The sequence below is a fragment of the Lytechinus pictus genome, unplaced genomic scaffold, assembly GCF_037042905.1.
Source record: "Lytechinus pictus isolate F3 Inbred unplaced genomic scaffold, Lp3.0 scaffold_19, whole genome shotgun sequence".
In the NCBI taxonomy this organism is placed as follows: Eukaryota; Metazoa; Echinodermata; class Echinoidea; order Temnopleuroida; family Toxopneustidae; genus Lytechinus; species Lytechinus pictus.
In genome coordinates this window covers 14,907,141-15,044,211 of record NW_026974140.1, presented here as the reverse complement: position 1 = coordinate 15,044,211, position 137,071 = coordinate 14,907,141, and the positions used below count along the sequence as shown (strand labels likewise).

General features: G+C 36.2%; 5 protein-coding genes across 6 annotated transcripts; 2 read left to right on the top strand and 3 right to left on the bottom strand.

Moving 5' to 3' along the window:
• Nucleotides 1–1,197: 1,197 nt before the first annotated feature.
• LOC129260832 (methionine adenosyltransferase 2 subunit beta-like) lies at nt 1,198–9,484 on the bottom strand. 2 transcript variants are annotated; one of them, XM_054898822.2, is made up of 6 exons: nt 9,332–9,484; nt 7,875–8,091; nt 7,170–7,284; nt 6,304–6,456; nt 5,316–5,509; nt 1,198–4,070 (listed from the first exon to the last, which is right to left on the bottom strand). In XM_054898822.2, the coding sequence occupies exons 2-6, from the start codon at nt 8,049–8,051 to the stop codon at nt 3,813–3,815; spliced, it is 897 nt and encodes a 298-aa protein (XP_054754797.2). In that variant the 5' UTR covers nt 8,052–8,091; nt 9,332–9,484; the 3' UTR covers nt 1,198–3,812. The 2 variants fall into 2 exon arrangements, with proteins under 2 accessions (XP_054754797.2, XP_063970423.1); XM_064114353.1 differs by having other exon boundaries at nt 9,190–9,476.
• Nucleotides 9,485–17,389: 7,905 nt separating this feature from the next.
• LOC129260833 (nck-associated protein 1-like) lies at nt 17,390–51,541 on the top strand. Its single transcript, XM_054898824.2, has 29 exons — nt 17,390–17,649; nt 23,542–23,649; nt 24,851–24,943; nt 27,080–27,136; nt 27,883–28,025; nt 28,533–28,623; nt 29,350–29,487; nt 29,617–29,665; nt 30,177–30,333; nt 31,489–31,545; nt 32,450–32,546; nt 33,165–33,327; nt 34,066–34,157; nt 34,530–34,611; nt 36,599–36,803; nt 37,383–37,515; nt 40,628–40,747; nt 41,594–41,745; nt 41,912–42,043; nt 42,702–42,817; nt 43,405–43,507; nt 44,252–44,382; nt 45,023–45,120; nt 45,721–45,814; nt 46,352–46,434; nt 46,753–46,921; nt 47,280–47,503; nt 47,997–48,089; nt 48,424–51,541. The coding sequence occupies exons 1-29, from the start codon at nt 17,539–17,541 to the stop codon at nt 48,523–48,525; spliced, it is 3,393 nt and encodes a 1,130-aa protein (XP_054754799.1). The 5' UTR covers nt 17,390–17,538; the 3' UTR covers nt 48,526–51,541.
• An 11,693-nt stretch (nt 51,542–63,234) lies between these two features.
• Nucleotides 63,235–93,737, bottom strand: LOC129260835 (uncharacterized). Its single transcript, XM_054898825.2, has 27 exons — nt 93,199–93,737; nt 90,312–90,467; nt 89,497–89,633; nt 88,347–88,509; nt 87,615–87,830; nt 86,458–86,592; nt 84,832–85,035; nt 84,005–84,202; nt 83,135–83,295; nt 82,020–82,314; nt 81,415–81,594; nt 80,188–80,382; nt 75,751–75,948; nt 74,969–75,072; nt 74,035–74,194; nt 73,578–73,735; nt 72,884–73,163; nt 72,037–72,301; nt 69,959–70,133; nt 69,385–69,595; nt 68,793–68,992; nt 67,905–68,064; nt 67,127–67,416; nt 66,536–66,783; nt 64,585–64,781; nt 63,995–64,147; nt 63,235–63,647 (listed from the first exon to the last, which is right to left on the bottom strand). The coding sequence occupies exons 1-27, from the start codon at nt 93,662–93,664 to the stop codon at nt 63,610–63,612; spliced, it is 5,343 nt and encodes a 1,780-aa protein (XP_054754800.2). The 5' UTR covers nt 93,665–93,737; the 3' UTR covers nt 63,235–63,609.
• A 13,038-nt stretch (nt 93,738–106,775) lies between these two features.
• LOC129259943 (uncharacterized) lies at nt 106,776–130,676 on the bottom strand. Its single transcript, XM_054898059.2, has 7 exons — nt 130,622–130,676; nt 130,012–130,161; nt 126,759–126,926; nt 116,927–117,099; nt 112,456–112,564; nt 107,951–108,160; nt 106,776–107,213 (listed from the first exon to the last, which is right to left on the bottom strand). Exons 2-7 carry the CDS (start codon nt 130,142–130,144, stop codon nt 106,864–106,866), a joined length of 1,143 nt encoding a protein of 380 aa, XP_054754034.2. The 5' UTR covers nt 130,145–130,161; nt 130,622–130,676; the 3' UTR covers nt 106,776–106,863.
• On the top strand, nt 120,271–126,966 carry LOC129260836 (RWD domain-containing protein 2B-like). The gene is made up of 2 exons (XM_054898826.2): nt 120,271–120,720; nt 123,979–126,966. The coding sequence occupies exons 1-2, from the start codon at nt 120,415–120,417 to the stop codon at nt 124,687–124,689; spliced, it is 1,017 nt and encodes a 338-aa protein (XP_054754801.2). The 5' UTR covers nt 120,271–120,414; the 3' UTR covers nt 124,690–126,966.
• Nucleotides 130,677–137,071: the final 6,395 nt, after the last annotated feature.

The window sequence follows — 137,071 nt, the reverse complement described above, 5'->3', positions numbered from 1 at the left end:
TGAATGTAATAAGCAAGTTAGCATCACAATTTCAACTTTCAAATTAGACTCAATTTTGCAAGAGAGCACGGCAAGTGAAAAAATAGGACTGAATATTCTTTGTCAAGATCATTTAATGTTGTGTGTATATATTTGGTAAGTCTAGACCGGGGTCTAGACTTTATTGATAATCCCTAAATACCACTGAACAAGCCTTGAATTTTGTTGATTCCTAATTGTCCTTGAAAAACTAAAAGCTGTAAGCACACATTTCTCCTGAAAATAAAGTTCTGCATGTCTCACCCATTATACACAGAGCAGTGATCCCGACTGGATCATCATACAACGCAAAATTTGTTAACAGTGCTTTCACAGATTGAATTCCCAGATTTATCAACTAATTGTCTGCAAATAAATCTTCATCTAAATCTCATTATTACCTGTATCTCCAAAGATCATATTTTCCAAGACACCTACCCTTTACCAATACAAGTTTCTCCCTCAATACCCAATACAGGCAGGAATGGGGGGGGGGGGGGAGAAAGTCGACACAGGAGGCATATTCCCCCTTTTTGGTTTAAAAAAATATGTACACAATCAGAAACGTGAGGAGTAATACCCAAGCCTACTTCACCCTTGGGAGCGAGGATAGAAAAGGGTGTCCTATTTTAGTAACTATTTTTCTCTCTCATTTGAGAGAATTTTTAAATGACCGTTTTTAAATCGATAGCTATGTCCGCTATGTCAACCCACCATTTTTATTTTTCATTCCTATATTGGGGGCAATTAAATCATTTGTTTGTCAAATCCAAGCAAAATAAAATGGTTGATTTATCCGTGCCCCCTAAGAAATGAAAAACCACTCTGCTTATTCCATCCTTACCCATTCTCTCTTCTTTTCTTATATACTAAAAAATCATGTACCTCACAGCGGTGGTTGGGGCAGGTTTTTATTTTACTTGTAGGACCCTATCATAAATGAAACTGATGTCAAAGCAAACCTTACATCCAGGAGTCTATCTTTTGTTTCCAATGTATGATAACAAGTTAATTTGAACAATTTAAATAATTTTCGTTATCTTTAAACTTACCATCAGGGTAAGATTCTCTTTCCAACTGAAAATCTGTTTTCAACTACTTATATCATTTTTACAATATACATCTCAATGTTCTAACTGACTAGAAATGGTTCCATATACAACTCTTTGAACAAAAAAATAAATTTTCAAGAATATATATTTTTATTTGTTTAGATTGACTGAGAATTACTGCACATTGAATACATGCATTTTGCACTCACTGAATAGAACAATACAGCGTAATACAGCACAAAACAACAAACTGAATACTGAACGATCAACTTGAATACATAGTAGTACAAAATATGCAATGGAAGACAATGAATATCTTGAGCATAATTTTGGGTATACTGCACTATAAAAAAATGCTGAATACTAGTATAGCAATACAATGCAGAACAATGCGTTGATTACTGATCTTTGTTATCACTAAAATAAAATTATTATGAAAAGTATATTTCATAAAAGAGCATCATAACCAAGAACTGCACTATGACAAATTTTATCATGCTATAATTCAATATTAGAAATAAAAGCTCTTTTGACTATAAAATTGAAATCAGTTGGATTGAATGCAACGTACATCTCAAATGATTTCTGCTCGCTGGAAACTTGAGTAGAGCAGATGAATCAATTCTCTGAAACAAAATGTTACCATTAAAAAAAAAAATCTGTGGTGCTATACTTTTTCAACAAAGTTGACCAATAACAGCAAGTCTGCATATGCCAACTCAACCGAAGACAAGACAAGACTTCCTAAGGGTGAAGTATAGTAATATTGAACATTAAGAATTTCTCTGTAGGATGTCAGATTTAATCCAAAGATATATAAATTAAATTGATCATGCACTACTGCATTTCAGCCAGTATTTTAGTACACAGTAAACTGTCTCATTCAGTATTTTCTTCGGCAATGATCATCACCAAAAAAAGTCTCATGATGATGGGCCTGTAAAATTCACCTAACGGTGCAAATACAGTTTAGATATGAAAATTCATAACATTTGTTATATATACGGGTAAGCAATCCTTGGGACAAAAATATTAGAACAAGTTAATTTAACTAATAATGACTACACCTGCAATATCATGCACTCTAAGTTTCAGACATGTGTGATATGACTTCAACTACCAGTAAACTAAAAATATGTCAAAGGACAAGTAGACCCCAGCAAAAAAGTTGATTTGTATTAAAGGAGAAAATCCAACAAGCATAACACTAAAAATTTCATCAAAATCGAATTTTAAACAAGAAAGTTATGACATTTTGAGGTTTCACTTGATTTTCTGAAACAGTCCTGGTCAGTATGCAAATGGGGGGACTGATGGCATCACCCACTCATTATTCCTTTTGTATTTCATTATATGAATTATGAAATATTTTAATTTTTACCTCATGTTATGTGAAACTAAGTTTTATTCCTCCCTGAACAATGAACTAACATTATTTTAACATTTTGTATTTCAATCAAGTTGATCATTATTGTCAAATGTGTAAAAAATGAAATATTGTATAAATCAAACAATAGAATACAAAAGAAATAGTGAGTGATGGACGTCATCAACTCTCTCATTTGCATATCACTTAGTTGTGCATTTAACTGTTTTGTGAAAAATAAGCTGTATAATGCCATTACATTCTTATTTCAGTAATTTTACATCAGATTTTGATGAAATTTTCAGTGTTATGCTTGTTTGATTTTTCTCTATTGATTCAAATCAACATTTTTCTGGGGTGGATTCGACCTTTAATATCAATAAACATTTCAGACACCATATGTCATGTTTGAATGTTAATACTATATGTATATTCATATCAAGGTGTAAGAACTCAGCAAAGAACATAAATAAAAGCCTATTATACTGCAGCATAAGATTCATGTACATGTTCCTAATAACTGACATTCAAAATTTCCAACTATTAGTTTCAAGATATTATACTCTAAAGAGGAATAACTATGAGTTTACTCTCAAAACTAATGTATTTCAAAATTAATTATTTCCCATAAAAATGAAGAGAGAATAAAGAAAAAAAAATCAATGATTTTGTATGTACATCCACAAATAATTCAAATCTCATCAATGAGAAAAGAAGACCTGTAATTGCAAGCTGCAAAACCAATAGATTCACTTGTTTTACAATATTTTCAAATGTTTTTCATCTATCCCAAATACCACCTGGGTCCCATAACACAAAGATTGGTGATTGATTGTACGATTGATCCAAGGACCACTGAAAAAAAAGCTGGTGGAATCTAGATTTAATTGAGAATCACTATCGAAATACATCCAAGTATAGATAAGAGTATTAGGGTTTATAAAGGAAGCATAAAATAAAGTCTTTTAAGAAAAGGCTTCATTAGCACACAAAAGCTACTTATCTACATCAAGCTGCTCTTTCTTTATGATCTCATTATCTCAAATTTGAATTTAACACAGTAACTGGGACAAAGTCACAAACATGATTACTGATATTACTTCAAATGCAGACATAATTTTTTGGTAAAACCTAATTGCAATTTAAAGAAATCCACACACTCATATTTACTTGGCCTTTGTTAAAGAAACAAATTATTGATATTCTTTCATTGCACATTCATAATTTTGTGTTAAAATATTCATAAAGAATCTCATTAATAATTATAAGCATTCAAATTTTTAAATGGTCAGTGATATATCAATGCATGAGGAAGCAAGGTGACAGGCACTCTTGGGCTTTAGAGTTGTAAAAAAAACGCATATAAATCATTGGCTTTAGGACAGATGAGGAGTCAAACATTCCTCGATACCCTTCCGAAATGGCGTATCTGTAACTTTGACCCCAAGGGCATTTATAATCGAGATGTCCATGGTTGCATTCTGTGGGCGGGGCGTGCCAGTGGAAGGAGGATTGGGGTTTGGTATAAGATGATCCATAGGTAGTTTGAAGATATCAGTGATGATAAGAGCCATTTGGTATCGTGTGAGTTGTTCTGATGTATTCCAATGTAGGATGCCTGAAACCCCCTCTCCCTTCATAGTAAATAATTATGAAAATGATAATGCATAAAAAGTGTTAATTTCTTCTAGTAATATAACATTCACTCTGAGCATCACTATCATCCTCATATCAAGTATCGTAATACTTTCTTCCAGTTTACATTTGTGCAGTTAACAATTCATTAATTTACATTTTGAGTTTTTCTAAAACGGTACCTTTATAATAACTGAAATGGCATACATTTACAGTGTTAAAGGACAAGTCCACCCCAACGATAAGCTGATTTGAATAAAAAGAGTAAAATCCAACGAGCATAACACTGAAAATTTCATCAAAATCGATTGTAAAATAATGGCAAAAAGAAGCTGCTGAAAACTGCTTATCTAATAAAAGAGAGCCAATGGAGTAAATTAGAAAGTCAAAAGGGGCCTAAGCTTTCGATCCTAGCAGAATCTTTGTCGGAGGCAAATGACAAACATATAAAGTGGAACAACCATAATATAGAAAATAAATAAGAAAGTTATGACATTTTAAAGTTTCGCTTAATTTCACAAAAAAGTTCTATGCACATCCTAGTCGGTATGCATATGAGGGGACTGATAACATCACTCACTCACTATTTCTTTTGTATTTCATTATATGAAATATGATTTATTCCCATTTTCTCCTCATTGTCCTTGAAACAAAAGTTTCCTTCCTCCCTGAACACGTGGAATTACCATTGCCTTAACATTTTATGGTTCAGTCAAGTTGCTCCATATTGTCAAATCTGTAAAAATTGAAATATTCTATATTTCAAACAATAAAAACAAAAGAAATAGTGAGGGACATCATCAACTCTCTCATTTGCATGTCATTGAATTGTGCATACAACTGTTTTGTGAAAAATAAGCGCAACTTTAAAATGTCATAACTTCCTTATTTTACATCCGATTTTGATGAAATTTTCAGCATTATGCTAGTTTGATTTTTTTCTATTTATTAAAATCAAAATTTTTCTAAGGTGGACTTGACCTTTAAACTTAAGTCCACCCAAACAAAAGCTGATATAAAATTTTGGATGAATACATGAATATCCAATAAGCATACACAATTCATTTTTTATGATTCTTTCAGTGAAGTGATGAAAACTGAGATATTTTGCTGATGTATTTCAAAATATACTCTAGCATAACAGACAAAATTTACCACCTAAAAATTAAGTTAAAAATTTAGAGTCACATTGCTTTTTCATTGAATCTGCAACTGTTTTATTCGGTATTGAATCCTAAACTCACCTTACAATGTCTCTGCGCTAGTTGTATTACCACTGAAGCTACATCCCTGACATGAGTTGGTCTTCTTTGTTGGTAGTCACAGAGTTCCAGGACTTTACTTGTATCTTGGATCTGATGAAGAAGATAGGTTGCTGCACTTTCATTTAGTCTCTCTATGCTACCATAGAGTAGGGGTAATCTTAGGATCACTGCTCCTGTAATTAAAATCCCTGTATTAATGACTCCATTGCCAAGTAGCAATCCAGACAGTGCACTGTAGAATCAGTTCCAAACTTGTTTGATTTACTTTGAAATATATGTAATTCAAAAAATCTGTCACTTATCTGCTTTCATCACTCTATACATTTCTGAACCAATCATATATTGGGTGTGCAAAGTATTGTGATAATGGGCTATGATCTTTGTCCTTGTGACCTCCAAATGACAAGCAAAGTTTGATCCATGAAGGGTACTTTAGTTATCACAAACAATTTTTCAAATTTACAATGACCTCTATGACCTATGAACTCATTAACCTCAAAGGTAACAATGTTCTTGCTGCTATCTAGTTCTTAATTCAAACAAAGCAGGGCTCTGTATAACAAAAGTTGCCATCAATTACAAGTTTTCCTGTAATTTCAATATCAGTGAAATCTTTGATTTTTATTGATGGCTAAACACTTTTATAACTGTAACTGCTATTTCTATGCAACTGCTGACTCTGACTAATGAAAGTATATGGGAAACAGAATGGGAAATTAAATATGCTAACAAAGAACTATCTAACCAATCAAACATAATGGACAAAGTATTCTTTTGATCATCACAAGACTACAGTATACCTTAAGATAATTTTAGCATCTGTATATGAATTGATATTACTTGATTTCAAAGAGATGTAATACTAATATACATCAATTTATCCTCCCGAAAAATAAAGATACAGTGCTGAAAGTAAGAAATCAGATTTGAAATTGCTTCTTGGGGAGGGGTAATAATGCCAGCTTACCAGGATAGTTTTTAAGAGTTGCTATTTCACCATCACGCTTGCTCTGACCATATTTGTTAAGTGGATTGGGTTCATCTGAAGGTTTATATGGTGGTTTTGTTCCATCAAAGACATAATTTGTACTGATGTAAACCAACAAGATACCCAGTTTCTCTGTCAAATACAAACATTACCATTATATGCAATTACATATTCTTTCTGTTCTATACAGATTTCTCCATATCAATTAGAAAATGCACTTGAGATGATTTAATGCATGATGATACATAGTAAGCATGATATCACCATTCAAATAAAAATGAAAGTTCCTACTTAAAACTATATACTTCCATATTGGTTTATTTTCTTACCATCAATAACATTATAAAATACAAAATAACTTTCACTTGAATCAAAAGAAGCAATCACTTTTGAATTTCTTATTGAAAATTAGTGGGGTCAAATTACACACAAAAGATGACTGACCTTGCAAGTTTATATCATAAACTAGAGAATATTCCTAAACTGTATGAATTTACCAAATATTTCTTCTATAGCACTCACAAATAATGGCATCCACAACTAGCTTTAGCATAGCTGCCTTAAAGGCACTTTTGCAATTCAAGGAATCCATTCTTGCCACATAAACATTTCCCTCATCCAGGTCAAGTGTGGTATACATCATTGGCCCAAAAATATTAGTGCTGTGGAATATAAATCAATTCCCTGTACTGATTTACAGTTTGGAGACTTGACCAATGCAAGAATGACCCAAACACGACTGATATTTTCAGTATCTTCAGTAAGAAAAGTCAATGAATCCACACAGATCCTTCCCATGAACAGTACACAATTTCATGATGGAAAAAAACAACTTGGTATCTCACCACAAATTGCAGCAATTTGAGCTGTGGCACCTACATTGAGTTTTTGAACAGTCTGTGGGTCTCTCTCTACAACATCTGTTCTCCTTTCAGCTGCTGCATGGATAACAACATCGGGCTGCAACATAGCATTATTATAATGAGTCATATGAAATGTACTCATCCTAAGGCAACTGAGAATTATTTAATTATCAGGAACAAAATAAATTAAGCTATGTTACACTGATTGAAATGCAAGTTTTTATTCACAAATCAAAGTATGATACAATGAAGAATATTCTTGTTGGTTACTTGAGGAAAGACCTTGTGGCCTTGGTTTGAAATCTTCTCCTTTTTAAAAAAAATTATAGATGGATTCTATGCTATCTAAGGCTACTATCTCCCTCTCTCTCTCAAAAAGGAAACAAACGAACAAAGGACTTATTTATGTTAAGAAACTATAAGTTTGGAAATCTTATCTTAATCTTACCCCAAGATTCCTTAAATATATATATTGTTTTTGTGCTTCATTCCTCTTTTTGTACTTTATTTAAGTCACAAACATGCATCGATGACTACAAGACATTTATAAGAAAAAAAATATAATCTGTTTTAAAGTGCTTCCTACTTGAGACAGATAATGTCTAACTTCTCCATAATATACTGCTATGAAAAACAGTGACCTGAGTAAAAAAAAAAAAAAGGGGGTGAGTGATAAATTAAAATCACCTGATATCCCATGATGACATCCTGTATGGCTTTACTGTCCGTCAAGTCCACTTTTCTGAGGTTCCCTTTAGCTCTGGTGTAAGCCAGTCCAAGAACGTCCCATCCAGAGTCCTGAAAAGTTTTGAAGAGTTCCCGGCCAAAGAGTCCAGATGCACCAGTGATAAGAATCTTCTTCATATTAAAGTCCTCACCATGCAGTACACAATCTAGAAACAATCTAAAAGAACAAAAATGGTACAATTCTTGGTTCTTGGTGAACAATTTAAAAGCCTGTAAATTTAAGATTCCCATAGCTAACTCTGCCGAAACTATAAATTCTCCCTGGCCTCCCCACCCCTGCCGCCCTGGATTAGTATTCTTCTGTGCATCTGAATATTATCCATATCATGGCCTTGCACCAGTTATTACAGGCACCTGTCTGAAATCAAGGCCTTTCTTATTTTCTTGTTGAAGTGAATCTAGGATCATTTTTGTTCAACAAAGGATTCCTGGACACATTCAACTGTGAAAACCAAGAGTGATAAAATAACATGTGTTATCATCCCTGGCCCAGCCCACATCCTTTTTTTGCAGGCAGCCTCCCTCTTAATTTTTCAGAACAGGGGGGCCAGAGCCAGAGCAGAGGAATATTGTCCAGTGCCTGGTAGTGGTACTGTGGTAGGGACTGTGTAGACCAAAAGCTTCGGTCTCTGTTAAATTGGTTATCCTGCTGAACTCCGTTGGCTCCACTCACCAAGTTCGGATCAACCAGGGAAGTGGGAGTTGCGCGACAGCCAAGTAAGTCACTGTTTTTCCTTCTAATCTAAGTTTTTTTTCCCCGTTTTGGTGCATTTCAGGCCAAAACGGAATAACCCTTATTTTGGTCCAGTTCTTTTTATATATTTTTATGAAATAAAGAAAAAAATCGATGAGCCCTGACTGCCGCGTCAGGGGGATTTTGCATTGTTAATCCCCTAATGGCAGCTGCACGATTGCGAGCCATCTGTGTATGAAGAGAAATATAAAAAAATTAAAATGTTAAAAAAACATCCTCGAAACAGACGGCTGCCAGCAGTCTGTCTAGGAGTAGGCCTAGGGCTAGGCCCGTGTAGTCTGAAAAGTGATAGAAAAACATGTCTGATCCTCTCACTCTCAGCTCAGTGACCACTTGTAATATTATCAAACAAAAATTATCATTCAATTCATCATCATGACATGCTCACTCACTCAGCCACTCATCAGGAGTGCACTTAAGTGTTAATAATGGTTGATGCCACTGCACAGCCACTACTATAGGCTACGCTTCGCGCGTAGCGAAGGAGCACCGGCGTCTTACCCGTGCCCGGGCCGTGTACGGTACCGTATCGACTCGTCGGTGACTAATGCCATCTGATGTCGAGCTGTCCGGTATGCAACAACATGTAAATTGGCTCATTTATTAATTATAGTATTTTACCAGTGCCCATCATTTAACCTACTTTTCAAAGATGTCAGTTGGTAATCTGTTCTCTTGGGCTGGCCTGGTTTTGGCCAGCTCGGCTAATTAGGGCAATTTCACAATTCCATCTCATCTCATCATCGTCGGAAAAAAGAAAACAAAACGAATTTCGACTGATCATGTATGGAAAGCCAAATAACACACGAGATCGAGAAAGATGGAAAATAATAGAAACGATCAACTAAGGACGTTCCACAGTTAAAGTGAAATCCATGTCATTTTCACCAAACTTTGCACATAGATACTTTAGAACCTGAATAATCGAAATATGCATAAATTAACATGGGTCCATGTGCTTGATTTTTTGCTATAGAGCTTCAAAGTTCACTCAAATGGATGTTCTCAAGAATTGCGCATTCAAAAGAATTTGGCGTTTTTAGACCTCACGAGATGCACTACAGCTATGAGTTTAAAATTTCATCAAATTTCGCAAGAGAGTTAATAATTGTATCTTTAAGATTGGGAATCTATTTATAGTGCTATGTATACTGTTTTGAGTCTAACAGCACTATCAGTTCTTAAAAAATAGCGTAAAAGAAATTATCGACCAGTCTCCCTTACATCAGTGATCTGCAAACAGCTTGAGCATATCATTTGTAAGCACCTCTTCAAACATCTACAAGAAAACAATATCTTGTCGTCTCTCAACCACGGGTTCAGGTCCGGTCATTCAACTGAAACTCAACTACTGACCATGCACAGTACATGATCTCCTTCTCGCCCATGACAAGAAAGTACAGTCAGACGTCATCATACTAGACTTTGCTAAGGCGTTTGATACAGTGCCTCACTCGCTACTCCTACACAAACTAGCGAACTACGGGATAGATGGCTCGATACACAAGTGGCTTACATCCTTCCTAACACACAGGGAGATGACGGTTGTAGTTGATGGAGAGCATTCCGACCCAGAGGAAGTAACATCAGGTGTGCCGCAGGGGACAGTACTCGGACCCTTGTTATTTCTATGCCACATCAACGACCTCCCTGATGTTGTCCAGTCACAGGTTCGCTTATTCGCAGATGACTGTGTGCTGTATATAGACATGCAGATTAAATCTCAACGAGACCATCATAAGCTGCAGCAGGACCTTACTGCATTAGAAAATTGGGCATCCATCTGGGGAATGAGGTTCAATGCTGGCAATTAAGTGCCAAGTTATGAGCATAAATGCCAAAACCTCATACTTTTACACTATAAATGACTGTATACTTAAACATGTATCTCAACATCCATACAGTGGAGTAACACTAGCTGACAATCGAAGTGGTCACCCCAGATCAACAAAGCTGTGAGGAAGGCAAACTCTGTCCTTGCTTTACTCAGAAGGAACCTAAGTTTCTGCCCAGAGAACTGCAAGCGCACGTACAGCATACATTGCACTAGTCAGATCTATCCTGGAATAATATGGTGCATGTGTGTGGGATCCCTATCTTCAGAAGGATATTCAATGTCTGGAGAAAACACAGCGTAGAGCAGTACGGTTCATCTGTGGGGACTACAGCTCTCGAGAACCAGGTTCGATTACCAAGATGAGAGAGAATCTCAACCTGCCTACTCTTGCCTCAAGACGCCAAGTCCTGAAACTTACATCCTACTTCAAAGTGGTCGAGGGGTTGGTTCCTGCCCTTCCTGTTGATAAATTTCTTATTAAAGCAAGACCTAAACGTAATATCAAAGCTAAGAAATTTGTAAACTTTGATGCTACTAATGTGGTAGAGAAACAAGTAACAAATAACTCCAAGTGTTTCTCAATAAGACATTGTAACACAGAGCAGTTAAGAAATTATTTTTTTGTGCTCAAGTACAACGTTGGCCTGGAATCAACTCCCTAACGAAGTTGTCAGCAGTACATCACCAGAGGTGTTTAAAGCCAAGATCGAAGAAAGCCACCTACGTTTCGACTAAACTCATTTGCGCCCTCTCCTAACCCGGTGCATTATACCTAACGGTCCTGCACTGTATTACATCCAGATCCAGAACAAAAACCTAATCTAAAAAAATGTGAAGTTTCAATAACAAACTAGAAAGTGCAATAAATGCTGCACTTTATTAAAAATCCATGTCATTTTAACCAAACTTTGCAAAGTTGTAGAGGAAGGTATACCTAAGAGGTGCAAACAATGAAAAATAGGGGTTCATGTGCTTGTTTTCAAACTATCAGCACTTTTATTAGAGCAAATGTGCTTCTTAAAACACAAAAAACGCGCCAAATGCTTTGTATCCATCTGAAGAAAAATTCAAAACCACTCGTCCATTTATTCAAACTCGGGGTCATATTCATCATTCTTTGCAGCACTGCAGAGTAAAGTATTATGAAATTGTAGAGATACTTTTTTTGAATGGTCCATGGAATAATGCAATTTTTTTAGCTTCATAAAATAACGCATCGTATTTGCAGCTAGAGCAGATTAGGAGAAAAATTAGCTCATACCTACAGCTAATTAATCACATGTTCATCCATTGCGCACAAACATAACTGTGGAACGTCCTTAAAGGAGAATGAAACTCTTGGAGCAAGTTAGCTTTTGTGAAAGCAGAAAAATCAAAGAATAAGATCAACAAAAGTTTGAGTAAAATAGGACTAGCAATAGAAGAGTTATGAGCATTTGAATGTCGAGATCACTAATGCTATGGAGATCCTCCCATTGGCAATGCAACCAAGATCTATGATATCACAGATGAACAACTCTCCCCTTTTGGACACTGAAAATATACCCCAAAACATCTCTTTTTGATCATTCTAATCATATGACAAACGATTCATCAATGATATAATGCTGTGAAACCTCTGTAATTGTCCTCTCATAAAGAGAACACCTCACCTTGTGATAGATTCTATAAAAGTGAGAATATAAGTGAAATAAGTACTAAAGTAATGAGGGAGTTGTACGTGTGTGACATCACAGATCTTGGTCGCATTGCCAATGGGAGGATCTACATGGCATTAGTGATCTCAATATTCAAATGCTCATAACTTTCTTATTATTCATTCAATCTTCCTCAAACTTTTAACAATATGTTTCTTTGATTTTTCTCTTTGATATGGATTCAGCTGGTTTCAAGGGTTTCATTCTCCTTTAAGTCATTATTTGACCCCAGGGGGAGGGGGCACTTCCATTGACGAGTGGATACCATGCGCGACCATGGGGTCTCGAAAAGCACCCTAAACATGTATTTTCGATATGCTGAAAAAGCACCCCTTAAAGGTCAAGTCCACCCCAGGAAAATGCTGACTTGAATACATAGAGAAAAATCAAACTAGCATATATACTGCTGAAAATTTCATCAAAATCGGATGTAAAATAAGAAAGTTATGACATTTTAAAGTTTCGCTTATTTTTCACAAAACAGTGATATGCACAACTAGGTGAGTCAGTTGATGATGTCCATCACTCACTATTTCTTTTGTTTTTTATTGTTTGAATTATACAATATTTCATTTTTTATAGATTTGACAATAAGTACCAACTTGACTGAACCATAATATAGTGTTAAACAATGCTAATTCCAGATGTTCAGGGAGGAATTAATCGTTTTCACACTTGACAATGAGGAGATAATTAGAATATTTCATATTTCATATAATAAAATACAAAAGAAATAGTGGGTGGATGACGTCATAGTCTCCTCATTTGCATACCAGCCAGGATGTGCATATAACTGTTTTGTGAAATTAAGCGAAACTTTGAAATGTCATAACTTTCTTATTTTACATCCGATTTTGATGAAAATTTCAGTGTTATGCTTGTTGGATTTTTCTCTTTTTATTCAAATCAACTTTTTGTTGCGGCGGACTTGTCCTTTAAGGCTTAACAAGACAGTATTGGCGTGTGAAACCCTACCTAAAGTGGAAAAATTTGTATTTTCAATGTCACAGACTCATTTTAAAGGGTAATAAAGTGAATATTGGGGGCATATTCGGTTTCAAATAAGACTTTAATTCCTATTGTTTTTATCATCCATCATTTCTATCACCACACACTTTCCGAACTTTAAACATTTCCATGGTTGAGCGAGCACATTCAAAAACTTAGGAATAAATACTCTTTATACTGCATAAATGTATTCTTTTCCTAACAATTTCTCATGATCAGGTTAATTTATGGACAAATCAGTGATGGGTCCAGAATTTTAAAATGGGGGGAGGGGCCTATAATCGGGGGAGCCACCAACATTTTCAAATTTTAACATGATCTAACAAGTTGTAGAAGATACAACCATAAACCCCTATGATGATACGTTACAATACAGGGGCCGGGGAAGGGTTTTCAAAGTGGGGGGGGGGGGGGGGCTGACCATGCAAAAAATCACAATCGTATGGTCATTTTTACATTTTTGTACATGCTTTTGGAAAAAAGTGGGGGGATGAAGCTCCCCGCCCAGCCCCCCCCCCCGCTTCTGAGGCCCCTGCAATATATTGTGCTCACTCAACCATGAATATATGATATCAAAATTGTGTGTGGAGTGGCTAAATGATGGATAGTAAAGCAGCATAACACCATAAAATTCACTTAAAGACAACATTTGCCCAACTTTGTATGTGCACAATCTGAAAAACGACTCTTGTGACTTTCAAAAATGGTCATTTTTAATTCAATCTTTAATTACTCATGCATGACTCAACCGATCAATCTTATTTTTCTCCGGGAGTTGCTTAATGAGTGTAGAAAACCACCTACGGAATATCATATCTCAAAATAATTCCGTTCAAAAGTTACAGCAATTTGATTTAGGGGGGACATACTTTTTTTTGTTGTGTATATATTATTTCTGCTCTTTTGGCAAATTAATAAAAAAAAATTCTCTGTCACACAAAAAAACAAGAAACAAACAAATGGAAGAAAAGTTGATATATGGTTTTGCAAAAGGCTTGCAAATATGTCCTTGTCATTCCTCGTATAGAGCTCGGGGAAGAAATATTTCTTTATTTTTATATAAGATTAGGCCGACTGTTTACTTCACCCCTCAAATTTCTTCTGACTTTTTATATGTTATAATGTGGATATGTATAAGGCATGAAAAAATGAAGTTATAATTTCACAATTGAGAATTTACTTTTCTTAGTTGAAAACATTGTTAAATGGTAATCAAATTTGACAAAAGACCAATGACACGCCTAATGATACTATCGATATCATGATTATCAATATTCTCAGTCACCGTTATCATTGTCATTTAAAAGAATCGAAGACGTTAGAATATAATATGAGGTGAGCCTTTTTACGAGAGATGATATCATTTTCAAAAATAATACTCTGATCTCTTTCAAACTATGTTATGGCAAGAATAAAGAGAACTTAATGAAAGCAATTGCCCTGCAATAAAACTGGAAAGGGACACTGTAATTAGCATTCCTATCCTGATATAAATTATAAAAATCCCTTCAAAATTTTAATTCGAAAATAGTTTGCATAGATCTCGCCTAGTACTGTATTACTACTTTGACACCTGGTATATGCTCGACCCCGCTAAATCTTTACTTTGATAGAAATTGATTTGTTTCAGAAAAAATGTTTATTTGGATTTATAGCTAGGGTGATATGTTTGAGGTTTAGATTATCATGTTGTTCCTGTGAGAAATTGTCGCAATTAAGTCATGGAGTCATCAAAAGGTTTTTAAGAAAGCGAGGCCAAGTAAGCCGGACTGAGGCTAGAGTTTGAAGATTAGAACATAACGGGGGATGCATGAATGTTTAATATTGTATGATATTATGATAGACAGTCTTCAGTATCTTTTTATAATCATTTACAAATAAAACTCCGTTCATGGTTTACAATATATATGATTCCTCTCGATGTCGTAGGCCTAATAGGCCTATCGCAGGGGAGGCCTTAATTGGGGGTGCTTGCCCCCCCCCCCCCTCCAAAAAAAAATCATGACCTAGTAAAAAAAGAAGAGAAGGGGATTGATAAAAGGGAAAGAGAGAAAGGTGAGATATGATATCATTTCCTGAATATTATGTCAATATCTATGACAATATTAGATTTTTGTAATATATCACTCTCAACTTCTTACGCGGTACGCCATACCTAGCTCCTTCAAACTTTCTGCACTACGCCACCATCACTGAGCAGCGAGTAACACTTCCTGGCGGAGAACTTCGGGGAATGCCTACAAAATATATATTTTTTTTAATCGAACGCACATTAAAGCAATTAAGCCAGCGCGATAACCGGTGAGCTAAAATCTTTGATATACTGATATGTAAAAAAGGAAAATGTCAAGGACTGTTTCTTGCCGGTTTCTTGCTATTAGTTTAGAGGATCAAACACCTCACGATTCGATCATATATTGCGAGCGCGAAGCGCAAACTGAACATTTGTTTTGTATCCAGACCGGAAAACGGAGTATTTATATAACCACTTGTTTGTAATAGGTTCTCTATCTCTATCTCACTACATATTATACTGACCCGAAAATGAAAGTTTCGATCATTGTTTGACATGAAGAAAATTATTATGTGGATATATACTGTACGTTCCCCTGCCCCCCCCCCCCCCCTCGGTGTTGCGCCTCGTCGGATGGGGACCCACGAATCGGACGATAATTCCTTTTGTACGTCCCGCAGATATCAGACTACAGATTTTGTATGGTTGTGTATATAAAAGTCAAACCCAGCTTTTCGGGGGGAGGGATACATTCTTTATAGTTTTTTTTTTTATAATGCAAGTTTAATACTAGGAAATAAAAAAATATATTTTTGATAAACATCGGGATAAACATGCAGCGTTTTCTTGATGAAAATGCATGGTTTTTCATTCGATTGACATTAGTTTTCTAAATAATTTATTTTTTCTAGTGAAATTATTTTGTTATATATAGCTAAGGAATGAAGCTGCTGTTTTGTATTTGGATAATTGGGTGAAAAGAAATGATTGTTTTATGAGACAGCATGGTCATAGATTGTGTAACGAAAACCTGGAGGGGCAATATGCTGCAATCACAATCACATAAATGGACACCGTATACTCCTATATTTAAACTGGATTAAACAACGGAAGGCTAATCCCTCTCATTCCGCGGTCCAGAATAGGCCTATGCCATATGATTTCCTTGTGCTAAATAATGCCTAATATGTTTCTGGGGCCAGTGAGAACTCTCTGATCGATGGTTCGATCAGCTTGGCTTCATGAGCTCACATTATATTATGTGTCCTGTTCATGATTATAAAATGTCATATTGCATAAAACTTTCGTTTTTTAGGTCAGTACACTAAAAAGAAAATTTAGCTCACATGCATTTAGTATTTATAGTGAGATACTTAAACTTATGGATATACTTTTTTTGTATGATGAATTCAAACGGCATTAAAACTTCCCTGTTCAATTCAGTATGAAAAAAATGGGTCGTGCTTCATACCTAAATTGTTATAATTTGTACTGAAAAATAACGCCAAGAAATTACTTCAATCTTTGATTCTGGACCCCCGTTCCGACCCCCATCCCCACCAATTAGCTCTTCCAGCAGCCCGGCTTTTGCAGAAAAATATGGATAACATTTTTCTCCTTCCCCGCCCACTCTCACCCCCTCCTGATGCACATCTGTTTTCGAGTAAAAACGCTCGATCACTTGAAAAAAAAAATTGTTTATTAAAAAAAAAAACTGTTTATCCCATCGAGACTCGGAAAATTCCTTTGCGGTAAAATAAGTTTATCAACCACGAACTATTTCTTTAATAAAAAAAAGTTACGTTCACTAGTTGACATTTATGACCCTGTATGGAAAAAATACCTTGATAGAAAAAACAGTCCATATGTCTAGGGGGGGGGGGGCATTAGGCGCGCCACGCATGTTTATTGATTTTCCTTCCGCATTCACGTGCTGAAATTCTATATGGTTCACGATATGCATAAGATGATATTGCCGGCTTACATTAAAAAAATAATATATTTATGTGTATCAAAATATATATTTATAATCTAAGTGATGTAAAATAATAAATTCTATTAATATCAATTATTTTTATTCGAAAAAGTGGAAGTAAAAAAAAATCTTATTTATATAAAAAAGCCTTTAATAAAGTTTGTAAATTGTTTTGATGGACTTTCTTCCTGGTTTGCATTAACGAGCGGCTGAGTTCCCTAATTTTGCGACAAGGCCGCACCTTGAATGCTAAACCTGTATCGAATGCCCTTTATTGCAGCTTTAATTAGAGTCTAGATGTCGTTGATTACTGTCTGATATGTCCAGCAGGATGCCTGTATCTCAAGGCCAGCTCAAGCTGGCTGAAAAACTCTCAATTCTCAATGATCGTGGCACAGGAATGCTCGCAAGATTATACAACATCAAAAAGGTACGAATAACAGTGGGCCACTCATATTACCACCGTATGCAATATATGATGCACACAAGGGAATTGGTGTAAGCACGATTCCTTGATGGTTGCGTTCGAATAACACAGAAGTAAAATCACCGTTTTAGCACACTAGACGTACGATTCTATACTTACAATATTTTTGTTCCAAAATATTTTTTCACAAAATGAAATTTGCATCAATGCTTGTTGAATAGGCCCTACTAGTATGTAATTTGCAAGCCAATGTAGACTAGATAATCTCCATCTCGATAATATCATGTGAAATCATGAAATCAGTCCTTCAAGTTCAAGTTCAGCTTCACGTTTATTTCGTGGGGCTCAATAAATCGCTCTCCTTATTTTTCCAGCAGCTTAATTGAGCTTCTCAGAATCGCTCTTCTTGAGGAGCTCAAATCTATTCAATACAATATATATATGAATCTTATGATAAATTGTAGATTTTTCTTAAAATTGTAAATGCTATACTAATTTACTATCCTATAGATGTGTCTGTAGGCCTATTCTGTGGTGAAACAAGGCCTGGCCAGGCCAGGGTCAATACGTTTATTCAACGCTAGCGGTCGTGTACATTTGCTTATTACATGACGTCATCCAGCCATTGCCGAGAGCCAATTTATGAATGAAAATATAGTAAGCATGCGTAGTGCTAGACAGGAATAACCGTCGTTTCTGGGGATTTATTCAACAATTTCTGACATTTTACTGTAATCCCCATTTACCGACGGAAGGGTGTACGTGTGGGCTCGCATGTGTTCTCATTCCCTCCCTTTTGTCAATTCACAGTCCAAAGTTTGATGTAATTTTACACATCGAATTTACAATCTAAGGATGTATAAACAACAAACTTTTAAAAATTAATATTTCAATGTTTAAATACTTTAAACGATATAGATGAAAAAGGCATGAAAAATATACTTTACCGATGTTTAATTGGGTTGAACACGAAAAAAATGGTCAAAATGGCAGCCAAACTATAAAATATTTACAAACGAACGTCAACAATCACGAATGTGATATCGATATTGCTTTCGATATTATACGATCTGCTCCATATGCGAACGAAACCGAAGATAAACGATACTAGTTATACTAGTACTAGTACTAGTTATAATCGCGATATATCGATTCGAGACATTAAGTTAATAACGATAATGACGTCATTCAAGATGGCAACTTGCAAGAAAAACCGTCAGGTCAGGTGAAAATGTCTTAGATGACAGATTTCTCAATCATCCAGAGGATTTTTTTCAATAACTCCGGCCCAAGGTATGCAATTACTTAAGTTATTTATATTTCCCTGATAATGGAAACCATGAAACTTTCAATTTTGCTTAAAAAACAGTTTTAAATCGCGATCTATAAAACGCTAGTTCACTATACGTTGGCTGTAGGTACGGGGCCCCATCCCCTTCAGTCTATGTATGGTGAGTGGAGCCAACATAGTTCAGCGGAACAACCAAAATACAGAGACTGAAGCTTTTGGTCTAGCGTAGTGCAAGCCTTCCATTTCCCCACACAGTATTCCACCAAAACAAGTGTGCAATTCTCTATCACCTCGTACCTAAATCGACCTAGAAATAATTTCACTTATATTTTATATGAATTATGAAAGGGTTTCTCGGAGGTTATATTTTCTCACCGATACCGCACAGGTAAGCGAATTTCGATTACTTCTTGCTTTTCTGTCAAAATCTTACGAATTAGCGTCGGTATGGCATCGTGTTCATTGGAATTTGTAGTCTATCGCAACGTGCACAAAGTCAATTGGCTTCCCGGTTTCGGAGCGTCGCGTGAATATGCATGAAATTGCAGTTTCGATAATTTTCGATCGATGCCGGAGCGATCACGACCATTTCCCGCGTACACAAGGTGACCGGATATCGTTATCGCTATCGATACTTCTGCACGCAGTCCGATGGAATTATTTTGGCAACCACGTAGTCATGACCTGATCTGCACGATTGACCAATCAGCAGTCTCCGAATTGCTGTGCAGAGACGATCTATCCGTTGTACACAGTCTATGGACGATTTGTCGTGTAAAATATCACACTCCTGCATTTAAAAAAAAAAAACTTTTTACAAAAAATACTGTACAAAAATTTCGAAAATTTCACATTTTACATCTTTAAATCCATAAAATCGCCATCTATTTTCCTTAATTCCTTGAAATTATTTTGATTTAGTTGAAAACTAAATGAAGAATATTCAGCTCTTTCTTAATTCTTGGTACTTGGTATGATGTTCCTCCGAAATACTCCAAGAAGAGTTTTTTAAACTGATTGATGATGTTACAATCGGTAAATATTGTAGTCCCACATGTAGACTTCCATGGTGTTGCAACATTAACTGAAAATGATCGTTAGATCGTTATTGATCGATTTACACTTGGTCAACACCATGAAAATCTACATATGGGACTACAATATTTACAGAGTTTAACATCAAATCAGAGTCAGGAAAGAGGTGAATATTCTTAATTTCTTCAGTAGTTTCCAACTTAATCAAAATAATTTCAAGGAATTATGGAAAATAGATGCCTATTTCATGAAAAAAAAGATGTAAAATGTGAAATTTCAGCACCAAGGGAGGCAGCGTAGCGTAGCTCAGTCGGTTAGAGCGCCTGTTCCGGATAAGATCGTAGATCTCAACGTGCGTGGGTTAGAGTCCTGCAGCATGCCGGAAGACGTCTAATAAAAAATCTGATGGTTTTTTTAGGAGCGCAATTTTTTGTTCTCCTTATTTTTTTTTAGGAGCGCTGTAGGAGTGCCGGCGCGATCGCGCTCCTCAAAAATGAAGGTCTGTGAAATGTATTATGACTATTTTTAGTATTGCCATGTTTTGGTTTGCAGACAAAAATTGACACTGACAGCCCCTGCCCTTCGTATGACATAGTGCATGGCTAGTGTTGGTGAATTGGTGATTGATTGTGCTGGCTTGTGAAATAATTTGTAAATAATGTATAGGTGCATGTCATAAGGTGGTGTAATTTGGGTTACATGATCAAAATGGGCAAAATTCACATTTTTTATATTATAATGTAGGTACCAACAACCTCATTCCTGGATGAGTGGGTACCTAGCCTGGAGGCTCCTGGAGAGTAAAAATCATTCTACTATACGTAGGCTTACCCTCTATGGAGCCTGGGACGGGATGCCATTGCTCTATGCGCACCAAGTATTTTGGAGACAACAATGTTGCTCCAAAATACTTGTTTTCTTTAAAAGATTTTGAGCCCAAACTTATGTAAATGGGCTAAAAGTATATTTACCCCTCGCATGCACTAATGGTGCGTGTATTTATTCCAGTAAAAAGGAAAAATAGAAAAATAATTAAGAACACAAGCGTTTACATACAGTCTGTTATTGTCGCCATCTTGCCGTCTTTGTTATCGTAGCCTAGATATACAAGACGCATATAGAGGGCGACAATATCATGAGCAGTGCCAACTTAGATTAAAAAAATACTTGCAATAAATATCATAGATCGTAAAATACTTGCATCGGCCGATAAATATGAAATACAATTCATGATTTTATTTTTTTTTAGATTTGTTTTTTAGTGCGTATTGTTTCGTTACACAAATCTTTGACTCACTATTACCTGTTTCAACCAGAGAACAATAGATTCTGTCCACTGAATCTATTGTTTTCTGGCTGAAACAGGTAATAGTGAGTCAAAGAATTGTGACTGGTAGTGACTTGCAAAGACAAATAGCAACTTACTTGACTATAGCCGTTGATTTTGTTCATATGCTCTTCAAAGCCATTAGCTATTATCCTGTGTATCAAATCTCCTGTTCATTTGTTTTGAAATGGGGGTTTTCAGAGTGACCCAAATTTACCCAAGAAAATGATCACCACAGCCCTGCTACTTTGTAAGGATGAGCGGGTAATTTCTTCCCATCTGTGCCTGGCATGTTCAAGATGCTGGAGGTTGGATGTATGGACAATATAAAGGGGGGGGGGGGAGAAACCATTTGTGAATGCAGGGCTCGACACTAGCGGCGGTCCGACGGTCCTAGACCGGTAAAAATCGCTGTCGGGCCAGTAGATTTTCAGAAATAGGAAGATTTACTGGTCCGACATGACCAGTAAAAAATCCACTGTTGGGCCAATAACTTTTCCAGAAATGGTCAAATTCACTGCAAACTATTTCCCCCCGTTAAATTCTGTCATTCACACACAGAATACACACACTAGAGTAGCATACAGTGTCATATAGCCAGCCACACAACCCACGTGGTAAATTCTCTACTGGCTGCGCGAACGAAGCTTGGCTAAACTCTGGCAGAAATCTCTCACAGAACTGTAAAAATTCACGGTTCATACTCATGAAAGGCTCTTATAAGTCCATATTTCCTAAAAATTGGAGTAACTCTGTCATTTGTAAGCAGTAAAAGGAGAAATTTTCACTTCTGTTTTGGTTCAAACAGATCGGGTTTCGGGTGATATCTTCTGAATACATAATAGCCCCACATATGCATTTATGTGTGTGTTGATACACTTGGTTTCTGACTTTCTTTCGTAGCTATTTTAATTGAGCCAAAAAGAAACTGATAAATTATTTGATGATAGTTTTAGCTTTCTTCCTCTGTTTTCTTCCTATCTTTCTTTCCTTCTTTCTTTTCCACCTTTCTTTGTTTCTTCCCTCTTTTCTTTCAATTTTTTTGTTACTGTCTTTCTTTTTTAATTTCCCTTTTTTCTTTAATTTGTTCTTTCTTTCCTTTTAAAAATATTTTTCTCTATTTCTTTTTTCTCTTTCTTTCTTTCTTTCTTTCTTTCTTTCTTTCTTTCTTTCTTTCTTTCTTTCTTTCTTTCTTTCTTTCTTTCTTTCTTTCTTTCTTTCTTTCTTTCTTTCTTTCTTTCTTTCTTTCTTTCTTCCTTCCTTCCTTCCTTCCTTCCTTCCTTCCTTCCTTCCTTCCTTCCTTCCTTCCTTCCTTCCTTCCTTTCTTTTTGATATTTTTCTTTCTTTAATTCTTGAGTCCATCCATCCTATATTCATCTCTTCTCTCATTCCTTTCTTTCCTTCTTTTTACCCTTTTCTTTCCTTCATTCTTTGTTACTTTCTTTGTTTCTTTCTTCCTTCCATCCATCATTTATTTTCCTTTTCTTGTTGTTTTTTATTTCTTCCTTCTTCCAACCCTTTCTCTCTTTCTTACATTCATTCCTTCCTTTCTTATATATGTCTTGTTCTTTCCTTTTTCCCTTTGTTAAATCTATCCTTTTACCTTTCCTTTCTTTTTTTTTACTGCTTGCTTCCTTTCTCTCCTTTATTATTTCATTCCTTCCTTTCTTTGTCTCTCAGTCTTTCTTTTTTTCTTCCTTTCATCTATTCTTTTCTCTTTTTTTTTATATTGCTTGCTTCTTTCCTTCCCTTCCTTCATTTCTTTCCTTCATTTTTTTTTTCTTTTCTTTCTTTCTTTCTTTCTTTATTTTTGTTCCTTCTTTATTCCTTCCTTCCTTTCCTTTAGTTCTTTCTTTTTTTCCTTCCTTCACATCTATCCTTTCTTTACCTTTTCTTTTTTTCTTCCTTCCTTCCTTTCTTTTATTCTTTTCTTTCTTTCTTTCTTTCTTCGTTTCTGTCTTGCTTTTTTTTTGTCCTTCATTCCTTCATTTTATTTTTTTTGGGGGGGAACGATAGGCTAGAAAAATAAACTTGCGCCTTTTTTTAATGTTTTCTTTATTTTTTGGGACCAGTAGATTTTAGGTTCGGACCAGTAAAAATTTGAAAAACTGGGTATCTACGGGTCCGACATGAATAGGTTGGACCAGTAGAAAAAATGGGTTAGTGTGGAGCCCTGAATGTATTTGTCAATTGTCATACATGTTTATTAAATCACTCATGTTGTATTTCTTCGTATGATTAGGCTTGTCAAGATCCAAAGTCACGTCCAGCGTTCCTCTCAGAGAAAAGTCTGGAATCATGTCTCAAGAGTATCGTCAGGAAATTTCCTCATACAGAGAAGAATTCACATGTGAGTAAACTAGAATAATCTCTTTCAATTACTTCCTATATCCCAGGCATACTGAAACGTTCATTTAGCTCGATGGAGGCATTCCAAGATTTTATCTTCATGATTTTATTGCCTTTTCATTCATTTTGGTCAAAGGTTCTTTTACATGTACATACTTAAAAAGTAAAACTTTTGTGGATGTTTCGAAAGTCAGGGAATTTGATAAAATTACACCAACACAAAAAATATAACGTATGCCCTCATTATAAAAGCAATTTTCACAAAGTTCATAATAGGTTTATATCCATGAAAGTTGTATCATCTGATGCCAGGATTGAGGAAATATCAAGTTATAACATATTTTCTTCAAAGTTTGGGTTTGTACTTACAATGTTAAAAACAAATTCTTGAGTTTATAATATATATCATTATCTAGTATGAAACTTGCCAAGAATCCCACACTACTGTTTCCATTTAGCAATCAGCCATTTGTGACTCACTACAAGACCATAAAAGCACTAAAGGGATATGTTTTCTGTTGTTCATTATGACACTATAAAAGGACAGGACAATGGGTTCTGTATTGTGTGCTTTTATTACTTAATTTTGAATAAAAAGAAATGATGTTGATTGTTACTGCGCTAAATATATGTGTATATCTTTGTTTTTCTGAACTGAATTTCTTAGTTGCCTAGATTATCAACATAGTAATTTATGTAGCCCTAGGCTAGTATTATAGTGGTGGTGGTGGACCTAGTAGTAGTAGATGATGATATGATTATCGTACCTAAGAAAACCATTCTATGATTCTGAAAACACAGAATGATGATGTCTATAACGATTTGTAAATTTTATTTTCATACATTGGAATTCTTAGATAAGATAAGAGAAAAGGAGGAATAAGATGCCAAAACAAAAAGATTTAAAAAAAAAAAAAAATATATTTTAAGGATTAACTTGAAAACATCAATCTAAGTTTCTATCGACTTGAGAAACACTAAATGGAAGCATTCCACAGCAAGGAACCTGCGTAAGCTGTAGTTATTCTTGATTTCCTCCCACTTGGTGTGTCCCTTGGGACTAAATGATACATGTAGATTCAGTCAACCAAGCTAACATTCTTACATTTTAGATCGTTGGAGCGAGCCAATTTAGTTCAACAATATTTATGTGGTCAGAAATTTTGAACAAATGTTCTTGTTAATGGATCATTTTCCTCCAGGGTCAGCTGAGTCCTATAGATACCAGGAAGGCCGAGATTCTCAAGGTGCTGAGTGTGTACTACATGACATTCAGAGATATCTTAGAATACAAGGTAAAATAACACTCCCAGGGGGTTGGGGATGTTTCATGAAGAGTTTTATAAAAGTCTTACTAAAGCCATAATTAAGTTGTTTCTCACACCCCATGAGTATGATCTGACTAATGTGATTTTTGGTGATGACGCTTGTAACTGGGAATTCAAATTTTTAGTCAGACTTGAATCTTTGTGAAGCATTCAAATTTTTAGTCAGACTTCAATCTCTGTGAAGCTGCCCTCTGTGTTCCTATATACCATGCCTATCATTCTTGACCCTCATGGAATATAATTTTTTATGAAGGGCATCAACAAAATTCATGTGTTTTTAATAGTTCTCATATCTCCATTGGTTCTTATGAGCATGGTATTAAAAAAAATTCAGTGGTAATTCTGCCTAAGTCAACCTTCTATAAATCAAATAATTGCCTCAGTTGAAGAAAATGTTATTTCTCGAAGTTCCTAACCTAAAACAATTGACCCCTTCCCCTTAGAGAAAAAGACAAAAGAGATAAGAATGAGATGGAGTTGGGTCTAAAGAGGGAAGAGAGACTAATATGCTTTTCACACTGGGAAATTGGTGGGGCTAAGGAGGGGCCTTAGCCCCACCAATTTCCCGGGGTTAAGCTTAGCCCACTTGGTTTTCACACTACATTTTAGCAAAGTGGGCTAGCACGGTAAATAGTACGATACTATCTGGCCCTGCAAAAAAGCAGGGTTAGCTGGCTTATTGTGGTGCTAGCACCACAATTGCGGTGCTAAGAGATGCAGTGTGAAACGAAACCGGGCTAAGGAAAAGTGGGGCTAAGCAATTGCCAATCACAGAAGTCGAAATTGCACGTTAATCACGCTCTGTTTGGTAAAATCATCAATATTCATGAGCTGTGGGATAGTCCGGGGTTAAGGCGTTAATCCCGGCTAAGCAGATAGTATGGGGTTAAGAAAGACAGTGTGAATCCAAAAAAAAGATAGTATGAGGTTAAGGAAATGCAATGTGAAAAGCATAACCCTATCTTAACTGGGCTATTTCAGACCAGTATATACTGGGGGGGGGGGTCAATTTGACCCCCCCTCAGATCTCGGCTGCTGATCGCCGCAAAAATTTGCATGTGTGTAAAGCCGGATGTAAACTACAAGACTATATAGTAACATTTTAAAAAAATTGTTTATATTTTTAATAAGCGCATGAAATTTGCCCTAAATTTGTTTTTTGTGTATGTTTTTGCCCTTAACTCAATTTATATAGCTAGTAGAATGCTAATTTTTGGTGGGAGTATCAATTATTACATTTCTAACAAATATCTAAAAAAGATTGCAAAAATGTAATCAATTTCTTATGTATTTTATTGTTTTTTTAATTCTTATGTATTTCTTAGTTGTTTCCAATGAACTTTTTCGGGGACCTTTTTGCGATCGTAAATAGCATAAAATAAATCCATTTAAACTAACAACAGTAAAAATAATCATACATTTATGATTTTGGTTGAAAAACAAAATTTGCATCGACTTTGTACATGAAATCAGGTTTTGAGCAATTTCGGGTCTGACATGCACTTACAAAATGTTGCATAATTTCGGAACTGCGTACCCGGGTGTCGCAAATTTGGTCTCGAATGATGCGCAAGACTTGAAAGTAAAAAGTCAGTGAGTGGCGCGGTCAAAAAATTTTGCTTAATGGCATAGCGACAAAATTTGTCGAGGTGGGGAGGGTCAATTTGACCCCCCTCTAGTTTAATAAGGGTTAAAGAACAAGTAGACTATGGGATGGGCAAAGAAAATGTCTCTAGTTTTTCATTTCTGTGGGGCAGCAAATGAAATGCAACCACGGTTCTTGGACATGATAATATGTAGAATATTATGTGTGAATGCATGCAACATGTTGCCATAGCTGAATTCTGCTCCTGAACTCAAAATTAAAATAATATGCGAAATCGTACCATTGATTCGACTGGAAATTACAACTTGAAAGTAAAAAGTCAGCGAGCGGCGCCGTCAAAAAATTTTGTGCGGCAGCATAGTGGTGAAATTTGTTGAGGGGGGTCAAATTTACCCCCCCAGTTAAATAAGGGTTAATAATCAACATATGACCACGATTACAAGTTTTTGCATTGTTATTTTGTATTAATCCATTCCTCTTTTTTTTCACAATACTAGGACCAAGTCTCAGAACTATTGACTGTAATAGCAACATGCAACACAAACCTCGATATTGTAAGTAAAATCTTAATTATCATCCCATAGAAAACTTATTTCAAAGACCATGGAAAATATTGTAGTCCTGTACAAACATAATTGTTTATGTTGTAATTTCTGTCCTCCCTGAATTTAATTTCTGTAGATGTTTGCAACTGTTCTTTGATCATTCTTTTAAACTTTTTATAGATCTCTATTTTTCTTTGTTTGTATGGGAATATTGCTAATGATGTGATACAGTTTAGCTAAAAAGAAAAAGGAATATTCATATTCTGGAGGAGGCGCAATAGCTCAGTCCATAGAGCGGGGGTTTCGGATTCCTATGACCCGGGTCTGATTTCCACTTGGTGCGCTAGTGCCCTTTGGCAAGGCATTAATCCTCATTACCAGGTCCCTCAGAGAGGACCTTACGCCGTCGGTCCTCTGGATGATTGCTTACAAGCATTCATGCTTTCGTAGCAATCAGGTAAAAAAAAAAAGCACTACCATACATGTATGGTAAATGTAAATGCAATGAATGATTTTTGTCATACAAGTTACGGTGAGCGTTCATAAATTACCAGAGGACTACATGATAGCTGCTCACTGCTTTTTACTGATTTAACTCAACATGAATCATTAAGCTACTGCTGAAGGAAGAGCCTATTAAATGTCAGTTGTACGGTCATATTATATTCATCATTTTGTTACCAAATATTTATTCAGTATAATTTGAATGATGCATTAATTATTTGTTTTGTCGCCTTTCATCCTATGCTATTTAGACTTGCAACTTTGACATGACCAAGAATTACCTAGACCTCGTTGTGAAGTACGTCTCAATCTTACTACTGCTGGCTAGAGTTGAGGACAGGAAAGCCATGCTGGGACTCTACAACACAGCATATGATCTTGCAAATCAAAGAAGGTAATGAAGATCAGGGTTACCGGAGATTCATGTGCCCTGACTGCCACTTTAATGGGGTGCAAAAAGGGGTAAAAGAAAAAGAAACACTACATGTCAAGCTGATGAGAGAACAAAGAATAAGCATCAAAAGTTAGAAGTTAGATTTGAGCTGCAGCTCCAGCATCAGATGCTGGGAGGGGTACAGTTTAAGAACATGCTCCTGGTGGTGATTTTCCTCTATACGGCACGGGATAATAATCTCTTTTGAAATAAAGTACTGTTTAGTTATGATGCAGCCATTCATCTGATTTCCCAATAGAGCTATTGATTAGATATATATTTCTAGGGTTACTTGAAGGAATTTCAAACCCATCTGCACAAAATTTCTTCCAGCAATATTCACAAATGCATGTTCAAGTATGCCATACAAAACCACGAAAACATTTTGTGAGGACTATTACTATTAATTTTATTTCAGTATCATTTACGATGGTTCAAAATATTAGGTACTTTTTTTTCTCGTTGCAGTGAGCCGTCTTTTGCTCGTCTTGGAACCATGATAATGGAGTACGAACATCCAATGAAGAAGCTTGCAGAAGAATTCATCCCATTAGAGAGAGTAAGTGATCAATCTTGAACTTTACTCTTTATTTAATTTTGTCATTTATATTATTCAGGGATGTCACCAGGAACTTTTTAGTAGTGGAATTTAATCACCCAATACCATGCTTCAGGAGTTCATTGGGATGAGCACTATTTGGTCTTACCTTGAAAATGTCATTTTCATATTACTTTCTTTGTCAGTGGGGAAATAAGTGCCAGTCAGGTGGGTGTGATATTGCATTGGGTGCCAGTCTGAAATTTTGGGTGATGGAGCATTCCAATTGGAGCTGACCTTCTCAGTGAAATTGTTCAAAGATCATGATTATTGGATGAAGCATTTTCCTGAAATATTACTTCTGAATTCAAGATTGATGCAGTCATCATTGACATTTATTGTGCACCTGTCACAAAACAAAATTTGTCTATGCTGACAAAAGGATGCTGTGAATAATTGTACATGTGTGAATGGGAAATGTTCATATGCTTTCTAGCAGCAAACTAAAACTGTATTACATCACATAAAAAAAGTAACTTATTGAAAATTCGATTTTTGGCTACATATCACTGTTGGGTAAATGAAATAATTCCCAATAACACTTGATTAATTTCACAGCTATTACCATACTCCTATATTTGCAACATGGAGCCACTGCTTTATTCCTACTTTTCCACCTGAAGGTCATATTACCCTCAATATATTAATGTCTGATTTGCATTTCTATTCATTCTTCCCTATTGAAAGTGTGTAGCCTCTGCTCTGTTCTCGCTCCTTCATCTTTACCCACGTCGTAACCTGACTGCCGAGCAATGGAGGTCACAGGAGATGCTTAGTCTGGTTGCCAAGCCTAACGTCCTTCTTAACCCAGCACAAAGTGAAACAGTAAGTTTACTTTTTAATTGAAATTAAATTGAATTGAGATCACCTTTCCATGCCGTAATCATTGGGATCCAATTACCAAGCTCATGGATGGAATATTAATTCACTTTTACTTATTTGTTCTCTTTTCAGATGAGATGTGAATACCTATCCCTTGACACACTCGAGAGATGGATAATAAGTGAGTTCTGAGAAAAAGAAATGCTTTGTGACATTGAATATTAAGAAATGCAAATATAAAATCTTAAGTAAACCTAATGCAAATTCTGTTTGATCTTAGTCGTCGGATGAAATATTTGGGAAGTATTCATAGTTGTGTTTGGTTTTCATTTGAAAAAAAATTGCCTAATTTGGATATTTTACTCACTATCTTAAATAAATCGATCAATGTAGATAAAGACAGCTAAAAGTTGTTTCATTGAATCAGTAATGTGTATCTGTTATTTCTGAGTTAGGAGTATGTATAAAGTAAAAGTATTCTAGAAGATATAAAGTTTTCAATCAATCACAAGTTTCTTGGTTTTAAAAAACTTTAAGTTTGTTTGGCTTTCACAAGTTTTGCAATTGATTGATACTATCTTGTTATGCAGCCTTGTTCAGGATTATTAATTCATCTCTTCATATTACTAGAATGGCTCCTATTCTTTATTCATCTGATAATAATACAATTGACATTCCTTTTGATTTGACAGTTGGATTTATGGTATGCCCCACCCTTCTGACAACGAATGAGCGGGCCCTAGCCCTATGGCGCCCCGCCCTGCAGAGCTCTTACTGTATCACCCTGTGTCGTGATGAGGTGCTCATCTTCCACAAATACATCGAGGTCTTCTTCACCTCCATCAAAGGGTAAGAAATGGAATAGAATCAACTTCATTTGTAGGAGTAAATTATGCCCTTTTGTTTCTTTCATGTTATTTTCCTGCTACATTTGATCGCCATCAGCAACCTGGACTTGCTACTATTAACTCTGGTCTATTTCCTGCATGAACAGAAGCATTACTTCCTAGTCATTTGGTATTGACTACACAAGCTCTCTTTTACTGTGTATTATAAGCACACACAAATTTCTTTCATTGCTTCTTTTTTTTTATTGTTATTGTTGTTCTTGACATTTGTATTTGATGTTTATACGACCGTCTCGACGGGACGTATTATGGTATCATGCTCGGCGTCCGTCCGTTAACTTTTCCTTGTAAACGCGATAACTTAAGTTTAACTTAACCTAGGCTCATATAATGTGGTGTGTATAATACTAGCATGGATCGCAGTAAGCCTATTGATTTTGAGGTCAAAAGGTAAAAGGTCAAGGTCATTGTGACATATTTTCATGGTACCGTTCTGCAGTCCTTGTAAACGCGATAACTTCAGTTTAACTTAACCTAGGCTCATATAATGTAGTGTGTATGATACTAGCATGGATCCCAGGAAGCCTATTGATTTTGAGGTCAAAAGGTCAAAGTTCAAGGTCACACTGACATGTTTTCATCTTGCTCTTCTGAAGTCCTTGTAAATGTGTTAACTTTAGTTTAACGTTACCTAGGCTCACATCATTTTGGGTGTATGATACTAGCATGGATCCCATGAAGCCTATTGATTTTGAGGTCAAAAGGTCAAGATCACAGTGACATGTTTTCATCTTACCCTTCTGAAGTCCTTGTTAATACGATAACTTTAGTTGAACTTAACCTAGGCTCATATAATTTAATGTGTATGATACTACCATAGATCCTAACAATTCTATTGATTTTTTTTTTTTTTTTTAATTATGTTTTTATTGTTTAATTCTATTGATTCTATTGATTTTGAGGTCAGAAGGTCAAAGGTGAAGTCGCCATCTTCCAATTTTCTTGTTTGACCAATAGCTCCATTTTCTGCGTTGCAGTATGGTATGGTTTTTAGTCAGACTCTTTTAAAAAACACAAATTTTTTACATAAATGAAATCACCTCTGTTGATTGCTTGAAGAATGTTGTCTGTATCTTATTTCCCATGATCTTTTCAGGTTCAGTAAGAAAGCCCAAGAAGTGAAGGATGCGGCTACCCATGCATTGAGTTATGCGTAAGTATCTTGCTTTCTTCTATCCACATCCTTCTGCCCTTCTTCTCATCCTCTTACCCCTACTCATTCTTCTCCTCCACCTCCTACTTCTACTTTTTGTCTTCTTCTTCCTTCTCCTTCTCTCCCTCCTCCTCCTCCTACTCTGTTTCTTCCTCCTCCTACTATTCTGTTTCTTCCTCCTCCTACCCCTCCTCCCACAATGCGATAACATATAATTTAGTATAAGAATTTATTAAAAAAACAACAAAGCATTAGTTTCCCTGATACCATTCAAACCAAACAAATGTTATTTATTCAATTCATAAATAATTAAGGCACAAACTGAAAAACATATGTTAACAGAAATATTCATATTGTGTTTTTAACTTGAAATTTTATCAACATTATCCAAAATTACCATAGTAGTTTTTTAAAAAATGAAGAAATTACCATTGGCGTACAGATGTTAAGGAGGCCTTGGGGGCCATGGACCCTCAAAAGTTTCATAACCAAAGGGAAAAAGAAAAGGACAGATAAGAAAATGGAAAGGGGTGAGATTTGATATTATTTTCTTATTATATCAAAGTCTTACAGAAAATTAATTTGTATTATAAAATGTCAAATTTTTGCTCGCTCACTCGCAGCTTTCAAGAAAGTTTACCTCATACACCATGTCTGACCTTTAACCTTTTGGCTCATTGTGTCCTACTCTTCCTCCTCCCCCTCCTCCTACTGCCACTACTACTACTACTCTTCCTCCTACTACTACTAATCATAACCCTCTTTATTTCCTCCTTCTATTCCTACTCATCTCTCTCCTCCTGCTTCTCTTGCTTCATCACCATCATCTTCTTTGTTCTTATTGCAAATGTCATTCATATTTTGTTATTATCATTGTGATAATTTCATTTCATTTAATCTTCAGACCTGGCCTTCACAAGGAGCGAAGAAAGTTCTTGAGGACAGCTCTAAAGGAGCTCATCACCATCATCTCTGATCAGCCTGGGTTACTGGGACCAAAGGTTAGCTACATGAGTTATCTCTACATTTTCTTTCTTTCTCTCTTTCATTTTAAGAAGTATAAGATTTGTGTAATTTGTTTATTTTACAATCTTGGGTCAGTCAAATGTTTTTTACTAATTTAGAAAGTTCTCTCAGGGGACATATTACACACTTGTTCAGTTTAAGAGTATAATTATATGAATAATAAAAAGGATAAACATTTTTCAGAATTTGTCAGATTTAGTTCACAGTAGACACTAGAATCAATTGATTGATTAATTGATTGATTGAATAAATATATTAGTTGTCATGCACAAACAAAAGTTGCATAAATATCATCTTATTGCTCGCATTTCATAATACACAGAAAATATAACAATAATACAACTAAAAACATACTTCTAATTATCTTTCACGTGAACTTTTATTTAGATAAAAATATCCAAAATTCCTACATGGTATTCAAAGGATGATGACCAACACCTATAATTCACTAATGAAGAGTCTGAAGAAATGATAACAAAGAGCAATTATCAAAATTATTATCTCAAAATTAATTCTCTTGTCAATATTGCTGTATTAATATATAGACGCATTAATATTCTGAAATACATTATTGACATGGTTCAATTATTTAGGCTTTGTATGTCTTCATGGGTCTTGCGTTTGCTCGCGATGAGATCCTGTGGCTTGTAAGACACACTGAGCATCCTCACCCTAAGCTCAAGAATAAACCAGTCATGGATGATCTTGTGGATCATCATCTACCAGAGCTTCTCTTCTACATCGAGGAACTACGTGGTAAGTCTTAAACAAGTTCGTTAAAATGGATAAGAACATTCTGTAGAGACAAGGGGGGTTTTTCACAAAGATCTAGATTTGATTCATAGTCGCACTTAAATTTCATTTGTGTGTAGTATATAATGCATCACCCATTGGTCAAATCATGTGCATGGGACGCACTCTTCTGCATATCCATCAATCAGATTACAAGCAAAATAACATGTACACGTTGGCATTTTCGCATAACTCTAAGTCATACTTAACTCTTTGTGATGCACACCCCCAGGGTCCCATAACACAAAGCTTAGCAATCATTGTACATTTCCTTTACGACCCAGTTCTAGATTTGTGAAGTATTGAAAAGTTTGTTCATTTCTAGCAACGAACTATGTGGTATGTCTAAGGGGTGCTGCCAGAAAATTCTTTGCCATGCATTGGAAAATGTGTTATTGATAAAGCATTTTCTGTGTCAATAAGTTAATTCATACTTTGTGTTGCTATAAATAGTCCAATGATCAATTGCAATTTTTGAAATTAATTGCATTAGTTATGATTGAATGATTGATTTTAGACCTCAAGAGACCTATAAGAATACATGTATTTTCATTGATAACAACAAGCAAAGAGGTAGTAATTGCCATTTAGTGGATAATTTTGCATTGTTGGAGTTGTGAAATTCAGAAATCAATCCACTGAGAAAAATAAAATCATTCTTGATAGGATGATAATGAGAGATTTATTTCCCTTGCTCCCTAGCTATTGTGAAGAAGTATTTCTATGTCCTGCAAGACTACTACATCCAGTATCTCAACGGATATGATGCTATAGTGCTCAACAACATTGTCAAGGTTAGTCGTATACTTCAGCCACTTTTTTATTACTGTATTGTATGATTTATGATATTTATTGAGAATGTTGGTATTTTTATGCAGTACTGTTTGTATATTTATAAAATATCACAAGGTTATTTTATCTACTTCAGCTTTAACTTTTGGATACTAATTTTACTCACATTCAACTGACATTATTGATCTGAATTGGTTTCAATGTTTTGGACCTGTTCATATTCAAATTTTCATATTTCCATTATTTGTTTTGCATTCAACACCACTTTACTCAACTCCTCAAACAGGTACACATTTTAATGAATTGTATTTTCTCCCTTTAGCAATCTTTCTCCAAAGGTTTCATAACATCTCTTTATCTTTCTCTTGTTGCAGAGTCTTACCATGTGTCCAGAAGATGAATCCATCATCTTATCATCCTTCGTACAGACCTTGGAATCACTCAATGTTAAACAAGGTAAAATCATTATCGCTACACCAGTCTATAGTCAAGAGCTTTTCTTTATCCTTTATCTTTGAGTGGAAAACAAAATGGTTGGATGGACAGAGGCAGCAAATGGCATGACAAATATCTGTGGACTGTGTAGTGATTCCTGTGTTCAGCTGTCCACGTTCTATGTTTTATAATGCCTTGATAATTAGCAATATTATAGTAACACTTTGTGATACAAACTGAATTGTTGACAAATGACAATTGTAATGATTGTAGAAGTTATGAAGTGTATAAGGGATTATTGGCATTATACTGATTGAAAGTGGTCTTGTATTTTCTAAATTCAATGAAAACATCCATGCAAGATATAAATTGGCATAATTTTTTTAAATATAATGATTTAACTATCACATATTAGCGGTAAACACAACTCTGATGATCTCTGCTTGGAGCTTTCTGCAGATAATATGCACACAGATTGCACACGTAGGCTATAGTAGTTTAGCTATTTCTGAACTAATTTAGCTCAACCAAATACTACCTGTGAGTGTCACTCTCAATCTAACATTAATATACTAGTATATTGTATTTTTCATTCTTGCTGACAAAGTATTCAGATATCCCATCCAAAGTACTTCTTCAATATTTTAAATGAATTAGCCTGTACAACTTTTTAAAATATAGTTTCCAAACACATTCAATAGGTATTTGCAGAATTTTCCATGTAACCTTCATGCATGTGGATTAGAATGTTTAAAAAAGATTCATAAGAGAATACATCTCTTTCAAAAGTTTTATTCTTGTATTATCTGTCTTACAAGGTTTGCATATACTTGTAGTGCTGTTGTCGGGAACAAAAATCCATGTCGACATGTCGCTTAAACATTAATCCCGACATCGACAATGTCGACATGAAAAAGGGACTGTAATTTAGCCTAGGCTCCCTAACATAAAAAAAAAATAATTCGATCGTGGAACAAAACACTATCAATCAAATGTATTCACCTTGACACGAGTGATATCCCCACACTAAATCTAGATCTATATGATACAGGCTCAGTTCGGGAAAACATATTTTCACTAAGCTAGAGTGAATTCACTTCCAAAATCACCGATTTAATCCACATTTTTTTCTGGAGAATCAAGTTTTTGTACCACGATCCGGTGATCTCGAAGGCATTGCGCAATAACACTCGGAGCCAATTTGAGAATCATCCATTACAACAGTGATCATTGCGTATTATATGCTGGTACACATGTGCTGCAAATGCAAACTCCTCAAATTGACAATAAAAAATAATGAAAATCGACCGATAATTTCAGTATCACTTCCGCGGCGATCCGTGCAACGATCTCCAAACGAAGGAAGGGAAGTTTACTGTGACTTCATGATATGAAGTAAGCGCTCAATTGCGGCGGTCACAACTTTGACAAAAACACGTGTTCGCTGCTGCTCACGTTTATGTGAAAAATAATGCATTGAGGAGCAACGTATTATCAAGCACGGTGAATGGCGATGGGAACATATTTCCGTGGATGGGTACGGTGAATGCTACTACGCTACGCTCGCTATAGCGCTAGATATAGATCTAGAGCGATCGTCGGGATCGACGAGGACGGCTCGATCGGGCAGGCCGGCCCCGCAATGACGCATTTCTGCTGCCGCGCAGCTCGCAGGTATTCTTTTTTCATTTAATGCGCTGCTAAGCTGAATAAACCTTTTAATCGCGCCAATTACTGTGGATAAATGCTTCTAACTTTTCAGCTAAGCTTTACACTCGTGACTTTAGGCTAGACCCCTTTTTATTTTATGTTTACATGTCGATGTGGGTGCGTGCATGTCGACATGTCGGAAACATTGAAAATCCTTCGTATGTCGTCATCAATGTCGATATGAGGCCTATCGACAACAGCACTAGACTATATACTTGTAAATATTGTATTATGTCTTTGTAAATGTGGAACGTGAATTAATAAAATCAAATCAATGTTTTTTTCTAAATATTAACAGTGAAAGAAGGTCCACAACCAGACTTCACTGGATTCCGTCTTGATTGGTTCCGTCTTCAAGCCTATACCAGCATCAGTCGAGCTACCTTGGTCCTAGGTGATAACACTGAACTAGCTAGAACCATGAACACTATCATCTTCCATACATTGATGGTGGATGCTGCTGATGAGGTTCTCATGGAAACATCCGATCTTAGTATATTCTGGTGAGTCTTTACCCTTCTAAAGTATCATTCAACGTAATATGTTATACCATTTTGTAATATTGAATTAGATAGCAGTTACTTATCGTAGAGATAAGTGGAATCCTTATTAGATAGCAGATATTGGATGTCCCTTGGAATAGAAGATCAGGTATGCATACAGCATTCATTTTTTGTGCCAGTAAATGCAGCTTGATATCAAATAAACTTTATTACATAGAAGTCCTGTGTCTAATTTTTGTTTGTCATTCTAATGAAATTTGGTATATTTACACACTTCTTTTTTTAATGAATGTAAATTGAAGAAACAGTTTATATGATAGAAAGGCATGGTATTGAGGATGGTTGGTGTAGATTTTTGAGATCCAGGGAAGAGCCACATTAATGATATACCCCTTCTTTTTTAATGATGAGTGAAGAAATAACAGGATTGATCTTCATTTCTGTTTTCTGTTTTTGTTTCACCATTCCAAATGTTATGTAAACATACCCCCCCCCCCAAAAAAAAAAATCATGAAAATTTTGATGAGTAATGAATGTTCAATTGATTGATTTCTCTGTGTTATTTTTCACTAACAACAGTCACCACAGTCGTATATTTGAGCGTAACTTTGAGATGTCTCTGGGCTATCCTACCCAATCTCGCTTTGCGGTGGCCTTCCCCCTCATCTGTGCTCACTTCATTAATTGCACACATGAGCTATGCCCTGAGGAGGTAAGAGACTGTTTACATTGCTACATGGTCTGTTCTCACAGCTAATGGTTTAATACTCATCATAATTCTCTCTCTTAACCAGCACCAAAATTTGTTCATTGATAGTTCATTTCATTTTCAGTATGTCATGCACCCAAAATAGCTTCTTTAACACAAAAGCATTTTTGGCATAATGGATTTCATTCACTTTTCATTTGGAATTTATAGCATTAGCAAATTTACATGCATATGTAATGTAATCACTAAAGCTTGTTGATTTACATGCTTATTTTATACATTGCACTGGCAGAAAGTTTACAAATCAGTTGTTCCTTTAAGCTTCAGTATGGAACATATGCCTTGGAAGCATGATTTGAATTGAATTGACTGTACTTGAAAGTTTTGCTTGCATTGCACAAAAAGGCTGACTTTGGGTATATTACTGAAATCAGTGTAGAATAAAACATGCTTCCTTTTGAAGAACAAAACCAAATGTAGGTATTTGTTTATGCACAAGAGTGCATCGGAAGAGTTTTGTAATCTTATCTCTTATATGAGGTAGGACACTATTGCAACATGTATTCAGTTATGATCTCTATAGCTGCTCTTTTATAAGAAAAGTCAGTAGATTGAAAAATACAACCGAAGCAAATAAAACTGTCGATGGTGAATTTGGTTTTATTATGTTATATGATTGATAGATAATTCAAATTTAGTTGATTTTATGGTATATCGTATAACATTCTTAGAAATATCCTTAGTCATTTAGCTTGCTTTAATCATTTTAAAATAGCAATTGAAAGTCAATTTGGTCATGAATTCTTCCTAATTTCAGTTTTGTAGTTTTATGTGTGCGCAAATTGCCTTAATGGCATGCTTGACTATACATCATTCACCATCTCCCAATGTTCTTGAGATTATTCCCTGTTGTCTACGGTTCCTTTTTATGGTGAATTCTTGTGATTTTATCCCAAATTGATGTTTTTGGAAGCCAGTCATATTGTTCTCCTTCCATCCGCTTTGTTGCTTTCATTCCTAGAACCAACTGTTTGTATCATTTTGTATCTGCCCTTTTGTATCAAACCATTTGAGTTTCTAATCTTTTCATAGCACTCATTAAATGAGGACAGAGTTGTATTACAATTAACATGTCATTATTCATTCTTTACAATCCGTTTATTCTTGTAGAGTGATTTGTGTAAATATCTTTATAATATAGAATGTATCGTTGGAAAAGAAACATCTGAAATGAAATATTGATGCTAAATAGTTTTACATTCAGTTTTGATATTCTGTGAATACTTTTGAAAATCGATGTTGAGAAGAAAAAAGGTGAACCACTTAAACTCATAAAATGGTAGCAAATACCTCTTACTAAATCTGGAATCATTGATAAAAGATATTGCTTTTTAACTTTTTTTTTTATAGCTCTGATTTATATTAAATGTTATATATTTCTAGTAAAAGTTTTTTAAGAAAAGTATTTACATCATGTAAAGATAATGACAGCATATTTGAATGACATTCCAAAATATATATATTAATGTGATGATATCAATCTTACTTCTATAAGTGTCTCTTGTAAGAAAGCTGAGTCTACTATCCTTCCTTCACTTACTACATTTTTAGTTTTTAATCTCTCAACTAATATTCTTTTTATTCATATTCTTATTATCATTATTTCATCACTTTATGTGGACTACCTTTGATTTTTTACTGATTATTATTAAAAGCTACTAACCCTACTAATCCCTTCCTTCAGAAAAGCCCACGCAACCATCGCGATACCGTTCTTTATTTCACCGACAGGGTATGTAGGGCACCGTTGATTGGCATGTCCTGTGTTGTCGTGGTGACCTTGTAAACATTGTGTACATCTCTTGTGATTAGAGAAGTCTGTGTGTCCCTGTTTTATCACCAGTGTGTATAAGCTTGTACACTTTTACCCCTACCTTGTTGCAGTGTTATATTCTTGAGGTATCTGATCCTTCTCTAGTAATCATATACCTTTTTGCTTATTGCAAGTGCTTCTTGTTCAGATAAGATTGAACTCATCTTATCCAGTGAATAAGGCTTGCTTAGTGATAGCAAAACTTTAGGCGGGAAGTAAGGTTGCCACATCCAGTTATGTTTCAAAATATATTATTTTTTTTATTTTGGATGTATGAAATATCTGATATTGGAAGACCAAATGTTTGTTAGAAATATAGACCTCGCTGAAACTTTTTTGTTTCATCATCTCTAAGTCATTGTTGAAAATCATTTGACATTTCTTTTATCCAAAGACAGTTTCCGTTTGAACAAAGAGAAAGTTTAGTAGAAATGAATGTCTGGTTTATTTTCATTTTGGTCAGATATTATCATATAATTACCCTGCATGCCGAGATACCACACATACTTTTGCTCTATGGTCACCTCTAACCATTTATTTTCAACTATATTTCATCTTCATGCAGACCCAATGTAAAGTCTTTTTCAGTTTATTTGACACACAGTTGCATCTATTATATCTGTATTCTATTCTTTAGAAATGATACACTATTTATTTCCGCAATTATTATGCTGATGAAATAATGGTTATTTTATTTCCAAGTCAAACTGGTTTGTAGTTCCATGAAATTACCAAAGATTCGAATAGCCTGCTGTATTTTTCATCCATTTGTATTAGAACTTAATCACTCAAAATAAGTTTCATAACTATTTTGAGTTGTTAAGAATATTATCTAGGAGTGTGCTTTTAAAAATTCATGATAAATGCTCTGACTAATATTTTAGCTTTATATCAAAATACATTTCCTTTAATGCTGCATATGATAATCTGCAGTGCATTTAGTAGATGTTTCTTTCAGTATATACATGTATTTTTTTGTTGTACAATTTCCTTCTGTAATAGTTGCAAGTGATTCTAGAGCAAATGTTGTAATGACTGCTGAAATACTCCCGGAGATGCCGATTTGCAGATGTAGGGGGGAGCTGGCGGGAAGTGAAGTCATTTATTTATAGTGAAAGAACACATACTTATTCATCCACAACTGGTATCTTGTTTAAAAAGCTTGTAAAATCCTTTTCTAATGCCATAGTGTAGACTTATCATTCTATCTTCTTGTTTTCCAAACTATTTCTCATGTTACAGAGGTTTCATGTTGGAGAGCGTAGTCTATCGGTGACCAATGCTTTCCTTGACCGTCTAGCTAAGGAGGTCAAGGATGTAGTGACCAGAATCTGTTCTGAGCAGTGTAACCTAAGTGACCAGGTCAGTAGAATATTATTTCCAGAAAGGGAAGGCAATAAGTTTTAATTCATCAATAGTCTCTTAAATCTAAATACACGTAGTTTAAAGATGGAGCCTCCATTTCTCCATTTTACAAAATCAAAATTCCATTTGTTTTTCTTGAAAATTTCCATTTAATTTGTCTTGTATATGAACACCATACTTCTATATATTACCTGAAGATTGTTATAGTAGTGAGAAAGATCACTTGTGAAAGGGGCCTACAGGGAAGGGTCAAGGAAATGTTTTAGCCATTTCAATATTGTTTGTCTTGTAATGTTCTATCAATTTTATGATCATCACTTCAGCATTACATGATCTAACATTTTCTTCTAATTTATTATAGAACTGAAGTCTAAAGATACTGGGAACAGACTGTGTTTTTTTTATAGAATGAGACTGTGGTTTCAGTAGATTCTTGATAGATTTCATTAGAGTTTAATATTTATATGTACATTGACATAAAGTCTACCCCTCGTTTCATTGGAGCATTGACAACTCAAAATTTTCATATCATTGATATCATATTGAATACATATTCAAAATGATAATTCCACAATGACCACTGTACTACCTAAAGCATAATGAACTTGATAGTTCTACCAGATTTCATTTTGAAATGGAACTTTAATTTAGTCAAATTGGGATATTTCAATTTGTTTTCTTTTAAACATGCTGATAAGGACTTTTCTCAAACCTTTGTCAAGTTGCTCTCTATAGAGTAATGTAATGCAAGAATTCATTCACCAATGAAAACTTTTTAATGACAGGCGATATAAAGATAGATAACAAATAAATCAAATGTTCTTTATCCAATTTGATTTACAGCTTCTGCCCAAGAATGCTGCACCCCTTCACATCAAGCATGAACTTCAACGTAAGACCAAGCAGAATGTTGATAAGAATCGTTTGAAGACACTCACAGAGAACCCTATGCCTGGGACTGAAAGTTTCAGGAAAACCAGAGAAAACTTGACAGAGTAAGTTAAAAATCAATATTAAGTCTCTTGAATCAGTTTCTGTTGTAATATTTGTGCTGTAATAGGTATGGACTGTTACTTACCTGGATAAAACAAAATCAACTACTCTTTTTTGTATTTTTAGGTTTGATTATTGTGTTTATCTCTTTCTGTTTTATGTTTCTAGATTTGATCGTCTTCACATCTCGCTATCTGAGTTGTGTACAGCTATCAATTACTCAGCTAAGATCATGGTTTGGGAACATACGTTTTCACCAAGAGAGTATCTCATCCAGCATTTGGAAGCTAGGTTTGCCAAGTAAGTCTTATTTCAACAGTTTATGTTTAATATCTTGTAACGTTTTTTTTTTATAAACTAGAATTGTGTGCATCTGCGAGGACACAAGAGTGCATTTACTAGTGATCAAAACTCAAAGATCAAATATTTTAGTTCAAGTTGGAATGCTTTCAATCTGTTGTAAGAGCAAAAGCTACTGGCATCTTAGATAATAGAAATGCTCGTAAAGCCATTTTGAAAATTGTAAAGAACATAATGAAATGGAAGCCAGCTATCTCAACATGTAGGTCAAGATTTAAACTATATGAAATTTATCTATTTAAAATTTTGTTTATAGAGACTTGTAAAAGTCATGATAACGTAAGAGGGCCAACATCATATTTGATTTCTTGAAAATTTATTGCTTACATTGTCCATGTTTTTCTTTGTTTACAGATTTATTGTAGGAATGACACTAATGAGATAGCTAAGCCCTCAGAGCTTCTCACCAGTGTTGGGACCTAATGTACATGAATGTTTTGTTTGTTTGTTTACAGAGCACTTGTAGAAATGATGATGTACAGCCCTGACACTAATGAGATAGCTAAACCTTCAGCGCTTCTCACCAGTGTTAGGACTTACATGAATGTTTTTGTTTATTATTGATTTGTTTATTATTCATTTGCTTGTTTGTTTACAGAGCACTTGTAGGAATGATGATGTACAGCCCTGACACTAATGAGATAGCTAAACCCTCAGAGCTTCTCACCAGTGTTAGGACCTACATGAATGTCCTGCAAAGCATTGAAAGCTATGGTAAGTATCTATTCTTTGATCACTTTCATCCAATGCTAAAGAGTACACTCAATACTAAAACATCAGTTCTCAAATGCGAATAATAATTCCATTTTAAGGTGACAGCCTGACAAGGGGGGGGGGGGGGTCTGATTTGCATCTTTGTCATGAAATATGCACCACCCCTTTTGTACTTGGATCATGATAAAAATGAAAAACATCAGTATTAATCATTTGTGCATTAAAAAATGCTTGTACAAACAAAGTCATAAAAGTTTTCATATATTATAAATATCTCAGTGATGAAGAAATGTGTCTTGGCAATGAAACAACATATCCTTTCGGCATTTTCCACATGTATGATGATTAAAATATGAGCAGTATTGATAATGGTATGAGAAGTTTACATCAATACCTGAGCTGCTTTCAGTATGCCTGCGGTTGGTTATTTAGATGTTAAGCTAAATTTGGTTGAATTTAATTATGGTTCAATTGTTATTTTTCAAATGTTGGATTATATTTGCATCAAACGCTATGTTTAGAGTTCAGGTTTCAGATTATCTTTGTCCAGATGCTATTATAGATTTTTATCTTGTTCTTCCATTCAGTCCAAGTTGATATCACCCGAGTGTTTAACAATGTAATGCTACAACAAACCCAACAACAAGACAGTCATGGAGAGAAGACTATCACCATGCTATACACTAACTGGTATGTAATCTTACTACAATAAATGATTATTGAAATATATAATTATTGAAATGCCTTTTTATTTAAAAACAGATTGCATTTTTTTTGTGTTTAAAGGACATAAGAAATGCATTCTGTTTTTTTATTATTATTATTACAAACTGTAGGCTGCTATGTTATTTTCTTACAATATATCAGATGTGTGATTCTGTAAAGTAGTAGAGGAGAATCATTAGTTTTTTAGAGTTAGACAATTTTAGATTTAGATTGCTAGACTTGATCCAAATTTATTACATAATCTGGGGAAATAATTGATTCTTAGATTTTTGATGAATTCTTTTGGACTGATCCTCTACAGGGGAAAAGAACAAGAACAAGAGGGAATTGTAAAGGAGTGAAGAGACAAAGGAACTATTATTGTTATAGAAATGAGGATTGTATGGATATTGATGGCTACTGGAGGAAGAGACATGATGAAAAATATTTTGAATGGTAACATTCCAAGGAAGAGAAAGTAAAAGGAACATGTCTTCTTCTTCATGAAATGAGGAAAGTTGTTAGATTAAAGTGAGAGTAGTTTAGACTTGTCCAATTATATTCTTGCCATGTCATTATCTTTGTTTTTGTGGTGTTGGTTTACAGGCATCAGTAATTCATGCCAAGAACTTTTAGATTTTAGAAGTGAAAATTTCTGTCATTTTAGATTGCAGTGATTTTACTGTATGTATTGATACATTGTGTGATACATATTTATTTTGTTTTCAGGTATCTTGAGGTATTCCTTCGCAAGGTAACCACTTGCCACATCATCTACTCTCCTCATCAGAAGGCATTTATTAGTCTAGCACCTGATAAACATCTACCGTTCAATGCAGAGGAATATACCGATGTCACAGGTCAGTCTTAACTCTTCAAGCCTTCTGCCCATAAAGTATTGTGCCTAAGATAACACTGGCATAGTGATTAATAGAAAAAATCAGTATAATACTTGATATCAGATCAGGTTCAATGACAATAGGGGTCAATGCAGGAGCAGTGTTGAGTTGATCATAGAGTTTGAGAATTAGAGATAATGTAATTAAGCAGGCTGATAAATGCTCTCTTGATTTGTTTTGGTGGTACTGTATTTCATTTTAAAACTTTTTTTGTGGTGTCAACATCTATCTCTTAAGCCCGGTTAACACTTGCACGCATTGTGGTTCCTGCATAGTTTGCGCTTGGACATGCACTTATGCAGGCCAATGCGGGAATTATGTGTCCCAGCTTGCGAATAGGTGCGTGGCAGTGCATGAAATGCATTAAAAATTCGTGAACCATTCGTAAACTATGCGCAACTTAGCCGTGCCATTGTGTGGAGTCGAAATAGAAATTTTGTGGCACACAAAACAGTAGGCACACCCCCCTGGGGCAGTGGCATGATGATGATGAAATCATAACGAAGATCAAAACTTGTACGAGTGAAAATATTGATGAATATGATGTCAACTTACTGTTGATGTTATGATGTTAACTCACTCTTCTGATTCTTATTGACAGAGCTGAGATCTTTAGCAGAGCTGATTGGAGCATATGGAATGAAGTTTCTTCATGAGAGTCTTATGTGGCATATTGCTAGTCAGATGGGAGAACTCAAGGTATGGTGCAGTTCAAGAGAAAATAAGTTAGAAAATGACCAAGCTGTAGTAGTATCACATTTTCATTATCGAAGTATAATGCTTGAAAGTAAAATCAACTTTGAGGTGAAAGAAATTTTAAAATGATTAGAAATTTCATGTTTATAAGTTGTAGAATTTTATATTTAACAATTTGAGATATTAGAGGAACTTGGCATTTTCTTTTCATTATTAATGAACTTTGTAAGGTTTGACATATATAAGAATTGTTAATGTTTCATTTGAATTGACTGTTTGTTTGATGTGTTTTGACAGGTGTGTATTATCAAGATATGACTATTTATGTCTGGGACCGAACTAACTTTACCGTCTAATAGATGTGACCATGGCTTGAACTTCAAACCTCTGCATCAATTGTAATTTCCCCATATACCTGGGATTACAGGCAAATGTATAACACTTGTATAACACTTGAATAGCCTTTCATCAGTATTTCTTAGATATCTTTCAGTTCTATCCTTAATTCACAGTTATGATAAGAAATTGGTAACTAATGATAACAAATTTGAAATGAGCCAATGTCTGTAGATTTCACATACTGCTTTTCATTGTGTCATATAGAAACTTGTTCTTGAGAACCGTGAAGTATTGACTCAACTTCGAACCAACTTTGACAAGCCTGACGTCATGGCCCAACTATCAGTCCAACTCAAACGTAGGTGACATGTTTCTATTGTTCTCTGTATAAGCAATAATCCTTGAAATGAAAATGAAATAAATCTATGTTTTAATGTTTGAAATAGAAATCTGAAATAGAAATGCCCTTGAAAATCATTTTGCCTAATTGATCATTGGCCTGGCAGCTACTGTGCAGCACCAGATCGAAGTAACTCCATCCCTTAAATCATTGAATGCCAAAAATGGAAGCAACAGCTCCCATCGTTTAATATCTTTTGGTCTGACCCAGCCGGGGTTTGAACTCCCGACCTCCAGGTTGTGAGACGGATGGTCTACCAACTGAGCCAACACACCGGTTCAGGTGGATGATTATGAAATTTATTAATTTTTGTGATTTATATTGTTTCTTTACATTTGGTGATGGAACAGAATAAATCCTTGTCAAGACATATACTGCTTTAACCCAAGAGATATGACTTAGCCTAGTTACAAACAATGTACAAGATATCACCCTTGCCGTTAGTGTTTATACAAGATTATTGATGTGTTTACACTACATATATTGTCATTACAGATATAGATAACTTATTGATGCGTCTGAACATCATCGGTATCATCCTTGCCTTCAAGAGTCTAACACAAGAAGCTCTCAGTGATGTAAGTATATTTTCACAAATTTTTGCATCTATGATACTTATTGATCTACAACTTAATCTTCATATAATTTGTGGCCCATTTAACTTCAGTCTTCAGTTTGCTATTCTCCATTGAGGTGTATGTGAGGACTGGTTGCATTCGCGTCTCGGCCTTGACTAGAGTAATAATATCTGAAATGCCCTTTGTTTCACAATGTGGCAGATACAAGCGCTATTCAAGTAATCATCATTACTGTAATTATTGTTGTTGCTATTATCATCATTATCATTTGTAATAACGGCAATTAAAAAAAAACATTTCAAATTATTATTATTTCAGGTCCTTGCTCGAAGAGTACCATTCCTCTACAGTGCTATCATAGACTTCAAGGAACATGTCAGAGCAGCTGGACAGGATGCTATTATTGTGGATACTCTAGCCAACAGTGTTGGTCTGTCCTGCAATGTAGATCCAGCTCTAGTCAGTGCTCTTCGCTCAGAGAAAGAGAGTAAGTAGGAGTGGATCAATATTCAATGTTTGAATTTGATGTTTGTGGCACAGGCTCTGATTGAGAGTGGGACCTACAAAGGAACTCAAGATGCCAAAGTTGTAAAATAGTTTTTTGAGAGAGAGGATTTTTGATGATTGTAGATGCAGGGTGCATGTTACCAAATGAGTAGAATAATTATCAGTACCTTTTAGGCAGTGGCTTGTGTTCTATTTCAGTTGACGTAGAGACAGCCTTGTTTTCTGATGGTGTTCATCGCTGTATCACTCCGTACCTTAGCCCGTCAAGAAGGTACCATCTACGATCCAATGTATGATGTCCATCCTAATCACTGTCGCTGTCTTGTATTCTATTTCAGTTGACCCAGAGTCGGACTATACCCTGTCTTGTCTTTTGATGGTGTTCATCGCTGTATCACTCCGTACCTTAGCCCGTCAGGATGGTACTGTCTATCATCCAATGTATGATGCCCATCCGAATAATTGCCACTGCTATGCCAAGGCTATCAATGCCATTGCTGGTGCTCTCTTCTCACTTCATGGCAGGGGTGACGTTGAGGAAAGACTCCAAGAATTCCTTGCTGTAAGTACACCTGAGGGTTATCCTATCATTCCGTGTTATGTTTCTCTCAATCTTCAGCTTATCCTTTCTCTCCTCTCTCAATCTCTGTATCATACAATGTTGTTTTGTCCATCTCTCTCTGTACTCATCTTCACTGCATACATACACTTATAGTAGACAACAGCTTTCAAAGTCAGCACTGCTGTTATAGAGTACCGAAGCGATGCCAGATGCATTCCACTTGTACCGTTTTCAAGCATTAAGAGTGTACGCCCTTGATAATTTCTCTATCAGTGAAGCATTTCATGAAATGATTTGTTAGTTGTTTTATTTAACAATTACCATAGCAGTGTGTTAGCGCTTCTCAACCAAGACCAAGAATTAAAGCAGGCCTTGTTGGATAAAATATCCAACAAAACCTTTCATGAATGTTTTTTGATAAATGAATTTACAGATCTATCTTTCACAGTTGTCAATCAATAATTATTTGTATGTTGTTTTGATTTGATTATAGCTGACATCATCTAACATGCTTCATCTTGGCCAAGAGACTGATAAGGCTATCACAGTCAAAGGTCGAGAGTCTCTTCATCTCCTCCTAGATCAGGTAAGTTTATTTACATTTTTTTTAAATGCTCACCAGGAGTGGAGAAAGTGCAGGCAATGTGTGCTGGCAAGCCATTTTCAGATCAGATGGCTGAGGTAGTAATATTCTTGTAGATTGCTTGATGAATATAATATTCATCATAATTATTTCTTTTTTGAATTATAATTGTTATTTGTTATTACAGTAATTATCATTACAACTATTGTTGTTGATTGTGTTGTCATCGTCATCATTATCACCACATCATCATCATTTTTACCATTATTATTATTTTTGTTCTTGTCATTACTAACACTCTTTTTGATCTCTTTTTAATTGCTTCTTTCTTTGGTAGATTGTGAAAGAATCACCATTCCTGACACAGGACCTCTTAGAATCTTGCTTCCCATACGCTCTCCTGAGGAATGCATACCACACTGTACTGAAGAGAGACTAAAACCTATCATGATACCAAAGGGATCTTAGCTGGAAAGTACACACATTCAGGACAAAGAAACATAGAATTCTATATGCTTCTCCTTACATCTCTGTGACAAGAAAAGGTATGTTTGAACATCAAAAACTCAGAAGACCTAGTATCTTGTCCCCATAGACCGCTAAATTATTCCTGTAGTCAACCAAACTTATTTTAGTGATTGATTGTAAAGCTGATTTTTATGTTTGATTTTATTGACCATAATGTGCAATCAGCCATAAAATTCAATAATATAAATCAATTGGTAAGTTTAGTGTTACTGGGTTGTCATCAGAGGAAAAATCTTGTTCAATATACTTTTTCATAAGAGTTGAATTCCTGCAACCTCAAGGAAGAGCATCTACTTCCATTAATCATATTGGATTTGGCATTCTTCTCATATGCAATGAGTTGAATAGTGCATGGTGAAACACATTTCATAGAACTTTGCAAGCTCTCTCTATCACTTTCTTGAAAAGTCAGAATAGACATTTTTTTTATTTTCAAATTGAAATATTTTGTATAGTATGTATATGAAGCATAGTCATTTGTTATATGTATATAGAGATCAATAGTCTAGACTACTCAACATTTTTTTGTAAGAGAAAATTGTCTCTTTTCAAACTTCTCTTATCAAAATATTGTACATTTATGTGAATTATTTGTTTATTTCTATTGAGATAAGAAGAACTGAATATTTAATCTGATTTTATAATCCCAATCATCTATATTTTTTGGTCAGTAGTTGAAAGAGGGTTGAAAGGAGCTTTAAATTTTAATTTTGGAAATATTCTAAATGTCTCATTGGTTATATACTTTTAGTGAGGTCATGAATTCTATATGAGTGATTTATGGATTTGGTGAATGTTTGCAAGATTGGGTGTATTTATGTGAATGATCATTCAAGAGAGAGTTGTACTTAATTTACCAAGTAAGCAACAACATTTTAAAATGAAACAGGAATTTTCATAACTCTCAGCATTCATGTACCTTTATGCCATAAATATTCCCTGTGGAAAAGTTTAATATATTTTGGCATCTATCCTCCTGGATGTTTTTAGTTAGTACTTAAAGATATTTTTTTTTCTTTATATCCGTTTTGTATTAGGGTGTTAACTTTTTTATGCTTGTGCTTTCAACTATGTATTTATAGTAGTAGTATTGTTACCTATTGTATGCAGAAACATATGGGTGTTGTTATATGAGCAAAGAGTATGATGTAAAATGATTCCATGCTGTCAGTACATATTGTGATCATACAAAGTAAACCATGGATGAATAGCTTTCATTCCTCAAATCTGCAAAAATCATTTCATTAAAAAAAAGAAAATCATGTAAAGTTAATAAGGATATAACATGAGTCAAATTGATTTATAAATTTGAACGAAATGCAAATTTTCATAAACCTTTGTAGAAAAATAAATTCAGTACAACACACATGTTCTGTCCCCCCTTGCCTGCCTTAGTGATGTAGGCCATACATGTACATTAGGTGTCAACACCTTAATAGTTATTGTGTTTCCACTGAAACGAGCAAGCATTTTCATTTTGATATTTTGTTCCCAAATTACACACCCCATGATATGATAAATCTGTTTAGAATTATGAGCTGTGATACACCCTTTTCTGCCTCTGAATAAGTAACTTCTTGAACTTTCCACTGCTCTGTGATAAAGCGATAAATGATTTGATTGTACCATAAGAGCTTTTGTGAAATGATTGAATAGTGCACCAAGCTGTGGACTCGCCTCCTCCCAAATATGTAAAATATTCTGTTTACTTTCATTATAAGAAATAACTTAGATATTGCACATTTTTACTTAATTCACCCAGTATTTGATTTTCCTTATTCCAAACCTCCATTCTTTAAATATTTATGTACTGCAATTAATTAATATATGTAGAATCATGACAAGTTTAATTTAAAAAGATCATAGAAATTATTTACTAGGACAAAAAATTATAGAAATTGTTTAAAATAGAAGGTGGTCCTTTAGTTGCATACTATTTTTGTCTCATGTAATACCGTGCTTATGTTCAGAGCATTTGGTTTGAGGCTACAATATGCAGGAAAGTCTTTAGAACTAGAAGACAAGTCACCCATTTCAATTATATTAGACAGATTAGTTCATGAATTAGGGCACATTGTAGAGTTGATACTTGTCTAAATATATCCATCTTTGAATATTCACACAGAATGTTATAATTATAAAAACAACACTGTAAATGAATATATTCATAATATGCATATTTATACCCACGTTCAGTGTTATAGAAATATTATTCAAGAAAGTTGTATTTTGATGTAGTATATATAGATAATGTATCATCTTTATGAAAAGATAATACTATTGGGAATGTATCAAGCTAAATATATAGATTTGCAACTTTGCAAGACGGATCATAACTCAAAATTTTTCTGATTATCAGACATATTGTACTACCCAAAGTATGCATGCCAGTGAAATATTTTCAACTTTACCTAGAGCTGCTCTATTGTTTTTGTTGGTCATAAATCTTACTATAAAACAACAATTTTTTAAGAATTCGATATAAACACCACCCACTCACAATCAATGAAATTAATATTTTTGTGTAGTGTGTACAGCATAAGATATGTGAAATTAAAGCCACTTAAACGAGTGTCAGAAAACGAGACATTGCTGAATGCTGATGATGGTGGATGGCCTTATCAGTATCTGTATTTCTCATATGATACATGAAATGTGTTCATCTCTTGTGTTTCTAAGCTTAATACAGTGCACATCATGTTATTGCATTGAAATATTGGCCAAACTTTCACTTATGAAAGTGGTTATTAATAAACTAAATAATGAAATTTCTTGAACTGTAAAGATCAATGTTTGTAAATCTTCCATGCAGCATTTAAAGTCTGTGTATAGGGTGGTAGTCTGAATACACTGACCATTCACATTTTATTATGTATTGTCAATCTATGGAGGTTTATTTGATACATAAAGCTTTCTATAAATTGCAAGCTTGGTAGCATTTCATGCATTTTTATTCCAGTTTCTAGTTTCAGGTGTTTATGATGATGGTAAAGATGGTTAAATTTCAGCTGATTATGATTGTGCTGATGATGGCGGTGATGACCAATATCTTATAGAACATAATAGAAAAGAGAGGAAATGAATAGATAAAGAGAGAGAGAGAGAGAGAAAACAAAAAATGAGATGAGGAGAGGGAGAGCGATATGAGAGGGAGAGAACAAAAAAAAAGAGAAATAAATTAGAGGGATAGGGAGAGAGAGAAATAAAAAGATGGATCGAGAGGTGATAAGGATATAAACAGAGGGAGTGACATTACCCACCTTTCCCCTGACTATAAATTATAATAAGATGAAAATAAAACTAGGTTTCTTTTGAGTATTGAGTATTTTGAGTTTTATTTACAAATCAAGCAATCAATTCTGTTTGAATATAAACATAAATAAAGGGCAATTCTGTTTGTATTTAAACATAAATAAATTCTGTAGGAAGAAAGAAACATGAAGACAGAGATTAAAGTTAGAAGAGGTGCTGGAAGAGGTGGAGAAAGGTTAAAGGATGACATGTGTATGAAAGAGGGATACAGAAAGAAGTGTCTAAATTCATAGGAGGCACATACGATAGTGAACATAGTGAACACCCATGAAAATACTTATATATGCAGAATAATGCTCTTAAAAATATATATTTGAATGAGGTAGGCCTATTTTCCTATTCAACCTGAAATAAAATAGAATTCCCATAGTTATTGGCATCTGCCTGAATGTTAGAATTAGTTTGCAAATTCCTTCTCTTTCCTCCTTCCTAACATAAGACCCAAATTCTGTTGTGTATAATCTTCGATTGATCAAAAGCCTTTATCAGTGGTTAAACAATATTTCATAATTAATAATATTGATAAATAATCCATGGTATACTGATGATAATGAATAAAATATTTCAGTGGAAGCCATTAAAAAATCCACATCACCATCAAGTAATGTTCATTAAGGTTAATGTTTAATAAGAATTAGGCTGGAATGCTATTCATGTATCTTAAGCCTAAATTATGTTTATCATAACAAATCTGTAAATATTACTGGTCCAAGAAGTGTTCCCCAAAAAGGGAAAAACACATGGGGCAATAATAACTTGAGAATCATCTAAAAAAAACTGGAACAGGTCATTGTTGGAATCGAATGAGATATAGACCCCGTTAGTTGGGAACTGTCCAAATTGCTCCACCTCCGACCATTTCTGAGGACACCAGCATGAACTATGACAAACATAGGCCTAAACAAAACAGTTAAAGGGGAATCCAACCCAAATAAAAACTTGTTTTTATAAGAAAAAGAAAAATCAGACAAGTTGATAGGTGATAGTCTGAACAATATTGGACAAAGAACAAGAAAGTTATAAATTTTTAAAAGTTGTAAATATTGGTAATCACTATACTCATGAAGACTTCAAATTGGCCGCATATGGGATGTCATAGTGATGTAAGGCAAGGACTACTCTTCCTTGTACTCCAATACATATTATGGCTAAAATGTCATTTTTCCCAAAAGTTTTATTTCAAATTATATTTTTCTTTCATGAGGACATTAAACAATATACTACCTGGGTTATATTTAGATTACTGCCCCAGGGGAATGGGTACTTAGGAGAAATTAGGAGAAAACCACAAATCCCTGATAATAAAGTACATGGCCTATGGGAAAGTTGTCCTTGCCCCTTGTCATAATTTACTTACCCAGTTGCCAATTTGAAATCTACATACTATTAGTGATCTCAATTTTAAAGCAGCTATAACTTTCTTATTGCTTGTCCAATTTCTTTCAAACTTTCACCATTCATTTTAATTTATTTTTCTCCTTCTCAACACAACATTTATGGCCAAGGCTGGATTCCCCTTTAAGCTGGAGACATTTACATCCTATGTCAAAGTATCGTCACAGAAGCTACTAGAGCTGACAAAAGCACCATATATAATGACATTTTTAGTCCTCGTGCATGACTCCGTGGAAGAACTACACCCTCAACGGCCGTTGTCATCGTTGTCGATTGAAGAGTAGTCGTCGGTGATCTGGTAGTCGTCGTTGTCGACGGCGGTGTGGTTATAATGCAGTTATAATCGTCCCCAGAGGATTCTAACTTTGATGCGGCGATAGCGTTGCAGTTATCGCAATCACAGCAGTGTTGACAATCGTTGATGTCTGTGTCTGGACCGAGACAGGTTTCCAGGCAGAAGGATGTCCTGCTATAGCACCCGCGAGATGTACCTGATGGACTATAGGAAACCTGATGAAAATAAAAAGTACAACATTCATCATTCAAATTTGTTTTCTCTTTACATTACTCTCTAATGATATGTACAGTTATATGTCATTGGAAATAAAACCTATAGTCTAATTTCGAGTCGTTTAGTTTCGCCGGTGTGATTCTGACATACATCGAATAGGCTTTACACCTCGGCTCCAGTGTATCGAAATCTAAAAAAAAAATCCTTCATCTTTATGCTGCTGTCACATTTCCTCTACGGCGATCGTATGGCGAGTCGAAAACAGCCGCTTTTATCATTTTTATTCAAACCACCAATACATAGCTGGTACAGAAAAATGTTTAAACGGCTGTTTTCGACTCGCCGTACGGCCGTCGTGGGGGAAATGTAACTGCGCCATAAGTTATAGAAAAATATACGGTACAGGTACAAGAGGATTCGATGAAGCAGGTTTAATGTGTTAAAAAATACTCCTGCAAATCCATGGCCCTGGAAAGAGGGGGGGGGGGGGTGGGGGTGCTGCGGATATTTTATACCATGGGCAGGACCCCCTTGAAATCATGGGGTGACTACATTCTGACCCAAATCACCATTTTGTAGCGAAAACTTTTTTTTTTTTTGGGGGGGGGGGGGGGGTTCAATCCTTTGTTTCAAAACGAGCAAAAATCTTTCCAGGCGCCTGTGAAATCGTTTTCTAATAATCAGAAAAATGTCCCACTTAATTATTTAAGTCACAACACATCTTATGGAGGGCTATACCTTCATCAATTTAAATAATACAAAATGATACAAAATGTTTGTTCAGGATTCGTCGAATTGATCAATAATAATATGATTGTAGATTCGTGGAGTGTTAGATCACGCAGCATTCCCAAAATAAACCCCATCTTTATTATCGCTCCATTGCACATTTTCAAAATGCTAAACTGTTCGGTCAGCAAAGAAAGATTTCTATTATGGTCATGGAATCGTAGATAGGTCAACTATTTCTTATTCATTAAGGCCTACTTCAAATCCTGTTGTGCTCACGATATTGCATATCATTATTTTCTGCATATTGTAAGTTATGTGAAATGGAATGAACACAGAATATAAGAGAGAGGGTAGGAGAGGGAGACAGAGAGAGAGAGAGAGAGAGAGAAGGGGGTAGCATTGCATAGGTACGAAAAGGAGAAAGCATGGCCCATGATTCCACTCTTTTCATTTTTTTTTCACAATAGCCCCCAGGGCCCATCCCGAGCGAGCGAAGCGAGCGAGAGAAAAAAAATCGCCTTTTCCTGAGAATTTAACTTTGAGATATTTCTTGACACTTTTTAATAACATCATATCTTACACTTTTCCTTTTTTTTTTTTTTTCTTCTTAGTTTTAGAACTTTTTTTAATTTTTAATTTTTAATACTAATTCAGAAACATGTTTGGTGTGTGTTTTCTTTTTTTAACATTGCATACACCCGACACCATCATTACCGAAATTGGATAATCATTCATAAAATTGTGGGAATCTCGTTGAAAATAAAATGATCACTCAACTTCGGCCAGAGAAGGGGGTTGGACGGGAGCTCCATTCCAATAGTTTGACCTTTGCAATATTTGTGCTAAAGATGTTTAGATGGAGTCTCCATCTAAACATCTTTGGTACACTAAATGTCATACTCCGGGGTCATACTATTGGTAATTTAAAGAATATATAGCCAAGATTTTCAGAAATTAAGAGGGATGATTTGGGTACCCGGGTGTGGGGGCCACTTCCATTGACGAGTGGATACCATGCGCGACCATGGGGTCTCAAAAAGCACCCTAAACACGTATTTTCCATATTCTGAAAATGCACCCCTTAACACGTATTGGCGTGTGAAACCCTACCCTTAACAAGTATTGGAAACAAAACGATACTCTTGGCAAGTATTCCCTGAAATGAACCCCTAAACAAGTACATGAATATTTTGTCACGGGTCCTTCAGTCGTTGGTTTTACCTTTTAATACACATCATTTGGTTTAGTACGACCCCACCTTCCACACCTCGTGCAAATCGGACTCTAAACACGTAGTGTTGGGGCAAAAAGGACATCCTTTATAAAACGTTTTAATTTTGCTTTATCATCCCCGCAAATTTGACCCTAAACACGTAACTTTCCTAGCGAAATAAATACCCTTTTTTTATTATTTTTGTGTTTTGACACCCTTATCACGTTACGTACGTAACGTGCCCTATCTTGAAAAAGACATCCTTTTTACGTGTTTTTTTGGTCGCGCATGGTATCCACTCGTCAATGTAAGTGCCCCCCCCCCCCCGGGTTTGGGTAAAACCTTATTTTTCCTTTCTGGATGATTAAATGCGTTTAATAGTACTTACATAACATGTACCCTTACAGTCTTCGACGACTTGCATATTATCGGTTTGTAATGGATCTGCACACGGCCCACTGCCGGATTGATCGCTGGTGCATTGATAACAACGCAAGCCCGTAGCAGACGACACAATACCTGAAAGAGCGATACCAGAACACGATACCTGAATATAGGGCAACATCAGAATCAGAATTTGGACAAATACAAAACAATTTTGACTATTTGTGCTTGTGTAAAGAAGCCACAAGCTTAAAACCTCGAAGAAGGCAATAGGTGTAATCATTTTCTGAAGTGGATTATGCTAATCCTTCAAAACGCGAGTAAATTTTACTAAAAGGAAATAAATGTTATTGTTAGATGACACTCGCCATTGTGAAATCGAGGTAAATTCCTGAATAGATTCAGGCAGCCATGAAAAACAAGATATCAAAAGAAATGAAAGAATTCTATCCACCGTTCGCAACTTGATATCCATGAAATCGGATACAAAACAGTTTAGCCCCGATTCTATCAAACCATAAAAATGATCTTCGTTTAAGAATATGGAGGACAGCGATTAAGATGCAATTTAGCAAATAGGTCGTACTTCCTTGAAATAACTTTTTTGTTCTGTTTTTTGTTAAATCAACTTTCCGAAGTTTCATAGAATTTACTTTAATTCAATGTTTTGTTTACATCAGCATGGGTTTAGGTCTTAGTATGTCCTAAAGATAATGGGAGTAAAATCTACAGGCAATCATTTCATAAGGAATATTACTTTAAACATTACACATAATCTATATTTGATTTGTCATTGCTAGAATCCACATCCAAGTGATCCAATTTCCAATACAAATAAGAAAAAAACATGCACCATTCATGCAAACAATTCGGCGATCAAACATTTTCTGCTCTTCCCGTTTAAACGTCCATAAAATTGCATATACAGAAGAATCACTGAATGGTTCTTGATAGTATGACACATGAGGGGAAGGGGAGAGTACCCCACCTGTTCGAATTTTGTAGGGAAACCTATGGAAATGGGGAAAAATACACTGGTGCCGCCGTGCCGCCCTTACATTTGACATGGAGTTACAGAATAATAACAAAAATTGATGAGATCATCTAATTTTTCAATAATCGAGTTCATCATCCACGGTTGACTGACATATAACAGACACAGTCACACTGATCATTGCACCAACTAAGAGCGACCAAATATCGACTAATGTCACATTATCGATCGGTTTGGATTTGGTTTCTTTGGTGTGTCTATATACTCCATCGTAGGTGACACAACATTTGCTCTGGCGACAATTGCTCCGCTGCAAATTCCACACATTAATGGAATGACCAACTTCAACCCCGGATTTAATACTATACCCTATCCTAAACCTAACACTAAACCTAACATAAAACCCGATTGCAACCTACCTAAACACATACCTTTAAAGACGAAATAAAGCCCGAAGCAATTATCGCCGGAGCAAAAATCGTGTCACCCCATTGGTTAACCTAATGGGTGACACGACAATTGCTCTTGCGACCTTTGCTTCGGCCTTAATATCTCAGAAGGCATACTAGAGTTATGATTTAAATATAATTTTTTGGTACAGAATGATGTAAAGATAAGGATTAGGATTTATTTAGTTTTGAAGGTTAGGTTTTATCACGAGCAGTTTTTTCATCGGAGAAATTGTCGCCGAAGCAATGATTTCATGGAACAAATTAATGTCGTTGGATTCTTGATTAGTACAAGCAGTGATGACGAACCATCATCCTTCCCAACATCGCAGATGTATTTGAGAAAGATTGATTTCATGGCAATGATTTTATGATGGCATTTCAAATCCAGCAACTTTACTTTAATTATGAAAAACATTGAAATACAATGGACAACTCATATTTCTGTTATTGTCCTTTTCAGTAGTGCAAATGGTTCACTGATTTTGAGAAATGACTTCAAATCAAGGCAAAGCATTTGCTAATTTTTTATTACTTCATGATGAATGAAAGTTTTACCTTGAATTCACTTACCAATTTGTTGCATTGGCATATGCAGTAACAGAAACCGAGCTGATATCAAATCAGATTCATAATTCCAGATGCAATAATGCATGAAAATTTAATGTTTTTTTTTATCACAAAAGCCTTTCCGATTTTGCCCATGACATCATACAGATATCTCGTGCAAGAACTAAAATTCCAAACTCTATTTACCGGCTGTCAAGAAAATGGCTTTAGTCGTCATTCGAATAATGCGTTTCATTGTCGTTTATAGTACAGAATGCTTGGGAAATATTTGAATTGAACTGATTCATAACATTTTACAAATTCCGCATTTCTTTGGGTATGATACAGTTTTCTCTATTTTTACAGCAAGGAATATGATGAAGAGAGTAACATAATTATTTCATTTTTTTCGAACGAACACAAACCAGGGGTAGATTAAGAATTTTCCAGAAAGGGAGGGGGAGCACTTTTTGAAAGGGAACATTTTCCTGTTCGATTTTATTTGACATATACAATCGGCCAGGGTCAACAATTCAATTTTAGGAAAGGATGGAAAATGTATGAAAGACGAAAAGAGGGGGCAAAGAATATGCGATGTGCACAATATGAGGTAAATATTTTCGTTGTTTTTACTTTTTAAGTTGTTTGGGAATAATTATGTTCAGCTGTTGTTTATTTGAGTGTTATACAATTCAGTGTGCTCATGCTAAATCACCATGACAGTATGAATATGGCTTGAATATATCATTATTCACCTTAAAGAGATAAAGTGGGGGGGGGGGGGCTATTCAGCCTTTCCATAACACCCACACTCCATACAACACACACACACACGGATGAATTAAGAAAGTTTTCACATTAGTGTAGAAGAAACTTGAGAAATATTCTGAATATAGACACGTGAAAAAAAGACATAAATACATAAACATGATAAATTTCATCCATACACTTACCAAATAAACAGATCACAGCTATACAGATATCCATGATAATCATTCTTAATACTTATGAAGAAGGGCTGCAAATTATGACTTTATACAAATCAGAATGCATTCCAAAAAGTTCGAGCGCAAGTTTAAACCATTTCAAACTTCTATTCCTTTTGGTAATGTAGTTTGGGAGCTAGTAAATAGAATTCACCGGACCATGTAAACAGATCGGCGTATCAAGAAATTACTGGAGTGCTACTACTACTTTATTCGACTTTATTCTCACAGACTTTTTTCTCGCACAGTTTCCCTCTATCAAACTCACCCATCCCATCGCTGCGCCCACCCACATTTCCATTCTCCTGCCCCCTCTCCCTCTTTTCCCACTTCCCCCTTCTCTCTCCCTCTCTCACATACCCACATACACGCACCCAAATTATCTTTTTCCGTACCGTTCTCTCTTTATTTTCACATGTATCTCACTCTCCCTTTTTTTTTCTCCCACTCTCTTCTTATTCCCTTCCCCAGTCTTTCCACCCTCTCCCCTTACATGCCCTTCATTTCTCTCTTCCTGTCTCTCTCCTCTTTATTTTGGGGCCTTTGTTTCGCTTGGTCTATACGGACGCATACGATGATCGAACATGAAAGAAAAATAAAATGAAGGCTTGTTTAAACGACATGTCCATCCTAACAAAAAGTCGATTTTTTGAATAAAAAGAGAAAAATCCAACGAGCATAGCACTGAAAATTTCATCAAAATCGGATGTAAAATAAGAAAGTTATGATATTTTAAAATTTTGCTTATTTCACAAAACAGTTAAATGCACATCCTTGTCGGTATGCAAATGAGGAGACTGATGACATCATCCACTCACTATTTCTTTTGTATTTCATTATATGAAATACTGAATATTCTAATTTTCCACTCATTGTCAAGTAAAACGAAGATTAATCCCTCCCTGAACATGTGGAATTAATATTATTTTGATACTATATGGGTCAGTCAAGTTGGCCCTGGCTTGTTGTCAAATCTGTAAAAATGAAAAAATTGTATAATTCAGACAATAAAAAACAAAAGAAATAGTGAGTGAGTGACATCATCGACTCATTTTCATGTCACAAAGTTGTGCATATAACTGGGATAACTGTTTTGTGACAAATAAGCGAAACTTCAAAATGCCATAACTTTCTTATTTTACATCCGATTTTGATCGAATTTTCAGCATTAAGCTGGTTTGATTTTTCTCTATTTATTCAAATCAACGTTTTACTGGGATGGACTTGACCTTTAAAAAAGTAATAATCCCTAAATCAAAATAAACAACCACTCTCCTCTTACGTGCAAAATTTTTTTTTTCTTCAGCGAAGAATTCATATCGAAATTATTTTCATATCCACAAAAAGAATAACCTTCATTTTAATAGAATGTAGGCTATACGTTTCGAACATAGAAGGTTATTCAAAGGTCGCAATTAGAATTGCCGTTTTCATTGGCAGTGTGCCTGTTTCGTTTTGCTTTTAAGTCCCTTAATAAATTGATCAAAAGACTGAAACTATTATGATCACGCTTATTATTATTGCGCCGAAGAACATTAGATTACATACTAAAAATAATTCCCCACTTGTTCGAGGTGAGCAACGATAGAAACGAAAACTTCATCTGTACCCAACATAGATGGCACCAATTTTTGATGGGGGGGGGGGGGGGAGGAGATGAGCTAAATGTTGCTTCTTCTTTTTTCTACAAGAAATCATTTATTTTTGAAATATGCGTGCTCATTTTCTTCTACCATAAATTATTGCTTATTGTCCCTGACAAACATTTTAGATTCAACGTGAATTGTGTTTATATAAATGAAACAATTGGTAATGATCTTGCTCCACTCTGTTTTCACGGTTTAACCGTAGACATATCTTTATACAATATGCTGATCTTAAATAGGAACATTCAAATCCTCCCACTTACACTTGCAACACGAAATTTGTCTAACGAATCCTCTCTTTATTAGCCTCTACATCCACTCCCGTCCGCACCCCTTCTCTATCACCATGTTCTCCTTCGATCGTTCTTTCGCACTCCCTTTGATTTTCTCCCCCTCCACCCATTTTCTCTCTTTCTCAGTCTTTTCTTTCCCCATCTCCCCTCTCCTTCATCTCTCATATATGCCCATGTCTTCTACCACTAATTTCTCCCTCTTTCTTTTGACTTGTTCCTCTCCCTTCTTTCGCTCTCCTCCTTATCTTCTTCCTTAATTTCTTTCTCCTTCAAAATCCATTATGTCAAAAGTAATTCCATCTCTTTTCTCAATCCTAAGTCTACATAAATGTTGCACTTCCAATGACACAATATTACACAAAATTTGTTACACCAAATATAATTTTATGTATAATATATATCTGTTTGAATCATAAGCAATGTCTCTGAAATAAACAAAAAAGATTAACAAAAATTATAAATGAAAAATCATAACATAGCAATTATCTATACTTTTAATATTTAAATCAAGAACCCACTGAAGTAACAATTGTTGATATCAACTATTACCATGGCTAGAATGATTTGAGTGCTAATATCTATAACATCAGAACTGAATATTTTCAAAGCAGTAATACTTGAATGATATTCCATTTGATTTTCAAAACTATACTATTATAATGACTGTAAATCCATTAAACAATTTTAGATATTTTGGTTCGATATTTGTTTTCATTGATAATGCATTGTCTGAATAGTCTTAACAAAATATAATTTTCAATTAATTCATTAGAAAAAATTATGTATTACAGATTTTACAACATTTAATTAAAAATCATTCCTAGAATCAAAGGACACTGCAATCCGAATTCAAGTTGATTCCCACTGATACAGTGCTAAATACTAATCATAATTTAAAACATGCATATAAAAATGTTTGTAGATTTTAAAATAATTTTTGGAATATATTTTAGCTTGCTAAGCTTCCTCCCTTACAAAAACACTCTAGATCTCATTCTGACTGTGACATCAGCAAATTCTAAGTGAGCTAACAAAGGGATAGTGGTATGCACTTTTACCACAGCTAAACAGTGCAATGTCAGACATGTTGTAGTATCATCAGCAAAAAGCAATGTAGAGGTATTGTAAGAAAGCATGACATTTTATTACGAGCATGTGTCAAGCTTAAGTTACGTAACATTATATATTGCAAAGTGGTAGTGACATCACCCCGTGTGTCAAATGATGTCACTGCCAGATTGGAGCTCTTTTATAAGGGGTGGAGTTTAGCAAGTTATTATTTCCAAACTTATTTCAAAATCTATGTAATATAATAGGATAGAAACATGAGTTGTATCCCACACTGTGCATCAATGGGAGTCAATAATTCGGAATTGCAGGGGTACTATAACTGAGGAATACTATATATCTTTTTTTCACATTTGCACAAGTGAATATCATTACATCAACCAGATCAAGATATTTTGATAGGTTCTAGTGTCTATAATGATAAATTTATTAGTATAAATACCACTGATTCCAAATTATTAATTGTTATAATATCATGTTAAGTAGAAAGTTATGATTTTATATAGAAAACATGAAAGTCATGAGTTCATGCTTCGATGTACATATTAAATTGAATGAAGAAGTTGAAATGTAACATATTACCTACAAATTCAAATTGATTACAGTTCAAATTTGGCACTTTTAAAATGGCATCAATCATGTATCTACCTTCTTCGGCCGTTCTTTAAAATATTTTGGCATTGAAAACAATGTTCTATTTCATATCGGAAAACATTAAGCACACAAAATTCGAATTCACAACATTACATTTTACTCAACTGACAATCAAATTGTCATTAGTCCCTCACATGATATTTATTCATATCAATATCCACTTTGAGTGGAATGATATAAATGAATGTTCATTAAAATATCTTGTTTGCTAGGCACCAAACTTCTCAAGGAAAGATAACATATATCACTAAATTAGTCAATGAGCAATCACTGACATCATCAATTACTCAATCTGATAACACAAGCTTTAAGCTTATTAGATATGACAATTTGATTGCCACATTTTACACTCTACAGTCGCTATGCGAATATCTTGAACTTTTGAGAGAAGAAAGAGTTTGAAAGCATCAAAAATATGGAGACGTTTAAAAAAAACATCCCACATACTAGTACCTTTTGTTCCAAGCCAATTACTTTAAAATAGATTATTGCTATCGTCTCATTATGACATGGCTCCAAATTGAGCATGACCTCAACAAAAATAATCTGTTATGACTTGTACCAAGCCAACATAATTGACAAAAAAAAAAATCAAACGAAAAGAAAAAGGGAAAAGGAAAATAAAGGAAAAGAAAATGAATCACGATTACAATGTCATTAGGACTTTCTTATGCTTTTTTGTGAGTCTGGAATAAGTTAAAACTCAAGGCAGCAAGGCCCTGAAAGATCTTGGTGCGGTAACTGGTATTCATAACCACTTCAGACAACGAGATCTGGAAAGCAGCAATCGAGAGTACGACACACTAACATCAAGGCCAACTGCACCCTGTTGTATCTGTTTTGAAACCTGCATACAAACAAAATAAATTGACAATTAAAATAGTCTTATTGTACACAAAAAATATTACAACAGTCTTTCAATTTCTCAAATCTTAAATAATTCATTATGAAGTTTGTCTTGTACAAAATCCATTCTGTTTCTGTTTATGGTAACTCCCACAGGAACTTGGCAGGACAGCGATTTGCTTATTTTGAGTCAATCTTGATTATTTTCAACAAATACTATTTAGTGCTGTAAAATCAAATAAAATCAAATGAAAAAAAAAATCTATATGAAAGAAATGACAACTGAATTCTAAAATTTTCAAGTTCACACCTTGTTTGGATTCATAGAAAAAATGTCTAAATTCTTACCATCAAAGTATAATTGGAGAATAAATGAATTCATGTTTTTCGTTCTGACTTGAGAATCAGCAAATACTGCTGGTTGTTCTCCATATGCCATGGCAGCTATGTAGATGATCTCTCGGTCATTCTTAAATGGGTAGACAATCACATCAAGTGCTCCTAGAAGAAAGAGAGAAGAAAGAAATTCAATCATGGTTTAGCTCTATAAAAGAGTCACAAGGGCTGTCAATTTGTTAAACTGAAATATTTCTAGGAAACGTAAGGCATTTATAAGATGTTATGATAATCAAATCTAATTTTATACCACAATCTGTACATGAACTACAATCGTTCAAAGTAAATGTCAACTTCTCATTTCAAATAAAGTTCCAACATTTCAGATTCCTTTCTTCTACATATATGTCCTTTCCTCTTTCATCTCATACTTTTACTCGCTATGGTCAACGTTCTTTCACAGTCAGAGCTCCCACCTTTGGAATAATCTTCCCTTACATACTATCCGTCAGTCCAACTCTCTTGAATCCTTCAAATCTCTCCTAACAAGCTCAATATAAATGCAACTTAATAATATTCTTTGCTAGCCTAACATTGTGTACCTTCCAACGGTATTGTGTGGATGACCTGAAACTTCTGCATTCCTTCATAACGGAAGATATTTAATGAGCTGGTTCGGTTAATAACTACTAAGAAGAGCTGGTCATGGATCACGACAAACTCCAAGGACTTGACCCGGAAAGCAGGAATCTCTTGCCAGAGATCTATCTGAGATTCACCGTCAGCATCATAAACATAGCTGCATGTAAAGGAACAATGTAGTAGTAAATGATTTGCAATAGAATATTCACAATTGACAGCTCCATTCACCTTTTAAGGTAATGTCAATTTTATCATAATATTCATAAAAGTGATAATTTTAACTACTAATAAAGCCAGTCATGTATGACTTTTTATCCTTTCTCATTCACAAATTTATGTACTGTAGAATGTTCAATAAAAACAAGTCTCCTGGGGAGCGTTTCATGAAAGGACTTGTCGGACGTTTTATCCGACAAGTACTGTTTTATCCGACAGCTACTATGGTAACGGTGACTCTCAGCCAATCATTATCAAGGAAAGTTGTCAGATCTGACAACTTGTCGGACGAAAATGTTGATGAAACGCTCCCCAGATCTCTGAATGCTTAAAACATTTTGCATGCACACTGCCAGGAACTAGATTCAAGGTTTATTCATACCAACATTTCACATTTTCATACATCGATAACTGAATTTACAAACAACTTCATAAATATAACATTGATTTTCATAGATTCATAATAGAATTAAGAAATTACGACATGTATATAATGTTACTTATATCTTGTAGTTTCTACAGAATAATGACTGAGACAAAAAGAGAGATGTGGATATGAAGGAGCCATAAGCATAAATTGTTGAAGGTGGTATCTTGTTTCTTTGATTGTACAAATAATGAAACCTCGTAATGAAAGCATAGCATGTGCACTTTGACCACCTTTTCCTTCAACACATTCAGCAAATTCTTTGTTACAATAAAATTTAGAATACTGCATGACTCAAAACATACTCACATAGGGCCATTACAAGTACTTTTATAAAAATTCAAAAACATATTAGTGGCATATTGCAAATGAAAATTCTCATAATTTTTGTTAAGATTTTGATTACTTTGCCTTTAGATAATTACTTTTCCACACCAAACTGAGCTTAGATTTTTTCTCTCTCTGTCGTTTAAATCTTTTTCATGTTCAAAACAACTGCATTAACGCACGTTTGCTAATCGTTCTTATATATCAGTTAATGTATGAGTTCTCACAAAGTTGTTTTTAATTGCCAAGCCTTCCAGAATTTAAATACATTTGTTAGCCGTCCTACACAATTATAGCCTTACTTTTCCAGTTACTATGACCTATAAGTACTCACACTGTAACAATATGTAAACCAATGGTAAATTTTGAACGAACATCTCCTTTTATTTTTTGATGAGTGTAATACAAAGCGTCAATGTTTCTCTATGTGCAATACTTGATTTTTTATGATGATAATGTGAATAATAAAAGGATAGTGATATTATATTAATAGTAATGATAAAATAATAAAATCTTAGATTAATTATGACAATGAATCAAATATTTAATGGTTATAGAATGATTGTATTACAATGATGATTGATTTGACAATAATGTATGAATGTATTATTTACCTCAGGCATGTGATCATTTTTTTTCACGTATTTTGAATTGTGTTTCTAATTCCCTTTTTTCATTATGTTGTAATTTTTATGTATATTTGTGTATTTGCTTTTATGTCTGAAAATCTGTAATTCGGCCTTTAGGCCGAGAATGATTTTTTTGTTCAAATAAACCATTTCTATTTTTTTTTTTTTTTTAAAGAACATTCATCTGGAATTTCATGGCATACAGACTGTTCTCCATCCCAGAGAACAGCTCTGTAGAATCTACAAAATAAATTTCCTTTTCCTCACATTCTAATAATCCACAAGGGAAAGACCAGAAAATAAACCACTTACGTGTAAATAGATACAGGCACGTCGTATTCTTCAAACTCTAACTGTCCCTCAAATTCATTAGCAAAGGCCACATAGTAGGTATCACGGAATTCCTTGACAGCCACATCTGCTACAGCGGTTGTGGTGATGACTACTTCCTTGACGAAGTCTCCCCAGATAGCAGACTCAACCATGAAAGTCCTTTCTGCCGTGTCTAGTCGGTTAGCTACGGCCAGATGGAGGATGTCATCATAGACAAATGGATGAATCTGAAAAGGGTGAAGGGGAAATGTAAATGTTAAATTTCTAACGAAACATTTTGAAGTGCATATGTCACATGTAAAATACAACAATTGATCAAAAGATTTTATAAATGAAAAATAGCACTTATTGAATCATTTATTAGAGACTTTGTGCAGCCTTCAAACTTCTCCATCAAAGAAATTCATCTTCATTTTTGTTTGCTGTTTGCTAAAATCATAGAATAGGCCTACAACCTCTAAGAATTGAAACACTGAAAACAAAAATTGTTGTTAGATTTAAAAAAGGAAAGAGCCCACATGAAATGGTAGAAGAAAATTCCAGAAAATCTGTAAAATGACACCTACATACCTTAATAGCACCAAGAGTATCAATTACATGGTTGTGGTTGAAGCCAAATGCTACAAACTCCATACAGTATATTGCCGACTGGACTGCTGATGTCACATTACCGCCTATGATAGCCCGATGGTTAGCTACAGCCAAACAGGGTTGGTTTGAGTTTGGGTCAGTGTAGTGGTCAACAGACACAGAACCAACCCCAGCAAGACGTTGGTAGATGAAGAATTGGTCGACGGTGGGGGACCATACGTAGATCAGGATGAAACGGTTGGTGATTCCTGCAAAAGCTGCTGGGATTACTGCATGAAAACACGACAAAAGGTAATAAAACCAGGACTCAAAATTACAAAATGTTGCAGTTGTAGGATTCAAGTCTCCATTTGAGGGTAGTAGTGTGAAAAAAAAAAAGATTAACTACTACCATTACAGCTAATAAAGCCACCAACAGTACAGCTCATGCTGCTATCATGACATATACTACATACAGTATGATCCTTATGCTTCTGTTTCTGATGATGGTGATCATAATATTAAAATGGTGGTATTTTAGCAGCAAAGGGGGAAAAAGATTACAGATGTGTTTCACTCTATTCCAAAAAAAAAAAAAACATGGAAATTTTGGAGTGAGCAGCCTGTGGACAAATACCTTGTAAAAGGACAACATGCAAATTGACTTCAAACATATGAATACACAGGATACCACTGTACAAACTGATCTATATATCTCTCTTTTTTTTGTTATCTGTAAGAGTTATAGAGCTCAGCTAACAAATCATTTAATACTTACCATCAAGGTTAAAGGATTCATTCTTGGCTGGTTCAAGTTGAGCAGGGAGGAGAAAGCGCTCTTCACAACTTCTTGCAACGTTTGAGGTTATGACAGCCATGAATAGCCAACCCTCATGATCAAAGAATGCAACATCATGGACGTACGCCAGCTTGAGGGTCTGTACAGAAAAAAAAACATTATCAACCTCAGGTTTAATACTGAAATATGAAAACACCAGCATTCTGATGACTAAGGGATTCAGATTCAGAAAGTATGAAAATGATTTGGTTGATTCAATTATAGTTGGGATTCCAACAAAATTAACAACAAAACATACCAGTTGAAATGATCTTGTTAGTTTCATACTTTTGACAGTGTGTGGCACATTTCCGTAGTACCTCCGCTATTCAAACAAATCATTTTTTTATCTGTTCAAGTCCAAGATATTCTATACAAACCAATACTCGACTGGACTCACATACAGCAGACTGCCAAGTTTGACTCAAGTCACATTCTATTCACAATACATACAGAGTGTATTAAGTCTATTGTTCATACACACGTACACAATAGTGATGTGTGCATTGCATTGTACTGTCATGTCAGTGCAGGAACGCCCTTAGCACCACACACAGAAACGCCCTTAGTAGCGCACATAAGGGCATTGCGCAAAGGCGTTTCTGCACCGATGGGGTCACGGAAGTGTGGCGGGAAGGGCATTCCTGCACCGACAAGACGAAATATACTTTCCAATAAACCTAATCAAAAGCTAATGTGAGAAGAGGCATTGTCCATGTAAAACCCCTCTTGCCTCTTGAAATGAATGTGGCACAAGAATGATTCTGTACGTGGCAGGCAAAGAGTTAAAAACGATAGTTGTGAAACTCAAATGCTTCAGGATGTTACCTTAAAGTGGTCATATCTGCTGTTCTCATCATTCCATTGGAAGATGAATGAGTTCTGACATCCTGCAGAGTCCCGGTAGGGATCACCCATCGCCTGTATCAGCCATTGGATACCATCAAAATAATACCCTCTCCATTTACCATACCCATTGGTCTGGAAGGTTTGGACCAGCTCCGGGTACCTCAAGATATAGGCTTGGTCTATAAGGTGAAAGGAAGTCAAATAAGTTTTAGAATATTACTCTCTTGAGTATTTTTAAACTTTGCATTTTTGTGATATCAAGGGAGTCTTTCATGGGTATGAATAATTTGCACATGAGCATGAAAACAACCACAATACACATCACAACTTTATTTTATGGGGTGATACACACATTGTCAGAGTGACTTGTCAAGGAAACATTATTACTTTATTTACTGACATCTTCTAATAGATTTTTAAGAATGTCAAAACTTGTGATACAGATTGTCATTCAACAATACATGTATATATGAAAAAAGAAAAGGGTAATCGGTGCTTGATCTCCTTCTAATTTGAAGTTATCTCTTTCATGCCCTCATAATCAAATCCTTCAAAATGTTAATCATCTTACTTTGGAATGCATCATGCATGTCATCGATGAGATGACACTGATCATCCAGGAACTCTTCAAAATCATCCAGATCTAGTGTTGTATGGGTACGTAGATAGAGCTCCACCACATCCTCTCCATCGATGAGAGCTGATGTAGTGATGTTGGTAAACGTTGGACTGGTCTGAATAGTCATAGAACCTGAGATGGTTTGGTCACCCGATACCAATAACTGGGGAGAAAAAAAAGAGATGTGGAGTCGAGGGACTAATCTGCCCTTCCTGCTCTAATAACAGATTAAAAAAAAAATATTTATCAAATGCCACATTCTTTCCTGTATCAAATATTGAGATTATTTTAATTTCTTAAACTTAAATGGGGTAGCTCATGATTTTACCCCCAAAAAAGTTATTTCTCAGTTGCTTTGTGACTCCTGTATCAAAAGGAATAGCATATCAACTGGCATGGAAAGTGGCTTATTTATTATTATTTTTTTAGATAAGAGATATGGGCTTTGGACAAGATATCACTTGATAAATAATTTTGTAATCAAAGCAAGAACAGTTGTTAAAATTTGCTAGCCAATTGTACTTACTGAAGTAGTTTTAATGACCTCTACATCAGCCCCTTGAACCGTGCCAGTAACATCCATGTTCCCTGAAAACATGACACCATACTGAAAAGTTTTGACGGCAGTGACTGTCTGATCTCTGGATCTGGTCATGAAGTTTGTTGGGGAAAAGTCAAGCCCACTGCATTGCCCATCCACACTGCATGTTTGAAGAGGAAAAAGAGTAAAGGGAAGATAAGGAGAAGGAAGGAAAATTGAGGAATGAAAGGTAGTTAAAAAACATTGATTTTCTTTAGAGCATAAAAGATATATTAGTAATGTCACGAATGATTTTCTTATTTGCTTCATGTCACAAACTATTTTGCAATTCCCTGAACTATGCAACACAAAAATCCTTAACAAAGAAAGCTACAGTGTGCATATTGATCATTTTATTCAAATGCCTTCATTATTTAAATGTTTTAACTCCAACAAGAATGCCTTAATGAAACATGTAAATAATGACTGAACTGAAATCCACGTTCTTGAGTTAACCCAGGCTGAGTGCAGCAAAAAAAAAACTAGCACATCAATGATGTGGAGCTCATCCGGCATCTCGCAACGAAATTTAACACAATTTTAATTTCAGCCCAGTTGACACTGTAGTGAATTATATTGGTGACATAAATTGAGGATATAGAATTGAAATTGATGAAGAAATGACATAGAAGCATTTTTTGTGATCTATGAATAAATTTTTGCATAAATTAGCATAAATAATTTTCTACTGAAAATTTCGAAACAAAATTCTGTGTAGAAGTTAGGTGAACCTCATGAAGTTCTACCATATGTAAGAAAAAAAATCAAAATCGGTCAGATTAAAGAAGAAGCATTTTATGTGAATTTTTAAAATTACGCATAAATCAGCATATTTAATGACTTTCAAAATTCTGTGAAAAAGTTTTGAATCCCCCACCTAATGCTATCATATAAAGCAAACAGAATTGGAATCAGACATGAAATGACGAAGAAGCATTTTGAAATTCAGTCAACAAATAAAGAAGAGGCATTTTCTGTGATTTACGAATTTCGCATAAATTACCATAAATAATTTTCTACTCCAAATTTAAAACTTTTGTGTAGAATTTTGGTGAACCTCATGAAGCTCTACCAAATGGAAAAAAAAAATCAAAATCGGTCAACAAATAAAGAAGAAGCATTTAATGGGAATCTTAAAAAATATGCATAAATTAATTTTGCATAAATTAGCATAAAAATTGTTCTAGTCAAAATTTCAAATTCTGTGTAAAGTTTGGTTAACCTCATGAAGCTCTACCAGATGGAAGCAAAAAAGTCAAAATCGGTCAACAAATGAAGAAGCATTTTTTGTGAATTTTGAAAAATGCGCATAAATTAGCATATTTAATGAGTTTCAAAATTCTGTGAAGAAGTTTTGAATCCCCCACCTAGTGCTATATAAAGCAAACAGAATTGAAATCGGGCTTGTAATGGCGAAGAAGAATTTTGAAATTGTGGATGGACGACCGACGACGGACGCCACGCCATGGCATAAGCTCATCTGGCCCTTTGGGCCGGATGAGCTAAAAACATGTCCTTTTATTATCATTATCAATAAAGTTTTCATTTCAGATCAAAATCCTTCCATGCCATAGCTAAATCTTACCAAAATAAGTTATTCAATTCAATTTCAATTCAATTCATTTATTTCCTCTTTCAATCTTTTTACATTTACAATTATAGTTCAATATACATATTTACAAAATATAACATTTATATCAATTTTCATAATACAATAATACCATGAAATCGAAAGGAAAGGAGACCAACTAAAAAGCAGAGCTTGTAGGGTGAAGGCCCCCTTTTATAAGTACATTTTATGAATCAAAAATAAGAAAAAACAAGTAAATACAAGAATATATATAACGAATAAAAAAAAAATAAAAAATGAAGAAAAAAAATAAATAAATGATTCAGTATACACTGTATACAGAAATCATGAAACGATTAAACATATATACAAAGAGAAATTAATATACACATTTACATATTAAGTTCTGAATTACATTACTTTGGGAAAACTACAAGAATACAAACCAACTTACACAAGATCACCATCAAAGTGGATTGATTCAAATGATAGATCTACAGAGATGGTATAGCCGGAGTCCTTCAAGACTGCATTCGCTCCCCAATCAGAAACGTCCACACCATCAATGGTTATGACATTCTCAAAGTTGAGATTCTGCCCATCGATTTCGACGTCAGAGCTGAATATTTTGAATCCGGTTACGAGCTGGTCTTCATTGGTCACCATGACATTGCCAGATACATCGACGCCATCGATGGCGACATCAACAAGCAGGTCACCTGAGAGCAATATAGGGATTTCTTAATGCCATCCAAGAATATTACTCATATAGTGTTGGCTTTTATCAAGATGGTATCAGAAAATCAATGTGCATGTTAGCTATGAATAAATGGTGACCTGACCAATATGATGTGTTATGAATTGCACACAACTAAGAAGTCATGCATACTTTATGTTCAACTCAGTCATTTGGAAACACCCAGATCCGATGTAAAGACATTTCATCATAAAAAAACTTGTAAAAATGAAGGGAGTTCTCTTACATTGATATGGCCCATGTAAATTTGCTCCATGCAAAGAAATAAAAACTAGTTAAAAATTTGAAATGCCTTTTCACTCCTACTTACACTCAATATGATAACTGTTGATAACACAATTACATTTCTTAGAACATACATGTATAGGCAATGTTCATTATTATGCAAGCAGCATGTATCACTACCTTTTGTACAAGCTTGGGTTTTCTTGTATCTTTGATTTTCTTTATTTTTTGTGTTTTCTGTAGGTTTTCATATATGCTTGATGCATCTTAACAGACCGGAATAAATCAAGAATGAAAATGATGAAACAATTGAACACACCTTTGATAGTAATACACTGCTGAAACGTCTTGACACCGTACACAGTATCAACGCCATCATCCATCCAGACTTCTGTATACAGCTGGTCCATGTCGTGTGTATTCAAAGTCCCGTCAAGGTCAAGGACAGTCACACTTATAGAAGCACCGGTTGCTATGGTAACATCACCTGTGTAGCGTTTGCTACCAGTGATGGTGTGCGAAGAGGCCGAACGGCTGAAGTAGTAAGTGTCCAAGTCCTGGATATCAACTGTTTGGATGGTTCCATCGTAGTTGACATTCTAAAAAGGGAAGAAAATTATATTTTAAATCAGTTGTGCCCTTTATAAGGTTAAAACAACATGATGAAACAAAAGGCTGCAATATTCAATAGTCATAGTAGAGTACACAACTACTATGTGAGATGCTTAAGCAGTTTTGGTATATTACTCCACCCTTCTACCAGGACAAAACAAAAAATTAAAACATGTTACTTAATTACATGCAAAGGCCACATGAAATAAATCATTCCTTTAGATATTGGAAAGACCGTACCTTTCCAAAATTCTTTTGCAAGGCTTTTACTAGCATCTATTTTGCTTTACAGTGTGGCATCGAGTTCATCCATTTGCATGAATTTCTAAACAATCACTTTTAAAATTTTAAGAAATTATAGTTTTATGGCATGTATTGGATGATAAATCACATCAACTAACCATTTCAGCAGTAACATCCGAGAGAGTGACCGCTGCGGTAATGGTCTGAACAGCATTAGCAACGTCTGAAGTCACTACAGCACGAGCTTTGAGGTCAGATACGTCCACACCATCCACTGTACCGGTTACTATGAGGTTCCCATTAATAGTGATTCCATCTACAAACAAAAAAATACAATAAATACACAGTGATTGTTCTCTTGTTTAGATTAACCCTGGTTGAACTTTGGCGCTTCATACACATACACATATGTAGTTCCATAAATATTGCCTAAAAGCACTGATTATACCTAGCTAGAAGGTTTGCATTTATGAAATTTTAATTACACAGATTTACATCAGAGGCGAAGAAAATCCACACTTATCACTGGAGACATTTGTGTTGTGCTTTTAAATACAAATGACAGATGGTATAATTACAATTTCTTGGTCAAGATACAAGCAGGAGGATACTTACTTGTAAATGTTTTCCCCTCTGTGATATCCTGATTGCCAACATTCTTTACAACATTATTCCATAATGACAAGATATTGATGGTATTGACCACTACAACATCAATGTTTGCTCCAAAAGATACATCAGCTTCAAAACCCTTAGAACCTGTAAACACCTGATCCTAAAATACACAAAATTTAAGACAAGAGGCTACTCAATGTGATGCATGATGACATACAGAATGCCATCAGTATTAGGAAATACATGCACATTGCAGAAAGCATTACTCATTTTCACTTCCTTAGATCAAGATAGAACTCTAATAAGAAATCACATGTTTGCCAAATATATTTTCCAGAGCTTACATGGTTTGCTATACAAGCTCGTTTTGTGCTTTGTTTGTTGTCCAGGGCCCTGTTGCATAAAAATTTCTATTATGGTACCTTTGTCATCCAATGGTAACTACCATGGTAACGCTGATCAATAGCCAATCAAAATCAACCATTTAATGAAAGTTCCCATTGCATGGCAAAGTTACCATAATGGTATATTTTATGCAAAAGGGTCCTGGGCCTCGTCTTATAAAGAGTAAGAATTGATCCGATCAACCACAACTACGGAAAGCGAGCAAAGTCAACATCTAAATCTGCATTTCAGCTTTTGAAAAAAAATCTACAAACAGGCACCCAAAGGGTTAAAGATTTTAACTATAAAATGATCCTTGCTCAACCAATAATTTGACAGAAAAAGCTCAGCAGTGACTTCGCAATGAGGATACATGCACGATATTGTTGACATATTTTACTATGTACAATAAAAGTTCAAACTATACACAAAGTATGGATGAATTGGTAATTTTCTTTTCATTCAATAAGTTTACAAAGTTGAATGGATAGTGGTGATTAAAGTCACAGACGGGAGTTAACAAAAGAGGGATATATATGGGCTTTCTTACGGCTACACTTGAAAGAGCCACGTCTCTGCTGATGATAATCCCATCTACTGATCCCGATACAGTCACATCATCCTCAGAATCCACATCAGATAATGTGATAGGCACTGGAAGACAAACAGAGAGAATGCTACTTATGATGACAGTCAATAGCATAATGATGTTTCAAAGCAATTATATATCTATTCTTTATTTTCATTGTCCATTGATATTACTCTCTCTCCCTTTACCCCCCCCCCCTTCTGCTTCTCTCACACCTCAGGTTCCTTTCATCCTCCCACCACACTCTTTAAACATGTTTCATCTACAAATAAAAACACCAAACATCAACCTTGTGTCAAGAAAAAAGTAATGTCTTTCCAGTGTTAGTCCACACAACCAATTTCATTCATTAACATATCAAGAAAACCCTGAAACCAAATATATTTAAGTATAAAGAAGCTGTGAATTCTGACACCTTTGCCAGCATAATCAGTTTCTTTCACAAATTAGCCAATTCACTAATGAAACCATACATTCCCTATACAAAGTCTGAATGACAGAAATCAGTAATCAATAAGTTAACCAAAGCTTTAACCTCCTGACCTGTATCCAAGGAAGCTTTAACCTCATTACCTATATCCAAGGAAGCTGTAAATTCTATCATGTTTGCCTAAAATAAAATCCCATCCCCACTAAAAAAAATGAATCTGTTCCCTACTGAAACCAGGCAGCCCCTATAAAAAGTCTGAATGAATGGTGGAATTCAGTAATCAATGGCTTAACTAAGCCTCTACCCTCCTAACCTGTGTACGAAGAATCTGTAGTCTTTGCTGAGTCTGCCCACATATCCTCAAGGACCAATGTGTTGACTGTACTAGTCACCGAGACATCATCCTCTATCTTAACATCAACAGTTTGAACCTGGCCAATTACTTCCTGGGTCGTGTCTTGGGTCAGGACCGTGTTAAAGAAGCCAGGAACACTGATACCGTCTACCTTATCTGTTTGATTTTTGTTGGGAAGATACATTAGTGATGGTGTTTGTGAGAGTCGTAAGCATTTTTTTTACCAACTCTCATCAAGTAAAAGACAAATAAATGTACTTATCATATTGTCTACAGGGATCGGTGGTCTCATTCACATGAATAAGGATTAATAATAATAAGTACTGTACTTTTCTTATTTACGATATAATCGAATGTATCCATCTACATTTGCTAGTTCATGTTTCATGACTTGCCCTGAAATACTGTACACAGATTCTTGCATGATAGCGCCATCTCCCGGTGAACTAATGACCTCGCACTTTTGTTAGTATCAATCCCAAGCAAGCACGCATGCTAAATGTCCTCTTTTGAGCACTCAGAGCTGTGACATGTTGCCACTCAAGGATAGGGGAAGGAGGGATAGCAGATGGATACATCCGATTATATCGTAAATAAGAAAATCAGGTAAGTATTTTCATGATTTACTTAAATAATTGTAATGTATCCATCTACTTCTGCTAGATTAGCACGGATAACGCAGGAGGCATGTCAACAAGGAAGTAAAAGTTTGAGGGAGATTTTGATGCGGAGGCTGCGGCGTCCAGAGCAGACGAAGCGAAATGCTCCTCGCCTGAAAAATGTCTTTCAAATAGAAAGATGTGAAAGAGTTGGAGGAATACCAAAAAGCTGCCTCCAAAATATTGTCAAGTGGGACACCTTGAAAAGGGGCCCAAGACGTGCCAATACATGTTGTATTATGAGCTTTCAGCCTCGCATCAGAAAGTACCACATCTGTGCCTGCTGCTTGAATCACTTCAACAATCCAGCAAGAAATATTGTCGCGGAAAGCTGCCAAGAAAGGTTCGTGTGAGATAACAAAAAGTTGATCCAAATTACGGACCTCTTTGGTTTTGTCTAAGTACTTAAGTGCCCTGACATGGCACCAAACTTTGTCTTCTGAAACAGAGGAGAAATTACAAATTGGACTTGAGAAAAAATTGACCCTGCCAGATGTCATGGTCTGGTTTTTCGCAATAAAGGACGGAGTCTGTATTAATAATAATAATAATAATAATTGGATTTATATAGCGCTTTTTCCAGAGGATACAAAGCGCTGTTGATTGCATAAGACAAGTTAAAGTTTATGGTTATATAAGTGTGTTTTGAGATGTTTTTTGAAGAGGTCAAGAGAAGAGAGGTTTCGAAGAGATGGAGGGAGTTTGTTCCACAGACGGGGGGCAAGAGACTAAACGTACCCCGCGCTTTTCCCACCTAATAGGGCCAGGGGGATACACAACGCATGTAGCGAGCTCTGCCTTGGCCCAAGGCAATTGCGATTAAGAAAGCTGTCTTGATCGCAATATCATGGAGCAATGAAGTAGCCATAGGTTCAAACAACGGTTTAGATATAGTATAAAGGACCTTATGGAGACTCCAAGCAGGTGCAAGCTTCCTACTAGGAGGACGCTTGAAAAAGAAAGACTTCAAAAGTCTCGTAAGAAGGCTGGAGTTCAAAGCACATGAGCCATAGGAAAACATGGAATGAATCACAGTGATAGCTGAACGATAGCCTCTAATACTCGACAAAGATCTGCCACTGTCAAATAAGAAAATGAGGAAGTCTGCGACTCAGCTTACTGGGGCCTTCACGGTTCGACTGAGAGCTCATGGCATTATTTCTCAAATAGGATAAGACGGGAATTATAAAGTCACTGTGTCGATTCCCTTAGACTTTCGGCAAAAAATTGTGCCACACAAGTTGAGAGGCCTAAGGATCTAGCATCCTAACCGATAGCAGCCATGCAGTTAAGTGAAGACACGCCGGGCTCTGATGAAGAATGCCCGAGAGAGGCTGCGATATGATGTCTAACTTCCGAGCAAGGGGAACAGGTTCCCCGGTATGGAGGGATAGTAGCTTGGGTAGCTTTGTCCTCCTTGATCTTTTGGAGGACTCGTGGCATCAGATCTAGAGGGGAAAAGGCATCGCCACTCATGCTCCTGCGGTGAATTGAGAATGCGTCCAAGGTGAATGTCTCTGGTTCTCTCACCCATGCACAGAATTTCAAAAGCTTGGAAGTCATGAATAGGTCCACTTCTAATGGAGCCCACGCCGACCGGAGGGACCGAAAGACATTGCAATGGAGGGACCATTCGTTGGGCAGGCAACGACCCCAGGACAGAAAATCTGCTATCAGATTTTCTTTGCCCAGGAGGTATGAACAATAGATATGATCGAGTAGGCTCGACACCAAAGCCAGAGCTCCGTAGCCAGCGAGTTCAGAACACTTGAGTGTGTGCCACCCTGCCTATTGATGTAGGCTGCCACAGTTGTGTTATCCGTAAGGATCAACACTTATTGCCCTGTCAGTGTGACGGAGGTAGTTGAAAACCGCTCGCATCTCCAACACATTGAAATGTGGACGGATGGGAAGGTGTGACCAGTCCCCCGCCACCACTTTGCCTGCACAAAGGCCGCCCTAACCCGAGAGGGAAGCATCCGTGTTTACTGATGCGGAAGGGGGCGGTGTGCGCAGAGGCTTGCCTTGCGCCATAAAGGACTCGCGGGTTCACTGGGCTAGATCGGCTTTGATCGCCACTGAAAGCATGATCCAAGTCAGAAGAAAGCTCACTCTCGGCCTGCAGTGGCATAATAGGAGCCGCTGAAAAGGCCTCATGAAAAGGCGGCAGACGGGGAGAATGTCCACTAGACTGGCCGTATAAACGAGCCCTCAATCTCCATGAGGAACGGAGAGAAAGAGCCTAGTGATCTGGGTTGGCAATATCTATAACTGTGCCAAGATATGCGGCTGTGCGGATAGGCGTGAGCTCTGACGTCTCCCAGGTCACTACGAACCCTAACTCCTGTGTTACACAAAGTAGTAGAGAAAGATGGGAGTGAAGAATAGCCTCGGAATGAGCGACTAAAAGCCGCAACTTCGTAAGTGCGCGTCTAGATTGGAGACCACTCAGGTGAATGCCTGGGGTGCGGGCCGTAGCCCGAATGGTTGGGCGCTATAGTGGTATGTTGAGGCGCGAAATCAGAACCCTAAAAGATCGCGAGACCTTGGATGTACTGGTATATGAAAGTATGCATCTTTCAAATCCAAGAAAACCGCCAGATCGGCTGGTTCCAATGACGGTAGGATGGATGCCAACGTCTCCATCCTGAACCGTGCTTGTGAGATAAACGAGTTGATTCTCTTCATGTTGAGAATAACTCTCATCTTGCTCGAACGCTTGGGGATTACGAAGATCTGTGACAAACACAGATGTGCAAGATCCGTCATGATTTCTACCGCCTTTTTTACAACAAAAACGCTACTTCTGTTGCAATGTGTTGCTGGTGGAGGGCGGGGAAGGGGAACGACGGTTCGAATAAAGGCATCGTCCGTCACGGCCTCCCACACGAGGAGGAAGTGACAGAGCGGCCCGCCGACTGGGCCTAGCATTCGGGCAAACCCGTCAAAAGGCACGTTTGGCCTTGGCTGGTGCCTTAGAGGCAGGGCAGCTGTCCCTGCTACTGGTGCCATGTACACTGTTGATTGCAACTGAGTTAGGAGCTGTGTATCAGCCCGGGGGCGTCTCAGGGGGAGCTACTGATCGTCTTCTAACGGAAGACGTCCATGGAGCACTGGCAGTGTGTACACGAGGTCCGCTCAACAGAGAAAATGATAGTTAAACACAGGCTAAAAGCTGCGCTATGGGATAACAAAGCAAAAACCAGAACTAAATTGAACCGCAGTAGAATAAAGTCTGGTGAATTGTAAAGCAAATAAACAATTGACAGAAACACAACCGCAATTTGCAAGTGTACATAAAGCACTTGGCTTTCTTGGAGTACTATCAAGAGACGACCTAACGCTCCGAGGGCGAAGAAAAAAGAGGACATTTAATGTGCGTGCTTGCTTGGGATTGATACTAATGAAAGTGCAAGGTCATTAGTTCACCGGGAAAATATGTGTGCAATATTCGAAGGCAAGTCATGAAACATGAACTAGCAAAAGTATATGGATACATCACGATTATTGAAGTAAATTGGGCAATTATGATTTGATGATCAAAGGGTATAAAACTTGAGGTCTATTCACATACAAATATGAGTTGGATACAATATGCCTCCTGCACATAAACAATAGTTACATCTAGCTCACCTAATGCATGTTTATATTGTACCTGCATGTTAACATCAAAACAATGTCTGCAGAAAATCATTAATTTTATAAAATAACTCACATAAAGATGGAATTAACCTACCATTGAAGTCAACATCAGTGAAAGATGGAGCTGCAGAAAATGTCTTGACACCATCAATATCTTGATCTCCTGTGATGAAGACTGCATCATCGTACATGTCAGAGACATCCACCGTTCCAACAGTACCAGAGACTACAAGGTTGTCTTCAATGGTCAGAGTCTCAAATGTTTTACTTCCTGCTACTTCCTGAACACCTGAAAAGTTCATTATTAAATTTGATTAAATATTAGACCATTGGATTTATGTATGTATGATTGCAAAAAGTATGTTTCTTTTTCTCAGACTTCAAAAATGCATTCTGAATATCACAAGTATCAAATCATAGCAATAATGATGGACAGATTTTTACATCAATTACAGCTTTTTTATTAATTTTTGTTGTTGTAAAGATTGATTTGTAATTCTTTTCTCTGAATCAATAAAATCAGATAAAAATTGATGAAGATGGAACCCGAGGCAGATGTAACTGATTCTTACCAATTATAAATTTTCTGATCAGCCAGAAAATTATCAACCCCCAGCCTTTCTGGCAAACCTGCAATGGCATGACTAAATATACCTACTCCAACAAAGCAGACAAAATTGTTGTTCCCAAGAAAATGATTCCACAGTATATTTTCTTACACGAAGCCTGAAACTAATTTTCTGTCTGCAACCCATCTCATATACTTGATAAAATAAATCAACGGAACCATTCGTATGACTAGCTATAAGACCATTACATTTATAAAATGGGTTTATAGACCAGTTGATCTGATTATTGGTTACATATGAAGCAATTAGCCTGATATCAATTAAGTCTGATATCAATTTGGTCTCTTACTGTTTGGTCTTATCAACATTTGGGTTAATGTAAGCTTTGGCCAATGGTCACGTTATCTAATGATATCAAGGTCAACTTGCCATTTCATCTAATATGTTGCTCCATTTTATCTCCGTTTGGCCTATTCAAGGTTCGTCTAATCATAAAGGCACAACATTGTTGGACCAAGTAGGTAGTACACAAATGTAACCAAATGATTATTACCCATAGAACTAGTTGATATAATGAGATTAGACAACAAATATTGGGCCAGATCAGCCCCATTACACAAATGATAGCAAATTGATTATAAGGCTGATTATTGAAAATAATTGTATTGATTGTTATATACAATCAATCCCATCAATCAATTGCTAAACTTTTAGTCACAGGGCTGGGTGGCAAATTCAGCCCACAGACATACCTGAACATTTCAGAGTATCAGTTGCTACTGACGATACGTCTTCATTATTTAAGTCACCAGAAAGCACCAAGTTACCATCGACAGAAAAACTTGTTGAAGCTGTCACAGTCTGGGTGAATGAGGTATCGCTGGTGATTGTTTGATCACCAGTGATGGTTACAGCATCATCCAAGTCAATACCTGAATATTGAGAGAGAGAATATTCACATTATAATATCATATACTGTTTGTAGTTGTGCCAACCCAAATTCAAATACTATTGAACAACAATAATCCTGTTATTTACTGGCCCAGTATCTTTTACACAAATTGATATTGTACGTCTAGATATCTAGTGTGAAATTCTGAATACCATGTGTAAAACACAAATACATCTTTAAAAAACAAGGTCAGGAGAGTAGTTTATACATCAAAGATTTTTTTTTTTTAAATCATGTTAAGTTTGGCATTTCTTCTAAAAGCACGAAGTAAGCAAGCAGTTAAAGCCTGTCATAAGATACCCCCATAACCCGGGAATAAGGAGTAATGCCTTTAATTGACTTGACTTGTCTAAAAACCTGGGATATTCAATAACCAAGCCAACTTGCTTCCAACATATAACTTACCATCAATATCACCAGTTACACTTAAGGTCGATCCAATTACGACATCATTGCTGAACTCCCACGACCCAGAGATGGACACCGCCGATGAATCATCCAGCTTGACTGCATCCCTGTAGAGTCTATCAATGGGGACATCATTTATGTTGGATGTTACCAGGATATTGTCACTGGATGTCACTGCAGAGAAGGACTTGGCGCCACCGATCGTCTCCTCGGTTCCTTGAGTGACGAGATCAGAGAGAACAAGGGTTTCTCCAAAGGTGTACAAGGTGTTGGTGGTGATTGTATCCTGGAACTGAAGAGAGCATTGATGAAATGAGTTACTTGAAGAAATGCAGAATCCACATTTGACCAAAGACACCATGCCATGGATTTTGATTATGGTAACAATTATAAACATCACAAATACATGTTATCATATTTTCTATGGGCATTGAGACATCACTTGAATAGACCCTCAGGAAAACAGGGTAAATCTGAAGTTCATAGGGACTGTATCAAAATCATGCAATACCAGCGTAGTTGCCCTGCATTTTCTTTAGCTTCTATGGAGAATTTCTTCGGTGTCTTTAAAAAGCAGCTAAAATTGTGAAAGTACATTTTGCCTCACAAACATAATGGCAAAACTGGACAAAGGGGAATCAGTCCACAGGTTGTGATTATCAGACCAAGAAATGGTAAAGAAAACCATGAAGTAATAAGAAAGTGGGAGGGATCTCCTCACCTCATACTTTATCTTTTATCTCTTTTCCTTTTATTCACTTTTCTTCTAGCAAGATCTCCTTTAACCATCGTTCTCTCAAATATGCTTTTCCATATTTTTCCTTCTGATCCCCCCCCCAAAGAAAACTCATTACCATACCATACTTCAATATCTCCACAAAAATCTGGATTTTTCCATCCCTGGCATCTCAAATAAACTTCTCCATTTTTCCTTTCTGACCCCCCCCCCCCCACCTGTCACCGGCCACCATCAAAATTATTACCATTATATCTCAACATCTCACTAAAATCCAGATTCCTCCATCCTTCCCCTCTCAAATTAACATTTCAATTTTCCTGTTCTGACGACCAACCCCCCCCCCCCCATCACCACAATTTGTATAAAACCATACCTCAATATATCCACTGAAATCCAGATTTCCAGTTGAACCCAGGTCTCCACTACTGAGTTTGATGGCATTATCATCTAAATCATTGATATCTACTGAATCAATGTCGTCAGTCACTGTTAGCGTTCCATCGATGTCCACGTTCTTTGCAAAGGTTTTGGATCCTTTCAAAAAGATCAATTAAGTTTAAATTCAATGCATAGCACAACTGAACAGGGTACATAATTTGGAACAAATACAAACATATACAAATTATAAATGAAGACATGTGATTAAGTATGGGAATGGATTTATCTAATAAATGAAAGTGAAAAAGAAAGGCAAGGAGACTTCAAGAAAAAAATAACTTGTTTAAGGTCCCTCATTGCAATTTATCACCTAAAATGAAGAAAATATAGTTAATGCTCGTCAAAATGCTGAAGTAGTAAAAAGATGTGTTCAGGTATAAAAATGTTTATGAAAGCTAAAGCATGAAGAAGGATTGGGAGAAGAGAATATATAAAAGGGGGCAAAATTAATCAATGATGGTAATGAACAATATAAGTCAAGAAAATGGATGTTATTCTAATAAGCAAAGTAGGGACTGAGTCCAGATTGAACAAGATTGTTAGTTTACATTGTGGAATGCTATTTTACTTTCTGCAATACCATGCAGAAGATTTTCTAATGGATTCAAATGTCATTATGATGCTCATGTAATTCTTTCTAGCTATTTGATTGGAAAATGATTTTGAGAGACTTTCCACAGGAGGATTACATGAAGTGACAACAGGCACTTCATGAATTGAGTGCATTTTATCACACCAATCTTGTAAATTCATAAAAATGAGCTTTCAGAATACATCATCACAATCATCTCATCATCATACTGACCTGTAATTGTCTGGTCTCCATAGTTCAAGACAGTATCTGGAACCGTCGTCTTCAGGTTGACACCATCAACCCTGTCCTTTATGAGGGTGGTATCATTGAGGTAGATGCTGCTACCAAACTCAATACTTCCCGTCATTTGCTGAACTTTCTTGGTGTTCTTAGGAGCTGTGAGTAGCAGGTCAAGGTTGTTGTATGGATCTGGGTGAAATCAATAAAAGTCCTTGAAAGCATAACTCAATTAGGAGCAGTGACTGATGTCAAGAGAAATTCTTTAAAATCAAAGTTACCATGTCATCATAGGTTCTAGTTAAGTTCTGTCATAGTTTTACATTACATAAACAAAACACTGGGAAATAATGAAATTTAGACTCAAAAGATTGAAATCCAAGAACACAGAAAATCACCAACAAAGATAACTCACATACAGCCATTTCGACACGGCTTAAATGGGCAATACACCCCAGTCTCTCATGGTTTACGTGAAAATGTTGGCAACTCAACGCAGTTTGGCTGAATTTGTATTGTCTGTTTTCAATGCATTTTTAAAATGTGTATTTACATTGAAATGGAATTGAAAGCTAGCAATGTTTGACTGTTGGGGTTATCTTACTGAAAGAAAAAAACAGATGAATAAATGAATATACAAATTTTTATAAAGACCATACGATCCACATGCTTTACCTATGATCAGCTTTAGTACAGTGGTAGGGTGGTGATGCAATCAGCTTTATCCATAAAAATATTGCAGCATTTTAGAACAAAGAGTGAAAAACACTGACTATATGTTTGATGGAATGCTCCTTTGATGAACTGCTACATGTACTTACCAAGAGCATTGATGTTATTGATACGATCCCGTAGGGTAAGAGACTCCAAATAGAGATCACTTGTAAACTGCAGAGGTCCTGCCATGCGAACCGGGTTAGGATCATCAATCAGAACGACATCAAACGGAAAGTTCAATTTATCTACTAATCCATCAACAGTGACGTCGCCCTCTACAGTCAGTGGGGAGGTGAAGGTGTATGTCGCTGTAAGCATTAGGATGAAAACAGAGGGAATTTCAAATGGAATATATTGCCCCTTGCACAAATGATCCGAGCTTGAATAGCAAGTTTGCTTCAGAATTTTAGGAGCATATGATAAAGACAAGGAAAATTCTGATTTGTTATGAAAAACATTTTTTTTCCTCTAAGTTATGCTAATAACTGCAACAATTTATTTCTTCTGTTTTGGGTGGAAAAATCATATACTTGGTTAAGGGACAGTTTGCCACCATGTAATTTTGTTGATAATCTCCTACATATATGAATATGCTGCAAATTAGCCACTGTAATTGCTCTTGAGAGAAATATAAAATATAATTTGAAACGAAAAGGTGGGTGATGAGGCCTCTACATAAACAAGTGGAACGCCTCTGGCAGTCTCGCCTGCATTACGCGATTTAATATAGCAGCAGTGCTAACTTTGAAAACTACTATAAAATAATCATTCACAAAAACACCATTCATATAATGACATAATACCACGTTCATTGACCATAAATGACATTTGAACGGTGACTTAAGACTTGTCAACTACACCCATGTCCACATTTCATTCATTCTATCCATAAACTTTCAAAGTTATGATGGCGATTCAACAATTACCCCTACATGGCCTAAGTTTATATACCTTAACTGACCTTTGACCTTGGTTTTGTGACCTGAAACTCACAGGGGATGTTCAGTGATACTTCATTACTCTTATATCCCAAGTTTTATGAACTAGATCCATAAACTTTCAGAGTTAGGATGGTAATTAAAAAAATACCCCCAACACGGCCAAAGTTCATTGACCTTTAATGACCTTTGACCATGGTCATGTGACCTGAAACTCGTACAGGATATTCAGTGATACTTGATTACTCTTATGTTCATGTTTTATGAACTAGATCCATAAACTTTCAGAGTTAGGATGGTAATTTAACAAATACCCCCAACACGGCCAAAGTTCATTGACCTTAAATGACCATTGACCATGGTCATGTGACCTGAAACTCGCACAGGATATTCAGTGGTACTTGATTAATCTAATGTCCAAGTTTCCTGAACTAGATCCATAAAATTTCAAAGTTATGATGGTAATTCAACAAATACCCCCAACTTGGTCTAAGTTCATTGACCCTAAATGACCTTTGACCTTGGTCATGTGACCTGAAACTCAGGCAGGATGTTCAGTAATACTTGATTAACCATATGTCCAAGTTTCATGAACTAGGTCCATATACTTTTTAAGTTATGATGTCATTTCAAAAACTTAACCTTAGGTTAAGATTTGATGTTGACGCCGCCGCCGTCGCCGTCGGAAAAGCGGCGCCTATAGTCTCGCTCTGCTATGCAGGCGAGACAAAAACCTACATTTGATCTTTGAGACAACCCATCCCTCCTTCATACATAATGACTAAAGTGTACCAGATACATCCTGCTCCACAGTCTTGCGTAGTATGTTAGCATCAAGGTCTTCAATGTCCACTCCGTCCACTGTATTCCCATCAGTGACCGTTAGACCAGCACCCATGGTCACTGCACCATTGAATGTCATGGGACCTGTAGGGTCAAGAGAAAAAACAAATCAACAAATAAAATCATTCAATATACCAATATATTTTTCTCATGCTGTTATTTTGACCAGTATGCACATTGCATAAGTTGGTTAGGTGGAGGGAACATCGAGCCCAGTAATATAAAGGTTTACAAAGAATTTCAATACTGCATGAGAGACCCATTTTGATTGGTTCCTGATTAATGTTTTCAACAAAATGTTCCTGCAACTATGATCTTGATTGGTCATTGGCATTTAGCTTTTGGTTGTAAACCCATTATTTTTTACGGATCCAAGTTTACGGTGATTAAAGTTTGCTCTCCTCTTCACTGGCCATAAACTGATGCACTGGACAGACTGCTACTAAAATTGCATTTGTATGTAAATGATCTATCATTTTATGTATTAATATGGATTTGCACTTCATACGAATGTGTTATGAAGTGCGTAATAAATAATAAACTAACATATTGCTGCTGAAGCAACACAATACTGAGATTTGTAGAGGATGTCTTTTGGTATATATATATCTTGACATTTCTTGACATTAAAACAAAAACAATATTTTCCCAAAAAGTTGAAACACATGGTTATGTCATCCAAGCGGTGAATATCAATAGGCAGAGAGGTACCGAATGCTATGCTTTCATTACCTCCAAAATATGATATTTTCAAAAACTCAAATGTGCGTTTTTAGAGAACAGGTACAGTAGCGCTATACTTAAAAGGATAAAAGTTTGTAACATATTTTGCTTTGTTCTAATAGCCTAATTGCCTGCATTGACAATGACAAGGTTCTGAAAAACCAGGAGTTAATACAAAGAAGTTGCAATCAATTGTCAGTAAAATTTTCATCCTTAAATCAATCACAAATCTTACAATTGATAGCAAACAACATTGGTGGATGGTAAGCTTTTTAAAACATCACAATGTGCTAAATTGTGATTGAAATTTTCAATCCATTGCAAATAAGATTCTTGGAACATCTTGGAGACACTGAAATCAGACATCATCTCTTGTCCCTTACCGGTGATATCATGCTCCCCGGCAAGATAAACAGCTTCATCTTTGAGCTCTGATAGATCCACACCATCCACTGTACCAGTTACTATCACATTCTCCGTAGCTGTGATTGAAGCGCTGAAGGTATACAATCCACTCACTGTCTGAGTTCCTGTGGTCTGCAAGACGGTTGTTGTTGTCAGGGTGACACCGTCAACGGTTCCATCAACATCAAATTCTCCTGCAAGCATAAGGTAGTGAATGGTTATGAGCAAAAGTATTTGTTGAAAATGACTTACATGCTATTTATCTGTATTTGCCACTTTACATCAAAGTGCAACTGGGTACTGGTAGGAATAAATACCATAAATGCTTTAGTATTTGGTCACTGACAATTAAAGCCAGAAAGCCTGTTTTCACTTTCTGACTGGATACTGAGCTATTATCTTAGTGTACTACTTGAGTCTTTGTGGCTGTAACACAGGAGCTTATGTTCTTGGAATAAACCCAAAAATTAAAACTGAATTCTAAGATGTAGGAGACATTCGTTTGTCAGCCGATTACAAAAGTTAGGTTTGCCAAAAGTTTTTATGGGCTAACTCATGACAATGCAACCAAATGTTCATGACATCAAGAATTGGAAAATTTTCTTGAAAGCTGATGTGTACATCTATTAAATACATGTTTACTAGCATACACAGCTAAACACTACAAACTTCTGCAAATCTTTGTAGCACTATACAGTCAGTGTTCTTACCATTTGCAGTTATTAAACCAGTAAATGTCTTGACTCCTGTAATAGTGTGGTCTCCAGAGAGTGTGACTATATCCGTCATATCTACATCATCTACCGTACCTGTCGTAGTCAGTTCTCCCGTCACATCGATGCCTCCGCTAATGGTCAAGGTGACAGATATATCCTAGGTAGGAGATTGATTTACTATCATCACATTGAGCCAATGAATTTAACTTAAGACTCCTTACCTAAAGTAAGTGCCATGTCATTTAGCAGGAAATCCCACTATTAAAGGCATTAAAGCAGATACAAACCTGCAACTACCTTAATCTGGCCAGGCTGCTAACCCATAATGCAACATCCATACATCTACAACACAATAGCAACTACCTTTCCTCTCAAAACAAATTTCTTTTCTCTAAACAAGTAAAATTGTAGGCTAATTTATTCTCTTTATTATTAATTAGTTACAAGTATCTCAAATGTATATTTTAAGACTAGCTATTCATAACAAACAGTGAATGAGAGACTACACACATTTCGCTCCACCTTTTAAATGGTCTCACAAAGTCAATTTCCTGCATTCCACATAGTATTGACTATGATGAGATATGAGGATTAGTGATGAAAAGACACTGGGCAGAACTTCAGGAAAGACACTGTTCTGACTTTTAGTAAGGTGTTTTATCAAAATTTACAAAAAATACAAAGAATGCATTCTATCTGAATGTCGACTATTACTATTAGAATGATGTAGGCCTACTGCTTTATTACAAAAAAAGCAGTAGAAATGTCAGAGTAAAAAAATCATTAAAAAATTCCCCAGTAGACTATTTCATAATTACATCTATCAATAATTTTCACCGAAATTCCAAAATTCTAATTCAAATTTGTCATTTACCCTAAATAAAAAGCAAAATCAAGAAATGCTCCACTCAGTTGCTCAATGACAATGCGATTTGAATCACTTTATTTCTACAGTTTTTACAAATACAAAAACTAGATTTGATTTAAATACTCTGAACTGACCAAAGTTCACAAGAAAATGTTAACATTTGAATTTTTCTTTGAACTTAGTGCAACTGTACACATCTGAAACCTTTAAATTGGATGTCTGTACACCCTTGCCCCATGAACTACAAAATAATTTTATAGTATGAATGATACTTACTACATCAGCTGTTTTGTCTATATATTCATCATTGAGATCCTGAACATTGATATCAGTGTTCACAATGTCAGAGGTTACAGTGAGGGTCGAAGGTGAAGGGTCACCCACTGCATTAAAGGAAGCAAAAGTCTTTTGACCTGTGAACAAAGAGCACAAATAAATGTTAATGGAGATATAAAACAAATAATCACTGCATGCATTATTCATCCATATTGATTGGCATCATGCTTTATCAAAGATAATAGTGCCGTTCCTAGAAAATCCCATGTAAATGAAGCCACTTAAAGGATTATAATAATTCAATTAGTTTCACATTAAATAATAATAATAATAATAATAATAGCGGTATATTTACCCAGGGTAGCCGCTTCAGTTCCGAAAACTGTTCTCCCAGCGGGCCCTGCTATTATTACCCCGGCTTTAGCTGGGCTGCCTAGGCGCTCAAGCATTCAAGGAATTAATCCTGCCGGGTACCCATTTACCTCACCTGGGTCGAGTGCAGCACAATGTGGATACATTTCTTGCCGAAGGAAATTACGCCATGGCTGGGATTCGAACCCACGACCCTCTGTTTCAAAGTCCGAAGACTAATCCACTGGGCCACACGCTCCACACATATACAGGTGCCTAATGCAAAATTGTGCTAATGTGATGATAAATTCCAAAGTTAGCTGCAAAGCTCAAACAATTGAGACCCTTTAGATATTGAATAGGTATGTTTTTCAATAATTTATCAGATATTTCTTCTAATACTTCAACATCATGACACTTGAATATAAATTTTCCAGAAGGTAAAGGTCTGTAACACATCATACCTGAGACCGTCTGAGGGGATGTATTTAATAGAACTGTATTAGGAAGCTCAGTCTCCATAGTAGAAATCATTTCGGCATTTATGTCCTTCTTTCCAATGATCCTAGCCAGCTGGGCTTTCTCAGCATTCGTCAAGACCTGATCATCTTTAACTTCAACTATATCAATGAAATATTGAGGGAAAAATGAATAACTTGATTTCAGGTGAGTAATAATATGATTGTACATTTATATTGCACAATTTCTATATGTAATATATATTCAACTGCGCATTACAATACTGAAAATGTGAAATAACAAGATAAGTAAACAAAAGTACAATTGAGTTAGAATTAAGTAAGTACTACATATATATTTTTTTTTTGCACAGGACATCTGAGCAGGATGGTTCTTTCTATCGTATTGACTGAAGGCAGAGATAGCTATAAAACTATATACACATATGAATTACATGTTCCCTTCTCAAAATTGACCACATGACTCAAAACTATCGTTAGAGGAGATACACCCCAGTTTCGAACTATGAAAAATCTAAATCACCCCAGGCCAGTTATTTAAGTATCTAAACATGTGTTTTTTTACATCGATGGGTCCGAAAAAAACTAAACCACAGTGACAGTGAGTGGGGAGGGGGATGTATACAAAACTGGATGAGTGTATCTTTCTTCTGCCTTCCTTCGGCTTTCTTTCCTTCTTTTCTTAATTTCTTTTCTTTTCTCTTCCCCTTTCCCCCTTTTCTACATTCTACACCTCCTAAAGATTCTTTCTTTGTCTGTCTCTCCCTATTCTCCTTTCATTTCCTCTTACTTTTCCTTTTCCTTTCTTTCTTTTTCTTTCAGTGTTGTTCTTTCTTTCTTCCTTCCTTCCTCTTTCTTTCTTTCTTTCTTTCTTAAATTTATTGCAAATATCCTAATTATTTCTTTCTTTCAGAGCTGCTCTTACGTAACATCACAGCTACTGTTCATATTCTAACCCTGGCTCAATGCTCAGGCTTGCCTGCGGAGGTGAAATGTTACATAACAGGGATTACTGGGCAATACACGGTTGATAGCACTTGGAACAAAAAATCTTGGATCCTCTAACAAGGCTTTTCGAAACGGGGGTATACTACTGCAGTTCAGATCTGAGCAGTGGTCGTCTACCAACAAAAGGGGAATTGACGTAATGCATATAACGAGAGAGTCCACTCTGTTAAATTTTTAGGTATTTTTATAAATGAAAACATGTCATGGACTGATCACATTATGTATATTGCAAACAAAGTGTCAAAGGGTGTTGGTATCGTTGGTAAGCTGTGAACAGTATTACCTAAAAATATACTGAGATTGCTTTACAATACATTTATTTTACCATTTTTGACTTACTGTAATGCTGTTTGGGCAAACACTTACAAATCTAAGTTGAAGTCCCTTTTCTTATTACAAAAGAAAGCTGTTAGAATATGTTCTTTGAATTCATATTATGCCCATAGTAGGCCTCTGTTCAGATCACTCAAAATTCTTGACATTTATCAGTTGAATAGATATTGCATCTTGATTTTATGTTTCAAACATAAAATTGGGTTTTTACCTTGTTTACTTAATAATATGCTTTCATTAAATATGTCAGTACATAACTATAATACAAGGAATAAAAATAAATATCATTTATGGGCAGTCGAAAAAACCTATCTTTTATTTTCATTCAGTCATAAAGCACCAACAGTTTGGAACGACCTGCCAAGTAATATAGCATCAATAAATAATTATAATGCATTTAAAATAAGTATAAAGCAGCATTTAATCAATCTTCAACTTGTGTAGATTTATTTTCCACCTTTTACCTTTGTGTAGGGTTTGTTTGGTTTGTTTGTTTGTTTGTTTTTTGTTCCCCTTTATTGTTTGATCTTGTGTTTTATTGTGGGCAAATAAGTTTCTTATATCTTATTTTGTTAATTATATTTTGTCTAATTCCTTTAAGGGAGGTTATCTTGACAAACTCTATTTTGGGGTTTTTATAATTTCCCTATTTCCTCTGTTTAAAATGTTAACTTATTGTATACATATATATTTTATGTGGAAGACTTTTGTAATACATGTACATGAATATGGTTTACATTTGCTCAATTATGTATTTTTATGAATTTTGATATTGTGATTTTTAATTGGAAATAAATGAAATTGAACTGAACTGAACATTCGGGGACAAAATTAACAGTTTCAATTTTTTCTTTCCAATTTTGAGTCAGTGAATCTTCATCATTAGGCAGTGTTTACCTATCTAGCTAGGAATTCTGGTGGGTATTGCAAAACTGTTCTTTTTAATATACAAGCAGTAGACTTAGAATATTCACTTTACCCCACATCCACTAATTTTTCAGACAATTCACAATCCAATGTTGTTAATCTATATGTAGAGCACTCTAGCGCCTTGAGCACTCTACACAATGGATTTGGCGCTATGTCAGTCCCATATAATTATTATCTAACACAAAAAAATATAATCAATCATTGGAATAGATTGCAACTTTTTTTTATTACTGATGAGTGGAGTACTTGCAGATTATTCTTATTTTCCGTTAAAAGAGTTCTTTGAGTATTTATCTTACAAACTTAGGGATTGGATATTAAGAAGCTACAAAGATTATATCCTGAAATTTTCAGCCCAGTCCATGATTTGGAATGTCAAATGGAAAAAAATGCAGATTCACATGTAAAAATCACAAAATTTATCCAGTAAAAGAATTTTTCATGTAATATCCTCCACATCACAACTGTTTTTGGGCATACTCATTCACATAATCTAGTCATGGATTGAAATTAGTGATTTTGGGGGATTCATCAAAACTAAAGACAGGCTTTAATTATACAACTGATTTATCTCTTTTAATGTTACAGGGCTAGTACTTACCATCGTCCACTTCTACGTCTTCAGCTGAAAGCCCATCTAAAAAGGAGGAGTTTGCACCAACACTGAAATTACCAAAGTCCACGTTGACCACATCCGGCACTTTGACGATGATATTTGTATGAATATTAGTAATGTTCTCATACTCAGCCATCTCATCGTCACATACCGACTCTGATACGTCGGCCAAATTCGAAGCAAGGTTAACAGTGAGAAACTTAAGTTTGAACAGGTTTATCTCTTGTTCATTTTGTGCGGCATGGCTCGCAAAGACCAAGTCAGCTCTAAAATCAGAGTAGAGAACTGACATTGAATTGATTGGTATTGCGATGGAGGATGTATCGAATTGCTCAGTTGATAATTGGAATGTCCAGCCGTTGTACTCGTATATGGTGATATTTGTTTCAGTGTATATTATGAGGCTGACAAAAGCTTTGTTCTCTCCTACGACAGTGTGCCAACCACGCATGTCTGCTACTTCAAAGCACTGGAACGGTAAGAAACGATTGTCCAAGTACTTGTAGATTACAGACTTTGGTGCTCTACCTACAGTGAGAACAATGTCATGTGATTACACAGCTATTCAAAATAAAGTAACATTTAAAAAAAAATATGAATTGTTATGGGCATAATGGCAATATCATGAAAGGTGATATAGATGCAAAAATAACAACAAGTGGAGCCCCTCTGGCTGCCTGCATTACGTGATTAAATATAGGAGCAGTGCTGAATGTGAACACGATTACAGAATAATTATTCACAAAAACACCATTCATATGATAATAAAATACTATGTTCATTGACAAAAATTACCAAAATGACATTTGACCTTGATCGTGTGACCGAAGACTTGTGGAAGAATACTTGATTACCCTCATGTCCACATTTTAAGAATGAAATCCATAAACTTTCAAAGTTATGATGGAAATCAACAAATACCCCAACATGGCCAAAGTTCATTTACCCTTAATGACCTATGACCTTGGTCACGTGACCTGAAAATCAGGCAGGATGTTCAGTAATACTTGATTACCCCTATTTTCAAGTTTTATGATCTATGTCATCAAAATACTAACTGATTTTCTTATTTACAAAATAACTGGATACATCCCTTTAATCTATCGCTATTCATCCCACATGAATGGCTACATCGAAGACAAAAACACACAAAATTCCTTGCGCGGTATTTATCTCTCTCTGAACTAGAATGAATAATCAAACTTCACAAATACAAACTGAAATTGAATTACTCGAATCATGGACTTCTCGAAATGGTATGGAACTCAATGCATCAAAATGCTCTACAATGTCAATTTCATTTTCAAAACAACCTCTTCAACCGCAAGTGATCTATATAAATAACACCCAATTGCAATGTGTAACCACGGTGAAAATCGTAGGAATTACAATTCAGAATGATTTAAAGTGGAATGCCCATGTAACCGAAATAATGAAAAAGAGCAATAAAAAGTTATACATGCTAAGAAGATTGAAAGCTTACAATCTACCTGAATGTGATTTGTTAACAGTGTATATAGGGTATGTAAGACCAGTTCTAGAGTATTGTGTACCTCTATTCGCCGCTTCTCTTACTTTGAAACAGATAAAAGTTATTGAAACTGTCCAGAAAAGAGCATGCAAGATAATATTGGGAACCAAGTATCTATCTTATGACATGGCTCTAAATACCTTAAATTTGACATCACTTGAAAGTCGAAGAGTAAAACTTACCACAGATTTCACTTTAAAGTTAGAAATGAATCAATTGTACAAAAACTGGTTACCTCCACTGAAAACAAACACTTTCAATTTACGACATATGAATAAATATAAGGAGATTCCATGTAAAACAAAAAGATTTCAGAACAGTGCTCTTCCAAGTCTGACAAGATTATTAAATAAGTACCATGGTAAACAAGTTTGAAATTTGTGTAATGAATGTGCAATATTGTAATATCTATCATTTTATTTTTTTTTTCCATTTTAACTCAATTTTTTAGCTGCACATATGTAATTTTAATTTGTATATTCATTGTTTATTTTAGTAATTTTGATTATTGTTATATATTGGCATTGTGTAAACATGTACAATTCAGTCTGTGACTGCCAATCATGTTTTTTGCAATAAACCTGAATTGAAATTGAATTGAACGTTACGTCCAGTCACTCATGCAAAGAGCCTCCATTTTCCTCTTACGAGCACTAACACCGAGACATGTTGACATGTAAGGCGAGGGGCCGGTGGGAGGATTTAAAGGGATGTATCCAGTATTTCGTAAATAAGAAAATCGGTAAGTATTTTCATGATTTACTATCAATAACTGGGATAGATCCCTTTAATCTATTGCTAGACCAACACGGATTCAACCATGGGGAGGCATGTCTTAAGCAAAAGGTACACAAGGGAAAAGGGAGACGAAAACATGGAGGTTGCTACCTTCAGAGCTGAGGGAAAACTCATCTCCTAGGATGAAATGTCTTCAGGGAAAGACAGGAAGTGTAGGCGGAGTGCCAAAAGCGGCCCTCAAAATTTGTAAACTGGAGAAACCTTGAAAAAGGAGACATGACGATCCAATACTCTTGGTATCATGGGCCTCCAGGCTTGTATCAGAAGCATGTATCAGAAGTGCACGACACCGGCAATTAAAGCTGACAGAGAGCAAGGGGGAACAAACACGCTCTGCTCAAGGGCGTGTTAAAGCAACATAAAAAGTTGCGATGCCTCGCCAACAGTTCTTGGGGGCCTGCCGACATGCTGGAAATAGACCCACATGTCGGTAGCACCTGCAAATTAGCGGGGGAACCCCCGTGCAGGTGAACGGGCCAGCAACTTCATAGAAAAAGCTGGCAGCTCTTTATGAGAGAGATGGCGTGAGTCTGCTCGATTAGCTCGGCGCCTGAAAGGGTGGCCAGGGCTGACAGAGGGCATGCTCTTGTCCCGGTCTTGTTGGACCTGATAGCCGGTGGGTCAGACAGCCCTGGAGGAGTTGAGGTTTTCTCTACAAGTACAACACTCCCCATATTAGGTTAAGGTCCCGACAAGGGATCCTTGGCTATCACCCTGTTTGCTCGGGCACATGGGCGCGGTTCCACCCTCTTGGGCATGGGGATGCGACTCAACGGTTCCACCCTTCCTTTTCTCAGGGCACGTGGATGCAATTCCACAGTTCCACCCTTCTTTGTGCCCTACACAAAGGGTCTCACTCTGTTACCCTAATACTCACTGTCGCTGATTGCGGGACAAGTATACCAGCATGGCTCTTCCCCAGCAGCAGCCGTAGAACATCAAGGGATGAGTCGAAAACTGCTCATCTACCTAGTAAGTTCTTAACCCGAGAGAACAAAGAGAGGGGCAAAAAACAGAGGAAGGACGGGGAGGGGGTGGACAAGAAAAGTAGCAAAACCTAGGTCCCCTTAAAGGCAATATTATTATTATATTATAAGTTAGGCAAATTGAAGTTGCTAAATTTTTTTAAATTATTTAACGAAACAATGACGTTTATTAAGAACATGGCTCCGAATTAGAGGTCAACAAGACAAGGAGCCCACCTGAAGAATTTTTAATTTTTTTTAATTTAATATTGCTAATTAATAAATAAATTTATTAATAAATCGCTTATTAATTCATTAAACAATAGAAGGCTTCGAGGAACGAAAGTCTGAAGACAATCCAAGAAGACCAACTGAAGGAACAAATTTTCTTTCAGGGTAGAAGACCGTCTGTAAGAGAAAAATTTCTAAGATGGGAGAAAACAATCAACAAGATTGAATAACACCCTACCGAAGAAACAAGACAGTAACTCTTCATAAGAGAGACCGGCCATTTCAAAACAAAAAAACTAATGGCAATGCCAAAACAACTCCACCTACATAAGGGAGAGAATGCAGAACGAGAATTAATTCAAGACAAGGCGAAAATAAAGATGAAGCAAGAAAAAATTGCAAGTCCAGTGTCGCACACAACATTACCAATGCAAGGTGAAAGGAGCACGAGAGATAGCGGGGAGGAGCTATCAAGATCTCCGCCCGTGCAAGCGACGTGTAAAGGCATACCCAAGCTCAAAACGAAAAGTCCAAAAGAATCTTGATTTACTCGAAAAACTTGTGCTAGTGTGATAAACCTAAAGGGTTTATCACACTAGCCAAAACTAAAAAGGGTCACATAGGAATCATAAACGCCTATATAATAAGGCCGCCACACATTAAAATTTCAATGTTGGAAAGAGCACAGATCTGAGACAACGTCTCCACTAGGTGAGCGCGAAGTGAAAAGAAGAAGATGGAGGCTCTTTGCATGAGTGACTGGATGTAACGCTCGGGGGGAGATGAACACCGTACAAGGAATTTTGTGTGTTTTTCTCTTCGGTGTATCCATTCATGTGGGATTAATAGCAATAGATTAAAGGGATGTATCCCAGATATTGATAGTAAATCCACATGCTTTCTAAGCAATATGACATTTCAAAAACTTAAACTTGGTTAAGATTTCTTTTTTATTCCCCCAATATAATCTAAGTTCATTTGACCCTAAATGACATTTGACCTTGATGATGTGACCTGAAACTCAAAAAAGATGTTCAGTGATACTTGGATTACTCTTATGTCAGTTTCAAGAACCAGATCTATAATCAAATAACCACAACATAGCCAAACTTCATTGACCCTAAATGACCTTTGACCTTGGTCATGTGACCTGAAACTCAGGCAGGATGTTCAGTAAAACTTGATTACCCCTACATTCAAGTTTTATGAGCTATGTCCGTATACGTTCTAAGTTATGATGACATTTCAAAAACTTAACCTTTGGTTAAGATTTTGATGTTGATTCTCCCAACATGGTGTAAGTGCATTGAAGCTAAATGACCTTTAACATTGGTCATGTGACCTCAAACTCGGGCAGGATGTTCACTAATATTTGACAATCCTCATGTCCAAGTTTCATGAACTAAACTGGGTTCCAAAAGAAACTTTACAAGGACACTGCACAAACTCCACTTGGTCAAAATGAACAATATTTTAACACAGGCAAGCTTCAATAAACACAATTGTCACTAATTACGAGATAGGTTAAATCACGGAGAGGTTAAAGCCCCCCTCACATCAATCAGTGTCATGATCCAAAGTCGCAAAATGGCAAAAGAAAGATCAATGAAAATGTGATGAGATTAAACAGGATTTCCAGCTCAATCACAAAAAAATCTACAGTAAATTAACATCAAAATTTGAAATGATTTAACCAATCACGCAGCCACACACAAACCACCTGGGGATGTCCCGGCAAGCAGGGGTTAATCTGAATATGGTACATCTCACTCAGCCACACAAAAATAACACCATGTTTTGTGACTTTGGATTCTGAAACCAATTGATGTGAGGTGTTATAACCTCTCTGTGATTGAACCAATCTTTATCGGTTTAAAGTACAATGTAAAAGATATCTCTTTGATAATCTGGGTTAAATCCAGTATAGAAAATGTTGTTTTTATAAAACTACGAATTATCATGTAGCTGGCCAGCCTAGTCGTGTGTGAGCGTGTGTGTGTCTGAGGGTGTGTGTGTGTTGCATATTTGTTTTACTTATCTCTTTTTTTCTGTACATTTCTGTATTTTATTCTTATGTACTGTACGTTCCTTCACTGTTTACATCTCATTTATTGTAGGGCCCCACTCACAAGCTCTGCTTTTTAGGGGTCCTCGAAAACCTCTCATATATGTTATTTATCCTTTTGTATTATCTGTTCATTGATTTGTACTTATGCATGTATGTCTGGTTTTTGAATAAATTAAACTTGAACTTGAACCAATCTCTTGAATATTGACGTGTGGTTTGTGAACATTACTGAAGCTGGCCTGTGTAAAAATATTGTTCATTTTGACTGAGTGGAATTTGTGCAGTGCTTTTGCAAAGTTTGTAAGTTTCTTTAACCCTAACCCTAACAACCTTACTTCAAGCATTTTGCAATCCTTGTGCACAAGTTGCGACCTTATTGCAATATCCCTCTTTAGTATTTATCCAAAGAGATTGGTAGATCATGAAAATACCTGATTTCATTATTTACGAAATAATCGTATGGATCCATCTACTATGCTAGTTTATGTTTCATGAACTGCCCTTGAATATATAGTACACAGATTTTTTGCGCAATAGCACCATCTCCCGGCGAACCCATAACCACTTCAACTTCTACTCACATCCATATCATGATAGCACGCACGTTTAACGTCCTCTTTGAGCACTCGCAAAAGTGACATGTTGCCATGCAAGGTGAGGGAACGGAGAGCAGGTAGATGGATATATCCGATTATCTCGTAAATAAGAAAATCATGTAAATTATGATTAACTTCAATAATCGTGATGTATACATGTATATCTACTTTTGCTAGACTAGCACGGATAACCGTAGGAGGTATGTCACACAAAGGAAGTAACTAAGTTAAGGAAGATGTAGATGCAGAGGCCGAGGTAGAGCGCGCAAACTCTCCTTAGCCAAGGAATTTTCCTTAAAAGAAGATGTGAAAAATTGGCAAAATGCTGGGAGAATCTTAAGTCATTGAGAACACCTTGAGTGCCCAAAACGAGTGGAGACTTCTAGTATCGAGAGCTTCTGGTCTCGCATCAATAGCAAAGCGCCTGCACCCGCTGCATGGATAGCCCAAACGATCCAAAATGAAAAAGCAGGAAAGGCAGAATTCGAGCAAGAAAACAAAGAGTTGTTCCAATTTGTGAACATACTATGTCTTGTCAAGATACAGCTAGAACGCCCAGATCGAGACTGAGCTGGAAGGAATCGTGTGATTCTTGGACAAGAAAGGAGGCGTCAGAATCGGCCGAATTCTAAGCCTCTCAAGTCTGAGAAGCCCGGGCGTAAAACATACGCATGTTACACAATGTGATTAAGAAGGCCTAACCTAGGCTCAAACAGAGAATACGCTAAGGCGAAAAGCCTTAGAGAGACAAAAAAAGGCGCAAGCTTCCTCCTTGGATGGTGCTTGGGACAAAGTACTTCAAAAATCTAGAATAGATTCTAGATTGCAGTTTGAATAAACAAGCCAATAGGAAACAGCCGATAAAAGGGCAATGTACTTATATCTGTATAAATGTATATATATATATATATATTGCTGCATATATACATGTATATATATATATATATATACGTATATATAGTCTTGGACAAGAGCCGTGCCAAGAATCGAACCTCAGACTTTCATGGTGCAGTCGGGCACCATAGAACACCTGGCTACGGCACCTCAGATTGAGACTGGTTGTCAGTGGCAGTGGCAACAAAGCCTGAAGTAAGGTCATACACGCCTGGCCTGAAAAGCCTCATGTTGGGACGGTGGTCGAGTAAAAAACCAGGATAGCCTGAAGTCTTTTTCCACCCCCCTGAGGCTTGGCTTCAGATAGATAGAGGCTATGGAGGGTCCAAGGTATCCTCGCCACACCCAAAACAGTTTAAAGTAAGTTGATTGTATTGTCCAACAAGCCATAGGTATCATTCCCCAAAAGAGCATAGGGGAAGGGTACAATACTGGGGAGGTGTGAAAGCCCCGGAAGTGTAGCACAATATGAGGCTTGCGGCCTGGGAAGGCTCAGGTCTGGCAGTGTTTGAAAGCCCAGAGACAGGTGCGCAAATTCCTACACCCAAAAGCATACTGTGCACAAGGTGAAGAATTTACACCATAGGGAAGGTGTGAAAGCCTCCCTGCCACCCGAAGCAACTCTCAGGTATGCTCCTCCCCGATGGGTCTGTGGAAAAACATAACCGGACTCTTCACTGAAAGAGGCAAAACTACAATGAGTTCAGCCAATTGGGTGCTGTGAAAGCCCCTGCAGGGGCGTAGTACACTAAGGGAAGTCAGGTGACTACTTCCATACAGTATTATAAGCCCCAACCCACCACTGTGCTGAAGTTAGAAAATGACTAAGAAAGGAGTGGACTTTTTCCCAAAAGGGTGAGGTGTGAATGCTCCCTCAAGGAGTGGTAAAACATCCACAGCCCATCCCTGATGACACGGGGCAGAGCAGTGGTCGAAAGAACTTACCGCCAGCTAGGTGCGGCGCGTGGGTTGGGGTGTGACCATATCAAAACGTGCCCAACCGGCGCCATGATCTGAGGTGGTGAAAGTGAACTGGAGCTAGGGCAAAATAAGCCGGCATGACCAGTACCAAAACATACCGCTCCAGGGAAGTCGTGGCGGACTGCCAACGATAAACCCTATGGTATTGTCTCGGAAAAGCGAGCGGTGCTACCCATGAATGCCTCAAGGAAACCCAGATTACCGACTGGAGCTCCCTGGCTCCCCGGACGGTTCGGCAAAACTGATAAGACCGCGGCTGGGCCATCATTGAAGAATCAGTACTGGATAGGTATTTCTGGCCCAGTGTAAAGGCAATACCCCTAAGATTAGGGGAGGTATGCCTTGTTATTCTCCTCCATCACACCCTAGAAGGTGTGGCAAAAAAGAGTAGGAGAAATTTCAGGCTCTTTGAACCTAAAAGGGAATTTGATTAGGAGTGTTACGTGACACATCAATCCATCCAGCGGTCCAGGCCGCCAGGAAAACGGCGGAAGGGTCGATGGGGACGAATCCTCAAATATCAAGAACACCCGGAGGAGATGGAGTTGGAGTCGCCCAAAATTACTGGGAGCTTGACCTTAAAATTCTCACACTTTGATGTACACCGTAAGGGTGCCGAAGGTGCTCGATGAAACGAGTCCACACTGCTCAAGTCACTATTAATTAAATTCATTAGTGATGGAGTCTCCAAGCAAGAGGAGGCAGGATCGCCCGGTTGGCCAGGACTTGTATTCCTGTGACACCTCACTCTTCTTCCACTTCTCTGTTTGGGGCTCCATGGGAGCAGAAGTGGGTAAAAGAGGCTTTGAATCTGGTCAAGGATCCACGACAGCCACCATCCCATTTGCCGGGACGGCTGCCACCAGTTTCTGGGTTATTTGGGTGTGACTTGCCCCTCTTACCAAATGCGAAGAGCAGACATGCCTCTTATGACTGGGGTCTGACTGCCCTTTGCCCTGGCCCGCATCTTATGGGGCATCGAGTCGCGGCTCTCTCCCGGCCGAGTGACCCAATGACCTGGGAAAGACGCCAAGGATTTGGGTTTCCCCTCCCGTTTAGGCCCCATCGCAGGGTCCTTGGCCATCCCCTTAAGGACACATGAACGTCTTCCATATTAAAGACAACGCGGTTCCATCCCCTCTCTAGCCCGTCGCAAAGGACTCTTACATTTGCCTTCATACTCACCGCTGCTTCAGAAAAAACCCACACCTAAGGACTCGTCCATGGCAGTGAAGATGGGCTCGCCTGTAGACGAGTCAGAACTCATCCTCTCGCTGCTGTTTGTCCGAAAAGAACAAAAATATGTAGGGATAGAAACAGGGGGGCACCTGTGGACCCCCAATGGTGCCGTAACAGAAAAAAAATGAGAGATAAATTCACTTTGTTCAGTTCTATGTAATTGAATAACACTGACATAATTAACTACTTAATAAGGCAGACAAGGGTTAATAATTAATAGTAATTGACTAACCAAGTACAAGAGAGGCAGGCAAGGAGGATTATAAACTAATTGAATAAATATAATCCATTAAGCCAGAAGAGGCAGAACTAATAAAAGCCTCTAAAAAAGGAGCAAAACTAAATTTAAAAACCTGTAAAGGGAGAGTGAATAAAAAGATTTCAAATCCGGCTGAAATCCTGAAAAGAAAACAAGAGGAAAGAATTCAAGTTTCAAACCGAAGTGAAGGGGCGACGACCAAAACTCCAGCTGTGAAGCAAAGGAGAAAATATTCATGTCACAAAAGATGAGAATAATTTAGGACTGGGCGTTGAACAAAGAGCTATCACGCAAGAGAGAGCACATGGAAGCTATGGGAGGAAGACCTTGCAAAGGCACCGTGTACAAATCAGTACACTGGGATAAAAAGGAAGCAGTGCAGAAAATCGCTTCAAAGGTTGCGCTAAGAGAAGTAAAATATGAAAATATTCACATGATTTTCTTATTTACAAGATAACCTGATGCATCTCCTTTATATATGCTATTCATTTACAATGAATTTGTACACCAAAGACAATAGAACACAAAATTCCTTGCGCCGGCTCATCTCCCTGTGTGTACGTTGCATGTCATAGTCAAATCATGCAAAGAGACTCCATTTCCTCTTATAAGCCCGTGGCATTGAGACATGTCATACAAGGCGAGGGTGGGAGGGACTAAAGGAGATGCATCAGGTTATCTTGTAATTAGGGAAATCAGATTTTCATGATTTACTACTATAACCATGATGCATCTCCTTTATATATGCTAGACCAACACGGATTCAGCTGTGGGGAGGCATGTCTAAAGCAAAGTACGCAAGAAAACAGGGAGATGAAGACACAGAGGCCGCTACTGCCTCATCAGACAGAATGTCTTTCCAGAAGAAAGACAGGAAGAGTTGGTAGAACGCCAAAAGCAGCCCTCAAAAGTTGTCAAGTGGAAAACCTTGGAAAAGGAGTCATGATGACCCAATACTCCTGGTATCATGGGCCTTCGGCCTCATATCGGAAGCAGCACGCTGCGCCTGCTGAACTAAACGCAACAACAATCCAGCGTGAGAGGGAGTCGCGAGACGCTGCGTTGAATGGTGTGCGAGAAAAGACAAGGGTTGAACAGATTTGGGAACACACATTGTCTAATCGAAAACCATTTCAAAAGCCTGGACAGACATCAGACTCTATCCTGAGAAGGAAAGAAGTCTGAAGGGGAGGTATGAAACTCCACAGAACCAAGCGCGATCAATTGGTTCTAGAAAAAAAAAGGGAGCCGTGGGAATCATGCGGACTCCACGCCACTCCCACTAAAGTGTCCTGGAACAATGCATAAGCATGAAGAGCTACGCCTCTAGCCACAGCCAATCGCAAACAAAGAGGCAATCTTGATGGATAAAACATGCCAAGATACCCTAGCCATCGATTCAAAGTGGGGTTAGTCAAGCATCAAGTACGGCCAACAGGCTCCATGACGGGTTAAACCTATACTAGCTGGACGTTTGAGAAAGAAGATCTCAAGAGTCTTGTATGAAGATTCGGATTGGAGATATCGAACCATCCGGAACCGACACAAAAAGGTCATAAATGCCGAGCGATAGCCACAAATGGTCGATAACGATCCACCTTTGTCGGAAAGTCCAACAAGAAAAAAATTGCGATCAAAGACACTGGAGCCTTGAGCATCTCAGTAGAATGATCGCTAGACCAATCTGTAAAAGATTTAGTCGAGCATAGTATAAGTCGAGAGTTGGGTCTTACTGGCTTTCGGCTATGATTGTGCCAAGCTGTATCAACACAAACAAAAGGAATAAGTAGAATCTCAGATACCCCCGTGCAGGGGGAAGGCATCTAGAAAGACGGCCTCTGTCTCCTTTGCGTGAGAACAGAACACCTGCTACTTCTGGTTGAGAAACCATAATCAAACGTGTCAAGACTTCGACTGAGTGCTGTCCTGCCGGTATATGTAAGCCGCAAAAGACCTGCTGTCTGAGCGGGTTAACACAGTCCGGCCAACCAGCTTAAGCTGGAAGTGTCGGGAGAATTTGAGCACGGCTCGCATCTCCAGCACATACATGTGTGGCAGAGCGAGTGGCTGGGATCAGACCCCCGACCCAATCTTCCCTGCACTTTGCCTGGGGGCAAAGCGCCCTGTCGGAACTCGGGTCGGGTGGTCTGGCTAAGAATGTCTCCTCGCCAAAGTAAGTGGGCGAAAATGTTGACCCTAAATGACCTTTGACCTTGGTCATGTGACCTGAAACTTGCACAGGATGTTCAAGGATACTTGATTGCTCTTATGTCCAAGTTTCATGAACTAGATCCAAAATTTTTTAAAGTTATGACAATTCCTCAAAAAACCCCAACATGGCCAAAGTCCATTGACCCTAAGTGACCTTTGACCTAAATCATGTGACCTGAAACTCACACAGGATCTTCAGTGATACCCTATTACCCTTATTTCTAAGTTTCATGAACTAGGGCTATATACTTTCGAAGTTATGACAACATTTAAAAAACATTGGTTAAGATTTCCATATTGATTCCCCCAACATGGTATATGTTCATTGACCCTAAATGACATTTGACCTTGGTCATGTGACCTGAAACTCGCACAGGATCTTCAGTAATACTTGATTACCCTTATGTCTAAGTTTCATGAACTAGGTCTATATACTTTTTAATTTATGACATTTCAAAAACTTAACCTTGGTTAAGATTTCAATGTTGACGACGTCGCCGTCGAGGACACCCGCGGCTGAAGCTGACGGGGAGCATGGGGGTAGAAACCTGCATTGTTTGAGGGCGTTCTGTTGCAACATTTCTATTTCTTGTGACCAAATAGCCGGTGGGTCAGACACTCCCCAGAAAGTTCAGGTCCCGACATGGGATCTTCTTTTATTAATTAAAACAAACTAAAGTCCTTAATTAATTAAGCAAGACAGGGCTTCTAAAGACAAAAGATAAATGATCAGCTGTGAGAAAAAACCCAAAGTTTTTTTTTTTTAATAATTAATTAAGACGTACGAAGTCGTTAATTAATTACAAGCTTCTTAAAACTAGGTCCGAAGACAAGATTAAGAATACCACTGTACGAAAAAAAAATCATTTTTTTCATTAATTAAGACAATCCAAGTGTCGCTAATTAATTAAAAACAAGGTCAAACGAAGACAAGAAGCCTGCTTGCAAGAATTTTTTTTAAAATTGATATTAGACGAATTAATTATCGCTAATTAATTAAACAACAGAAGGCTTCCAAGAACAAAAGTCCGAAGAAATGTAAAGCCAACACAAGTTAAAAACGAGAGGACAAAATTGTCTTAAATTTCTCGTAAGATTCGCCGCTAGAGTAAGAATAAGTAAACTCAATTTGATATAAAACCAAAAGAGTAACAAATAAGCAACATAACAATTACATGAGCTACTAAAATCAATGGATTGGGGACAGCACTTATCTTAGACGTCCACAGTAAAAAGAGGAAATGGAGTCTCTTTGCATGATTGACTATGACACGCCACGTACGCATGGGTAGATAAGCCAGCGCAAGGACTTTTTGTGTTCTATTGTCTTCGGTGTACAGGTTCATTGTAAATGAATAGCATATATAAAAGAGATGCATCATGGTTATCTTGTAAATAGGGTTGGCAATGAATCTGGTTGCAAGAAGCAACAAAATACGGCCAAAAATGTGTTTTGGAAGTGTAATTAGCACTTAAAAGAAGAGACTTTCTTGGTGATGACTTCACTCCGCGATGGCGAAGAAACAAAGAGGAGGTTAACATGCGTGCTAGCATAATATGGGTGTGAACAGAAGTAGAAGTGGTTATGGGTTCGCCGGGAGATGGCGCTGTTACTAAAAAATCTGTGTACAATACATTCATGTAGATTCAAGTAGATGGATACATCACGATTATTGAAGTAAATAACAGTATACTCAACACCCTGGTTTAATTGGTTTCTCTTCTTCATGTATTCTAAGAGATTCTAACAACTGAACACACTTATCATTGGATCTGTTAGTTCTACTCATTTATCCTTATTCTTCCTTGAATTTGCAATTCATCATTCAGTTCAAGATATCTTTATTTTGTTTATTCTCACTCTCACTCGAAGCTATCTAGGAAAGAGTTGCTGAAGGCACATGGATAGTAATATTCTGGAATTGAAACAACTTCTGAGTACCTTTCTCATCGTAAGTGTTGGCAACAAGAAGAAAGGATTCCAATTCAAAGCCAGAGCCAAACGTGAACACGTCCATCTCAAGAGCCCCGTAAGTGGTGAATGTTTGAAAGCTCTCAAATTGGTGTAGATGAAGATTGTAGAGAAGGATCTGAGATTCAGCCGTTGGTTCACCGCTATCCGAAGCACTGCTTGCCAGGCCTAGGAAGACTCGACTGAAGATGCAAAACGGTACAATACTAACCAGATTGGCCTGAGGAAAAACTGCAAATTTGTCCATATGACCACCTGCAGATGAAGGATAAAAATTATTTCATTTTCATGCTTAACAAGTGACTGGCCTTCAGAGTGGGTGATTCATAGGTTGTTTGTCCTTCCAGTGAGGCCTATTTTTTCATTTTTTTTACAATCATTTACATTTTATTGATAAATGTCTTATGCTTGACTTTGATTAAATTATGCTTGGTTTTATTTTTATGCTGTATTAGTAATTTCTATTCTTTAGCTGGTTTGCATTCTTACAATTACTTTGTTTTAAACTATGATAATATTTATGTATTACACTGTAAAACGCAAAGAGAGAGCTTTTTATATTATGCACTTAATAAATCGATCTTTATTATTACTTATAATTGTTATTTAATCTTGATTATTTTTTCAACTATTGAAAAATATAATTCAGTACATGATTGTTATTCTACTTCTATTAGAAAAACAGGAAGGTTTGGTAACATGCTTTTATCTTTTATGAAACTAACCAAAGCAACAAAAAAATATATTCCTCATTCTAAAGGGCATAGCTTAATTGTTGCAAAGGAACCAGGGTCTATTTGCATTACTGAATTTAATTGCCCATAATACCAATCTATTGCGCACTACTGCATACATTCAGATTTTTACAATGTTGGTCTGTAAATAGGGTATACTTCAAACAAGTCCAAAAGTGATGTTCCCAACGTTTACGCTCCCTAGATAAAAAAAACATATATAATAGCATGTGTTATTATCTTCATTTGATTTCTCACCTTCCCACTCATACATGACTGCAGCCTCTACATTGAGAGCTGAATGTGGCCTCTCAGCAACAACAATAAACTGGGTGTCACCACCAACGATGGTTTCTACTATTGTTGGCTCCGATATCTTTAGTCTCTGCATCCAAAAAAACATCTGAGAATCAGGGTGTTGGTCTATATTCCACAGGTATACAAATAGTCCAGTGGAGCTTGAGCTTCCTTCAAATAGACGGGACAAAGTAAGAAATAGAAAATACAACATAAATATACAATATCTAATTCAAAGTCCCACACAGAAGTAGCACTAGTTTATGAATTTCAATCAAACAAATGACATGCATGTGGTCCTGCAAAGCAGTGAAATTTTCATTTGATACTAGATTAATTATCTAAACTGAAGTTTGCATTTTTTTTTTAAAACCGGTAACAACCAATGCAAGTGCAAATGACTGAGGAGATGATATAATAAGCACACCGTTTATTTTATCTAATCTTAGGTTTTTTCTTCTGAGGGGTCAATATCATTGGTTACATTCTGTATTCAAATACTTCAGTTTTTAGTTTAATAACTAAACTTGACTCGTAAAATTTGTAATATCATCATTAAAGGAGGAGTCAACCCCAGCAAAAAGTTGATATGAAAAAAAGACAAAAATCAAACATGCGTAACACTGAAAATTTCATCAAAATAGGATGTATAATAAGAAAGTTATGACATTTTTAAGTTTCGCTAAATTTCATAAAACAGTTAGATGCACATCCTGGTCGGTATGCTAATGAGGGGACTGATGACAGCACTCACTATTTCTTTTTTATTTCATTATATGAAATATTCTTATTTTCTCCTCATAGTCCTGTGAAACAAAGTTTTATTTCTCCCTGAAAATGTTGAATTACCATCGTTTAACATTTTATGGTTCAGTAAAGTTGGTCCTTATTGTCAAATCTGTAAACAAGGCGTAAGCGATGTGTCTCGCCCACTTGTGGAAATAACCAGAAAAATCGTGATTTGCGACAGCATGCAACAGAATTGTCATAAAGTCTTGCAAGTAATCTTTAACGTTGACCTCAAAATGACCTTCGACCTCAAAAAACCTTTGACCTAACCATGTAACATCCGATTGCACCACAACATGCAGGTTTCCAAAGTACATCTACAACCCAAGTTTGGTTTAAAAGTGACTTACGGTTGCGGAGTTACGTGTCATAAGAGAGTATTGCACGTAAACTTTAACCGCGTTGACCTCAAAATGACCTTTGACCTCACCATGTGACCTCCAAATGCACCATAACATGCAGGGGCCTGTTGCATGACGAGATGAGCGATATGTAGGAATGTCCTAGGACCATTCTTCCGAGATAGGAAGATTGGCGACAAATCAACGCTTTCTGTTTCACGAAGGCAATTTTGTCTTTCAAGTCCGCGACATTGTTTGATATCGATAGTATCGGAAAAATATTTAGTCTTCATCGTCACCTGAACCTTTTATTTCAGAATGACGACTTTTCATAAAATCATATATTTCAATAAATGGAGATCAAATATGTTTTTATTTATTACTGATTGTAGAATTGATGTATCGAGCTTACTTTATGAGGTAAAACGAGAAAAACCTTTAAAGATTCATAAACATAACTGGATAAAATCGAAATTTTCATTATTTCCCTTCTCTAGAACACGGTGCCCTTTCTTTTAGAGATACCTTTCATGGATATTTTAACGAATAAGACCCTTGTCCGACATAAAAATTGAAGTAACTAAGTAATTTTGACATTGTATAAGTTCAATATTCTGAATTTTTATAGAATACTTATTCAAAGTGATAATTTGCAAATTATGCTTTAAATGTTATTTGTTGAGGTAAAAATAGGGTTTGAATGGAGTAAACAAAATCAACGTGTCTAATTGTATTAGACTAAAAAGGAAAATATGAGAGGCTGCGTGTGAAAAATCGAATTTATTCATTTTATTTGTCAGATATAACGCAAGAAATACGACTGTGTGTTTAGAGTATAAAGATACCTTTGAATGAAAAGTAACTGAAGACAAGCAAAATATGCAAATTGCTGCAAACATGTCAAGTGGGTAAAGTAGTGCTTTGCAATAATATAACATTAAAAAAATGTCCGAAATCAATCAGCAATGTAAAAAATACTATTTACAGAAACAATGCTAAAATGACAATGATCATAAACGTTAGTCATATCTAAACTTGATAACGTTGTGTAAGTTTATATAAATTAAGCTTCAAGAATACAAAAGAATATATATATGTTCAACATTTCAAAGTTAAGGAGTCATGATGTATTGCTTTAACATGACCATGATGACATAGGGCCTACCCTACTATTTAAAATGCGCCTTTTCTTATGGACTTTCCATAACCTTATCTTCATTCGTAATGATTGTGATGGATTCGTAAGCTAAGCTACATGTATAAGCCTAATCTATATTTTAAATTCAATTAGCTATTTTTTTTTGTTTCATTCATTATCTCAAGTTAGCATAAATCCAACAATTTTCATTGATAAAAATCTCAGCAATAGAATAATGATAATGGAAATGAAATGAAATGAAATGAAATAAAAATGAATGATTTAGCATTAAGTAAAATTAAGTAAAATCCTATTTTTTTTTTTTTTTTTGCTGAACGTTATAAACATGTTTTCTTTACCATAATACATAATTTCTTTTAAAAAAATTGTTTTCATGTTGTTTAATTATCTAATGATAAAGCATGAGGGGTCATAGAGATTGCCGCCCATTTCGATATTTCAAGTTTGGTTGGAAAAAAAAGTGGAAAGGGTTGGGGAAAAGGGAAAAAGAGGGAGAAAATGTGAGAAAATAAAAGAAAACATATCAAAAAATTGTTTGGGCCTATACCCCGCAGAAGTTAAAATGACATCCGTTTTGGGTCATCTTGCCATGCAAGACGACCAGAAATTTCTGACAGCCCCCATATAAAAAATAACTTGGCGCATCCTAGATAAAATGCATCAGAGTGCAATCGAATGACCTCCCAAAATGTTTCAAGGTGACATGTCAGTGTGGCTTGCCGTAAACGTATTTTTTTTTCTCAATGCCAACGGTGGCGGGCGGTGTGCAAAGAAGATCATGCCTACATAGGACATGTCTGGAGGTGTCTTTCCAAGGACCATTCTTCGTATCGCCCAAACCGGCTTTGTGAAACAGTTGAGGGATATCTCGTTCTTACGTAGAGCGGTTCTACCAAAGACCATTTCATGCAACAGGCCCCAGGTCTCCTAAGAACATCAACAACCCAAGTTTGGATGAAAAGTGACTTACGGTTGTGGAGTTATGTTTCATAAGAGAGTCTTGCACGTAAACTTCAATGTCGACCTCAAATGACCTTTGGCCTTACCATGTGACCTACGACTGCACCGTAACATGCAGTTCCCTTCAGTACATTTACAATCCAAGATTGATTGAAAAGTGATTCATTGTTGCAAAGTTACATGTATGTGTCATAATGTTTGTGACAGACGGACAACATTTAAATCCCTTTGTCTCGCCTTCACCTATGGTGGGCGAGACAAAAATGAAATATTGTATAATTCAAACAATAAACAACTGGAGCGCCTCTGGTAGTCTCGCCTGCATTACGCGATTCAATATAGCAGCAATGAAAATGACATACAATTATTTATAAAAAAAAACACCATTCATATAATGATACTACTACGTTCAATGACCCTAAATAACATTTGACCTTAGTCACGTGACCTGAAACTCACACAAGATGTTCAGTAATACTTGATTACTCTTATGTCCAAGTTTTATGAACTAGATCACTAAACTTACAAAGTTACGATGGTAATTCAACAAATACCCCAGCATGGCCAAACTTCATTGACCCTAAATGACCTTTGACCTTGGTCATGTGACCTGAAACATGCACAGGATGTTTAGTGATACTTGATAACTCTTTATGTCCAATTTTTATGAACTAGCTCCATAAACATTAAAAGTTACGATGGAAATTCAACAAATACTCCCAACATGCCCAAAGTTCATTGACCCTAAATGACCTTTGAACCTCGTCATGTGACCTAAAACTTATGCAAGATGTTTAGTAATATTTCATTACCCTATGTGTAAGTTTCATGAACTAGGTCTATATGCTTTCTAAGTTATGACACTTCAAAAACTTAACCTTAGGTTAAGATTTCGATAAGTAATACTTGATTACCCTTATATCCAAGTTTCGTGATCTACCGGTAGATCCATATACTTTGTAAGTTATGATATATCAAAAAACACAACCTTAGGTTAAGATTTGATGTTGATGCCGCCACTGCCGCCGTCGGAAATGCAGCACCTTATAGTCTCGCTCTGCTACGCAGGCGTGACAAAAACAAAAGAAATAGTGAGTGAGGGACATCATTGACTCTGTCAGTTGCATGTGACTAAATTATGCATATATAACTATTTTGTGAAAAATAAGCCGATTCAAATCAACATTTTGGGGGGACAGACTTGACCTTTAACTCACCATCACCAAATTGCGCCACCAGAACATAATAGAGTCCATCATAAACAAAGAAATCCACATCTTGGACATCAGGAGCACTTTGAACAACAACAAGCTCTGCCTCCCATGTCTGAGGAAAGAAACAAATAAAACATCAATGGTAATGTACATGTCTTCTAAATGTACTGCAGTCCATTCTGAATCAACATCAGTGACCTTTAAACTATGCGAGGGGGCATATGTCCCATGTATCATTTATTAAGGGTGCAAGATAGCCTATCTTGCACCCCTAGTAAATGATACCTGGGACATATAGATAGGAGAAAGTGAAGAGAAACTGGGGGAAAAAAGTTTAATCTGAATAGCCAGAGAATCCACATGCATCAAAGGATGGAAGGGGGATGAATAATCCCCAAGATGTAAGGGTGCAATTTGAGTGCTTCACCTAGGATGTTCCTAGTACACGACTGGTCATTAATACTACAGTGTGTATCAAAAAAGAGTTTACACTTAGAAAAAATCCTGTAAAATTGTACATTTGTAATATTCTGAAGATTTTTCCACATTTTAACATTGGTACAGATCCATTTAAGCAAATGACGATATAACTGTTGAAAAATATTTCTGCTTGAGTGAGCACCACTTACTTTTGAAAAGTTAGTGAAAAATGATTTGCGCAGAACCTTGAAATAGTTATGCGAATAAAAGTAGACCTTAATCATGAAGAACACGTGGAATTTAGCTAGTAAACTTGATTTGAAGATATCTTTTACCTTTTTAACTTGTTTCCTTGCCCAAAACACTTCGAAGAATGCATTGCGCCCCACCCCACTCCCCCACACACCGAGGCCATCGTGACGATAATCGCTTTACACTGAGCTGTGATTTACATGAAATGGCTCAGGCTTGATTTTTATTTTGTTAGTCATTGTCAGGCTTGGGAAAAGTGTGGAGAAACAAGTATTACATGAAAAATGAAATGTAAACCTACTTTAAATGATAAAAACTTAGTTAAAAAATGCTGGATATGTCTGATATAAACTTTTGTTCAGATTCAGTTATGTCCTCAGATCCAGCTGACACAAAAAGGGTAAAGGTTGTGCTTACTAAGTGTTGAAATTTCAATTTGGGTGGCAAAATTGTTACAAAATGCTTGGATGTATCCATTTTATTTCAATTGACTAAAATTGCAAGGGAAATGTATGACAAATGTTTCGCAGGGTAAGTTTGATTTCGCCCTTCCCCCTTGACACAGCGTGAAAACGAGCATTTCTGCGCAAACAGATTTCTGCGAGCTTTACAAAAATGGGCAGTGCTGACTCAAGTGTAACATCCTGTTATAACTTTTACTTTCATTGGATAGATGAGACCCAAACCAAAGAATATATGTGAAAAAATTACCCATATGTTGTATATTTTTTTAATTCCCAGGGCTTTTTCAAAGTGTAAACTTTTTTTTGATACGCACTGTATAGTTCATATTTTTACCTCCTGAATATATTAACACAAGTTTCCTCACTTTCTTTTATGTATCCATTTAGTTGATTTTACATAAAACTGTTTAGTATTAAATAGAACTTCCATTCAATTATCCAAATACTCAGAAGAGCAGATATAAATTGCTACTCTGTAAGACTATGTAAAAAAAATATCAACAGTGTAAAACATCAAATTCACATCTAATGTGAATCTAGCAATTTAGAGAGAGAGTGTAGACATTCTGGAAACATAGGCATCAAGGGGGCATCATGGTCTAGGGGTTAAGACCCTTGTCTTTCAACCTGAGGAACATGGGTTTGATTCCCTGCCATGGCGTGTTTTCCATCAGCAAGAGATTTACCCACATTGTGCTGTACTTGAACCAGGTGAGGTGATTGGGCACCCGGTAGGAAGAAATTCCTTGAATGCCTGAGCACCTAAATAGGCAGAGCAGCTAAATCCGGGAAAATAATAGCAGTGCTTTTTATCCTAGGCAATAAGGGCTACATAAATCCAGATATTATCATTTATTATAATTATCATAAATTCATGCAATATTAGTAACAATTGCAGGGAATAATTTTGCATTACAAATTTAGAAAGCATTTTTGGTCATAAGAGAAAAGCTCTTAACTAAGCAATGCGCAGTCCTATGTAAAAATGTGGTATACAAAAGACTTTATACATAGCAGTCTTTAAAAAATGTGGAGCAAATTGTGATGCAATATCAGGAAAATTATTCCCTGAATTGTGAGTTGAGGGCCCGTGGTAAAATCATTATTAGACTCTTTCTAGACAAAGATGCTGAATTAAGCAGAACTAGTGCATGAATTCTGTATAAGCCATGTTTAAGCCAACTACTTTAAAACCATGATGCACCTTTGTGAATTTGGGCATATGTTTCTAACAAGTGGAACGCCTCTGGCAGTCTCGCCTGCATTACGCGATTTTAATATCGCAGCAGTGCTAACTTTGAAAACTACTATAAAATAATCATTCACAAAAACACCATTCATATAATGACATAATACCACGTTCATTGACCATAAATGACATTTGAACGGTGACTTAAGACTTGTCAACTACACCCATGTCCACATTTCATTCACTCTATCTATAAACTTTCAAAGTTATGATGGCAATTCAACAATTACCCCAACATGGCCTAAGTTTATTGACCTTAACTGACCTTTGACCTTGGTTTTGTGACCTGAAACTCACAGGGGATGTTCAGTGATACTTGATTACTCTTATATCCCAAGTTTTATGAACTAGATCCATAAACTTTCAGAGTTAGGATGGTAATTCAACAAATACCCCCAACACGGCCAAAGTTCATTGACCTTTAATGACCTTTGACCATGGTCATGTGACCTGAAACTCGTACAGGATGTTTAGTGATACTTGATTACTCTTATGTCCAAGTTTTATGAACTAGATCCGTAAACTTTCAGTTAGGATGGTAATTTAACAAATACCCCCAACACGGCCAAAGTTCATTGACCTTAAATGACCATTGACCATGGTCATGTGACCTGAAACTCGCACAGGATATTCAGTGGGACTTAATTAACCTAATGTTCAAGTTTCATGAACTAGATCTATAAATTTTCAAAGTTATGATGGTTATTCAACAAATACCCCCAACTTGGCCAAAGTTCATTGACCCTAAATGACCTTTGACATTGGTCACGTGACCTGAAACTCAAGCAGGATGTTCACTAATACTTGATTAACCTTATGTCCAAGTTTCATGAACTAGATCCATAAATTTTCAAGTTATGATAGTAATTCAACAAATACCCCCAACTTGACCAAAGTTCATTGACCCTAAATGACCTTTGACATTGGTCACGTGACCTGAAACTCGAGCAGGATCTTCACTTATACTTGATTAACCTTATGCCTAAGTTTCATGAACTAGGTCCATATACTTTCTAAGTTATGATGTCATTTCTAAAACTTAACCTTTGGTTAAGATTTTGAAAATAATTCTCCCAACATGGTCAAAGTTCATTGACCCTAAATGACCTTTGACCTTGGTCATGTGACCTGAAACTCAGGCAGGATGTTCAGTAATACTTGATTAACCTTATGTCTATGTTTCATGAACTAGGTCCATAGACTTTCTAAGTTATGATGTCATTTCAAAAACTTAACCTTAGGTTAAGATTTGATGTTGACGCCGCCGCCGCCGCCGTCGGAAAAGCAGCGCCTATAGTCTCGCTCTGCTATGCAGGCGAGACAAAAATGCCTCCACGCCCTTCACTCATTGCTATCTTCATTAGATATGAATTATAATAATGCTTCAAGATTGACTAAAACCAGTTCTAGAACAGCAGATCATTTATCAAAACCTTTTTCCATGGAATCAATAATCAAGTTGATAAATCAGTAAACAAATATTAGGCAATATACACTATCCTTAAGTACCGATGTCTGCAAAAGAGGCGACATGGCATTTACTCCTGCAATAATAGCTTCGGGCTTAATTTCGTCTTTTTTTAAAATAGATGTAGGGGTTAGTGTTCGGTTTAGGGTAGGGTATAGTGTTAAATCCAGGGTTGAAGTTGGTCATTCGATTAGTGAGTGGAATTAAGAGCAGAGCAATTGTCGCTGGAGCAAATGTCATGGAACCGCATCCACTATGAAGGAAGTCTTTTTTTGTGGATGATACACTGTATGCTCAACTACTCCCAAAGACCAATCCCATTGTCATAGGGAATTTGACACCATTCAGATATAAATCACCCAGAGTAGAACAAGATTTATGATCCGCAGATGTGCCACTGGAATTTGCCTTATGGTAAAGGCATCACATGTACCTCAATTTTCCCTGGCTCGACAGTTGCAGGCTTCGCATTTCTCACTGGTATACCAAATTTTGCTTCCCCCTCCCCCAAGATGTCTCTATTAGCATTACATATATTTTCCAATGCTTTTCATAAAGTCTGGGGTCAGCAAAATGATAATCAACTCCCCATGAAAGCTGATACCTGTAAGTCTTACTTACTTGGTTGTCAAATCTGTAGACATGAACTTCATCACAGTAAAATGGATTTGATGTGCTACTTGCATGGGTGATGATGATATAGAGGTCATCGCCGTAATACAAAGACTCAACGTCATTGGGGTAATCCACAGGCAAAGAGAGTACCTCTGTGATGGATACCAGCTGCAACATATCTGAAAAAATAAAAAAATAAATTGCTTCCATTACCAAACCAAAGCCTGCTATTAAAGTGCAACAATATAAAGTCCCGACTCTTGAACAAGGAATAACCAAAACCATCTTTTCTAGGAATTTACCTACATAATTTGACATCTGTTTACCATCTGGCCTTATCACCATAAAGTGTAGTAAACCCAATGTATTTCAGCAGAACTGATGGTACAGACTGCACTGGAGATTGAAGCTTTGGTTTACCGATATACTACAGTCCAAGACCTCATTACAGTAGATTTGATGTAGGCCCTAGATCTAGTCAAGCAATGTTTACATTTTCAGCTACATGTAATACCAAGTTCCAGTCTTCCACAGAGATATATAGGCCTACAGATGAGAGGGGGGGGGGGCAATATTGGTTGACTGATGACATTTTCATTAGCCTTTCCCTGGCCTGGCCCACTGCCCCGGGGTAGTAGCAAGCAGGTTGAAGTGCCTGCTACTACTCAAGCCGTATTCAGCTCATCTCATCTGGTTTACAGTCCTTTTCAGGACTTCACTCACTTTCAAGAAAAGAATACGGCATTATTGTGATCCAAGTCCCCGGTGACTCGGATCCACGGACAATTTTTCACAACGTAAAACATGTCCTACCTATCTCTACCAACCTCGTAGTTGTGTGTCACTTGTCCTTTTCAGTCTCCACTTTATTGGCGTAGCAAATCAGAATTTGCATCATTCTCTATTGCTTTTATAGTTCGTAAACTATTACTTATCATATAAATAAATCAGGATTATATTCATCTTTTTATGTTTCTTACAATATCAAACTTAATTGCTTTATTTCGTCTACGTTTTTACTAAATAAATCAATAAGCCCTATCCCTCTTCAGTCTCCATTGCTTTATTTCCTTGATTCCTAATTTACTAAATAAATCAGAATTGCATCTACTTACATGTATTTTCAATCTCTATTGCTTTATTCAGGATTATATTAATCTTTTTTATGTTTCTCACAATATAAAATTTGCTTTATTTCATCTACGTTTTTACTAAATAAATCAATAGGCCCTAGATCCCTCTTCAGTCTCCATTGCTTTATTTCGTTGATTCCTAATTTACTAAATAAATCAGGATTACATCTACTTTTTTTCAGTCCTTATAGCTTTATTTCGTCGTACTTTTTATGCTAAATGAATCTCTTTTCATATATATGTTTCTTATGATTTTGCTTTATTTCGTCTATCACGTTTTTACTAAATAAATCAAATTGCATCTCCCTCTTAACAGTCTCCATTGCTTTATTTCGTTAGGTAAAAATAATGTCTGTATAATTACTCCTCGTGATTCAAGTCCCCCTCTAAAATAAAAAGGCAATTAACCCGTTCATATATTCATCTACCCCTCATTTCCCTCCTCTTCAAAACCACTGCCACTTTTAGACATTTTCCTAGAGATGATAAATGAATATATGAAATAATAACAATCATTAAAATTAATGAAAATCACATTAAAAACACAATTTAACTGTCTAATTACTCCTCGTGATCCGAGTCCCCTCCCCGTTTTAAAAACGTCAAATTTCCCACAGGAGGGGACTTGGATAACTATATAGGAGTACTATTACTCGTGATCCAAGTCCCCTCTCCTAGAAATACAAAACGGCAATTAACCCGTTGATATTCATCTTCCCCTCATTTCCCTCCTCTTCAAAACCACTCTGCCACTTTTAGACAGTTTCCTAGAGATGATAAATGAATATTTTCGATAATAAGAATCATTAAAATCAATGAAAATCACATTAAAAACACTATTTAACTGTCTAATTACTCCTCGTGATCCGAGTCCCCTTCCCGTGTTAAGACTGTCCAATTTCTCATAGGAGGGGACTTGGATAACGAGGAGTACTATTACTCGTTATCAGAGTCCCCTTCTATGGGAAATTGGCAGTCTCAACACGGGAAGGGGACTCGGATCATGAGGAGTAATTAGACAGTTAAATAGTGCTTTTAATGTGATTAATTTTGTTTTATTTAGTGTTTTTGATCATTGTTTACCAACTTGGAAGAATATACAGCCACAGGAGAGAAAAGAAAAAGACTATTGTCGTTTGAAAAATTGTCCGAGTCATTTGTTATTGTGTCAATGGGAAAACGTGTGGTGAAAGGAAGTCCCCGTTCAGTGAGAAGCTTCGCACCGTTTCGCATCACGAACAATAGATTTCTTTTAATAATCTTCCAACCGTGGATTCCATTGAAACTGAAAGTTTGCTGATATTTGAGGTGTGTCTCAAGTTTGTCCCCAGTGACTTGGATGACGATAAGGCCAAGAATACTTCTAATTTTCTCTTTTCATCCTTTCTCGTCTTTCCATTTCAATATTTTTGCCTGTATTTCCTTCCCTTATATACACATGGTGAACCGTAAACCTTCTCCACGTTCTCAAAATTATATTCACATAACATTCCTTGATATCGTTTCACAAATATAAGATGGTGAAAAGGCATAACATTAGATCTCTAACTCCTTTACATATCACTTTGTCATCCAATAAGGTTTATTGCTAATCAGAACCGCGGCTTGTAAGTTGTAGTTGTACCCTCCTTCCATGACCCTGGCGCTGGCCTGGCCATCATGGCCCTGCTCCGCCTCCGGACAGACAAAATTTTTGGTTGAGAAAATTGTTATGCCTTAATTGGCGAGCTTTAGTAGTTGCCATGTTTCAAGTCCAAGACGACGGGTTAAAGGCACAAGAACACATAGGATCTAAATGTTATAAAAAAGTGGTCCGATCAGCGACTCGACAGGATCATATAACGTTGATTGAGCTGTATTGTAAAGTATAAACTCGCTGCTCGTGAGCTAGCTGCATGTGTTGTTGTGTACGTATACAGGTATGAACCCCTAACTACCTGAAAATGTAACTTAATTTTAGTCTTTAATTAATCCGCGTGAATTGACCAAAATAACCTACTATTTCGAAATGTTTTTTATATGAGCAAAAAAATCTCTTAAATTTTCCACATTAAAAAAATGGATATACTAAAACAACTATTATATCATTTTTGTTTAGAATATTGCATCTTTGAAATGAACAAAAAAATACCTGAGCGTATGGTGAGTTTTTTAAAGTACCGGTACGTACGTCGTCGAGCTTTCCACTCAAAATTATAATTTAGAAACTTAGGCAGTGCACAAGCATACTGCCACTAGCGCTTAGCTAGCTACGTGAGCAGGATAGCATAGGCATAGGCCATAGCCACGGCATAGCGGAACAGAAAGCCAAAAATCATTTTATATTTTCATTGCTAACTGTTGGAAGTGTGTGAATGTATCATGGCTTTTCCATGTTCACTCGAGAATTTAGAACTTCAGCTATCAGAAATTGAACTTCTTGATAGCATGTTTCCTGGAGATGGAGAGTTTTGTCTCGATGACCCGAGCGTTCTTTCGGACTTGCGGACAATCGTCGATGAAGCCGCCAAGTGTAGCGGCGTAGCTGATCAAAGAATTTCTGGAACTTGCTCAGAGAAAGGGAGCGGCAGCACAGCCCCGAGTTCAACAAGCCAATTGAAGGGAATTAAGCAGTTGTCATTTTCTATAAAGATATGTATCAGTGACCATCAAAACGTTATTCCAAATGTAAGCTTTACCATGTCTATAGTATTGGTACTTTCAATCAACCAAAGAAACGGCTTGTTTACTTGTTGAAGTTGTTCTCTCAGTCTCAGCTCACTCAACTCTCTAGAGTCTAGTCCAGTCACTTCATATAGCGGGTCGGAGCCCAGGACTCAGGAGTCGACCATGCAAAACGAGGGAGACACGTGACTGGGGTAGATTGGGGTCTCAATATAGTAATCTTAAAATGTGGAAACAAATTATGCACTTACTACGATTATAATTTATATGGATGAAGGTCTATCGTGACACACAAATCCTGACATCGAGGCACAGACTGGAACCTCAAAAAAACAAAATATAGGTATTATAGCCTCAGCCCTCGGTCTCGATTGGCCATTTTGCTTTGAATTTTGAAAGGAGGAGAGGTATTGCGACAGAAGTTTTCGTTTTTTTTTTAGGTTCCAGTCTGTGCCTCGATGTCAGGATTTGTGTGTCAGTGACTGTGATAGACCTAATCGTAGTAAGTGCATAATTTCTGTTTCCACATTTTATTAAGATTACTATTGAGACCCCAATCTACCCCAGTATCTCCCTCGTTTTGCACGGTCGACTCCTGGGCTCCCTGGGTTAATTGTTGATATGCATGTTACCAGTAGCGGACCGTGACCCGGAGGAGACAAAGCATTGGAGGGGCACTGTATTGTTTGTGAACAATGCTGTGCCCCCCCAATGATTTATCTCCTTCGGGTCACGGTCCGCCACTGCATGTTACTACTAGTAGTAGTACAGGTATTGTAGAACTCTTATTTCAAAAGCGTTCACAGAAATTGAGAATTTCTTAAGGCCTTTTTGGTTTTCTCCCATACTTTATTATTTTGTAATATATCTACAGAGGGTAAAATTGTTCAACCTCATTGGGTTACAACAAAGTAGATTTCTAAATATAAATCTTTGCAATGGATATTCCTGACTTCAAGGTTATGAATATTGAATGTAATCCTTTCATTAATCATTTTATAACTACAGCAGTCAATCAGAGGAGTAAACTCTGCTCAAAAGAGAGAATTTGTTGTATTTTTTTTCACATTATTATCAGCTGAAGAATCCCTTATAAAAGAAAAAAAATGAATCTCAATTCCCAAAACCAGCTGCAACCAAGACTTACAACTAATGTCTCTGAAATAAGAAATGGTCTTCCAAATCATATTATTTGCAGGTAGTTTTCCGTGTTGAACTTACTGTAACCACTTATTCTGACCATTAAAGTTGTCTTACTAAAACCATTCACCTCAAAGCCCACAGTATGTCGCTCAGGAAGGTTTTGTAAATTAGCCATAATGGGAATGTTTGATCTTCAAAAGAGCAAACTTATTTTTACAATTGACTAATCTTAACTGGTACTCCATGCTGAAAATCATATGATATGAACAGATAGAATTAAAGGCCAAGTCCACCCCAGAAAAATGTTAATTAGAATCAATAGAGAAAAATCAATCATAACGCTGAAAATTTCATCAAAATCGGATGTAAAATAAGAAAGTTATGACATTTTAAAATTTCGCTTATTTTTCACAAAACAGTTACGTGTATATACACAGTTCAGTGATATGTGCAAATGTGAGAGTCGATGATGTTCCTCACTCACTATTTCTTTTGTTTTTTATTGTTTGAATTATACAATATTTCAATTTTTACAGATTTGACCATCGGGACCGACTTGACTGAATCATATAGTATTAAACAATGGTAATTTCACATATTCAGGGAGGAATAAAACTTTTCTTCACAGGACAATGAGGAGAAAATTAGAATATTTCAGATTTCAGATAATAAAATACAAAAGAAATAGTGAGTGAGTGACATCATCAGTTCCCTCATTTGCATACTGACCAGGATGTGCATACAACTGTTTTGTGAAATTAAGCGAAATTAAAAAATGTCATAACTTTCTTATTTTACATCCGATTTTGATGAAATTTTCAGTGTTATGCTTGTTGAATTTTGCTCTTTTTATTCTAACAAACTTTTTGTTGGGGTGGACTTGCCCTTTAAGGTAAAGCAGGCCAACAAAATGCTGAAAATTTTATCAAACTTGGACAAGGAATAAAAAGTTATGAAATTATTTAATTTTTCCATTATTTCGGTGAAGCAGTGTTTTGCATGTCATTAATTTACAATGACAGTGAGCAAGCAGATGCCATATTTCTACTCATTCTTTTTTTTTTTGGGGGGGGGGTGGTTATTATATGAAATTATATATATTTTTTTCATCCTAGAATGACAAAATTGAACTGACTCCTGATGTAAATAGGATACTTCATTGCTGCAACATATTCTGTTACAGGGAGACATATACACACCTGTATAAAAAATGTGAAGAAAATATATGATTTCATATTTTTCTGTAATAACATTTTAAAAAAAGGTTGGGACATGACATCATAAGCCAACCTATACCATCATGATAACTGTTTTTCAAAAAAATATTACTGTAAAATACTTAATTTTAAAATTAAACAACTTAGGTACTTTTTATCTGATTGTGATGAAATGATTGCATTTTCCTTGCTGAATTTTCCTTTATTTACATATAATTACTTTCATCACAGAGTACCACATCAAAGAGTAAATCTCCTACCATCTGATAGAATATGAAATCATAAAATTCTACCAAAGAAATATTTCTTAGATTTTTTTATAGTGCAGAATTTTAAGAAGTCTCACACCCTAAAAAACCCATATGCTTGAGTGAACATGAAACACCAAACCCACTTTTCTTACAATTAGACATTGATGAATAGTCTCCTGAATTCGTCAATATCATTTTAATGCTTAGAGTCTAATTTTCATCATACTTAAAACAAAATTCATAATTATATTTTAAATAAATTACTGTAGGTTTGAGGTGAATGGGCACGGATTTCAAATATTTTATTTGAAGATGTACATTATTCCTACTGTCCTACATGCAATTAGAATACTTTAAAGTGTTCACCAAACTTATTAAACATTACATGTACTACAATGTTGAGATGTCAAGTGTCGGGCTTATGTGCCTACTTCATTCTGCTCATCTTTTGTAAAGTCGTGAGAAAATGGTTATGCCAATATTTTTCAAGCTGGGTGCACAGTATGTATATTTTATACATGTAATTGACTGAAAAGGAATCCCATTTACTTTCCCTCATTGAAAGCCATTTTTTCATGTTTCAGATATTTCTTTTTCCTGTGAATGGGGTTGTTCTTTTCAATTTACTATAATTTATTATTCAAACTCAGGTTGATCTGGATCTTCAGTGCTCTCTTCCATTAGACTATCCTAATGCTCTACCAGAACTCAACGTCCAATCAAATATCCTGTCAAGACAACAATACAGGATGCTCAATGATGATCTATTGGAGCAGATAGAGAGTTTAGATAGAGGAGAGCTGTGCATTACAGAAGCTGTTCAGTGGCTCCAGGAGAATGCTTCTAGTTTCCTGGATACTTCAGAGGTTTCTAGCCAAGGGAATCCAAAAGAACAAAGCAAGAAAAAACAGCAGCCTCAGTCCTTTACTCGTCTTTGGATACATAGCCATCATATATACAGTCGATCAAAACGGGAGGATATCTTTGCTTGGTCCAAAGAGAGAGGTCTCACAGGGTTTAGTCTTCCAGGAAAACCAGGCATCATTTGTGTCGAAGGACCACAGGGGGAAGTGGATGAACTCTGGCACAAGCTCAGGAGATTAAACTGGAAAAAGCTGACCAGCAAGCATAGAGAAGATTTTGCCCTCGATGCCAATGACAAAGAACTCTTCAGCACAAATTTCAATTGTCTGAGACATTTTTCAGATTTTCAGGAGATTAATTTTGATGTTAGGGGCTCACGAGATTACCATATGGACTTAGGACAGTTTTACCAATATCTCGAAAAACATGACTGTGCTAGTGTATTCAAGATTTTATTAGGAGTGGATGGAAGAGTTTCTCAAAAGGATACAAGTTGAAACATTTCTGGACTTTAGTTTTTATCTACTCTTAAAGGGGAATCCAGCCTTGGCCATAAAATGTTGTGTTGGGAAGGAGAAAAATAAATTAAACAGAATGGTGAAAGTTTGAAAGAAATCGGACAAGCAATAAGAAAGTAATAGCTGTTATAAAATTGAGATCACTAATACTATGTAGATTTCAAATTGGCAACTGGGGAAGTAAATTATGACAAGGGGCAAGGACAACTTTCCCATAGGCCATGTACTTTATTATCAGGGATTTGTGGTTTTCTCCTAAGTACCCATTCCCCTGGGGCAGTAATCTAAATATAACCCAGGTAGTATATTGTTTTATGTCCTCATGAAAGAAAAATATAATTTGAAATAAAACTTTTAGGAAAAATGACATTTTAGCCATAATATGTATTGGAGTACATGAAAGAGTAGTCCTTACCTTACATCACTATGACATCCCATATGCGGCCAATTTGAAGTCTCCATGGGTATAGTGATTACCAAGATTTACAACTTTTAAAAATTCATAACTTTCTTGTTGTTTGTCCAATATTGTTCAAACTTTCACATATCAACTTGTCAGATTTGTCTTTTCCTTATAAAAACAAGTTTTCATTTGGGTTGGATTTCCCTTTAATGATGCAATATAATGATTGGTAAGTTTCTATACAATAGTTGGAACTTTTGAATTTTGGAAATTGTCCATATACTCATTCTGAATACATGTCTAACATCATTATTGCATTACTTGTAATGTTATTCCTGAAACACAGGAGTATATTTCCTATTTGCCCGAATGAGTCACTTTTACTCCAGAGTCTTTGCTTTGAAATTGCAAATTGAAATTTGCAAGAATTAATTTGTGTAATTATCAAGTTTAAAGGATCTAAAACATTACAATTCTACCTTCAATAACTTTTGCTTTTCGATATCCATCTCCAACTCAAAAGGGTTGTATAAATAGATTGACACTGAAGAAATATCTATTTCTACTATATATTGCTGAAAGGATATACTGAAAAGAATCTTAAAACTTACCTCAAACTCAGTGACAAAATTAGAGTGACGTTATGAAATTTCGAGGTCTCAATTTACATTCTAATTTCTATTTCTTTCCTCAAATTGGCAATGTTGCTGCGAAGTGACAGATTTAGTAGTAAAACTCCCCAATATGTACACAATATTTCATGCACTGTTTTATTTATTTATTCATTTCATGCAATGTACTTTCTTTGTAATGTCCAAATATGCTGCATGTAATTTTGTGAACTCAATAGATGTTGTATCAAATACATACATCTTTCCATGACATACATCAAGCTAAAAAGAGGACAAGCTACACCTCAAGACAAACTAGAGAAAATATGAATTTTGTGTCACAAAAATGCCACTTTGAAGCAACATTGCAACTTTGAGGATTGCCATAGAAACTAAACCTAAACTTTCTGTACTTTTATAACTTCCTAATTTTGTCAGATGATTCCTCACTATCCTCACTTTTCATTACAATTTTCCATTAGGTTTCATTCTCATATGAGTTAGAAAATGCCAATGTATCCATTATCCTTCAACAACTTTAATTGGAAAATCATGAAATAAGTTACATGAATTTGTTTTCAAATCTATTTCCATTTTCAACTGATGTACAAACAATTGTAGATCATTAAAAAAAAAGAAACGGAAATTATTGTGAACAATAAATTTGGATCCAAGTTGTGTTGTCACTTCATCTCAAACTTCTTTCGAAACATATGGTAGGGATTGTCAGAAAGCCTTGATACATACTGGACAATGTGGACGTACATTGTAAGTGTGTTAACAGTAATGAAAAAACTAGAAATATTACATTCTCTTAATGAAATATAACTTTCCAATGAACACTATATCCATAATCCATATATTTTTTTTTAGAAATCCACCCGACTACCCGAGATACATGCACATGTATGGTTTCCTTTACAGTGAAGAGAATATTTTTATGAAACATTGCTTCTCCACACATGGACCTGTATTTCTCGTATTATTAAAAACAATCACATGCAAAGTTGAATAACGAATTTTAATGACTATACCTCTAGATGCATCATCTATTGTGTTCTCTGTTTCCTCTGCACTTCTTTTTCTTCTCGACAATCTGTTCACACTGTCAGGTTGCAACTTTATCTGCTCTATTTTGTTTCTGCTTGCTTTATCTGCATACTGAAGCAAGCTTTGTAGCATATTCTCCCTTTGAGTAGAATCTGCATGGTATAAATGATTTTCAAAGATTTATTATGACACTAGCCATTTATATCTCATATTTTATCCTTTGCGTGACATTGAGTTCCATTGAGTATGGTAATTATGGATTCCCTTCTGTTCCCTTCTCTCTATTCGTAATAATAATAATAATAATAATTGGCATTTATATAGCGCTTTATCAATCTACGACTGTTCAAAGCGCTTCACAATTATTATTACCTGGTCACTGGATTCATAGCATTCCAAGCAGCCTGTTAGGCGCAAACTTGCTAAACCAACCACAATGATGGTTGTTTCCTACCGGTACCCAATTAGCACCTGGGTGAGAGTGGCAAAGTGTGGATTGACGCCTTGCCAAAGGGCGCTAGGCCATGGTGGGATTCGAACACACGACCCTCTGATTACAAGGCGAGAGTCGGAACCGCTACACCACGGCGCTTCCTGTTCATCCTCCCCTTTCTGTTTTCATCTTTTTTATTTATTATTTCTGAGGTGATAAACATTGGTGTATTTTCACATGGACCTGGCCACGGAGGATTATCTATTGTTACTGGGGGTGCTGTGACAATGCTCAGCACCCCCAGTAACAATAGACTAATCCTTCGTGGATAGGTCCCTGTATTTTCATATTTGTTATCATTTACAAATCCACTCCCTCCCATGAGGTATTCATCATTGAAAATTATCTGAGAAATGTCATAAGCTACAATTGTACGTTAACCAGTTCTATCTGGCAATTCAAAAGCTACTCTTCCCCTTTTGTTTTCTCATGACATACTAGTATGCCTACTGCAGGGGCGGCGGAACCAGGGGGCAAGTGCCCCCCCCCCCCCCATTCCTGTAGGAAAAAATGTCCTTTTTCAAAATGGAAAATGGCCTTTTTTCAAAATGAAATGTGCCCTTTTTCAAAATGAAATACCCTTTTTGAAGTAAAACAGGATATATTTTAGGATAGGAAATTACAATTTTTTTTGGCTCGCGCTCGCATCAGTTATTGTTTAGTACAAGGTATTCGTCCTGTTCATGGTTACAAAAAATGTCCAGTTTTCAGGTTGGAATACCACACATTTTTGGCTCGTGTTTCGCGCTCGCATCAATTATTGTGTATTTAGGTACTCATTCTGTTACTGATTACAAACAGTGCTTTTATCCAGTTTTCAGGTGAGAAAATAAAAAATTTCTGGCTCGCGTTTGCGCTTGCCTCAATAAATGTTTAGTAAGATGCTCATCCTGTTCATACAATAATGCTTAGAATGTCAAGTTTTCAGGTTAGAATATCACTCAGTTTTGGCTCGTGTTTTGCGCTCGCACCAATTATTGTTTATTAAGGTAGTCATAATGATCCTGGTTATATAAAAATGCTTAGAATGTCCAGTTTTCTGGTCAGAATATCATAAATTTTCAGTTCGCGCTCGCATAATGCAGTCTTAAAAGGTTCCTTTTCTGGTCAGTATATTAAAAATTTCAGCTCGCGCTCGCGTTAATTCTTAATTAGATTCACATCCTTTTTTTTCATGATTACAAAAACTGCTCGGAATGTTTACTTTTCATGTATTATTAAAGGACAAGTCCACCCCAACAAAAAGTTGATTTAAATAAAAAGAGAAAAATCCAACAAGCATAACACTGAAAATTCATCAAAATCGGATGTAGAATAAGAAAGTTATGACATTTTAAAGTTTTGCTTAATTTCACAAAACAGTTATATGCACATCCTGGTGGGTATGCAAATGAGGAGACTGATGACATCATCCACTCACTATTTCTTTTTTACTTTATTATATGAAATAGGGAATATTCTATTTTTCTCCTCATTATCAAGTGAAACAACGATTAATTCCTCCCTGAACATGTGAAATTAGCATTGTTTCATACTAATATATGATTCAGTCAAGTTGGTCCTTTTTGTCAAATCTATAAAAAATGAAATATTGTATAATTCAAACAATAAAAAACAAAAGAAATAGTGAGTGAGGGACATCATCGACTGTCTCATTTGAATTGTGCATATCACTGTTAACTTTAAAATGTCATAACTTTCTTATTTTACATCCGATTTTGATGAAATTTTCTAGTTTGATTTTTCTCTATTCATTCAAATCAACATTTTTCTGGGGTGGACTTGACCTTTAAATTGAATTTCCAAAAGTTTAAGCTCGTGATTTGCGCTTGCAAAATCTCGCAAGGATGCCCTTTTAACAGTGATTAGGTCCATAATTGACCAAAAAGCAAGTTTTACAACTTCAGACTTGAGAATTTTTCCAAACTGCTCGCTCGCCCAAAGTAAAACCTAAACATATATCTTATCAATTAGAAATCACTTTAAAAAATTGCTTTGTACCCCCCCCCCACACACACACACACACACACACGAAAATACGTTCCGCCGCTCCTAGGCCTATGTGTTCTTCTATCATGTCACTCTCATCAGGAAAGCGTTTAATGAAAGTACTTTTTTTATCTGACAATAAGTTAGATAGTAACAATGCTACACGGCCAATCAAAATGAAGGAAAAAAATCAGACAAATGTTGATGAAACACTCCCGGATTTCGTTCCATATCAACACTTTGTATGTTATTTTATGTTGATATAATCCTCTTTTTTTTTTTTTTTTTTTTTTTTGGGGGGGGCGGGGGGGGGGGTTATTGCCGGTATGTGTAGCTGGTGTGCAGCCACATTTCCATATTATCTTGTTCATTATGTAATCGGTACATAGCAGTGGCGTACAGTTTGTGGTCGCTTGCCCTCCCCCCACAAAAAAAGAAAAAAATAATAATGATAAATAATAAATTAATATAAAAAATCATGACCAAGAAAAAAAAGGATAGAGAGAAGGATGAAATATGTCAAAATCTATCATAAATTGATTCTTGTAATAAAAAATGTCAACACTTTGCTCTCTCGCAACTTTTTATAAATTTTGCCCGATAGGCCATATCTGGCCCCCTCAAAACTTTTGGCTCATTACTCCACTTGTACATAGTAATAACAATACTTATGAAATATAATGAAAGTAATCGGTGAAGGAAAGATGGCAAATGGTGTAAATCATGATAACTTATACGTTAAACATGTAGCTTACCAGAAATCCCAATGCCTGGAAGGAATGTATCGTGTTCATATTTTGTCTGGATGGAAAGTAGCTGGTCAACGGGAATACAGTCCACTTGTTTCACTATTCCAAGCATCACCATGGCAACTACCAGGGTAGCCATTTTCTCTGTCTGATCTGCTAATCATTGAAAAAAAAAACAATGATCGGTGGAGTATTATACTTGAACTTATGTATTATACGGATGACATTAGAAATCTCTTGCGAATTCATTATTATAAATCGTATCGTATAAATGGTAAAGGTAAAGGTATCGATTTGTAGTAAAAGAGGTCAATGTATAATTCAAATAATGTAAACGCGTAAATAATCTCATAATAATTTAAGAGTGATGGCGAAATGCTGAGAGAGAATAGTAATACTTGGATGTTTTCAATCAGTTGGATTTCGAGTTTTAATATTACAAAAGATAAAAGGTTGAATATCTTCTTCTGGAAACAGTACAGTCCACCGTCTGGTGCATTGTCGTACTGGAATATTGAAGACCAAATTCTATTTCAGCGTCCGTGAACGAGAATATGATTATATGATTGAAATTATTAGACTCTCACTATTTTTTCTTAATATACTACTTACCTACACGATCTCCAGAGGTGTTTTTTTAATACACTGATGACCTGGTGACAATTGACCGCCGAAGAGAACCCTCGACTTTACAGGAACCAACCCTAAGATTCGGCGGGAAATTTGAAGTTTTGCTGTATGCATGGGCACATGAGGTCCTATCGCTGTGGTCCAAAGAAACCCAAAACAGAGATCTTAACAATCGCAGTGCTCAAGATGTATGTAAAGACGAATCACGAAGGTATGCGGGAGGATATTCCCCCAATTAAAAAAACTCACATTTAGGCTAGTCAAAGCTGTGTCACTGATTGGTCAATTCTGTCTTGCATGGTTTGCTTCGATGGGCTCTTGTTATCGGTGTAATAGCATCCCTTTGTCGACAAAGAAAAAGAATCCCTGTTCCGATCGTCTTTGACACCGAAGTATAATAGTTGGGGGTTTGGGGGGCACCCCCCCCCCCCGACCCCTTAAAGAGAAAGTTCTGCGACCAAGAAAACATGAAGAAAATATTAATGGGAAAATGAATAGAAAGGGGTGAAGTGTGAATATCATGTCAAAGTTTATCGTTTTATTTAGAAAAACAACATCGTTCTCACGATTTTGTTTTTCCCACTACGCCCTATATTCTGCCATTTGGGCTTATTACGCCACTGTACATAATACATGTATGTATCTACATGGGTATTGCGTTTGAAAGTAAAGAGTTTTGATATCGAAAGTCTTTGTGTTATTCTTACCGACATCTAAACTTCATATATTGCTTTTGGAATAAGCAAGCAATTTTAATGACTAATTTTTACAAAAGAAACCTCGTGTATTATTTCTTAGTGTAGCAAAATTGTATTTTTATGTCACCCGGAAACTGAGATGAAGTTTCACTGCAATTATCCAGGTATACCAATCGAATTTGGACATTCATTTAACTTTAAAATAATTATGATAATGCAAATGTTATGAAAGTCACTCGAGCAAAAGCGATTCTAAACATTGTGAACTTTAATTGAGCCTTTATTTCAGTTTTGTGTGACCTGGTCTGTCACACACGCAGTGTAGTGATGAAGAAATGAGAAACACAATATAATCACCATAGCAACGCTTAGACAGTAGGCCTATATGGTTGAAAGATTCGTTTTGTGAGGACGGCAATGTATACAGCCAAGAATGTCACTGTTCTTTTGTGACAACTCGATGTGACCAAATAAACCTCTAAAGGTCACTGCACATGCTGCACGTTACATGAGAAAGGGTCAGCGTCCTTTGTATATATCCCGAAATATATAGGTTTATTATGATGACGCCAAAGGACGAAGCCCTTTCTGGATCCAGAGGGCGAAGTTGCCGCCCAAGTCCCCCTTATCGGTGGCGCATAAGAAGCGAGTGAGAGAAACAAAAAAATGTTACAAGAAGAAGAAACGGAAGGAGAGGAGAAAGAAAAGAAGAAAAATGGGAGAAAGTAAAGTAATAAAAAGGAGGGGAACAACTACTGACACACACACACATATACACAAATGAAAAATAAAATTTTCGCGCTTTCTTTGATTGTTTCATGAGGGTTGCATGGCGCTTGAAGGCAATTCTAGCGCGAAGCGCTAGCAGAAATTAGTATAATTGTCTGAAAGTTTTTCTGTTGGTCGGTTCTCTGGCTTTTCTTTTTCCTCTTTTTATTTGTCTTCTGTTGTTTTCCATTTACCTTTACCCTCTTCTAATTCTTCTGATTCTCCTCTTCTTATAAATCTTCATTTTGCTCTGCCAATGGGGGTGGGGGCACCTCGCCCCCTCACACAAAATACTTTTTTTTCTCGGGCGAATGCCGAAAATAGGTAAGTTATTTGTATATTCTCTTCAAATATCCTTCTTCAGGCTATATGGGGTTGTGCCCCCACCGTTTGGACGGGGGAAAATCGCCCCGTTTGCCCCCACCCCGTTCCAGGCCTGAATATAAAAAAGTTGTGAGGTACCATATTGATAAACAGCTTAAAATGTCTCTTTTTCAGGTGAGGCATATTTGAAGAAGAAAAATCAGATCACACTTTGCTCTCGCATACTATAGGCTTATTTTGCTTACTAAAGCGATATGTATATCCTGTTCACGAGTCCCTCAGATACTAACAGTCCTTAAAATGCTATTTTATCCGGTCAGAGTATCAAAGTTTCAGCTCGGTTTGAATGAAAATTAATAAAATGGCTGTTTTCGACTACGACAGCGGTATAGGGGAAACCAGCTGGCTCGCGCTACACGCCACGTTTGCCTATAATGACATAAAGACCCCCTAATTTTGTGGTTTTTAATGAAGCTAAAACCAAAAAATTAAAATCAGTCTTTAGGGCAACCCCCATCCCCCCCCCCCCAAATAAAAAAAAAATAGTGAGAGAAGATTTTAGCTGTCGTCGAGCGCCCGATCTGGTATGATTCTGACATTAAAAGTGTTAATTTTCTTAAACATGTTAAATGGAGGTTATATAATATTTCTATTTTCGTCTATATCATAGGCAAATCCAGTGGGGCCGAGGGGCCTGGGCGCCCTATTTAAGGAGCAAACAACAATTAAAAAGGAGGAAAGAAAGAAAAAGAAAAAGGAGGGGGAACGAGAGGAAGAAAAAAGAAAAGTAAAATAAAAGGAGGAAGACTTGTGAATAAATTAAGGTAAGGGGAAGACTTGGAAAATAAAAAAAAATCTTTCATGTCGCTATATTAAATTTTCGCTCGCGCTTAATTGTTAAAAATATATTAACCCGTGCATGCTTGCCTCAGGGCCCTGGTAATTTTTTTGGCTGGGGGTGCTGAAGTAGGCATATATTCAGGGGCGGAAACAGCTTTCTCCAATGGGGGGGGGAGGGGGCGAAAAAATTCACCCATATTTTCCTTGATCGGCCACTCAAAGTTGATATATTGAAGGGTATTCGTAACCAGACAGTCACTTCTTAGCACTTTTTGTAATCATGAACAAGATAGGTATATAACTGAACGATGCGAGCGCGAAGCGCGAGCCGAAACAATAAAGAGATTTGGACCTAAAAACGGATCACTCTATTCATGTTTTGTAAATCATGAAAAGGATGGGTAATTGGGTATCCTACATCAATAATGTGAACGCGAAACGCGAGCAGAAAATTGATATTCTTAAATAAAACTGGATAATGTGAACATGTTTTGAATAATGAACAAGTTGCTTATCTCAATTAACATGCGTGTATGTGTTTTAGATTTATACCTAGTATCTGCGCATTCTTAATGTATTTTTATGATGAAAATCAAAAATAGGAGCGCGAAGCGCGAGCTGAAAATATTTGATATTCCGATCTGAAAAGGATCAATTTAAGCACTAATTCAAGCACTGTGTAGAAAATTGTGAATTGAATAATATGGATCGCACTTAATAATCGCGTGAGCTGATATTTTTGTTATTATTATTTTTACCTAGGACCGGGACACTCTAAAGACATTCGTCATCATATGAGAAGAAAATGATGACTATCTTCCTGTTCCTCTTCCTAAGCACGAGATATTCCATTCTGAAAGAAGGGACAATTCAATTATTAGGATTTCATGAAAATGTTATTGGTATATTCTATAATAAGCCTAAAGACAGCTCGAAATTGGTTGACATTAAGGCCTGAAAACTGGACATTTTAAGCGATTTTGCAATTTTGATTAGGATGCATGGGTTAAGATAGTTCACCAATTAATGCGAGCGCAAATAGCGATGTCATGAAAAGGGATTTTAAGTAGTTTGTTATATAATTACTTATAATTATAGAGGTGTACATTACTCACCAATCAAAATACAAGCGCGCAGTGCTGGCTCATAGGCAGTGGCGTACCTAGGGTCACGGCAATGGGGGGGGGGGGGGGGCACCAGCAAAAATTTGAGTCACTTAGAGAGCGCGCGAAGCGCACTCAGTTGCCAGGTATTATGACCTAGTAGAGACATTTTAAAGACAGTGCCATTAAACGGATATGTATCTCACTGATCAAATAATACGAGCGCGAAGCGCGAGCTGAAAATTTTTGATATTCAGACCTAGAAAGGGACATTATAAGCAAATTTTTGTTACATGTTACGTACCTGTCTCGCTAAACAAACAATACGAGCGCGAAGCTCAAGCTGAAATTTTTGTATATATTGACCCCAAACAGGGACACTTTAAGGACTATAATTTAGGAATCAATTAAGAGTTTACATATCTTTTCATGATTTACAAACGTGAATAGAGTGTCCCGTTTTTAGGTTTGGAATCTCAAGTTTTTTTCCACTAACGCTTCGCGCTCGCGTCAGTTAGTTATATACCTATTACCTATCCCATTCATGACAAAAATTAAATTGCTTAGGATGTCAATTTTTAAAGTAGTTCGCTCTTCTCGCTCGCATTATTTAATAAATTGTTAAAATATTTATCGTCTTCATGGCCAACTGCAAACAGTCCTTAAGAGTTTCCTTCTCTATCAGGCAGAGGCGTCGATCCTGGGGGGGGGGGGGGGGGGGGCAGGGGAGGGGGGCGATCGCCCCACCAATGAAAATATTGGGGGGGGGGCAAACATATCGTTTTGCCCCCCCCCCCCCATAATTCCGGATGTGCAAAAATGAAATAAGATTGTAATGTTACACAGAAATCGGCAAGCGAGATTTAGATACACGACTCGTTATTTATTTAAAATCGTGCTTAAAATGTCCTTTTTCAGAGTGGAAACCCATACTTTTCATGATTAAATAGGTAAATAGAATGTCCCGTTTTCAGGTCTAAACCGCAAAAGAATTCCCGCTTCGATTTGCAATAATCTTTTGTTGGATATATATTTTGTTCTTTATCAAAAACGTCCATTAAACTGTCATTTTTTTTCAGATCGAAATATCAAAATTTTCAGATCGCGCGCTCCGCATCTATTGTTCTTTTAAATACCTATCTTAATCATTGTTACCAAATAAACTTAGAATATCAAGCTTTCAGGTCAGAATATAAAGAAATTTCAGCTCGCTCTCAGCACTCGCATTATCTGTGAAGTGAGATATGTATCCTCCTCATGAGTTACTACAAACAGTCCTAAACAGGTAACTTTTTCCTGTTTTCAGGTCAGTATAATAAAGAATTTCATCTCGCGCTTCGCGCTCGCATTACAATTTGTTGGTGTGATATGTGTCTCTTTTCTCATGAGTCATATATATATATGGTTTCTAGTATTGTTATAGGGTATGTTAAAATATAATCTTGTTTCATATATTAGGAAGATTATTGTTTGCTTCAGATGTTTCCAAATTATTTGACTGATGGATATGTATGTATGTATTTTATTTTTTCTACCATATTCCAGTACTTGTCGTAGTTTATACTTTTTGTTACAATATGTTAATGTTTTATACTAACTATAGGACCCCATTGGAAATAAGCCTTTCGGCTTTCATGGGCTATCCTGTCAAGGTATTCTTCAATTTCATTGTAATCTCCTGTGATATTCTTGACGAATAAAATCAATCAATCAATCAATATATTATATATACACACATACATAGGCCTATGTGTGTGTGTGGGTGGGTTGTGTGATCGAGCACCTTTGGAACGTTGATTCATGATTTTGCCCCCCCCCCCCAATCTGAAAAATGAATCGACGCCCCTGCTATCAGGCCAAAATGTATATTAAAAATTTCTGCTCGTGCTTCGCGCTCGCAGTAATTATCTGGTTACATATTATGCATCTTGTTCAGGAGCACAAACATTAGTCTGCTGGGCAAACCCTTCACTCGAGTTAAGGGTCTGAATGTGCAGCCTACTCATGCCTTGTGTACTGAAGGCCCTCTGTATTGGAACAGCAAGTTTTGTATGTGCTAGTCTTTGCGTGCTTGGAGGCACACTTGTTGATCAAAGTTCCAATCAGGGTCTGCACCTGCAGACTGTACACAAACATTGCCCAGAACATGCAGAATGGTCAATTTTTAAAGAACAAGATACATGGGATTTCAAAAGATTTAGCTCGATCGCACTTCGTGCTCGCAATATTTGAATAGGGCTAATGAAATTACATATTTCTGTTGTTTTTAAAGAAAAAGCTAATGTAGTGACAGGACTACCCCCAAAATAAACAAACAAAAATCAACTTTGACCGGCCGATCGGGGAAAATATAGGTGAAATATTTTTTCGCCCCCCCCCCCCCAATTAGCGAAAGCGGGATCCGCTCCTGTGTAAGTCTTCATGCTTTATAAATATTTGTATTACTCTTCATGGTTGTAATTATCTTGATTTTCTTTGTAATTTTGTTAGATTTTCAATAAATAGGCCTAGTTTATTATTTAATTTCGATTCATTTGCTCATAAAAATCCATACAAAAACATTACATATAAAAATATACAAAGAATCATATTCACAAAGTAGAAAAAACAAAATAAACATTGGATTAAATATGAGAGGGACAGCGAGAAAGGAACAAGCCTTGTGATTAGATTACCCTCAAAATAATGCAAGACATCAATTAA

Coding starts and splice junctions, on each gene's coding strand:
- LOC129260832 (XM_064114353.1), bottom strand. CDS start 9,242: ATGGCATTAGTCACCGACGAGTCGATACGGTACCGTACACGGCCCGGG. Junction 8,092..9,189: donor CGTACACGGCCCGGGCACGG/GTAAGACGCCGG, acceptor TTGTTCTTTTAG/ATTGTTTCTAGATTGTGTAC. Junction 5,510..6,303: donor AACTCTTAAAAACTATCCTG/GTAAGCTGGCAT, acceptor TTTTAATTACAG/GAGCAGTGATCCTAAGATTA.
- LOC129260836 (XM_054898826.2), top strand. CDS start 120,415: ATGGCTTTTCCATGTTCACTCGAGAATTTAGAACTTCAGCTATCAGAA. Junction 120,721..123,978: donor ATCAAAACGTTATTCCAAAT/GTAAGCTTTACC, acceptor ATTCAAACTCAG/GTTGATCTGGATCTTCAGTG.
- LOC129259943 (XM_054898059.2), bottom strand. CDS start 130,144: ATGGCTACCCTGGTAGTTGCCATGGTGATGCTTGGAATAGTGAAACAA. Junction 126,927..130,011: donor TCCAGGCATTGGGATTTCTG/GTAAGCTACATG, acceptor TATACCATGCAG/ATTCTACTCAAAGGGAGAAT. Junction 108,161..112,455: donor GGTGGCGCAATTTGGTGATG/GTGAGTTAAAGG, acceptor GTCTATTTGAAG/GAAGCTCAAGCTCCACTGGA.
- LOC129260835 (XM_054898825.2), bottom strand. CDS start 93,664: ATGCGTGGTTGGCACACTGTCGTAGGAGAGAACAAAGCTTTTGTCAGC. Junction 83,296..84,004: donor TGGAGACCAGACAATTACAG/GTCAGTATGATG, acceptor TCTTTTTGAAAG/GATCCAAAACCTTTGCAAAG. Junction 72,302..72,883: donor GCAGTGTATTACTATCAAAG/GTGTGTTCAATT, acceptor TATTGCTCTCAG/GTGACCTGCTTGTTGATGTC.
- LOC129260833 (XM_054898824.2), top strand. CDS start 17,539: ATGTCCAGCAGGATGCCTGTATCTCAAGGCCAGCTCAAGCTGGCTGAA. Junction 28,026..28,532: donor GATCTTGCAAATCAAAGAAG/GTAATGAAGATC, acceptor TTCTCGTTGCAG/TGAGCCGTCTTTTGCTCGTC. Junction 40,748..41,593: donor AGTGTAACCTAAGTGACCAG/GTCAGTAGAATA, acceptor TTTGATTTACAG/CTTCTGCCCAAGAATGCTGC.